Raw genomic sequence first — 144,179 nt, 5'->3', positions numbered from 1 at the left:
ACCATCAGGCTTCTGAATCTTCTGTCCAGGGAACCTTTCAATAGTCTTATAACAATCTGATAGAAGCTGTGCTTGAGCCTGGTGGTGTATACTTCCAGGCTTTTGTATCTTCTGAATGGGAGTGGCGTAGAAGAGAGAATGTCTAGGGTGGGAGGGGCCTTTGCTATGCTGTCTGCTTTACTGAGCTAGTGAGAAGTATAGACAGAGTCCATAGAAGGGAGGCTAGTCTCCATGACATGCAGAGTTGTGTCCATAACTCTCTGCATTTTCATGCAGTTACCATACCAAGGTGTGAGGCATGCATGCAGGATGCATCAATTAAAATTTGATAAGGGTTGAGGGGGGACAACCTAAATTTCTTTACTTCCCTGAGGAAGTAGAGGTGCTGCTGAGCTTCCTTGGTTGTGGCATCTGTGTAATTGGACCAGCAGATGCTAATGGTGATGTTCACCTATAGCTCTCAACCTCCTCAGCCATTGCTGAAGACAGGAACACATTCACTGCCACTGAAATCAATAACCATCTCTTTTTGTTTCACTGTCACTAAAGGAAAGGTCATTGTATCAACACCGTGTTATTGCGCTCTCTATCTCTCTCCTGTATTCCAACTCATCATTATTTGGGCGCAGCCTGTTATGCAGTCACTGGCAGACTGTAGATGGAATTGGTTTAGACAAGAATATGGATATGATCAGAATCAGAAATCAGATTTAATATCATCGGCATATGTTGTGAAATTTGTTAACTTTACAGCAGCAGTACAATAGAGTACTTGCTAAATAAATATAGAGGGAAAAATGAGTTACATTAAGTGTGTGTGTATATCCGTATCTATCTAAGATATATATATACACAAAGTTAAAATAAATAGTGCAAAATAACAGTAATAAAAAAGTAGTGAGCTAGTATTCATGGGTTCAATGTCCATTTAGAAATTGGACGGCAGAGGGGAAGAAGCTGTTCCTGAATCATTGAACTTGTGTCTTCAGTCTTCTGTATCTCCTTCGCGACAGTAACGCTGTGAAGAGCGCATGTCCTGGGTGGTGGAGATCCTCAATGATTGGTGCCGCCTTCCTAAGGCACCGCTCCTTGAAGATGTCTTGGATACTACAGAGGCTAGTACCCAAGATAAAGCTGACTAAATTTACAAGTTTCTGCAACTTATTTAGATCTTGTGCAGTAGCTTCCATCCCACCCCCGTCCCTTCATACCAGACGGTGATGCAGCCAGTTAGAATGCTCTCCATGGTACATTTGTAGAAGTTTGTAGATCAGTTTAGAGGGCCAAATTCAGGTAAATGGGATTAGCTCAGGTGGAAATGGTTGGCTTATTAAACAAAATGGGCTGAAGGGACCGTTATGGGCTATTTAACTTTGACTATATGTGTAACCCTCAAGCCTGGCCAGCACGTGTTGGTTTAGGGGAAGACAACTTCTGGCCCCGCCAAACTGAGAAATCTCGTTTGTGTGGATGCTGTGTGATGTGTTGCCTGGTTACAAATCCGCACCACAAAATATCAGACAGTACAACATACGCAATTAAATGATTCAACTTTATAAATCTTAATCTGGACAGAGGGTTAGTGAAGAAAATAAAAAGAAAAAGGGCCCATTTTAAGGAAAAAGTCAAAAGTACACATTGGAGCTCACTGATGCTGATACGGCCATTCATCAACCATCGACCTCCTCCGAGCGTCACCGACCTTCGGTCCCTCGCTCCCAGTCCACTCCGTCCGGTGGTCTCCCAGTCTCTCCACACGCATCTTCTTTCGTCTTCTCTCGTCGACAAATGACCGCGAAAATCTCTCTTCCAGACTCACAAGAAAGAACAACATTCCTCTCATTGGATAGCCCCACATTCCAAAGCCCTGTTATCTCTAGTCATAACGCAAACATTGCTGCTACAGAGAAACCATTACATTAGCAGTGAAACCTTACTGTGTGTTACATATGAAACTACAGTGCACTGTTACAGCCACTCTCTACACCAATAGGGAGGAGTGTGAATGACAGTTTCATCATCTACCTTCTGACAGGTAAGTTGCACTTTTTGAAGAGGTGCCTTACTTTTCATTCTATACTGCATTATGAGCAAAGGATATTGTTCTGTTCGGGACAGACATCAGGAAACAAAATCAGTGGGAACCCTTTGGATTTTGCTGAGGACTGCACAGTCTAGGAGAGCAGAACTGGAGATAAAGGTTGAAGTTTGAGGTCTCCGCTGGGGGTCACGGGGGTCTCAGTGCATTGGCACGTTGTCAGTCAGGGCCTCAAAGAACTGGGGGCATTGAGAACATTGCAGCAGTAGGTGAGTCAGCGGACTGTGCACGAATCAAAAGGTTGTGGGTGTTGGGGCCTGCGTGATCTGAGGAGATGGTCAGCGATTGAGCTTGATAGTGAGTTGGGTGGTCCTATGGGGGGCGGGGGCAAACTGGGTGTGGGAAGGTGATATGGAGTTCCTCAAAGGTAAGAATGAAACTTGCAGTTTTCAGGTCCAGCACTGTGAACCAAAACCTGTGAATGCCCAATGACGGTCACTCCTCAGGAGGATATAGACTAATATTTCTAGCAATTCTTCAAAAGGAAATTCAACCAAAGCAGTGCTGCATGAGGCCTGAATCTCATCAGGCATGCAACTGCAGCTCATACCTGTTCTAATTTCTAGAGTATAATAGAATACACCATCTATTTTCATTCACAAAGTGCTGAAGTAATGGAATTACTTGATCAGGTTTTCAGCCGATTATTTTCATACTTGGGAACTAATTTGTGGGTCGAAGTTATTCCACATGTTTTGAACTGGTAAGTCAGATTGATATAATTTGTTCTGGGCACAACCTTACCAGTGTTCTCTTTTCAAAATTCTCATGAAGGTTTATCTGATAAGCACTGAATCCTTGGTGCTCCATATTGTGCCAAGACAATGTCACTCTGCTCTTTAAGAAGGGAGGAAGGCAAAGGAAAGGAAATTATAGGCCAGTTAGCCTATCCTCAGTGGTTAGGAAAGTGTTGGAGTCCATTATTAAGGATGAGGTTTCAGGGTACTTGGAGACTATGATAAAATATGTCACAGTCAGTGTGGTTTCTGTAAAGAGAAATCTTGCCTGACAAATCCGTTAGAGTTCAAGGCAGTAATAAGCAGGGTGGACAAGGGAAAAGTAGTGGATGTCATTTATTTGGACTTTCAGAAGACATTAAATAAACACATCAGGCTGCTTAACAAGATAAAATCCCATGGTATTACAGGAAAGACTCTGGCATGGTTAGAGGAATGACTGACAGGCAGGAGGCAGTGAGTGGGAATAAAGGGGGCCTTTACTGGTTGGCTGCCAGTGACTACTGGTGTTCCTCAGAGGACAGTATTGGGACTGTAACTTTTCACATTGAGATAATGGAATTGCTGGCTTTGAGGCAAAGCTTTCAGATGATATGAAGGTAGGTGGAGGGAAAAGTAGTGTTGAGGAAACAATGCAATTGCAGAAGGACTTAGACAAATTGGAAGAATGGGCAAAAAATTGCAGATGGAACACAGTGTTGAGAATGTATGATAATGCATTTTGGTAAAAGGAACAAAAGAGCAGACTATTATCTAAATGGGAATATTTTCAACAGTTTTGGGCCCCATATTTCAGAAAGGATGTGTTTTCATTGAAGGGAGTGCAGAGGAAGTCCATGAGGATAATTCTGGGAATGAAGGGATTAACATATGAGGAGCACTTGGCAGCTTTTGGCCTGTACTCACTGGAATTTAGAAGAATGTTGGGGGGGGGGTGAACTGTTTGAAACCGATGGAATGTTGAAAGGACTTGATAAGGTGAATGTGGAGAGGATATTTCCTATGGTGGGGGTGTCCAAAACTAGAAGGCACAGTCTCAAAATCGAGGGTGACTCCAAAGGTAAGGAGGGCTTTTTTTTTAGTCAGAGTAGTAAATCTGTGGAATGCTCTGCTACAGACAGCTGTGGAGCCCAAGATCATAGGTCAATTGAAAGTGAAAATTGATATTTTCCTGATCGGTCAGGGCATCAAAGGTTATGGTGAGAACACAGGTGTATGGGGTTGAGTGGGATCCTGAATCAGCCATGATAGAATGGCAGAGCAGTCTCGATGGGCTGAATGGCCTAATTCTGCTGCTATATCTTACAGTCTTATGGTCTTATAATGGTAGTTCAAACTAGCTGAATGTTTCCAAAGAATCGGAGAAGCTGGCCTCCATTAAATCCTCATCCTGGTGCATGTATTTGGGCATCTTGTTACTTTGCCATTTCTGGAAGAGATTCCCAGCAGTATTCAATGTAAGCTCAAACGCGAACAATAACTCCTTCAGAAATGTGCAGATATCCAGCACTGGCAAATGTGTCTCTCTCAGGATAGAAAAACAGATTTCTATTTTGAAATTCATTTCCTCTCAATGTATCAGTAAACTCAAAAGCAACTGCACTTGGAGGAGTTGGAAAACAAAATGCAGTTGCTGAAAACAAAATCATCAATTGCTGGAAACATTTAGATAGTTAAAGAGCATCGACAAAAAGATATGTAGTTAATTGTCTTATTATTTCACATTTCAGAGAAATTTCCTTTGTTTTATCTATCATTCTTCCATACTTTCTCTGCCACTTGATCTAACTTGATTCCCACTTTCTCATTTCTGATCAAAGCATCCTGGTGCTGAAATGTTAACCACTTTTCTCCTGCAATAAAGTATGTTTTTATTTGAACTATCAGAAGTTTACTGCTCTGCAATCACTCAAAGTTGCACAAAAACAGAACAAATCAAAAAGTTCAATGTTCAAAGTAAATTTATTATCAAAGCATGATATACTATTCTGAGGTTAATTTTCTTGCAGGAATTCACTGTAGAACACAGAAATACAACAGAATCACACAAACAAAAACTGACAAACAACCAATGTGCAAAGGAAGTCAAACTGTCCAAATACAAACTAATAATTATAATATATCTGATGAAGCATTGGTGTACCATAATTACCTTACCTATTAATAGGTTAGAAAGAACAAACACTTTTATTGAAATAAACCAAGGGTGACTCTCTAAACCCACTATTGGTTTTGTCTAGCTTTAAACCTGCTCTCTGAATTGGACGGAAATAGGATAATAAATCAGAGACAGCCAAACAAATTATGCCTTCACACACCTTCTATCCATTAAATTAATTGAAACAGCAGATATAAATGTGAACTTTGGACTAGATATGCAGAACATTAAACATAAAGAAAGGTGTAATAGAGCTAGTAGAATATAAAGCAGAGCAGCAGGATACAATACAACCGATGGATGAACATGGAACATGTAAGTATCTGGGATATCAAGAAGCAAAAAAAATAGATCAAAGTGCGATAAAAGGAAAAACTTCGACAGAATTTACTTCAAAGCTTAAAAAATTCTGCCCAGCAGAGCTCAAAAATATAAAAAAGACAATACACACTTTCGCTATATCCATGTTATCGTATTTTTTTGGCATAGCCTCTTAGTCTGAAACCAATCTGGAAAATTTCCAAAGAAAAATAAGAACTGAAATGACAAATTTTAGAAAATGCAATATACACCCGAACACACTTAAACTAACACTGCCTAGGACAGAAGGAGGAAGTAAAATAACAGGCACAAAAAATTTACACAACAGTCAGATAAAATTTTTAAGGATATATTTTCATCAACGATAACAGGATTCCGCACTTCGTGCGAGCATATGCAATCTTGATGAGATGTACACACCACTAAACTTAAATGAAAGCACGACCCAGAAAAATGAAGAAGTTATCACCAGAGCACAAAAAGTTAAACAATAGAAAAGCATGACTCGCCATGGAAGACATTGCCTGATTTGAGCAGACTAGACATTGATAAGAAAACATCGAATGCTGGCTCAGAGATGGAGACCTCTTCCCAGAAACTGAGTGGTTCCATGTGGCAGGACCGGGTGGTTAACACAAAAAATGGTCAAAAATGCATAATAAAAGATGAAAAAGTTCAAGATAATAAATAGAGAAAATGCCAAGAGCAATCAGAAGCAATCCAACATATTACCAGATTCTTCAGCAGTTTAACTCAATCTGATTACTCACACAGGCACAATCAAGTAGCAATCATCATTCACCAAAATCTTGCTTTAAAATGCAAGCTCATAAAATACATTATACGTTAGTATAAATGCAAGCCTTATCCAGTTTTAGAATCAAAGTTCTACAAATCATATTACATATTAAATCATTATTCCAGATAGGTCAATCCATAATAACTGTCTGGATATACTATTACAGAATAAAGAAGCAAGAATAACTTAGTAGATATAGCCATTCCAAACACACATAACATACAGACATAAATAGGTAAAGGACACCAGAAATATGCTGAATGAAGAGGAAATTGAAAGACTACGGGACGTAAACCACATGTACTGCACATTGTCCCATTAGTCATACCTACAAATGGTATCATCACAAAGTCACTACACAGTAGCATTCAACAATTACACCTTCACAGCAATCTTTATGTAAATCTCCAGAAAGCTACAATGCCAAACACCACTTGAATAGTCCAAAAGTTCCCAGCAATTGAGAAATGAGTGTGCTTGGCTATGCCCATACATCAGCTTTTAAAATTCAAAGTAAATTTATTATCAAAGTACATATATACCACCATATACAACCCTGAGATTCATTTTCTTGTGGACATACTCAATAAAGTCATAGAATAATAACCATATGACAGAAATTCCCAACAGGGGGTCGTTAGGGGAAATAGAAATTGTTGGGGAGGGGGCAGTAGTTGGCACTCTTATTTGAGGTACAAGACCTGACCGACCGTGTCAACTCACTGCCGTTGTCAACGTCCGAGAGGCATTCCTAGTTTGTGTTCATTTTTTAATTTTAGTTTAGCCCCATTAATGATAGATAAATACATATGGCATGATCTCTGTGAGTCTGAAGGCAGTGAAGCCTTGAATTCTAATCCTGCTAAGAAACAAAATCTACAGGAAGTGTTTCAAAACAATGTTATGTACCTGGAGTATGATTTTATTCTATTCCCATCAGATCAGCAACACCCCATGTGTCTTATTTGTAATACTGTACCGTCTAATGCAGCCACAAAACCATTAAGATTGTAGAAACAGTTCCATTAAAGAGACCCTCAAAAGGCTACTTATGATATTACTCAGTTTCAGAAGATGAAAGAAGCATTTGAAAGGCATTACACATTTCAGTCATTTGCCAAGAAAGCTAAAAATGACCTTGATAGTGGTCTCACTGCTTCTTATAACATTTCCAGAATTATAGCAAAGTGTGGAAAATCTCATACAATTGGGGAAATATTAATAATGCCCGCTGTATCAGAAGTGCTCACCACAGTTCTCAAAATGGATACCAGTATTTTCAAATTACTTCCTCATCGTATTGACAAAATGAGTGAAGACATTGAGTATCAACTAGACACAGAGCTACAAAAAATAGAATTTGGGGTCAACTGGATGAGTCAACTGTGCGAGACAATGAGGCATTGCTAATGGCATATATACAGTTTATCAAAAATGGAAATGTTTATGAAGAAATTCTCTTTTGTAAAATATAAGAACAAATATCAATAAAGAATCAATCTATGATGAGCTTAAAATGTATATTGAGGATAAATGTATTCTGATTCGAAGCATGATTTCTTGTGCAACAGATGGAGCAGCATATATGTTAGGTCACCATACTGGTTTAGTAGCACTTATGTAAAGTGAAATTTCAAGTCTGTTTGCAAACCATTGTGTAATTCATCGTCAACATCTCTCAGCCAGCACCTTTTTTAAAGCATGACTCTTGTAATATCTGCTATCAACAAAATTAATGCTCACCCATTAAATAGAATATTTCACCAGTTATGCCAAGATAATGATGACAAGTGCAAACATTTGCTTCTTGACATTGAAGTGCATTGCCTGCTGCTTAAAACTTTTCTTTGATCCTTTTGAAACTGTGGTTGAATTTTTGCTGAAAGTTGTTGAGATCTTGGGAAACATGATTGAAATTCTATGTGAAGACATCCTAAATATGAATCTGCAGGGTGAGAATTTCAAATTCATCCAGGCAAAAAGTGCTGTGTCCACTTTTATTGGAAAATTGGAAAACTATAAGCAAAGCATTGGGAGGAGAATGTTCTCACAGTTTTCCTGCATGGAAAGTATGACACCCTCTTTCACAGATGGTGGTTTGCAAGAGTACTGCTTACACCAACAGTCACTGAAGAAGGATTTTCAGAAATGATTCAAGGATTTGAATGATCTGGAAGTTCCGGACTGGGTAATTAACCCATTTCTTTGCTAGGTGCAAGAATGGGAAGAGAAGTAATTAACAAAATTCAGAATGCAGAAGAAGCAAAAATGCTTTTCAAAAATGTCGGTTTTTGTGGTATGCAGCTACACTGTCATACAAAGTTTCCTGTCTTTGGAGAAGAGCCAAACTTCTCTTCATTGCATTTTCATCCTCCTACATTGTTGAAAGAGGCTTCAGTGCAGTGAACCACATACTCATAAAAAACAGAAGCCACTTGGACATTGTTTTGCATGGGGACTTGAGGCTTTTGCTGTCACAACTTCAACCAGATATTTGAACTCTTGCTAAAAACCATCAAGCTCAAGGACCACAATGATATCAAAGCTGCTGTACAGCGCACAGGTACTGTGTAAGTTAGGTTTAACGATAAATAAGAATTTAAAGCAGAATCATTTTCTCATGTTTGCATATGGTAAACATGTTTTTTACACCAGAAAGTATATTGTGTCTAAGAGTGGCATTGACTAGCTTGAAAGTGCTATAGAGGGGCGCTGGCAAGTATGAAGGTGCTTTAGAGGGGCGTTGCCAAGTATGAAAGTGCTTTAGGGGGTTGTTGGGCTAAAGAAGACTGGGAAACACTGCCATAACAAAATCAATGAAAGACTGCACCAACTTGAGCATTCAATCAGTGTGTAAAAGACAACAAAGTGCTAATACAAAAAATAGAAATAACAATAATAAATAAACATTCAATACATCTCAAGAATTCGAGATAAAGAATCCTTGAAAGTGAGTCCATTGGTTGTGGGATCATTTCAATAATGGGCAAGTGAAGTTGAATGAAATTATTCCTTTTGTTCAAGAGCATGATGGTGAGGTGTAGTAGCTGTTCCTGAACCTGGTGGTGTGAGTCCTGAGGTTCCTGTACCTTCTTCCTGATGGCAACAGCGAGAAGAGATCATGTCCTGGGTGGTGAAGGTACCTGATGATGGATGCTACTTCCCTGTGACAAGATCTCATGAAGATGAGCTCAATGCCGGGGAGGGCTTTGCACTTGATGGATGGGGCCACATCCATAACTTTTTGTAGGACTTCCCATACAAGGGCATTGGTGTTTCCATACCAGGCAAAGATGCAACCAGTCAACATACTCTCCACCACACATCTACAGAAGGTTGGCATGCTGGCTCTTCACAAACTCCTAAGGAAGTAGAGGCACTACTGTGTTTTCTTTGTAATTGCACCTACGTGTTGGGCTCAAGTCAGGTCCAGCTTGAGCTGAGAAAAAAATAAAAATAATTAAAAAATACAGAGAACATGAGTTGTAGAGCCCTTGAAAGCGAGGACATAAATTTGTGGACTCAGTTCAGTGCTGAGATGAGTGAAGTTATCCGCACTGGTTCAAGAGCCTAATGGTAATAACATAATCACCTTTAGTATGATCTGCATTATATTAAGTCTCTGCCAGCTTTACCATTGGAATTCCAAGGTTGTTTTAATTCTTATTTTATTTATAAAGATGTGGATCTCATGATGAGCCTTATATTGTCTTTTAACCGCGTGCTTATTTCAGAGTGAAATTAGGAGCTCAAAGACCGTCTGTGCCAAAGAATCAGATATTAAAACTAATCTTATTAAAGACAGCTGATTTCTTTTCTTAAATGACCAAAACATCCAGCAGTTTCACAGTTACATAATCCTGGTAATATGTTTTAGATTTCAGGCTGAACAATTAAATAAAAAAATCTACACGTCATGCAGGGAAGTGAACATGCGTACATGAAATGGATGAAATCTCAATATTATTAGTCAAATAATTTAATCATTATTCTACCTTTCTCAATTTATCTTTTAGACAGCTTGTACCCTGTGAAGGCGAATTTTATTCATGTGAGCTGTGAGAGATATAACAGCATTTCTCAGCTTATTTTTACAAATGTGTCTTAGACATAAATAACCTCACTGATGAAACATACTGCTCTTTGTGTCTAGCGTCAAAACCTGATAAACGTTAACTGGATTTATTCCATAGTTCACGGGGAGAAAAGAGCATTATCTGACTTCAGAGAATGATACTTAAGACCTGGAAAAATTCATGCTACTCCCTCTCCAGCTACTAAGTCCTTTCTCAAGTGTGAAATCTAGAACTGCACACTATCTTTCAGATGTGAATGAGTTAGGGCTCGGGATAACTGTAGTGAAACCTCTCCCTATTTGCCTATAAACTCTCATTTCATATGGTGTAGGAGAATCTGGCTTTAGGCTCAAATCAGCTTCTGTTTAAATAGAGGACTTCAAACCAGGACCTCTGTTCCACGAATGGGAACCAGTCAACTGATCTCAAGGGAGAGTCCTTCTTTCTTGATATGCTGTGGCAGAGGTAAAGGGGGAACATTGCCAAATTATGTGTCATGTAATTGAGATTGTACTGCAAGTCAGAAATGCATTGGTTTCAATGATGTGTGAAAGTTTTCTGTTTGCTTCTCATACGAATTTTGCATGCATAAATATTTTCTATAACATATGCAGTCATAGAAAATGTAAGGCACAGAAAGCAGCCACATGGCCAATCATACCTGTAATATTAATAATGAGCTACCACAGGTTTCAGTCAGTAAACCTGTGGACCATAGTATCAGGATCAGATTCAGGTTCATCACTGACATATGACATGAAACCTGTTGTTCTGGGGCAGCAGTACAGTGCAAAGTCAAATTCAAGTTTAATTATTATTCAACCGTACATGAATAGAGCAAAAGGAAACAGCATTCCTCCGGGGCCACGTTGCAAAACACATTACCAACAGTGCACAACACACTGAACACAGCACATAGTACAAATAGTCATAAAGAAATCTATAAATTACAAAAATAAACAAACAGTGCAAAATCAAGGAAAACAACCTCATGTTCATGTGTTCGAGGGCCATTCAAAAAACTGATGTTGGAGGAAAGGAGCTGTTCCTAAACTGTTGTGTGTGGGTCTTTCAGCTCCTGCATCTTCCCGATGGTAGTAATGAAAAGAAGGCATGTTCTGGATGGTGAGGTTTAAATATGATGCACCTTCCATCAATCTTTCAGCCAATGTGTTTAAGATCCCTATTACCTGATAGATGATTATTTTCTACTTCCACCTTCCTTTTAATCTTTCTATCAATTACTTGATGACTATACCACTAATTTTTTTTACTATCTACACAAGGGAAATAGAACCATCCTATTTTACTCTACTTCTCTTGCTGTAAAACTTTGTATGAAAAAGGACTGGAATCCCACAGAAGTATGTCTTCTTGTAGGGGAAAAAAAAATGATCAGGGCTAGAAGCAATTACATGAAGAATTGCACAAAATGTGCGATATGCCACATGCCTAACACATCTCTTTTATAAATCACAAGAACTGTCAAAGTAACGGTCTGTATCTTAGCTATCTTATACCTAAGTTAGTGGGCTGAACACAAAAACATGAGCTAGAAGTATAGAATAACTGAAGTGTTCAGCTTTGAATGTGTCCACAGATGGATGGAGAATTGGAATCAATCTGCAATTTTTACATAACTAAATTCATAACGAAAGCTTTTTTCTTAGCTGTCAACTATTGAACGTGTTTAGAGTTGTTAAGCACAAAGATTCATTTATTATCAAAGTATGCGTCCATATACAACTCTGAGATTCGTCTTCTCCAGATAACCATGAAACAAAGAAAGAATCTGAAAGGTGCGCCCCCCGTGCACAAAATGGAACAAAAACATTGACCCAAACAACCCCTCCCTCCACACAAAAAACTAACAGAGGCAACAAGAACATGAATCGTCACATCCCCTCCCCTCACCTCACACAACAAAGCAGAAAAGAAACGGATGAAAAGCACAGAATATAAAAACCGTAAATCTGAAAAAATCCACAGTTATCTAAAATTCTACTTTAACTCATAATCCAGGATGATTTCCCATGAATATCTCTCCACTCAAGAAAAAATGTAAAAATTCTCCTTAGCACTCATTGTGCTGTTGTGTCAACATATGTTTGTTAAATCTAATAATAACAGTGTTCTGTCCAATATAGTACAATTCTCGCGGCAATATAGTCTCCCTCATGAATAATCTTTAAATGTTCCATTGATTTATTGAACAGTTACAATTAATTAATTGGGATTCATAACCACATGTAAAACCTGTCCTCGTATCTAGTACTAGGCAATGAAGCTGGTTAGGCGACTGATCTCTCAGTAGGCATGCATTTTGGAGACAGTGACCACAATTCTCTAACCTTTAGCATAGCCTTGGACAAGGATATGAGCAGACGGTATAGGAAAGTATTTAATTGCGGGAGGTCTAATTATAATGAGACTAAGCAAGAACTTGGGAGTGTAAATTGGTAAAGATGTTCTCAAGGAAATATACAATGAAGAGGTCGTTTTGGGAGCATCTGAATGGGGTTCTGTGTAGTTTGATCTATTGAGGCAGTGTAAGAATGGTAAGGTGAAGGAAATGCAGCTGACAAGAGAGATGAAACATTTACTCAAGAGGAAGAAGGAAGCATACCTAAGGTTCAGAAAACAAGTATCAGACCAGGCACTTGAGAGATCTACGTAGGAGAGCCTGGAAGGAGCTTAAGAAGGGAATTAGGCAAGCTACAAGGGAGCTTGGAAAGGCCTTCGTGAGTAGGATTAAGGAAAGCCATGTTGGATTTTGATCCAAGGTTACTTTAGAAGTCAGGAAAGAGGCATAAAACTTATTGCTTCACAATCATTTTATTAAGAGTTGATAGAGCAAAAGAAAGTTGAACAGACAGTGCTAAATGTCTACTAGTGAAGAGAAAACTAAGATTAAAGATACTAAGATAGTGCTTTGTGTTTAGCTATTTTATATGGAGGCCCTATTCAGTGTCGGTAAAGTGTGTACTAAATGTGGACATCAAACATTTAAAATTGATTGCACCATGCTAGAAACAGCCACGTCTGCAGGACAGGTTGCCTGCATTTCTCACAAATAAGGACCCCATCTTAATGCTACATCAGCCAATTTAGCCGAGGAATAACAAACAGGATGCTGTCGGTCTCCATGTTCCTCAGTTAAGTGCCATCATGTAGCCATGTTTCTTCTTGACATCAGGGTAAATGGTGCACCCGTATTGGGGATTCCTACTGCAGGTGCATTACACTATGCTGCCTTCAAAGTTTGAAAAGCTTCCAGTTGTTCTTCATGAAGAGACATAGGGTTGTCTGAGCACTTGCTGCCCTCAATCTTGTTGAGTAGTTGAGCAATTTCAGCATATGAATCGACCTGCACTTGGTTGCAGTTGCACAAATCCAGAAGTGACTGGAGTTACTAGACTGTTTTAGATGGCTTTGCTGACTAAAGGAAGAGTGGAAAGCCAGTGCCTTTTTCTCATGGCTAATATGAGAGGACATAACTTTGAAGGTAATTGGAGGGCTATATTGTGTGTGTGTGGGGGGGGGGGCGGGGGAGGGGGGAGGGGGGAATGCCAGAGGCGTGTTTCTTTACACAGAAAATGGTAGATGCATGAAATGCATTGTCAGGGGTGGTGGTTGGGTGAGACACATTAGGGACATTTAAGAGATTCTTAGATAAGCACATGGATGAAAGAAAAATAAAAGGCTATGTGGGAGGGAAGGTTTAATCTTGGAGTAGGTTAAAAGTTTGGCAGAGCTTTGTTGGCTGAAGGGCCTGTACAGGGCTGTACTGTTCTATGTTATATGCATCTTCAAGAACCTTTATGATATTTTTCTAAGAAAATCATTTTCTATTTCACAGTATTTCATTGAGTATTGGACTTGGAAGGACTTTGAGACTCCCCCCACACCAACACAGCTGCCCTATTGAAACATTACTGTCATGAGGGAGAATTTGTAAGTGGGCAAAATTATTCAAGTTCTCTATCCCTTTTCATAATTTGGTGTTGTCACAATGAATGCTGACATGCAGCAAACCTATGACAGCATCATCCCCAATCCCGAGAGACTGCTTATGATATTCCAGAGATGTAAGACTGGGTGAAATATATCATACAAGGTAATTCTCTATGAATTTAACTAACTGATATTTTTTTGAAAAATCTCTGAATTTAAAGGTCTTTGGACACCATCGCTGAGAGCAATCAAATGAAAACAAACATTTTGAGTTAAAAGTTTGGAAATTTGCTGGCAGAACCTTACAGTACGGACAGCCAGTGCTGCTCCAGTGAGTTTCACTCAGGTAGATTTGATGTAAACATTCTCTCAATTATGTGTAAACATTCCCCAAAATATTTCGGTATCACCGAAACCAGGCAATGAGGTTTGCGAGAGCTGGAATTAGGAACAGAACAAGGGGTGGAAGGAAGGCAGCAAATTGGAGGCCAAAAATTCTTCTGCTTAGCCAGTAATTTACTTTAATGATGTGCTTCGTGAGCTAGTCCAGCTATGAACTACTCTGTTTCTGTAAGTGGACTTGATGCGTGATCCCAATTCTTTTTATTCACTGTGTGACCTCAATGATTGAGCAATTGAGTAAATAGCAGGCAGATGATTATTCTGAACCATCGCTTGCTTAATTCAGTACTTAAATGCATGCAAACATAGTGGTACAATATGCATAATGGCCAGAAAGAGAACTTAAGTGCTTCATTGATGCAGTGAAGAGGAGAGAAGCAAGTAGCAGTGTAAGAAGAAACTCGTGCTCAATTCCATTTTGTTACTGCTTTGAAAATGCCTGCATCTTTTTCAAGTGAAGGGACGATGGGGCAGAATAGTAAGCATTAATAAATTGTACTTTATGATAGCCCCAAACAATCCTGGCAAGCATTATTACCAAATAACTAAAATCCAGCTTTGCTCATTGAATAGACTTCATACTCAGATTTCCAGAAGGCTTAGGCAGATATTAGAACTGTCTACCAGAAATTTGTTCTACTCTTTAGAGAAAACCTTTCTTGGAGATTTATTACTGCTGCTGTGCACTGTGATTTACAAACCACTATTGCTTCTGCAGTCTGTATTTAAAATCCAAACTGACATTGCAGATTTCATAAACATTCAGGAAATGTCAGATGAAAATGGAGCATTCCTAAATCACTTCAACTCAAACCAGGAATATTATATCTATATATCTTATTTTAAAGAAAGGTCTAGATAGATGAATAGCTTTATAAACTACTATATTCCAAAGTTATATTTTTCCCATAAAGTTTTTTTTTTATCTTTTGATGTACAAGCTTAAAAATAATGCTGATAACTGAGGTGAGATTATTTTCCTGTTGGGATGAAGAAGTGATTCTTAAGCACACCAGACTTGCCACACCAGTCCTGGGACTATTGAACTGAAACCTTTGGATGAAGGTTTCCAGGGCAGCATTTTAAAGTGATTGGACGAAAGTATAGGTGGAACGTCAGAGGAAGGTTTTTTACTCAGAGAATGGTGGAGCACCCTGCCAGGGGTGGTGGTAGAAGCAGACACTTTGGGGTATTTAAGAAACTCTTAGATAGGCACATGGATAATAGAAAAATGGAGGAATACTGTATGTAGGAGGGATGGATATATTGATCTTCAAGTAGGTTAAAAGTTTGGCATAACATCATGAGCCGAAGGGCCTGTATAGTATTGTAGTGTTCTATGTTCTAGTACAGTGGTCCCCAACCACCGGGCCGTGGACCGGTGCCGGGCCGCAAAATATGTGCTACCGGACCGTGAGGAACCGATATGATTTGGCGATATGAGTCAGCTGCACCTTTCCTCGTTCCCTGTCACGGCCACTGTTGAGCTTGAACGCACGCGAGGTCATTACGCACTTGTCATCCATGTCGGCGCGGAAAGGAGATCAACTCCTCGAGCTTGCAAATGACGGCGGGCTGAAAAGTATGTTTGACATAACATCTCTGCTGGCATTCTGGATCAAAGTCAAGGTTAAATATCCTGAGATAGCCACGAAAGCACTGAAAACGCTGCCTCCCTTTCCAACATGTCTCTGCAATGAATGCAATGAAAACTAAATTGCGGAATAGACTGGATATAAGGAACCTCGTTGGAGTATTGTTGTCTCCCATCTCCCCTCGATGGCACCGTCTTTTTGCAGGGAAACAAGTATTCAGCACAGAGCTCCCACTGATTCAGTGATATTGCTGTGTTGTAATGATTTTATATGTTCATACGGGGAAAATATGTGCTGTGTGTTTAATAGCCAAACGTTACTTAATATGTTATGATGCTATTGACTTATATAACAATATAACCATATAACAATTACAGCACAGAAACAGGCCATCTCGGCCCTTCTAGTCCATGTCGAACGCTACTTTCACCTAGTCCCACCGATCTGCCCTCAGCCCATAACCCTCCATTCTTTTCCTGTCCATATACCTGTCCGATTTTTCTCTAAGTGATAATATCAAACCTGCCTCTACCACTTCTACCGGAAGTTCATTCAACACTTACTTCAAGCTCCCCTGATAATTGACTTATCGCTATATTCACGCGAGGAAAATATAGACAGACACGAAAGACTGCAGCACCAGTGGTGAGGACCAAGAAGGTATGGACAAGGGAGGCAGAAGGCACTTACAGAACTGCTTTGAGTTGGTGATTGGACAATATGCAGGGATTCATCTTCGAGTCAGAATGAAAATGCCACCATTGTCACTGATGTGTGTAGATGAGTGTGTGCCTTCAAGAACATACTGCACTTGCCCAAACGGACGAACCGAGCCATGGACGAACCGAGAAATTTGTAGACTGCTGAGGGCCAGATCTGTGGTATACAAGACTAGTGATCTAGAACTACACAAGAAATTCAGGTATAACCAATGGCAATCTATCTTAAGAGCAATTAAATAATTCTGATCGAGGTCAGAGATGAAATAAGATGCACATCGGCTCTGGTGGGGTTTGCAGGCCATTACTGACGACAACGCAAAATGTAAAACAATGAATGGCTATGATGCCTCATTCTCAGTTTTTCAGGTAGGATTCGAGAAACCTGTGCCAGCCATCTGGTGGAAGTGTTCAAGGACATCTTTAATCTCTCACTGCTGCAGTCAGAGGTTTCCAATTGCTACAAAAGGGCGACAGTCATACCAGTGCTCAAGAAGAACAGGATGAGATGTCTCAATGACTATCACCCGGTGGAATTCACATCCACTGTGATGAAATTGGCTATGGCTAGAATCACCTCCTGCCTAAACAAGGATCTGGACCCACTGTAATTTGCCTATCATCATAATAGGTCGACAGGGATGACTCTGCATTTGGCCTTGGATCATCTGGACAATTATAACACATGAATCAGGGTACTGTTTATTGATTACAGCTCAGAATTCAACATAATCATACCCTCAATTCTAATCAACAAGTTCCAAAACCTGGGCCTCTGTACCTCCCTCTGCAACTGGTTCTTGACTCCGTCACTAGGAGACCACAGTCTGAGCAGACCAGAAATAACAATCAACACTGGTGCACCTTAAAGATGTGTGCTTAGCCCACTGCTTTGCTCCTTCTACACCCTTGAATGTGTGGCTAGACACAGCTCAGACACTGGCTATGAGTCTGCTGATGACACAACTACTGTTGGCAGAATATCAGACGGTGATGAGGAGACGTACAGGAGCAAGATGTATCAGCTATTTGAGTGGTGTTGCAACAAGAACCATGCACTCAGCGTCCATAAGATCAAGGAATTGATTGTGGACTTCAGGAAGGGTAAATTGAGGGAACACACACCAGTCCTCATTGAGGGATCAGCAGTAGGAAGGGTGAGCAGTTTTAAGTTCCTGGGTGTCAACATCTGTGAAGATCTATCTTGGTCCCAACGTATTGATGCAATTACAAAGAAGGTATGATGGCGACTATGCTTCATTTGGAGTTTAAAGAGAATTGGTATGTCTTCATTGGCTCTCATAAGTTCCCAGAGATGAACTGTAGAGAGCATTCTAACTGGTTGCAACACTGTCTTGTATGGAGGAGGCACTGCACAGGATTAGAAAAAAATGTGCAGAAAGTTGTAAACTCAGCCAGATTCATCATGGGCGCTGGATTCCAGCATTGAGACAATGCCTCAAAAAGGCGGCACCTATCATTAAGGGCTCCCATCAGCCAGTACATGCCATTTTCTCATTGCTACCATCAAGAGAGAGGTACAGGAGCCTGAAGGTGCTCTCAACATTTCAGGAACTGCTTCTTCCCTTCTGCCATCAGATTTGTGAATGGAGAATGAACTCATGAACACTATCTATTTTTCCTCTATTGTAATTTATAGTTTTTATTATTACGTACTTCAATGGACTGCTGCTGAAAAACATATGACAGTGATGTTAAACTTGATTCTGATTTTGAGGTACAATGAAAACTTTCTTTCAGGAGCATCGCAAGCATGTACTGCAGGTTCAGAAAACACACAGAATATGAATTATACGTAAGTTATAGAAGACACTGAAGAGAAGAAAAAGCAAGATATTAGTGAAGATTGTTTCACGTAGGGAAGTAGATGTTCCTGAACCTGGTGCCACCAAACCTAAGGCGTTTGTGGCTCCTGCTTGATAGTTGCGGTGAGAAGATGGTAGGTCCAGATTGTGCAGATACTTGATGACAGATAATGCCTCCTGTAGATGCTATGAATGGTGGAGAGAGCTGTGCCAATGATAGGCTGAACTATGCCCACTACTTTCTTCAGCCTCTGAAGATACCTGAAGATCTGAAGAACCTTAGTTTTAATTGTAGCAATACCTTACCTTAGTTCTGGAGCTCCAGATTCAACTATGACCTTGAGTTCTATGGATTTTATATTTTCTGCATGTTCCCCATACGACCGTATAGACTTGCTCCTTGTGCTTCAGTTTCTCCCGCATCCCAAAGGCAAAGGTTGATAGGTTAATTGGCTTCTGAAATATGCCACCGATGTAACCAAGTGGCAGTATATAAGTTTGCTGATGACACCACAATTGTAGGCTGTATCTCGTGTAATGATGAGTTTGAATACAGAGAAGAAATTAAGAACCTGGTGGCATGGTGCGAAGACAATAACCTATCCCTCAACGTCAGCAAGATGAAGGAATTGGTTGTTGACTTCAGAAGGAGTAGCGGACCGCAGGACCCATTTACATCGGTGGTGCACAAGTGGAACAGGTCAAAAGCTTTAAGTTCCTTGGGGTCAATATCACAAATGACCTGACTTGGTCCAGCCAAGCAGAGTCCACTGCCAAGGAGGCCCACCAGCACCTTTACTTCCTGAGAAAGTTAAAGAAATTTGGCCTGTCCCCTGAAACCCTCACTAATTTTTATAGATGCACCATAGAAAGCATTCTTCTAGGGTGCATCACAACCTGGTATGGAAGTTGTCCTGTCCAAGACCGAAAGAAGCTGCAGAAGATCATGAACACAGCCCAGCACATCACACAAACCAATCTTCCGTTCTTGGATTCACTTCACACCGCACGCTGTCGGAGCAGTGCTGCCAGGATAATCAAGGACACGACCCACCCAGCCAACACACTTTTCATTCCTCTTCCCTCCGGGAGAAGGCTCAGGAGCTTGAAGACTTGTAAGGCCAGATTTGGGAACAGCTTCTTTCCAACTGTGATACGATAGCTGAACGGATCCTGACCCGGATCTGGGCCGTACCCTCCAAATATCTGGACCTGACTCACGGTTTTTTTTTGCACTACCTTACTTTCCCTTTTCTATTTTCTATTTATGATTTATAATTTAAATTTTTAATATTTGCTATCGACTTGTACTCCAGGGAGTGCAAAGCGCAGAAGCAAATATCGCTGTGATGATTGTACGTTCTAGTATCAATTGTTTGGCGACAATAAAGTATAAAGCATCTGAGAATAATTGACTGGACAGTGTGGAGAAAGGGTCACACTGGGAAATCGAGTGGGGAAGTGGGATTTCTCAGTAAGCAAGCATAGATTTGATGGACCAAATGACCTTCTTTTATGTCGAATAGAAATGTGCAGATGTGTATAAAATGAATAGGGGAGGATTTATGAAGAGAAGAGATGGATACCTGTCATAGGGTGGAGACTAAGGTTGTCCAGGTGATATTATTGTTGTTGATGCCATTGCTTATCAATGTGAAGGAATATGACTTGAGAAAGTTCAATGAGAGCAGTGAATATTAGAGAAAAACTGTTTTTCTCTTAAATGCTGTTTGCCCTATTGACCTGAACATTTAATGTTTTATTTCAGACTCCCAGCATCTGTCGCTTTTTTTTTCACCTTTCAGGCATGTTTGTATGGCAACCTGACAACTTCACAGTAACCATTACCGATACCAGCTTTTGGTTCAATGAATGATTTAGGAGAAGATAGATCTTGTTTGCTTTGAGATATAAATACGTATGTCCTCTTAAAAAAGCAAGTGGTTAAAGGGATTCAACTGCACCTTGAAATTAGATTAGTCAATTATTAGCAGGGATTAAATTATCTTTAGAAAATTTCCCTAGTATAAGAAACAAGAATAAATAGATAAAATTTTGACTATAACTAAATTCATAATTTGTCTCATTTGAGTAATCATCAATTAATTTTTAGGAAGACAGGATTGATGTGTGATAAGTGTAATATTGCCTAGTTCAGTTCACACAGCTTATCTTTTGCTGATATTGTATTACACTGTTCCATAACTGGAGACTGGGTGGTTATAAATGGAACAACTACTGAAGGGCCTGAAATTGAATTCCATTTAACATGTTGGTCAGATCGGAAACCATAACAGGATCTTTGAGGAATTCTTAGAGGCTGCAGAGACAAAGCACTACAAACTGAGAAAGCCAATTAGCAGAATTCTCTTAATCTGGAAGTGTACCACTGCATTCACTACCCTATTGACAACATCCTACATATTCTTAATGGTCTATGTGCAAAGCTTCAAAGGAGAAATTTTTAGTTTAATTTAATTTTATTTAGAGATACAGCATAGAATATGCTCTTCAATCCCATGCCACTTAATTACACCCACGTGACCAATTAACCTACTAACACGTACGTCTTTGGAATGTAAGAGAAAACAGGAGCATCTGGAGGAAACCCATGTGGTCACCGGAAGGAAGTCCAAACTCGTTACAGACAGGAGCAGAATTGAACTTGGGTCTCTGACTCTGTAATGGCGTTACATTAACCACTGAACTAATGTACCTAATGTACTGCCGTTATCTTGTATGCCTATCCCTTTTGTTCTTTGTTGCCCTTGACCACATTCGTCAGGAATTTGACTTTATGAAGAAGATGAGATAATAAAAACTTAAGATGTTTGAAATCTGAAACAAAACTAAAATGCGGGAAACACTCAGTTGGTTAGACAGGTAAATAATTAGCATTTCAGGGTAAAGACTGATAATTTTTAATGTTGTGATACTGAGAGCTTTTCTAATTATTTGAAATATCGATGTATATTACTTAGAAAGGAATTTAGACAAGAATGTGAATGAACACTCTTGGTTTTCCATGCCAATGCATGTGAAGGAAAATTGAGTGAACACTGTAGTAATGAAATTGAATGAATTCATGGAAATACAAGTTTATATTTTATCTTACTGCTGTTGAATAAAGAATTTTATTACATTAGGAATCTTAACGCCATTTTTAACACACAGCAGAAGATGGTGAACGAGAAGCGTTCACACTTGGGAATACAAAATAAGCCTCAGAAGTAATTAAATGCCTGGATGTGTTAAGACAATTTCCAGTCAGTTACTGGGTGCCTGCTGAGAGTTGGAGTTCTGATACTTGGGAAGCATGCCATCAGTAAGATAAATTACATAGGGCAGAGAAGGAGGGCAGTTGAAATCACCCTTTTGTTGCACTTTCTAGCTCCATTAAGAAGCTCTTTGCTTGTCAGCAGTAAGCACATTGGCTTCCAAATAGATTTACTCAACAGTGTCACAATGTTACACAGTAGACATTCCTCTAGAATACCACCAAAATAGGTAGATGGCCACAGGCTTTATGAAGAAAAGTGCATGGAATTGCATAGAATATTTCGAACAGAGTCAGATTGACTAACCCAACCAGTCCATGTCAACAGTTTTGGCAAACCGTCCGTGTCAGCCTGTTCATAACAGCAGTCCATGTTCCAGTCAACTTTTTCCATCTAATTCTATGACCAAAATCACCAACAGCTGTTCCTTCTTGTTTATCTAACTTTTCCTTATATCTACCTACATCATGTAACTCAATTACTCCATGTAGTGAGTTCTGCATCCTCATGTTCTCTTAATATATTTTTCTTTTGCTGAACGTTTAAGTTCGTTCTTGGCCTCTAAGCTGAAATACTCACTCTGCATGAAAATCTTTTGGTTTTAAAGACTCCTATTAACTCGGATCAAAGCCACAGTAAGATCAGTGGATAAGCACCACTTCTGCCTTGGTCCAAGTCTGACGGTGGCTTGGAACCCTTTAAAAAAATCAGCTACTAACTCTGCCAATTTTAATTTGATCTCCTTCAGATGCTGCAGGTAATAACATTCTGATGCTGCAGGTACAATAATATCATTTAAGAAGCATTTAATAAATATCAAAAAGTCTGCAGATGCTGGAAATCCAAAGCAACACACACAAAATGCTGGAGGAGCTCAGCAGGTCAGGCAGCATCTATGGAAGTGAATAGATAGTTGACATTTTGGGCTGAGACCCTTCTTCAGTCCTGACGCGAACCCTATCTCGCACAGCTTTGGAATTTGGGAGGAAACTATTCCCTCGTTATAGGACTATGTGGAAGCTTTAGAGAAGGTACAGAGGAAACTTACCAGGATGCTGTCTGGACTACAGGTCATGTCTTTTGAAGTTAGGTTGAGTGAGCTAGAGCTCATCTCTTTGGAAAGAAGGTGGATGAGAGATCACTTGATAGAGGTACACAAGATGATAAGAGGCATAGATAGGGTGGATAGTCAGAGACTTCTTACCAGGGTGGAAATGACAAATACAAGTGGACATAATTTTAAGGTGATTGGAGGAACGTATAGGGGGTAATATAAAATATATGGTCCTTACACAGAGAATGGTGGATGTATGGAGTGCCCTGGCAGGGGTGGTGGTAAAGACAGATACATTGGGACCATTTAAGAAACTCAGATAGGTGTATGGATTATAGTAAAATGGAGGGCTATGTAGGAAGGAAGGGTTAGATTGATCTTAGAGTAGGTTAAATGTTCAGCAGAACATTTTGGGCTGAATGGTCTCTGCTGTACTGTTCGAAACTGCTGAACCCAGAGGAGATCCAGACCGTCGTGGGAATAATGTACAAACTCATTACAGACTGAGGCAGGAACTGATCCCTGATAGCGTTATTGTAAAACATTCAGCCAGCCGCTGCGCTACCATGCCACGCATTACAAAATAAATCACTGAGTCAAATAATACTAGTAGGTTTCACGTGAGTTGGATGAAATCACAAATCAGTGGCAAAGTCTGCGTAGTATAATTCATATAACTCTATGTAATTGGAATGGATTGTGATGGATAATCCCATTTGAGGTATGGGAAGTGGTTGGGATACACAGCCTCATAGAGAGCTGTTCTGATTTGCAATAAAAGAATGGGTACAGCTAGTCCTCAGAAAATTCTTCCTTTAATTTTCAGCGCGCGTGATGCTTTTCAGATACCTTGCTCTTGTCTTTTCTGCCTCTAACCTAAAAGTTGACACTCTAAGGACACTTATTATAAAAGTATTTATACTTTATACAGCCCTGAGATTCATCTACTTGCAGGCAGCTACAAAACAAAGAAACCCAACAGAACCCATTAAAAAAAGACTGTCAAACACCCAAAGTGCAGGAAAAAAAACAAGTTGTGCAAATATCAAAAGCAAGCTTGCAACTGAAGTTTATGGAAGTGAGTCCACGGTCGCGAAGCAGTCATCACTGCAGCCGATCCGGGAGCCTGTTAGTTGCAGGCCACAGCCTCAGTTCAGTGCAGAGACGAGTGAACCTCACACACCAGCAAGCTGAACTGGCCTGTCCTTGCCTCCAGTCCCCGCACGCTGACCTTTTCAACCTGCCCTGGTGCTTAAATCATCCAAATCTCGGGTTGTTCCTTGTTCTGGGACCCAGGCCCTGCTGCTTCACTATGCTCACAGGTCCGGGCCTTGCCACCTCACTTCAGCCCTACCTGACCTTTCCAATTCAGCCTGACACTTAAATCGATCAATCCTCGGATCATTCACCGGATTCAAATGGAAATGAGGTAGTTATTTCTCATCATTTCATCCATTACCTTGATTGAAGAGCCATGAGACCAGACCCTTTTTTTTCCTGCCTGCAGTCCTGAAAACTGCTTTTGTATTAAAAATAGATGCTAAGCTATCTCAATCTCAAAATGGGTTCTGAGATATCATGAATACTGCAGAAGTTTAACCATATAGGGTTCAATCAAAAAGGAGGTTAAATTAAATGTGTTTATATAGAAAATTCAGTGTTAACACAGTAATGTTCTGCATCAATATGTTAATAGGCCCTTTAAAGTCCAGACTGAGGGCTGAGTTAATAACTTTGGCCTCCCTGTAGGGAGCTACTAACAGCAGGTTGCTAAGGAATAATAAATGGAGTTTAATTGGATTTGTAGAGTTCTGCTTACATGATCTTTAATAGATCCAGTCACAGCTTTCAGAATGTGGGACTTCCACAGTCTCGTTCTGATGATTGCTCCCAGCATGTTGCTTTGCCTCTAAAGATCTTTAAATAGCAAAGTAGACAACCAGGTCTGACACTGCAGTAAGTTCCATAAAAAAACATTTGTCTTCACCAATTTAATGGATATTACTCCAAATAAATTCCGAAACTCTTCACAAAATAGCAGATTGAACTTGCCTGTTCAACTAAGCCAGGTTAAAAAGAGACACGCTTGTGAATTTATGACTAATCATCACAAAGAAAATCTTCCCGCTTGCAGATATGTTGCGTGAGTTTCAAAACTTTCTGGCCTGGGGCACCCAAGGGAAAGCTGATTCCTCCACTCTTCAAAATATTGTTGGTGGGGCACCCAAATTGATAACGTCCTTGAAAGTCCAGGGTAGCTAATTAGATCATCTCTTTTTGGAGATAATCATTGTCTGGCACATTTGTGATGTAAATGATACATAGCCCATTTCAGTCCTTGCCCAAATGTTGCCTAGATCTTGTTGAATGCAGGCATGGGCTACACCTTTTGCTGAGAAGCTGCAAACATCTTTGTCCACGATACAATCACCATTGGACATCCTCAGTTCTGAAATATATATATGAAAAAACTGCAAACAGTGGGAATCTGAAACAAAAACAGAAATTGTTGGAAACACTCAGCATGATAGACAGCATCTCTGGGAAGATGAATATCCTTCAGCAACGTTCTTTCATAGGGTCTTGAGCTAAAATATTCATACTGTTTCTCTTTTCACGGATTCAGTTTTTAATGAACTCTGTCACCTTCCACACTACAAAATATATTCATCTTCACACTGAATAAACATAAACTATTTTGATGAAAAGGCAAGAAATAGGTGACCTCGAGGAAAGCCCCCTCCCTTCCTGAGGAACAGGCACCCTGTCTGGCCACAGCCGAGGTGAGGAGGACCCTAGCCAGGGTAAACCCACGTAAAGCTGCAGGGCCGGGCAACATACCCGGTCAAATGCTGAGGGACTGTGTGGCCCAGCTATAGAGGTCTTAACAGACATGCTTAACATGTCACTGAAACAGCCGATTGTCCCTGCAGGCTTCAAGGCAGCTACCATCATTCCGGTGCTCAAGAGACAATGGTAACTGGCCTAAGTGATATTGACTTAACCAATCATGACATGCTCTGAGCAGCTGACAAAATGCCACCTCCGTCTACATTGACCCTTTCCAGTTCACCTGCTGCATAAACCAATCCACTGATGATGCCAGAGTTTTCACCCATCACCCCATCTTGCTCCACCTGAAAAACAATGCTTCATGCACCAGGATGTTGTTCATTGCCTTCAGCTTGGCGTTTAACATGATCATCTCTCAGAGGCTGCTGGGTAAACTGTCCTCATCGGGACTCAACTCCCCTCTCTCTAACTTGATCTTGGACTTCTTGACGTAAGGGTCACAGTCAATCCAAGCTGGCATCGCTATCTCAAGCTCCATGGGGCTGAGCACTGGTGTCACCCAGGGTAGTGTGCTCAGTCTGCGGCTGTTCACACTGCTGTCTCACAACTGCACTGCCAGATTCACCTCAAACTGCAACACCACGTTCGCTGATGATACTACAGTGGCTGGCCTCATCAACAACAATGATGAGTCAGTATACAGAGAGGAGGTAGAGAGGTTTGTTCAATAGTGCGACGACAACAACCTGGATCTCAACAACCTGAGTGGGCAAGACAAAAGCGATGATTGTGGAATTCAGGAGAGTACAGGTTGACTACTCTCTATTGCACATCAATGGCTCTGCTGTGGAGAGAGTAAAGAGCATAAAGTTCTTTGATGTGCACATAATGGACAATCTAACCAAAACCCACCATACCTGCTCACTACTCAAGAAGGCACTGCAGCATCTACATTTTCTGAGGAGATGAGATGTGTAAGGCTACCCCTCCCATTCTAACAACCTTCTACAGGAGCACCATTGAGAGTGTCCTGTCTGACTGCATCATTGTGTGGGACAGAAGCTGCAAGCCCTCAGACAGCAAGACCCTACAGAAGACAGTAAGAGCTGCTGCGTGGACCATCGAGGTCTCCACCCTTAATGTCACATTTACCAGGAGTGATGCCAAAGAAAGGTCCAAAACCTTGTTGAGGATCCTTGCCACCCATCCCACAGTCTCTGATTCACTACCGTGTGGAAGGACTAGGACTGCCAGCTTGGGTAACTTCATTTTCCCTCAGACTATGAAACAAATGAAAACCCTACCACTACTGAGGTCTCGTCACTGGGACCGCAAGCTTTTACTATACTGTTTCTTGTTTATTGTTTACCCATATGTATTTTAAATTATATTTCGTTAACTTTATAGTATAATATTTTGGTCTATAGTATAATATATGTTGTGTGGGTGCATTGTGGTCCAGAGGAACATTGCTTCGTTTGGTTGTCTACATGTATGGTCAGATGACAATAAACAAAATTTAACTTGAAATATTAATAGAGCCACAGAACCACATTCTGAATAACACGTTATTGTTAAATTCCATGTGTTTGATATACAGTACTGTGCAAAAGTCTTAGACACCCTAAATATTTTATACGGTTTCAAATGGTATGGCCTGCACAGAGCCCTGATTTCAACATCCTCGAAGCTGACTGGGATTACTTGGAGAGACAGAATCAAATGAACAGTTATTTTGCAGAAAAACTGAGGCAAGGTCTCCAAGATACTTGGAACAACCTACCAGCTGATTTTCTAACAGAACTGCACAGCTGTGTACCTAGGCGAATTGATGCAGTTTTAAAGGCAAAGAGTGTTCACATCCAATATTGATTTGATTTAGTTCTTACTGTTTACTGCGTATTATATTTTTTGATATTTAGAAGCATTTCATTTCATTAATTTTGAGATCATCTTCACTTTACAGATTTTTTTTCCATGTGCCCGAGACTTTTCCACAGCACTGTAAGTTTAAATTTGCAACCGGAAGACTTGCCTTTTGAACAGCTAACGGGTCTTACAGAAAAATGGGAACAATGTTTAGAGGTCGGGCAAGATCTGACACTTTTTTTTCAGACAGGTGACTTTTCCTTGAGACTGGATGAAATGAGAATTGAAATGACGAAAAATAGAGAAAGTGAGGCAGGAAGAGCATTTGGGATAAAGACTGTGTGTGATAGGAGTGAGCCTTCCAAACTATAATTTTGTTTATTTTATTATGTATGCCCACAAGAAAGCAAATCTCAGTGTTGTATATGGTGACATGTACAGTATGTACTTTGACAATAAGTTTACTTTGAAAAACACAGAGAAAATGGGGCCAGAAGAACACTTGGGAAAATACTGTTGGAGTGAGAGCCTTCCAACCAATAAATTGAGTTGCCCTTGTGTTTTCTCCTTCCCACTCTGTGTTGTACAACTCTTTTCATCTTTTAAACCCAGTTGTGGGTTTTGATGTGCTCTAGCAGCCTCAGTTTTATATGGCTGGTTTGAGTTTCTGGTAACTGATGATCTTGATGGTGGGAGACTCGGTAGTGGTAATGATCCGACTCTGGCTCATTTAAACTAATATGGTTTATTCACGTCCTCAGGGAAGGAAATCATTCTAGTAGGACAAGACTCATCAATGTGATGACTCTTCAGTTGAGTGTGCAATTAGGGAAGGACAATAAATGACAGCAATATCCACATTCTATGAATAAATAAATGAGAGATAAATAAAAAAAAACAATAAATAGAGAATAACAAGAGGGAAGTCCTGAGCATTAGTTCCCTGTGTCTGCTACAGCTCAAGGCCTTCTGGCCCTTTGCTCTATGATCGCTAGCCACCCACACTGGAAAGCATAAACACTGGGCCCACCCAACACGATAGTAGGAGCACACGTTTCTCCAACACCTGGTGCTTGCTTCCCGCTGCACAGGCTGTCCAAAAAACTCCCTAATGATTTTAACAGGGGAACCAACTGAAAAGCAAATCCAACCCATCTGTCGGAATCTCTCTCATTTCTCTGAGAGAGTTGGAACAGGTATACCATGTGCCAAGTTATCATGTCCGATGTCATCTGTTCAGCTTTCAAAACAAGAGCTCCATTGATCATAGAGAAATGTTTAAACATGTGCCTGAGAAAAGACTTTTATCTGTCACTTCTGAGAATAAGCAATGTAGACTTGTTTGCAACACTGCTTAGCTGGAGATTATGCACAGCAGAATTGCAAGTTCATGAAATAATTTATCAAACAAATGTTGTCATGCTATTATCAAAATTATTGGTGGCAGTACTTCCCTGTTCTGGAAAACCTAGTTATGTGATTGTAATGCTAATTGATAAATAATTATGATAGATCCAATCTGTTTATATTTTCTGTCTGTCTGCTCACTTTGTAAATAAAGTCAGATTCCTATCAGCATAATTGATCCAAGTCTGGAGCTTTAAGCTTGTCTTGAGCTTTTGTTTGAATTTTTTCCCCCTATTTTCAAGTGAAAAAAAACCACAAGAGGAAAGAGGACCCAGAAGGGTCAAAGGGAAGTGTTTATGCTGTCGAGTGAAGTTACTATCGGTTGTACTGAAACCCTTTGTGACTGGCAGACCTGTCACAGAGTGACAGGCAAGGCCCCCTCATTTATGTGGGAAGATCATTAAATACTGTTATGGTAATCAAATTGATTTGCACAGGAGATTTGAGAACATAGAGCCAGCTGTGGTTGTTACCTTTGTAATTCACTTTAGAATTTAACACTTAGCCGAAAGCACCACTTGGAATAAATCACACCATTCTGCATTCATTCACACTCTCATCCAAATTTTCCCCTTATTTGCAAGCCATATTTTGCAAATTTAATTGTTAGGCCTGTACCGAAGTAACAATTTCTTTTCCTTTCCCCAGTGAGGTCTCACTAATGAAACTGAGAGATATGTGCCAGTTAATGTGTTTCTCAAGAATATCACAGCTAAATGTTTGGTTAATGTTAGTGACAAGGGAAAGACAATGTGACAGAGATGATCTTATTACAAGAGGAAATGCTTGCATTTTTGCAAAAGTGGTGGTTGACTTTAATATAGATGACCTGGGCAGCCCAGAGCAGTGCTATGCATTAAATTCTTGAACAAGCAGACTGATTTCAAAATATGAGGTGGTAAAACCATTAATCTACATTTGAGGAGATTAGTGCTTTTTTAGCACTAATTTCACCAGTTTAAATTGCTCCCAGAGAGAGTGAGATAAAATGATAATGTATTGATTAAACAACAGTTTGTGTGCTATTTTATGTTCCACAACTTTCAAAATAATGTTAACACAGAGAGAGGGAGAATGAGAAGGAAAATATGAGAATATTCCATATATATATATGGGGAGGAAGGAGGGTGGGAAAGGGGGAGGGGGGAGAGGGAACCATGTTACAGACTCTGCTCCCAGCCGCTGATTTAACTCTTCTACCTGCGGCCAACCTCAGGTGGAGGAACAACACCTTATATTTCATCTGACTACCCTCCAACCTGATGGCCTGATTTCAATTTCTCATTCTGGTGAATAAATTTCACCCCCCCCACCCCCATTCTCCATGACCTCTCACTTCCTCTCACCTGCCTATTACATGCCCCGGGTCCTCTCCTCATTTCCTTTCCCTAGTGTCCACTCTCCTCTCCTACCAGATTCCTTCCCCTCCCACCTTGATCTGTCCCGCCCAGTTGCCTTCACTTATCACCTTCCAGCTATCCTCCTTCCCCTTCCCCGCACCTTTTCATTCTGGCATCTTCCTCCTTCCTTCTCAGTCCTGAAGAAGGGTCTCGGTCCAAAATGTCAATGGCTAACTCTTTTCCTGATGCTGCCTGATCTGCTGAGCTCCTCCAGCATTCTGTGTGTTGCTTTGGGTTTCCAGCATCTGCAGACTTTCACATTTTCGAGGCTTCATGTTGAGGCCAGGATCCACTTCATAACACAAATATGTGGCAACAATGATGTACCTTTTTCCACTAACAGTATGTTCCTGTTTCAATTCAGCTGATGCTGAAACCTTCAGCCATTGAGAAACTAAGAGGATCGCAACCTTCAGTAGGATTTGGAGGCTTGTGTGCCTCAAAGACCCAGAGAGCTATGTTGGCTGGAGTCAAGGCTTTACGTTTTGGCTCTTGGTAGCGTTACCCATGCCAAAAAGGTCAAAGGGTAGAGGCCAGACTAACAGTGGTCCACCAGTCCTCCAGGCTCGGGGGTCCAACTCAGGGCTGACTGGTAAAAAAAACTGTTACACAAACAGCAATGAAGGTTCCTTCTACATCTGAGTGCAACGGTATTCCTGAGTCTCCACCTGGGACTTGAATAACTGACAGTGGTTAAAAACCAAGATGAAGCTACTGATGTGATGAAGGAAGCCCTGAACACCACCAAAGCTGGAGGACCTTCATTGTTGCCCTAAACGCCGCCACTTAAAGGTCAGTAAGTAAATAAGTATTCAGAACTGAGTATTCTCGAACTATTCCTTCTAGCCTCTCTTATTCCACACTCAGTAAGTTAGTAATCATTTGCCCTTCACAAACCTGATCTGCCATGTCCAATTCAAAGTTTGAAGACATGAATTTTTTTTTCGATACATGACATGCACGGAACACATTTAGTTGGGTCCTACTAGGCTTTGGAACTGCTTCCTTAAATCTCTCTAACTCTATCTCTCTTTCTGCCTTTAAGATATTCCTTAAAACCTGTCTTTGGTCCAGACTTTTGGTCATTTTCTCTAATGTGGCTGTTAATTTTTAATCAAACACTCTTGCAAAATAATGTTTTGCTGTATGATTAGAATGACATCTGTGGGATTTTTTCCAGAATAATCTTGAGAAGTAAGCATAGCGATGAGATATAGAATTCACTGGCTGTATTACACATCCTGCCACATTTCATTAACCAGCTCCAGGTTATAATCCATGAATCCATTATAATTATAATCCAAAGACACAAAAACCAAAAATGTTTTAAAATAAACAATGTCTATACTATTATTACATGTTTTATTAATCTACAGAACTGTGGGATGAGGGAAAGTAATAATACACTGGAAACGTGAAAATTCTAGCCAATTTAACAGTTCTAATCTGCGAAAGAGTCTTTGCTCTGTGCTGTAATCACCCTATGATTCTACAAATCTGGATTACTCTAAGATTACATCCCAAGCCCTCTTCTCTACTCCCTTTCCATTCATGATTGTTGTGGCCAGTTAATGCTCTAACTCCAACTACAAGTTGCAGATGTGACCACTGTAGTGGCCTATATAATAAATAACAATGAACCGGAGCACAAGAAAGAGAGGTTAGTTACATGGTGTCATGACAACAACCTTTCCCATAATGTCAGCGAAACTCAAGAGCTGATCATTGACTTCAGGAAGGGCAGGGGTGGGGCTGCCGAGGTTGCTCATGTCTATATTGATGGTGCTGAGGCTGCAAGGTTAAGAGCTTCAGGTTCCTAGGAATGAATATCTTCAATAGGCTGCCCTTGTCCAATCATGCAAAGAAAGCTCACCAATGCCTCTACTTCCTCAAGAGGCTAAAGAAATTTGGCAAGTCGCTGTCAACACTTACCAATGTTTATCGATACACCAAAGATAACATTCTATCTGGATGCACAGCTGCTTGGCATGGCAACTGCTCTGCATATAACCACAGGAAACTGCAGAAAGCTGTAGACACAGCTCAGAACATCACGCAAACCAGCCTCTCCTTTAAGGACTCAGTCTATACTTCTTCCTACCTCAGTAAAGCCAGCATAATCAAAGAACCCACCCACCTTGGATATTCTCTCTTCTCCACTCTCCCATTTGGCAGCAGGTACAAAAGTCTGAAAGCTTCTTACCCACTGCTATAAGACTACTAAATGGTTCTCTAGTATGATGAGATGGAGTCTACCTCATTATGAACTTACACCTTGTTGTTTACCTGCACTGTGCTTTCTTTGTAGCTGCAAAACTTTATTCTGCATTGTTATCGTTTTATCTTGTTCTACCTCAACGAGCTGTATAATGATTTGATCTGTAAATCATTCCACCTTTTAATTGTGACAATTCTTTTTTTTCTTTTTTTCTCCAGTTCCGCTGAAGGGTCTTGGCCTGAAATGTTGACTATACTATTTTCCATTGATGCTGCCTCGCCAGATGAGTTTCTCTAGCATTTTGTGTGTGTTGCTTGGTTTTCCAGCATCTACAGATTTTCTCTTCTTTGTGATCTGTATCAAGACAAGCTTTTTACTGCTACATGTGACAATAACAAACCAATTCCAATTCTAAATTTTTTCTTCAGTCGTAAACATTTGTAAAAGTCTCAGTTTGCTTGGTAAGATTTGAACACAGTCCACAAAAGAAGGATTCCCTTTTATCACAGTGTTGTAAGTGGTCCTCCATCATCTGAACATTCAGGAATCAGTAGCTTTTAATTTGCGAAGGAGAGCCCACTCTCTGAAGATGCATGAGCTATAATGAGTCTTTATGTTCAGTGGGAAAAGCTGAGATGTCTGCCAAGCTGGTGAAGTTGATGTATGTAGACATGTGCCAATACAGAACATCTGTTACTGCAACCTGACAAATCCAAGTAATGTCTTCTCATATGCCTTCCTGAGGGAGCTGCATCGATTGTTGGCTGAGGAAGAGATCTTATCATGTGGAAGGTAGGTGGTTTTACCTACTATGAACCAAGGGATTTGCTGGAGGGGCTAGAGCGCAAATGCCACAGGTTTTTTCTTTTCCTTCGGTTTTAATCTGGCACTTCAGTTTGACACAGAATGAGCACTTTCCTTTTGATGAAACGTTAAACTGAAGTCCCATCTGCTATTTTAGGTGATATAATAGATCCCATCGCGCTATTCTGAAGAGTGAAGAGCTCTCCCCTATTTTCTGGCTTGTCCCTGAACTGACTTTGTTAAAGTAGATTATCTGATCATTGTCATGCTGCCTTTGTGAGACTTTACTGTGAACAAATCGGCTGCCACTTTACAACCCTGGGCATGCTTGAAATAATACTTCATTTCAACTGAAGTGTTTTGCTATGTCCAAAAACAGTCACGTGAGTGCAAATTTGTTTAATTAACCCAATGTTATTATTTTTTTTTGCTGCCTTTGTCTCTTTCAGAACATGGCAGTGGGTGGGCACAGCAACTGGGAGTGTGGAGATGAGGAAGATTGTTAAACTTGTTCGATAAGGCATGTTGGCAAGCAGAATCTTGTTATGATGATTCAGACAAAATTATAAAAAGGCTCTCAAGTCATCTGGTTTTTAATTAATAGACTATTTTGGATAACCTGGAGAGCTGTACGTTAGATCTCTTGGATAGTTACGGGTGCACAGTCAAATTTTTGGCATCTTGACTTTATAAGATAAATAGAATGATTTTGAATGCTCAGTGAAGGAAGCAAGTCGTATCTCTAGAGTCATAGAAAAACATGCCAAGCAAAATAAAAATCTTTAGGGATTTCCCTTAAGCTAGCTTCAGGAGGTTATCAAGATGCTTTTCTGACTCCAGCACCCTTTTAGATTGTGAATATCAAACTAGCTCCTTTCTCTAGCTGATTATTTATTTTACCTCCATCTGAACCTTCTAGTAATTATCTTAAAACCTCCTCTAGATTTTGCCATCTCTGCTAAATGGAAGGGATAATTCTTGTTCCCCTTGTCCAGGTTTCTCATAATTAATTGAACCACTTCCCATAACTTGCGAGCCACTTCTCATCAACAGAAATTCACCATCACATTTCCAAAAGCCAGAAAATTTAAATTCTTTCTTAATCTCTTGATGGTGAATATATTGATACTTATTTATTAATGACACAGAGACTGAGGTTATTTCACACGTTTGAAGATATTTAAATTATGTTCATGACTTTCCTTCCTTCGTGGTTATTGTTGAGTATTAAATATTGAAAGGTAAAAATGGTTCAATATATATCAAGCCTTTTTTTTACAAAAAATATGATTAATTTGGCTTGCTATCCACAACATTAAAAGTATGTCAGGCTTATAAGAGTTTGTGGCAATGGAAGAAAGTTAACCTTGATCCTGGGAAGCTATCTAAAAAGAGTGTATTTGATGGTCTTCATTGATTTGCAACGGGGACTCTCACTGCAATATATATTGATATATTGCATTATAGAACTTTACAGCATTGAAAGAGCCAAATTTGGCCACCATTCATACTTCATTCTAGATGATAACCAATCATCCTCTTCTGTTTTTATTTCACTGATATCTTGTGTGGGTCACGTTATAACAACCTGTTGTATTAAACAAGTTATTTTCCAATAACCTTGCATCTCTGCTTCCTACTCCGATGTAAATGTAAGAGTTCATCTTTGTTTCTATAACTATTAACATTAGCTGCTTCTTGTAATCAGGATCAGGTTTAATGATGAGCACCGCCTTTCTGAGGCACCGCTCCTTGAAGATATCTTGGATACTACAGAAGCTAGTACCCAAGATGGAACTGACTAATTTTACAACTTCCTGCAGCTTACTTTGACCCTGTACAGTAGCTTCCCCCCCATAACAGACAGTGATGCATCTAGTCAGAATGCTCTCTGGGGTACATCTGTAGAAGTTTTTGTGTGGTGTAGGTGACAAACCAAATCTCTTCAAAATCCTAATGAAATACAACTGCTGTCTTGCTTTCTTTATAGCTACTTCAATATGTTGGGACCAGGTTATTGACACCCTCGAAATTGAAATTGCTCACTCTCTCCACTTCTGATCCCTCTATGAAGACTGGTTTGTGTTGCCTTGTTTTACCCTTTCTGAAGTCCACAATCAACTCTTTAGTCTTACTGACACTGAGTGCAAGGTTGCTGCTACGACACCATTCATACTACTCATTAATAATAAATAAAACATTCTCTGCAAAGCTGAGCCAAATAATGAAACAATTATTCATAACAGCAATTTTAGTATCCAATCAATGCCTTCAACGATAAATTGTATGCGTAGCTGAAAGAAAATTTGCCACGTGATACGGAAGCATGCGGGAGTTTAGAAGAATGAGGAAGGATCTCATTGACACCTACCGAATATTGAAGGACTTGGATAGAGTGGATGTGGAGAGAATGCTTCCAAAAGTGAAGAGTCTAGGACCAGAGGACAGACCAGAGTTGAGAAGGAAATTCTTTAGCAAAAGGGCGGTGAATTTGTGGAAAACATTGCCACAGATAGCTGTGGAAGGCAAGTCATTGGGTACATTTAAAGTGGAGATTGATAGGCTCTTGATTAGTAAGAGTGTCAAAGGTTGCAAGGAGAAGGCTGGAAAATGGGGTAGATATGGATAATAAATCAGCCATGATTGAATTGTGTAGGAACTCAATGGGCTGAATGGCCTAATACTGCTCCAACTGTATGCTTTATGATCTTATGGAAAGAACAGGGTGAAGAGGAATGGTGGTATTGTTCTACTAGGATCTGGCTTACATCTGATGGCCTGAGTGACCTTGTTTGATGCCAGAAGAATTATATTATTCTAGGAAAACAAAGACAATTTATTGATGGTAATTAATGTTGTCAGTTGGCAAGATATGAAGAAAGTAGGCAGTTCTCTGATTCACTTTCCATTCTGTGCACACTGCCGAGATTCCTGTGTAGAAAATGGCCACTGTGTGTAAGTTTCCTGGAGAGAATCCTCCTTTTGAAATTCACACTGTTGGAAAAAGAAGAAGAGGGAAATCATGTGTAAGAATCTAAGGAGCAGAATCATAATAAAAATAAAACATTTCAGGATGTTCACTCTCAATATTCACTGAGAAAATAGCGTGCTCAAGGCAACAACACTGAATGTATGTTTTGAATTCTTTGACATTTCCTCCTGTTTTATGCTGGCATGAAACAAATGCAGTAACCACAAGCAAACTGTGTTTTCTGTGAATAAATAGATAAATCCTTTTAAATGTCATTAATGTGTACAGTGGGATGAGATATTTCTCCCTGGATCTGGTAAACAGCTCTTGAGAGATTGTACAGCTCAGTGTTAGCATTCTCAGATATAAGCCAGAAGCTTCTGGTTTCCAGCATTTTCCTGGAACGGAATTTGGGCTCAAAATTTAGGCTTACTGTGCAACACATTATCTAGGAAGTCTTTCACTTTAAAAAATTCAATGTTCAAAGTAAGGTTCAAAATTCAAGGTAAACTTATTATCAAAGTACATATATGTCACCATATAATTGCGCAGAATCAGGTTTAATATCACCGGCATATGTCGTGAAATTTGTTAACTTTGTGGCAGCAATGCAATGCATGATAATATAGAAAAAAACCTGAATTACAGTAAGTATATATATTTATATTAAATAGTTAAGTTAACATATGCAGTGCACAAACAGAAATAAAAATGAAGTAGTGAAGTAGTGTTCATGGGTTCAATGTCCATTTAGAAATCGGATGGCAGAGGGGAAGAAGCTGTTCCTGAATCACTGCGTGTGTGCCTTCAGGCTTCTGTACCCATTCCTGATAAAATGGATAATAGTAATAAATAAAATAAAACATAATAATAATAAATAAACAAGGAAATCAATTGCATATATTGAATAGATTTTTAAAAATGTGCAAAAACAGAAATACTGTATATTAAAAAAAAAAGTGAGGTAGCGTCCAAAGCTTCAATGTCCATATAGGAATTGGATGGCAGAGAGGAAGAAGCTGTTCCTGAATCGCTGAGTGTGTGCCTTCAGGCTTCTGTACCTCCTACCTGATGGTAACAGTGAGAAAAGGGCATGCCCTGGGTGCTGGACATCCTTAATAATGGACGCTGCCTTTCTGAGATACTGCTCCCTAAAGATGTCCTGGGTACTTTGTAGGCTAGTGCCCAAGATAGAGCTGACTAGATTTACAACCTTCTGCAGCTTCTTTCAGTCCTGTGCAGTAGCCCCTCCATACCAGACAGTGATGCAGCCTGTCAGAATGCTCTCCATGGTACAACTATAGAAGTTTTTGAGTGTATTTATTGACATGTCTAATCTCTTCAAACTTCTAATAAAGTATAGCGGCTGTCTTGCCTTCTTTATAACTACATTGATATGTTGGGACCAGGTTAGATCCTCAGAGATCTTGACACCCAGGAACTTGAAACTGCTCACTCTCTCCACTTCTGATCCCTCTATGAGGATTGGTATGTGTTCCTTCATCTTACCCTTCCTGAAGTCCACAATCAGCTCTTTCACCTTACTGATGTTAAGTGTCTGGTTTTTGCTGTGGCACCATTCCACAAGTTGGCATATCTCACTCCTGTACACCCTCTGATCACCACCTGAGATTCTACCAACAATGGTTGTATTGTCAGCAAATTTATAGATGGTATTTGAGCTATGCCTAGCCACGCAGTCATGGGTATAGATAGAGTAGAGCAGTGGGCTAAGCACACACCCCTGAGGTGCGACAGTGTTGATCGTCAGCGAGGAGGGTATGTTATCACCAATCTGCACAGATTGTGGTCTTCCGGTTAGGAAGTCGAGGATCCAATTGCAGAGGGAGGTACAGAGGCCCAGGTTCTGCAACCTCTCAATCAGGATTATGGGAATGATGGTATTAAATGCTGAGCTATAGTCAATGAACAGCATCCTGATGTAGGTGTTTCTATTGTCTAGGTGGTCTAAAGCCGTGTGAGGAGCCATTGAGTTTGCATCTGCCATTGACCTATTGTGGTGATAGGCAAATTGCAATGGGTCCAGGTCCTTGCTGAGGCAGAAGTTCAGTCTAGTCATAACCAAACTCTCAAAGCATTTCATCACTGTCAATGTGAGTGCTACCGGGTGATAATCATTAAGGCAGCCCACGTTATTCTTCTTTGGCACTGGTATAATTGTTGCCTTTTTGAAACAAGTGGGAACTTCTGCCCGTAGCAGTGAGAGGTTGAAAATGTCCTTGAATACTTCCGCTAGTTGGTTGGCACAGGCTTTCAGAGCCTTACCAGGTACTCCATCGGGACCTTCTGCCTTGTGAGGGTTCACCCCAATAAAGTGAAAAAGAGGTGTCCCCTTTCAAAGTGCGAGGAGAGACGAAACAAAACAATTTACTGACTTACAGTGTTAAAAGTCTGTTGCACCACTTTTCTTTCCAAGTTCTCTGCCCAGCGGGTTGGCAACAATCTTTCGTCCACCAACGAAAGAGAGAGTGATTCACCGAGTACAGAGCCTCCGACAACTGATCTGCTGTTCCTGACATTCCTTCCTCTCCTGCAATGATTCAGTCAGTGGCACTGGCTTAGAATCAGCCCGTCCACAGGGCCGTGATACCTCAGAACCCCAAAGGCACACTTGTCTTCCAGATTGCACCCTTGGGATATTGAAAAGCGGCCGGTCTTGAGCTGCCAGGAGCGGGTCCCACCACCAAAAAGAACTAAAGTCTGAGTGTAACTTCAGGTCAGCGTCTTCAACAGAACTGCACCCACCCTGAAAAGGAAAAAGGGAAACATCAAAGTTAGAAATTAAGCTGTTTCCGTAGATGAACATCAGGGAGTCACAATGGGTGCCATCATATTCCGCCTCCAACTCTGAGCAGTTCGGTGGTGAGGGAAATGAAGCTGAGTGAAGTTACTCCTCTGGTTCAAAGCCTATCTGTTCCTGAATCGAGTGGTGTGAGTCTTAAGGCTCCCATACCTTCTTCCTGATGGCAGCAGCGAGTAGAGAGCATGACCTGGGTGGTGGGGGTGCTGCTTTCCTGTGAGAACTTGTTAGTCTTCACTGTGGAGGACAGTAGCAGTATGCCAGAAATTTGAGTGGCAGGGGGCCAAAGTGAGTGTCGTTGCTATCACTAAGGAGAAGGTGCTTGGGAAGCTGAAAGGACTGGAAAACTGCAAATACTGCTCCACTCTTTAGGACAGGCAGGAGGCAGAAGAAAGGAAATTAAAGGACAATTAGCTTGACTTCACTGGTTGGGAAGATGTTGGAGTTCATTATTAAGGATGAAGTTTCGGGGTACTTGGAGATGCATGATAAAATAGGCCAAAGTCAGCGCGGTTTCCTTAAGGGGAAATCTCACCTGACAAATCTGTTGAAATTCTTTGAAGAAATAAAGGGAAGTCAGTGATGTCGCTTACTTACATTTTCAGAAGGCCTTTGACAAGGTGCTGCACATGAATTTGCTTAACAAGGTAAGAAACCATGGTATTACAGGAAAGATACTAGCATGAATAGAACATTGGCTAGTGGGCAGGAGGAGAACAGTAGGAATAAAGAGGACATTTTCTGCTTGGCTGCTGGTGACAAGTGGTGATCCACAGATGTCAGTGTTGGGACCACTTCTTTTCACGTTGTATGTCAATGATTTGGATGATGGAATTGATGGCTTTGTAGCCAAGTTTGCAGATGATGCAAGGATAGGCGGAGGGTCAATTGGTGTTGAGGAAGCAGGGAGTCTGCAGAAGGACATGGCCAGTTTGGGAAAATGGGCATGAAGTGGCAAATGGAATATAATGTCGTGAAATGTACGGTCATGCACTTTGGTAGAAGGAATAAAGGCATAGACTATTTTCTAAAAAGGAAGAAAATTCCAAAGCCAAAGGTGCAAATGGACTTGGGAGTCCTTGTGTAGGATTCCCTGAAGGTTAACTTGCAAGTTGACTTGGAGGTAAGGAAGGCAAATGCCATGTTAGCATTCATTACAAGACAACTAGAATATAATAATATATATAACAATGTGGCTTTGCAAGGCATTTTTCAGATAACACGGTGTATCTTGAGCTGTTTTGGGCTACTTATCTGAGAGAAGATACGTTGGCATTGGAGAGGTTCCAGAACACGTTCACGAGGATGATTCTGGGAATGAAAGGCTTAACAAATGTGTAGAATTGATGTTTCAAGGTTGGTCCTCACTGCAGTTCAGAAAAATGAGGGGGGATTGCATCAAAACCTATCAAATATTGTAAGGCCTAGACAGAGTGGATATTTCCTATAGTGGGTGAGTCTAGGACCATAGGGCATGGGCATGACCTCAGATTAGAGTGGCATCCATTTAGAACAGAAATGAGAAGGAATTTATTTAGTCAGAGGGTGGTGAATCCATGAAATTCATTGCCACAGACAGCTGTTGAGGCCAAGTCATTGAATGTATTTAAACCACAGGTTGATAGGTTCTTGATTAATCAGGGCACCAAAGGCTACAATGAGAATGGGAACACTCACAACACGCTGGAGGAACTCAGCAGGTCGGGCAGCATCCGTAGAAATGATGAGTTGACGTTTCAGACCGGAACCCTTCATCGGGACTGTAGAGGGAAGGGGCAGAGGCCCTATAAAGAAGGTGGGGGAGGGTGGGAAGGAGAAGGCTAGTAGGAGAATGGGGTCGAGAGAGATGATAAATCAGCCATGATGGAATGGCAGAGCAGACTCAATAGGCCTAATTCTTTTCCTGTGCCTGAAGGTTTTATGTTACATTGTGACTGTATGGAACTCACTATAGGTCAGATACCAGTACATTTGACACCCCTACTCCACCATTTGACTGAGGACAAAATCCAGGCACAGAGTTTAGATGTCCTGAAGGAAGCAGAACTTGCCCTACAAATTTATGCCAATCATGGGAAAGATAAAGTCAGTTTGGTTCTATTTTTTAAGTAATGTTAATGTTTCTAATTTTTATGGCATGAATATGTTTTAAAGTACATTTTTTAAATTACTTTAATCCATGTCATCTGTTCTTATGTATTATAGAGATATTGAGAAGGATTTGAAAGGGCCATTTGGAACAGTGAATGTTCAGGGCTGAGCGGTGTCGTGGGGGGTCCACAGTCTGAGGCCTCGTCTTCATTTATCAGACTGCTCCACTTCACTAGATTGCTGTGAGCGGCAGCAGCTTATTTGGATCCACGTGTCTGGTAAATGATGGTGCAGCCATGGGGATTGTGTTAGGGTCAAACTCAAGCCACAGACCTTGTCAGGGACGATACAGTCCAGTGTGTTTCTTTGAAAAAAAATGGCAATCTTGCAAAACAGCCATAGCAGAAGCTACCATTTTAAGGATATTTACTGTTCATTAAGAGAGAGCTATAAATTTATTCACCGTTGACAAGAAGAAAATGAAAACAAAGTGAGAGAGTAGGTGTTTATCGGCTCTAAGAGAAAAATAATGGATGGAAATTGATAATAAAAGGTCACTTCTTTCCACATAAAAATAACACTGAAAGGCACCGGAGCTTTTAAACATAAAGGAGTAATGAAAGTACAATAAACACTGTCACCTTGAAAAATGCCATTGAAAGCATTTTGTTTAATGCTTTCCCTGCTGTAGTGCAAGCACTAGTTTAAAGTGATATTCAGTGATAAGAATACATGTAGGGCAGAAGGACAAGCATGTTGTCCTCTTCCTTACCAAGGGTCAGTGGAAATCATGTTGGATCCGAAAAGGTTTATTTTTGGAAGATTCCAATCTGTGCGGTCCACCAGGCCTTGATATGTGCAAAACTGTTCCAAAGTATGCAGAAGAATTATGACCTTACTCAGATGGGTATTATAAATATTTCAGCAGAACTGACACAGAAGTAGAGTTCTAAGGTGCAGCAAAAGCACAGCGCAGAAAATAGAAAGTTGTCATCAGGGTAAATACAGTTATATAATCTGATGGAAGTTCATTGATCTGAAATATTAATACTGTTCTTCTCTTTGTAGATGTCTTGTGACGTGTTGAGTATTTACAGCATTTTCTGTTTAAATTTCTGTGACTGGTTTGTTTGCCACTCAGTGTTGAATAAAACTTGGGCTATGGTTGGAACACTCCACTGAGGGAGTGGCGAAAGTACTATGTGCTTGGTTGAAATGTGATTCAAATGAGATGCTAGAAGATCTCCATCTCTATCCTGGGGAGGACTAAGATTATCACTTGATGTTATTTCAGTGAAGAGTAGGAGGTTTCCCAATTGCACTTGGCCAAAATCTAACCTTCAACCAATATTTCAACTCATCTTTTTCCATCTCTATATTATCTGCTTATTTATCACAAACAAAGTACATTTATTATCAAAGTATGCATACATTACACAATCTTGAGATTTGTCACCTTACAGGTGGCCTCAAAACAGGAAACCCAAAAGAACCCACAGACAAACGCCCAATGTGCAGAAAGAGAGAAAAAAACAAATTATGCAAACAGTAAAAGTTAGCAAATAGCATTTAGAATGAAAGCGAGTCCTCAGACATGGAGCCTGGAGCCTGGAGCAGTCGGAGCAGGCCCTCAGCCTTAGTCTCAGTGCAGCAAAGAGCGGAGAAAACATCATGGGGTGCTGAGAAGAACCGTCCTGACCCTCGCCTCTGACCCTGACAGCCTGCCTTTTCAATTCAGTTGGTCCAGTGTTTAAAATTGTCCAAACATCAGGCCATTCCTTGCACTAAGATCCAGGCCCTGTCGCATTGCTACATTCTGGACCTGGTCCTCACCGCCACGTTTTGGCCTGTACCCGGCCTTTTCAAATCGAGCTGGCGTTTAGATCAATCTAACCACGCCGCTAGTTTAGGTGGACAGTCCCCAAATCTGCCTCTCCTCTGCTCAGACTTTTCCCCACTTCACACGCCCGACTCCGTCTTGAATATACCTCAACCTTATTCTGACTCCATCTCGCACCTGCAAGCTTTGAACCTTGACTCAGCCTTGCCTTTGCAGGCCTCTTCACTCTTCATGGTGTTTGTTCACCATAAGTTTTTTTACAGAAAAGATGTTATTAATAAAGTATTTAGTTGTGTTCCTTGTTTTTGGAACTGCCAGTATGTTGTTGCCCGCCTTCAGCGGTGCTATTACTCTGTATAAGGATCCTACTGAGCACAACTTGGCTGCTGGATTTCCTACACTGCAACAAAAAAACTTCGAAAGTACATCATTAGCTTTAAAGTGCTTTGTGTATACAGAGGTGTTGAAGGACACTATGTAAAAGCAAATTCCATCTCAAGTTGTTATGTCTCTACTTAAGAGCACTGGCTTTGCTAGTATTGTCTGGACTGTGCAAAGTATAAACAAAAGCTCTAGAGATTTGTCAAAGATAGTGTCCAATAGCTTGGAATGCAATCACTTTAAATAGAAAGAAATTCTATTTTATCCACTTAGTAAAAAAAGTGAATGGGGATTTTACTATATAGTTGAACTAACTACCTTCATTCAAACTACCTGATTTATTTTTAAAATCACTTTATAGTTGCCAAATCTTTCTTAAATTGTGCAACTGCAGGTCCATGATTGATAAGTTAAGAAGCCCCCCGTAAATTGAAAGTCGCTGAGTGGTAGAATCTGGGGAGAGTGGATTCAAATATGAGGAGAGAAAAGAGGATTAGTGTAGGGTTGGTGAATGGTCAGCGTGGGTTTGTTGGGATCCTTCACTGTGCTTTTTTGACTTCATGATGTTCTGTTCCACAAATTCCAACCTCTGGCTCAGTTCCAGTTTTCATTGTTCCACCATTTTGCTAGTGGACTTTGGAATCATCTCCTTAACCCTTTCCACGAGCTGCACGTTCAAGATGCTTTTGGAAACCCTCCTCTTTGATGAAGCTACTAGTCACTTGGCCAAATATCTCCTTTTATGGTGTGTTGTGTTTGCTAACACTCTATTATGTGATTTGTGATATACCATGAACAGAATTGGTTGTTCGAGTCCATAACAATAATGGTACTTTTTCAAAACACGCATCCTGGACATATAAGTAACACTTACTTGATTACATAAAATGTTAGTGCTGCTTTCATGTCTAAATTTCTCAGATCTTTCCACTTCTCAACAAAAAAGGGGTATTAAGTTTAATATCAGGTGGCAACATATTGATGTATATAGTCTTCTTTGGTCCCTTTTATGTTAATATGTAGACTCACATTAGCATAGCCCATAATAATCCCTGGTCTATCACACTGCTATTATGACCTACTTAAGACATACAATTCTCTGATGTGTTAGTGAAAATTGAGAGTTTGTCTATTACTCGAGAAATTAAGGCTGATAAATGATTCTCCTTAGTGTTTTATATGATAAGGAGAATATGGGCATGGGGAGCTCATTCATTTTGTGGATCAGTATAGGCCAGAATCGTCAGATTCAAGCATGCTCACCTATTCCTTTCCTCCTGTATTTCTATAAGGTGAATATCTGTAGGAAGCCTGTTTGTGCCCCCCCCCCCCCACAATCCCCCACCACCCTGACCACATGGATTTCCTCCAGATACTCCGGTTTCCTCCCACAGTCCAAAGACGTACCGATTGGTTGGTTAACTAGTCACAGTAAATTGACCTGTGATTAGGCTAGGGTTAAATTGGGGGTTGCTTGATGGCCCAGTTCTAAGGGCAGGAAGGGCCTACTCCACGCTTTAGCTCAATAAATAGATAATTATTTCGCAAGAATGTAAGAACATCACAAAAAAGCTTCCAGGGTCCTAAACGCTCTGTTGAATTATTTGGATTAATATATTGTTTTCCAGGCAGCTGCAGTTTACTTGATGCACGGCTGTAATCATATAAGACAATGTCCACCTACTGGGAGAAGCTTTAAAATCCTTGCTTTTGTACAGGGGATTACAAACCTGATCCCTGGAATTAGTGATCACATTTACATCAGTAGGTACGTAAATTTGCCTTATCACAAAATGAAAGTGAAGGATGGCTACAAACAGAAGCTAATGCCTTTGAAGTGATTTTTTGTTAAGCAAACCTATTTTTTTTTAAGAATCCTGTGGATTCCTTTTCCAATTTTAATTCTTAAAGCATTTTCATTGCTTATGCATTACTTTTTCAAGGGCTTTCTCTAGCAAGATGATTTAACAAATGTTCACCCCGCCCTGCCATCCCTCACACAAGTGATTGGATCTTATCAAAGGTCTTCCTAACCAAATAATGGAAGACCTGTAAGTCTTTTCTGCACTCTTTCCAGTTTAATAACACCTTTCCTGTAGCAGGGTGACCAGAAAAGAGCACAATATTCTTAAGTGCAGCCTCACCAACATCCTGTAACAATCGCACCATGACTTCCAACCATTTTTATTCAATGCCCTAAATCATCAAAGCCAGTGTGCCAAAAGCTTTCTTCTCCACCTTGTGTACCTGTGACTCCAGTTTCAGTGAACCATGTATTTTACTCCAAGATCCCTCTGCTCTGCAATGTTCCCCATTCACTGTGAAGGTCCTATCTGGATATGAGCTTCCAAAATGCAAAGCCTCACACTTATCAGAACTAAGCTCTGCCATTCCTCAACCCACTTATGCAGTTGATCAAGACCCACCTGTAATTTTTGTTAAACTTCATTATCCACTACACCACCTTTTTTTAAATCAAAGAGTTTTACTCAGAGAGTCATAGAGCACTACAGCACAAAAGCCGGCCCACTGGCCCATCTAGTCCATGTCAGCCTAGTCTTTTGTCTCATCCCATTTACCTGAATCCAAACCATAGTCCTTCTCCACTCTCATCCACGTATCTATCTAAACACCTCTTGAATGTCACAATTGACTTTGGATGTACCACTTCTGTTGGCAGCTCCTTCCACCGCCTGGTTTCCCCTCAGATTCCCCTTAAGTAGTTCACCTATCACCTTAGATAATCTATATTTCTAGTTTCACCCAAAGGAGAGGAAAAAAACTCCTACAAGCATTCACCATGTCGATACACCTCATATTCCTTACCTCCAAGGAAGAGTAGGAACTTGTCTGTTCAGATTTAAAGCAGAACTATAGGAAAACAAAGAAAAAGAAGCAAGAGTAGGCCATTCTGTCCCTATTATTCAGAAGGTCAGCTTTCAGCTCAGTGCTACTTTCTACATAAATCCTACATTATCTCTAAATATCTAAACATGTTTCAATCTCTCCACAAATATACTCAGCACACATCCTTCTTGTGCAGAATTTCTTCCCATCTTTGTTCCGAATTGTCAACCATAAGGCCATAAGAATTAGGAGCATAATTGAGGCATTCAGTCTATTGAGTTAGCTCCGCCAATTCTTCATGGCTGATTCATTATCGCTCTCAACCCCATTCCCCAGTCTTCTCCCCGTAAACCTCCACTCTAAATATACTTCCACAGCCATCTGTGGCAACAAATTCCACGGATTCACCGTCCTCTGGCTAAAGAAATTCCATCTCATCTCTGTTCTAAAGAGATGTCCTTGTATTCTGAAGCCGTACCTTCTACCATAGAAACCATAGAAACTACAGCACAGAAATAGGCCTTTTGGTCCTTCTTGGCTGTGCCAAACCATTTTCTGCCTAGTCCCACTGACCTGCACATGGACCATATCCCCCCATACACCTCCCATCCATGTATCTGTCCAATTTATTCTTAAATGTTAAAAAAGAACCCGCATTTACCACCTCGTCTGGCAGCTCATTCCATACTCCCACCACTCTCTGTGTGAAGAAGCCCCTGCTAATATTCCCTTTAAACTTTTCCCCCCTCACCCTAAACCCATGTCCTCTGGTTTTTTTCTCCCCTTGCCTCAGTGGAAAAAGCCTGCTTGCATTCACTCTATCTATACCCATCATAATTTTATATACCTCTATCAAATCTCCCCTCATTCTTCTACGCTCCAGGGAATAAAGTCGCAACCTATTCAACCTTTCTCTGTAACTGAGTTTCTCAAGTTCCAGCAACATCCTTGTAAACCTTCTCTGCACTCTTTCAACCTTATTTATATCCTTCCTGTAATTTGGTGACCAAAACTGAACACAATACTCCAGATTCGGCCTCACCAATGCCTTATACAACCTCATTATAACATTCCAGCTCTTATACTCAATACTTTGATTAATAAAGGCCAATGTACCAAAAGCTCTCTTTACGACCCTATCTACCTGTGACGCCACTTTTAAGGAATTTTGTATCTGTATTCCCAGATCCCTCTGTTCCACTGCGCTCCTCAGTGCCTTACCATTAACCCTGTATGTTCTACCTTGGTTTGTCCTTCCAACGTGCAATACCTCACACTTGTCAGTATTAAACTCCATCTGCCATTTTTTAGCCCATTTTTCCAGCTGGTCCAAGTCCCTCTGCAGGCTCTGAAAACCTTCCTCACTGTCTACTACATCTCCAATCTTTGTATCATCAGTAAACTTGCTGATCCAATTTACCACATTATCATCCAGATCATTGATATAACAATGGACCCAGCACTGATCCCTGTGGCACACCACTAGTCACAGGCCTCCACTCAGAGAAGCAATTCTCTACCACCACTCTCTGGCTTCTTCCATTGAGCCAATGTCTAATCCAACTTACCACCTCTCCATGCATACCTAGCAACTGAATTTTCCTAACTAACCTCCCATGCGGGACCTTGTCAAAGACCTTACTGAAGTCCATGTAGACAATACCCACTGCCTTCCCTTCATCCACTTTCCCGGTAACCTCCTCGAAAAACTCCAATAGATTGGTCAAACATGACCTACCACGCACAAAGCCATGTTGACTCTCCCTAATAAGTCCCAGTCTATCCAAATGCTTGTAGATTCTGTCTCTTAGTACTCCCTCCAGTAACTTACCTACTACCGACGTTAAATTTACTAGCCTATAATTTCCCGGATTACTTTTCGATCCTTTTTTAAACAACGGAACAACATGAGCCACTTTCCAATCCTCCGGCACCTCACCTGTAGATAGCGACATTTTAAATATTTCAGCCAGGGCCCCTGCAATTTCAACACTAGTCTCCTTCAAGGTCCGAGGGAACACCCTGTTAGGTCCCGGGGATTTATCCACTTTAATTTTCCTCAAGACAGCAAAGACCTCCTCCTTTTCGATCTGTACAGTTTCCATGATCTCACTACTTGTTTCCCTTAATTCCATAGACTTCATGCCAGTTTCCTTAGTAAACACAGATGCAAAAAACCTATTTAAGATCTCCCCCATTTCCTTTGGTTCCGCACATAGCCGACCACTCTGATCTTCAAGAGGACCAATTTTATCCCTTATAATCCTTTTGCTCTTAATATACCTGTAAAAGCTCTTTGGATTATCCTTCACTTTGACTGCCAAGGCAACCTCATGTCTTCAAACCCCTAGTCCTAGACTTCCCCACTATTGGAAAAATTTTCTCCATATCCACTCTACCTAGGCCTTTCAATATTCGATAGGTTTCAATGAGATTCCCCCCATTCTTCAAAATTCCAGTGAATTCAGTACAGCTCCTTACTGAGAGACTATTACTCCTGGGTCTAGGCAGCCGAGCCAGGGAATTATCATATCATCATCCACTTTGCTGCCAGGACACCTAAAAATGTTGTATATTTTACTGAGGTAACATTTATTCTGTTAAATTCAAAAGATTGCAGGTTGATTCCAGTTTGAATGACAAACTCAACTGGTTACAAGTATATCCTTCCATTGGCAAGGTGACCAGACTGGCATACAGTATTCCAAATGCAATCTCACCAAAATCTCTCACTTACTGTCATCTAAGACCTCCCAGTTAGTGGAGATGATATTTTGGGAGACTGTGGTCTTCAATTTATATGGGCCCTCATCAAAAATTTGCAAATCCTTGATATGTCTGGCTGTGAAGGTATCACAAAGCCATCCTTTTCTTTAAGGCTACTGATCACAGAGCTCCATCTCAGAAGCTTTTGGAAGAAGTGCTTGCACATTTCATGTTGCTCCAAAGAGTATACTCTTGTTTCCGAAGATAATCTTTGAGATAGTGATACTTGCAGTTTCCTTAACACTTGGAGCTTGCTCCTCAACTACTATCCAAGAATGATTCCCTAGAGGTGGCACATTTCCCTCTGACTGCATCTTATTTACAGGAGATACTTTGTAGGTGTCAATGTGGATCGCCCAGTAGAGCTGCTAGAAAGAGAACATGCTGGAAACAGTGAGCAGGTCCAGCAGTATCTGTGGAGCCAGTCATGGCGATAACTCCACCATGGACGGTTCCTAGCCTGATTGCGAAAGGAGGAGGCTACAGAAACACCTACAGAAGCTCCAAACGCAGACACGAGGAAATCTGCAGATGCTGGAAATTCAAGCAACACACGCAAAAGGTGCTGGTGAACACAGCAGGCCAGGCAGCATCTATAGGAAGAGGTACAGACGCCATTTCGGGCTGGGGCGCTTCGTCAGGACTAACTGAAAGAAGAGATAGTAAGAGATTTGAAAGTGGGAGGGGGAGGGGGAGATCCGAAATAATAGGAGAAGACAGGAGGGGAGGGGTAGATCTAAGAGCTGGAAAGTTGATTGGCAAAAGGGATACCAGCCTGGAGAAGGGAGAGGTTCATGGGATGGGAAGCCTGGGGAGAAAGAGAAGCGGGGAGGGGAGCCCGGAGGGTGGAGAGCAGGCATGGAGTTATAGTGAGAGGGACAGAGGGAGGAAAAAAGGGGGAAAAATAAAAAATATATATAAAAAAATTAAATAAACAAATAAGGGATGGGGAGGAGAGCATTAATGGAAGTTAGAGAAGTCAATATTCGTGCCATCAGGTTGGAGGCTGCCCAGACAGAATATAAGGTATTGTTCCTCCAACCTGAGTGTGGCTTCATCTTGACAGTAGGGGAGGCCGTGGATAGACATATCAGAATGGCCATGGGACGTGGAATTAAAATGTGTGGCCACTGGGAGATCCTGCTTTCTCTGGTGGACAGAACCAAAGACCTCATCCCTGGGAGAGGAAGGATCTTCACCTAGAAAGCATGTAAAGTTGTGCGGTGAAACTGGAAGCCACAGGGTCGATCAACCTTCTATCAGCCCAGGACAGTGGACTCTGTTAAGCTGCTGTTGGTGGCCAATGCCCCAGTAGAGGTATAGGCTAGACTGACTGATTGATGAAGATGAACAAGCAGATCAGGGAGCAATCCGAAAGGGGGGATTGGGAGCGAGGGGAGGGGGAGAAGACGTGTCTAGTGATGAACTCTCATTGAAGGTGATAGAAACTGGTAAATATTGGGGGAGACCTGGATTCAATCCTGACCTTCAGTGCTACCAGTCTGCACATTCTGTTTTCCCTGTGTGGATTTCTCCCACGTCCCAAAGACTTGCAGGTTGGCAGATTAATTTCCGGCATCTTCCCCCTTCCTTCTCAGTCACGAAGAATGGTCTCGGCCCGAAACATCGGCTATCTATGCATTTCCATAAATGCTGCCTGACCTGCTGAGTTCCTCTTGCATTTTGTGTGTGTTGCTAGGTTAATTGGCTGCTGTGAATTTCCCCTAGTTGCAGATGAATGACAGAACCTATGGGGAAAGTTGGGTGTGGGGGTGACCATGTGCCTATGGTTCATGTCAATTGAGAGGCATGCTGGTAGGTGGCTAATGCTTCCATCATTGTCTCCCCCAATATTTACCAATTTCTTTTTTTTTTTGGCATGTGCGTCTGTTCATTTGCGTCTGCATGTGCGTGCGTGTGTGTGCGATGTTGGCAGGACGATGTCTTTTTCATGCCTTTACAATATTTCCCTATTTCTACCACCTTCAATGAGAGTTCATCACTAGACACATCTTCTCCCCCTCCCCCGCCCCCGATCCCCCCTTTCGGATCGCTCCCTGATCTGCTTGTTCATGTTCTACTGGGGCATTGGCCGCCAACAGCAGCTTAACAGAGTCCACTGTCCTGGGCTGATAGAAGGTTGATCGACCCTTTGGCTTCTGGTTTCACCGCACAAATTTACGTGCTTTCTAAGTGAAGATCCTTCCTCTCCCAGGGATGAGGTCTTTGGAGCTTCTGTTGGTGCTTCTGTAGCTCTAGGTTTTTACTAGATGGGGTTGCTAGCCCCATGCCCAACCCTCCTCCTTTCGCATAGGAGCTTGGGACCATCACTGTGGAGTTATCGCCATCACTGGCTCCACAGGTGCAGCCTTACCTGCTGATTGTTTCCAGCACGTTCTCTTTCTATTTCAGACTTCCAACACCGGAAGATTCTGACTTTCATTTGTTCTCATTTTCTGGACCAAATGAATTGAATGACAATGCTGTTTACTGCTCTATTGATGTATGCTTTTAGGAGTTTCACAGAGAAAATCGTTGCCAGAGTTCTCAGCCATCTCCTCTGTGGATTTCATCCATCCAGAAGCATTGTGAACTTGATTTTCACCATATGACAACACTGAAAACAATCACAGAAAGTAGCACCCACATGTTTTTGGTGATATCATTAATCAGGGGAAATTGTGGAACAATTTTTCTGAGCTTTTTATCCACAGAAACTTATTTTACTTTCGCTTCATGATGATGTACAATCCATCAAATTAACACCAATCCATCGACTGAGGGAACTACAGAACACGTCCTCAGGTCAAATATGAAGAGCTTGTTAATCAGGAGGAGGAAGGGCACTTGATGTTAGCCAAAATGTTGAAAGAAAATACCAATCAATGGGTGCAAAATGACAAACTTTCCAATCAAATCAGAAATCTACCCTTTTCCCCCTACTTTACGTATATGGAGGGAGGAGAGAGTAGACTCTTGATTCGATTGGAAAATTTTGATAAAGAACCTTTACCCATGTCCATTTGGAATTAAGCAACACATATATATAAAAATGGTGACATGTACAGGGAGTAGATACATTCAGATCAAAGCCTTTCCGAATGTGAATTAAGTCACCATCTTTTGCTTGGATACAATGTCTGTACGCACCCCGATGAGCATATGCAACCAGCTCGAAATGGACTCGGAGAACCAGACTACAATGCCGCAGAAGTAAGGCTGTCACATGTAAAATGCTGGAGGATCTCAGCAGGACAGGCAGCATCCTCGGAAAAGAGTAAACCGTCGACTGAAGAACGGTCTCGGCCTGAAATGTCGACTGTTTGCTCTTTTCAATAGATGTTATTTGGCCTGCTGAGTTCTTCCAGCATTTTGTGTGTATTGCTTTGGATTTCCAGCATCTGCAGATTTTCTTGTGTTTGTAAAAGTAATGCTTTGTTCATTGCAATTGGCACTACTGATCCTATGGAGATACAAAAGACTGTAGATGCTGAAACCTATGACAACGTGCTGGAAGAACTCAGCAAAATCTCTGGGAGAAAAGGAATTGTGGATGTTTTGGGATGAAACACTGTACAAGATTTAAAACACAGAGCTTCAACCTGAAACTCAACATGTCAAAGTATTAAAAAATCCTTTCCGTCGATAGTGCTTCAACTGCTGTATACTTCCAGAAATTGTTTGCTACCAATCAGTTGTTCCTTCACCATTACCTTTTGTTAAAATCAAAGAGAATACAGCACAGATACAGACCCTTTGGCCCAACTTGTCCATGCTGAACATGGTGCCCATCCATAAGATCTTTGTAACCTTGGACACCCTGATTAATCAACAACCTATCAACATCTGCTTTAAATACCCAAAGACTTGGCCTGTACAGCCATCTGTGGCAAAGAATTCCACAGATTTACCGCCCTCTGGCAGAAGAAATTTTTCCTCATCTTTGAGTTCTGAGGGTGTGGCCTCTGATCCTAGATTCCCCCACAATAGCAAGCATCCTCTCCACATGCAGTCTATCCACACCTTTTTGATAGGATTTAGTGAGATCTCCCCTTATTCTTTTAAACTCCAGTGAGTACAAGCCCAGAGCCATCAAATGCTTCTCATATGTTAACACTGTCATTGCTGCAATCATTTTTGTGACCGTTCTCAAGAATGTCTCCAATGCCGGCACATCCTTTCCTAGACAAGCAGCCCAGAACTGCTCACAGTACTCTAAGTGTGGTCTGAGCAATGCCTATAAAGCCTCAGCATTAGGTCCTTTTGTATTCTAGTCCTCTCGAAATGAATGCCAACATCGCATTTGCCTTCCTTACCACTGACTGCAAGTTAATTTTCAGGGAATCCTGCATGAGTACTCCCAAGTCCCTTTGCACATTCTTCCCATTTACAAAATATTCCACACCTTCATTCCTTTATCATATTGTGATCACAGCCTCCTACAGGTCCCTTTATTTAAATAAAGGGTCCTGTCTGAGGCTATGATCATAATATGATAGAATTCACCATGCAGTTTGAGAAGAGGAAGGTAAAATTGGATATATCAATATTACAGTTGAGTAAAGGGAATTACAAAGATATAAGAAAGGATGCATTTTGTGCAGATGTTGTTATCAGAGAGACTGGAGTACTCCCACAATTCCCACATTCCACACAGGGAACATACCACTACCTCTGGATCCATTGTAAAGAACGGCGGGAGGAGAGGATGGTGGCGCGATGCAGCTCGCAGTGGCCACTCCAGTGGTGATGTCTGTTATTTGTCAAGTAGAATGCCGTGCACAATCCTGATTTGATGGAGACGGACATGAAAGCACGGAGGAACATCTGGTGAAACTTCTGAAATGCCTGCTTTGCTGCTGCTGCTACTGTGTGATCCAGAATCTCCAGGGGAAGGGCTCGAGTCCTCGGCTTTGCTTGTTGCTCGGCGGCCGGGGCAGGGTCGAAGCACTCGGCAGAGGATGGTGCTCGGAGAGACTGTGTCGGAGGGACTGGTCGGAGGCTCGAAGTTTTCGGACGGACTCAGAGTCCGCTGTGGTTGGGTGTTTCCAATGGTTCTGCATCGGCAAGTTGGCGGCGCTTGGAGGTTCATGGCAGGGACAGTTTCTCTCTTCTGTCACCTGCGTGAGATGATGAGTCTATCGGGACTTTGAGACTTTATTTTACTGCGCCCATGGTCTGCTCTTTATCAAATTATGGTATTGCTTTGCACTGTTGTAACTATATGTTATAATTACGTGGTTTTGTCAGTTTTAGTCTTGGTTTGTGATATCATCCTGGAGGAATGTTGTATCATTTTTTAATGCATGCATTTCTAAATGACAATAAACGAGGACTGAGCGTCCTCATAATCTAATCTAATTCTCAGTGCACTAGCTATGAAGTAACAGACTAAAAAACTTACTAGATACTTTCTTACTTAGAACTTCCACCTGTTCTTGCTTAAACCTGTTGAGACAAATCCGGACCACTCTAACAATGCCCCGTTCCAAAAATGGGTGCTCCACTTACACTTCCTTTCTTTCTATTGTCCCCTCGCTGATTGCCCACCCGTTGAGAAAAAAAGCCGAAAAGCACCTGAACCTTTTATAAACCTTGCGTTCATCACCAATAAACAACCTCTTGTGCTGATTGTCACCTGCCAAGAGAAAAGCCACAAAGCATCCGAGCTTTTTTTAAACCTCGCACTGCATCATTTACGAATGACCTGTCACGCTGATTACTGGCTGCCGAGCAAGAAGCCAAAAAGCAACTGAATCCTTTTTATACCTGGTACAGCATCACCACCACACAACTTCTCATGCTGATTACCGTAGATAGAACCAAATTCCTGCGTTTGGTCCAAATCTCTCTCAGGCTTGCCCTTCCATGTACCTGTCCAGTGCTTCTTAAATGATCCTTTTGTACCTGCCTCAAACACTTCGTCTGGCAGTTCATTCCAATATATTCATCACCTTCTGCATAAAATTGGCGGGAGGAGAAGATGGTGGCGCGACGCAGCTCACAGTGGCCACTCCGGTGGTGATACCTGTTACCTGTCAAGTAGGGTGCCATGCACAATCCTGGTTTGATGGAGACAGACGTGAGAGCACAAAGGAACATCTGGTGAAACTTCTGAAATGCCTGCTTCACTGCCGCTGCTACTGTGTGATCCAGAATCTCCAGAGGAGAAGGCCCCGAGTTCTCGGCTTTGCTTGTTGCTCGGCAGCCGGGGCGGGGTCAGAGCGCTTGGCAGAGGATGGTGCTCGGTGCTCGGTGTCGGAGGGCTGGTCGGAGGCTTGAAGTTTTCGGACGGACTCAGAGTCGGCTGCAGTTGGGTGCTTCCAATGCATCAGCAAGTTTGTGGCGCTTGGAGGTTCATGGCAGGGAGTTTCTCCCTTCTACCGTCTGCGTGAGATGATGGGGCTATCGGGACTTGAGACTTTTTTTTTACCGTGCTCATGGTCTGCTCTTTATCAAATTACGGTACTGCTTTGCACTGTTGTAACTATATTTTACAATTATGTGGTTTTGTCAGTTTTAGTCTTGGTTTGTCCTGTGTTTCTGTAATATCTTTCTGGAGGAACACTGTATCATTTTTTAATGCATGCATTTCTAAATGACAATAAACAAGGACTGAGTGTCCTCATAATCTAATCTAATCTAATCTAAAATGTTACTCTTCGGGTTTCTTTTCAATCTTTCCCCCTCACCCTAAACCTATTTTCCTTAATTTGGGATGCCCGTAGCCTGTGGAAAAGATTGTTGCCATCCACCTTATTTACAGTACGCCTCTCATAATTTTATATCCCTTTATAAGGTCTTGCTAATTCTCCTGCATAACAAGAAATAAAGACCTAGCCTGCTCAGTCTTTTCCTATAAATCAGGCCTTCTAGTCCTGCCAACATTCTTGGTAATCCTGATTAGGTTTAGGGTTAGTAAATTGTGGGTATGCTATGTGGTGCTTGGTGAAGCGTAGTGACACTTGCGGGCTGCCCCCAGCACTTCCTCAGACTGTACTTTTTTTGATGTAAACAATGCATTTCAAAATCAGAATCAAGTTTAATATCACTGGAATGTGTTGTTAAAATTGTTGTGCAGCAGCAGCACAGTGCAAAACATAATTTAAAAAACTATAAATCATAGTAAGAAATATATATATTAAATTAAATATGGAGTGCAAAAAGAGAGAGAAAAATTGGAAAAATGAAGGAAGCAATATTATGGTGTGCATGGGTTCATTGTCCATCCCGAAATCTGAAGGTGGAGGGCGATTGTTGAATCACTATGTGTTTTGATGCTTTGATGTAAATGTGACAGGTAAAAAACAGCAGCCGAATCTTAAAAGCATCCGCATTTTGAATCGCAGCAAAGAAACTGGTCATCAGGTGAAAGTTGCCCTTGGTGATACTTGATGTAGTTTTATCGTAGTTCCCAGGAACGTACACACAGGCAAGTGCTGACTACTGCTGCAAGATATCAACCCATTGAGGAAAATCTGGTGACCTTTCAGTGCAAAGACTTGGTTATGACCAAATGTTGCAGACTCATACAATTCAAGAACTAGCAACATGTACTGAGGGCTGCACTGGAGCTTGGTGAAGCCAGCTCCTTGTGAAGTTATGGGGAAATGAAGCAGTTCAAGTTTCTTCAAACATCTGTAAACAGAGGGGCTTGGAACTTATACGAAAAACATCCTCAGTTTGTTTATTCAAGAAAAGCGTATCAAAACCAAATTAATGTATGGCGTTGTAATGTAAACCTTGAAGGGATGGGGAATGATGGATTTTCCACAATGAATGGTGACTTGAAAATATCTTGCATTACATTCCTTCAACTATTATTATTGAAGTATATTTTTGATTAAGAATATTTTTAGCTCAAGGAAAGAGGTGCTAATACATTTGTGAGTTCATCATGCAGACATGATTTAAAACTTGATGGTTATTATGCTACCAAAACTGGATGTGCTTGATTTGTAGCAGATAAATACTGTACCTAATATTGTGAAACCGGGTTCTTGGCATAGTGGAATTGTAATTGGTTTATTACTGTCACATGTACTGAGGTACAGTGAAAAGGTTGACTTGCATACTGTTCATACAGATCGAATCAATACACAGTGCATTGAGGTAGAACAAAGTAAAGCAGTAATGAAATACAGAATAAGGTGTAAAACCTGAAGAGAAAATGCAATGCAAGCAAATAATTAGGTGCAAGATCATTATAGGGTAGATTGTGAGGTCAAGTACATCTTATTATACAAGGAAACCATATAATATACTGATAATAATAGTGTAGAAGCTGTCCTTGAGCCTGGTGGTACGTACTTTCAGGCTTTTGTATCTTCTGCTCAGTGGGAGAAGAGAGAATGTTCAGAATGGGTGGGATCTTTAGTTATGCTAGTTTACTGAGGCAGTGAGAAGTATAGACAGAGTTCATAGATGGGAGGCTGGTTTCTGTGAATTTCTGAGCTGTGCCCAAAACTTTTTGTAGATTCTTGTGGTCACAAGCAAGCCATTATACATCCAGTTAGGACATCAATAAAAATTGGTAATGGTTAACAGGGACATCCCAAATTTCTTTAGCCTCCTGAGGAAACATAGGCATCAGTGAGCTTTCTTGACCACGGCATTGGCATCGTTGGACCAGGACAGGCTATCGGTGATATTTATTCCTAGGAACCCAACAATCTCAGTCCTGTCAACCTTAATATCGTTGGTGTAAACAGGACCATGTGAACTATCCCTCCTTCCTGAAGTCAATGACCAACACTTTTGTTTTGCTGGCTTTGCGGGAAAGGTTGTTGTCACAAGGCTATGTTACTAAGCTCTCTATCTCCTTCCTGTACCCTGACTCATTGTTATTTGAGACGCAACTCACTATTGTGGTGTCATTTGCAAAGTTGTGAATGGAATTAGAGTAGAATCTTACAGCATATTCTTCAATGTACAGGGAATAGATTGGGGAGCGATGATGCACTTGTAGAGCACCCGTGATTAGAATAAATATGGTGGAGATTTTGTTGCCCATCCTTACAGATGGTAGTCTGTTGGTCAGGAAGTCCCAGGGTCTAAAGTTTGGTGATGAATTTTCTTGGAATTATAGAATTGAAAGCAGAGCTGTTTGCAAAAAACAATAGTCTGATGTGTTATGTCTTTACTGCCATGATGCTCCAGGTATGAGGGTATGGCCAGGGAGATGGTGTCCATCACAGAACTTTTTCAAAGGTAAGCAAATTGCATTGGGTTTAGGTTGTCTAGAAAGCTGGAGTCAATGCATGCCATGACCAGCCTCTCGAAGAATCCGAGAAGTCACTGATGACACAACAGTGGTGGGGCTCATCGCCAACAGCAATGAGATGGCCTACAGAGAGGAGGTAGAAGAGCTCGCGATCTGGTGCCGGGCAAATAACCTCTTCCACAACGTCAGTAAGACAAAGGAGATGTTCGTCAACTTCAGAAGAACTCATACCATTCAGAGTCCTCTTTACATCAGCAACACAGCAGTCGAAACTGCAAGCTTTTTCAAACTCCTGGGAGTGCGCATCTCGCCCAATCTCTCGTCATCCCAGAACACATTCTACACAATAAGGAATGTTCACCATGAGTTTGTGAGGAAGTTAAAGAGAGCTGGACTTTGCAAATCTATACTCACATCATACTGCAGATGTACAGTCATGAGAGTCCTTACAAGCTGCATCACAGCATGGTACGGAAGCTGCACTGTGGCAGACAGGAAGGCTCTATAATTGGTCAAAACTGCCCAGCGCGTTACTAGCACCAACCCACCCGCTATCAAGACCATATATACAGAAAGGTGTCGGAAAAGGACCAGCTTCCATCATGAAGGATCCCACTCACCTTGTACCTGAACTGTTAGTTCCACTCCTATCAGGGAAGAGGTTACGTAGCATCCATGCCAGGATCACCAGACTCCAAAACAGTTACGTTCCCCAAGCAGTAAGGCTGATCAACACCTCCAACCACTAACTCACCCCTCCACATCCCAACCACCACTACTTTATCATTTCCTGTCACCTTATGCACAGACACTCCTGCGTCTATAGTCACATTATGGGCATACAGTCAATCTATGCATATAAGGGGTCTTACATATTTTATAACTATTGTGATTTTTATATTATTATTGTGTTCTTTATCTTTTTGTTTCTTTTGTACTGCATTGGACTGGAATTACAATTATAAGGCTCTCCTTTACAATCGTGTACTGGAAATGACATTAAACAATCTTGAAACTTAAATGATAGGAGAATTCAGAGCTGCTGTGCGGTAGTTCTCAAAGCATGTTATCTTGCTTTTTGTGGGTACCAGGATAGTGATCTTCTTAACACAGGTGGGAATCACAAGTTGAAACAGGGAGAGGTTAAAAATGCCTGCAAATACTCCCACTAGCTGATCTGCACAGCATCTAAGGACACGGACAGGGCCCCCACCTAGGCTGGATGCATTCTGCAGGTTTGTTCTCTGGAAGACTGACCTTATGTCTGCAGCTGTAGATTCAGATGCACCGTAGGCTGGGTGGTGACAAATCTATTTGTTCTGTTCAAAACATGAACGGAATGCAAAAAGGATCTAGTGCTTTCCCGGCGTTTATGATGAATAAACTCTTCTTGGGCTACCAACTGGGTACAGGTATCAATTTCAACCGACATTTCAATGACAAACTCTTCTTTGTTCATCAGGGATGATGCCTAGGCACGTAAAGTCCGTTGGTATATATATTCAACTCCCATCCTCTGTCCCTCCTGATTGGTTAGTTCTTAACCAATCAGGTTTCCGCATTCCAACCTGTTTACAACCGAATTCCAGTTCTTGCTTAGAATGAGACCTTCATCTTTGTTAAAATTATTTTTCTCCAGTTTTATTTCAATAGGTTCCTTCATCAGGTAGTCCCAAAAGCCATTGGCACCGCACTGTGGTTTACAGCAGCGTTTACAGTATTCCCTGTGTATGCGGAATAGCATATATCGGCAGACTAGTTCAGCTCGTCCTGTTGAAGGGTCTCAGCCTGAAACTGTGCTCTTTTCCATAGATGCTGCCTGGCCTGCTGTGTTCCTCCAGTATTTTGTGTGTGTTACTCGGATCTCCAGCACCTGCGGATTTTCTCTTGTCTGACATTTAATGTATTATCACTTACATCTAACATATAGCTAAAATAAACTGAAAACATATTGGTAAGGCATTTAGGTTTTTTTTTGTAATTTCTTCTGTCCCAGCTGAAAAATTTGTTCTCTCTTCATGTTACAAAAATTTAAGGCAACATTGATTACCTATTAGTATAATATTCCTATTGGTTAGAATACAGCAGCAAAAAATTGACCAAGCTCCACAACAGCAGACTACCCACAGAATAAACAGTAAGAAATATATCCAACTCTCCACTAGAGCAACTGAGAACTATCAATGGATAGATCAGAGGGAGTTTTACTTTACATCTAGTCCTTGAATACTTGATAGTATAATAGGCTTCAGTGCTGACATTCTTTAGCTAGATGAGAACAAAATCCCACAACTAATAACATATACAGTACGTAATTGTTATTTTAAGGGAACTATAATTATGTTCTTCCTCTGCAGTTGACAAAGCAGTAAATCTCCACGGCCGTTATTTGTGGAATCAGAAATGGTTTTATTGGTAGTGCAAGTGGTTATAAAAGCAGCTGCAATCGATTATCATACTTGGCAAAATATACATTATGGCTTGCAGGTGCTATCTGCTGGGGTGACTTATTAATGGAATCCAGCATGGCCACATGCAAGCAGCTGTTCTTTAATTTTCATACAGGATTTATTACAAGTCAGAACTTCACTCCCATGAAATTAAGAATGTCTTTTCATTGAGTGAGATGACACTGTACTCCTGTGGATAAATCTCTCATATCAGATTTTGAAACAGTTACTCATAACTACTTGTAATGCATTTACAGGATATGGACATTGCTCACTACTCTATTATTTTATTACCCACCCATTCTGCAGCAAAATTTACTAATTTACACTCTTGTCGCAGGACAAATAAATCTCCCAAATTTCCTTATTTGAGGATAATTACCGTCATTTGTACAAGCGTTGAATCAATGCAATAACAAACAAAAATTCATTTTATTGTTACAATTTTAGAAATGAACAATGAAAATCAAGTTGTTGTTCTTCGTCATGTACATGACAGTGAAAAGTAGGTGCCAAATTTGTTTTGTGTTTGGGTTTCTTTGTCTCTGTGCTTACATTGCTAACTCCGTTAGTCCCTGGGTCCATAGGATACAGAAGCAGAATTAGGCCATTTGGCCCATCACTTCTGTTCCATCATTTCATCATGGGTGATCCATTTTCCCTCTCAGCCCAATCTCCTTCCTGCCTTCTCCCTGTATCTTTTCATGCCCTGAAGAATCAAGAATCCATCAACCTCTGCCTTAAATATACCCGATGACTTGGCTTCCACAGCTGCCTGTGGTGATGAACACCACAGATTCACCACTCTCTGGCTAAAGAAATTCCTCATCTCCGTTCTAAAAGGATGCCGCTCTATTCTGAGGCTGTGTCCTTCGGTCTTAAACTCCCGCACCATAGGAAACATCCTCTCCACATCCTCTCTATTGAGACCTTTCAACATTTGATGTGTTTCAATGAGGTCACCCCTCATTCTTCTGAACTCCCGCCAGCACAGGCTCAGAGCCATCAAACGCTACTAATAGCCTTTAGCTCCTCTCCGCTCAAGAACTTACCAATCTCTGCCTTAAATACTCCCTAACGACTTGGCCTTGACACCCTCTGTGGCAAAGAATTCCACAGATTCACCTCCCTCTGGCTGAAGAAATTCTGTGATCTTGTGTGGACGACAGGGGAAATGACAGCCATGCACAGCAAGCTCCCACATCCAGCAACGTGTCAATGACAGTTTTTGCAAAGTACCGTGTGTGACAGTATAGTGACCAGGAATGGTGGTAAGGAGAGCAGAGGTCAAGTGGTTACCTTTCAATGATATCTTGCTCTCACCAATTCATCCCTTGATATGATGTTCTCTGCTAGAAATGACAAAGATGGAAGATTCATGCAAACTGTCAGAAGGAATGGCACCAACGCCAATTGTACATTTAGAGAGTGGAAATACGAACAGGAACCTGTACTCTTCACTGAAGTCTTGATGGCATCATCAGTGCAGTCAGTGACAGCATGAAGCTGGCATCAAAGCTGGTACCCCCAGAATATGAGATACCAAATCATCATTAAAATTGAAGTATACAAATTCCTTCTTTTAAAGCAGCAATCTCAGACAAAGGTCATCAGCAGCTCCCTGGAGTAATCACAAGGCCAAGAAGTAGATCCCTGTAGATCACAGTGGAATGAAGAACGTGAGGTCTTTGTCCTTCTGATACTGTTCAGTGATGCTTGGGTTCCGAAACTGTTTCAGCTAGAAGGGAAGTGTACATTGCAAGGTGTCATTAGCTGTGCGCATTCCACAGAAAGGACATCACATCTGCCCAAGATATGTGTGCTGGGAAGAAGAGATGGGTGCATTTGTGTTTTTGTGTATAAAATATTGTGTCATTATCTGTAGGATGGTGCCTTGCACAGCGTAGCTGCCACATTAGCCAACTATAGCTCAAAGGTAATCCATTAGCTGTGGAGTGCTTTAGTACATCATTCTTTAAGTGCTTACAAACCAGCAAAGCATATTCCCATTGCACCTTGATCCTATGACTTCCTCACAGTGATCACAGAGACTTCCTTCAGTATAATGCATAGGAAAATCAATCCGGCTCCTTTACAAATCCCAGATCATTCTTTTTCAAATATTCTGCATGCTCTCTATGTGGATTGTATTTTTTAAATGCAAGATAGGGAAAAATTGACTCTCTATTGGATACATGCACTGTATCCTATGTAAGTCTATGTGAGACTAGAAATAAAAACTCTTTATTCATTTTTTAAGTGAACTATTTTAGTACTCATTGTCTACCCATGTTATTCTTGCTCCCATTGATAGCATATTCTTCCTTTTACTGAAGGACTCCTCTTCACACTCAATGGATTTTTGGTGGCCTAATTTGAGAAACCACAGACACACAAACAAATCTGCAATGTGATCATTCTCCATCTTGACAAAGCACACTGACCTCTGATCTTGAAATTCTGGAAGCTGATCACTGCTGTATCACAATAAGATGGTGTTATGCCCTACATCCTATAATCTTCAATTGTCCTTGAGAAGGTAGCAAAGAAACTCCTTTTTGTACAGCTGTAGGTAACACAGCAAAACTGCTCTTGCGGAGCTGTTGGGTGCAGAGCTCTAAGATTCAGGTTCTATTTACAATGACCAATCAGCATACCTTTGGGGTATGGGAGAAAAATCGGAGCACCCAGAGGAAACTTACGCTCAGTGGCCACTTTATTAGATATTATGAGTGGAACCTGCTGTGGTCTGTTTTTGCTTTATCCCACTCACTGCAAGGTTCAACATGTTGTGCATTTGGAGTTGCTCTTCTGCACACCATTGTTGTAACACATGGTTATTTGAGTTACTGTCACCTTTCTGTCAGCTTGACCCAGAATGTTTCAACCTTGTTAATGTGTTTCTTTCCTGCAGAATTGGTCCTTACTGGATGTTTTTGTTTCTCACACCATTCTAGGTAAACTCTAGAGAATGTGGTGCTTGAAAATCCCAGGGGATCAGCAGTTTCTGAGATACTCAAGCCACCCCATCTGGCACCAACAATCATTTCACGAGTCAAAGTCACTTAGGTGATATTTCTTCCCCATTCTCTGGTGTTTGGTCTGAACAAAAACTATGGCCCTTGACCATGTCTGCATGCTTTCATACATTGAGTTGCTGTCACATGATTTGGCTGATTAGATATTTGCATTAATGAGCAGGTGCTTAATAAAGTGGACACAGAGTGTATGTGGTCGCAGGAAGAATGTACAAACTTTATATTGATAGCAGTGGGGGGTTAGGATTGAGCCCAGGTTACATGTATTATGAGATTTGGGAGGCACTGCTTTGACAGGTTTTTGCAATATATTCTCTGTTTATTCAGCACTGCCACATTGTGCACTGCTGGGAGACAGAGTATGTGTTTAAAGTGGTGGATGCAGAACAATGGGCCGCTTTGCTCTGGATGTTATCAAACTTCTTGACTGCTTCAGAGCTACAGACATAGGAATATATTCAATTAATTTTTTGTTAATGGTGGAATGTTTTTGCCGAATAAGGTGAGTTGTTTACTACAGAGTTAGGGGTCAGATTAGGGTTTAGGGGCAGGGATGTGAGAGAGTTAGAGGTCAGGCTAGTCTAGGCCTCCACTCTGTGCTCCGAATTCGAAGGCCATCAATGTGAACGTGTGACAAAGGACAACTGTGGTGGAATGTCAGATTTGCAGACCAGTGAGGATAAGGGCTGGTGCTCCCCATCCCCAAATCAGTGAGTTATTGGCTGGTTCCGGGATTGGAGTTCCATGTGGGTAACACCCCCCCCCCCCGGTACGTGAATCAGTGAGACCAGAGTTCAAGGCCTTTGTTCAGGGCCGCATCATTAACAGGCCTAGAGTTTGAGGTATGAGTTTGGGTCCTATTCAGGGTGTTGAGTTTTCATCATCAGCAAGTCCTGGGTCCCTATCGAAGATCAAAGCCTGGAGTTCAATCGGAAGTCCGGAAGTTGAGGCCCGATGGCTATAGCTCTGAGTCTGCGAGTCCACTGGAGAAGTCGAGAGCCCTGTGTCTGTTAATCCGCAAGTGCACTACAGGCTGGAGGTTGGAGACAGCTTGTCCTGGGGTTGGATGACTGTGTGTATGCATTGGGTAGGAGGGATGCGTTTCAATGTACATGTGATAAATAAATGAATCTGAATCCCCACTGAAGATATATAGTTTATGGAGCTGTTAATCTATGGCCTCGGTGCTGCTGATGCTAATGGGGCAGGACTATCCATGGACATGGATGGCAATCAACTCACCTCACCTCCTGTTGGAGACTAATGCACTACTACCCTACTCTACACCACCAAATTGATTTCTTTTATCCCCATTTGGCATAATCTCCTCATCTCCCACCCTTCCTTACCATCCTTTTTATTGTATCTAGTCTCTGTTGCAGCCATGGAGAGAACACTTAATAGCAGAGACCTGTTTCTCAATACACAATAGACAATAGGTGCAGGAGTAGGCCATTCAGCCCTTTGAGCCAGCACCACCATTCACTGTGATCATGGCTGATCATCCACAATCAGTACCCTTTTCCTGCCTTCTCCCCATATCCCTTCACTCCGCTATCTTTAAGAGCTCTATCTAACACTTTCTTGAAAGAATCCAGAGAATTGGCCTCCACTGCCTTCTGAGGCAGAGTATTCCACAGAACCACAACCCTCTGTGTGAAAAAGTTTTTCCTCAGCTCCGTTCTAAATTGTCTACCCCTTATTCCTAAACTGTGGCCTCTGGTTCTGGACTCCCCCAACATTGGGAACATGTTTCCTGCCTCTAGCTTGTCCAATCCCCTAGGTTAACAAGTGATTACTTTTCCTGCTGTGAACCCACATAGCAGCAAGGTACAAAGCATTCTTTATATGGAGTAAACTGCAACAATATTCTCTTACAAGGATGGAAGCCCCAATTTTATAATTTGCTTTGGAAACTTTTGCCTTGGCATTGCTGCATATCGTGAGGAATGGGGAAAAGAGTGAGGGGCAAAACTCAAAAAATAGAATGTAGTAGCAATTCAACATGCCAAAAGTAGACACAATTAAATTTCTAGGCAACTATGCCAAATAACCCATGTGGCCCTGTATGAAGTCACATGTGAGGCTTGAATATTCATTGACATTTTACTGCCCACTACTGAAAATTGTCTGGGATTTGGCCCATGTGGACAGCGCTTCTGCATTACAAACACTTCAAGATCTGCAGATGCTGGAAATCCAAAGCAACACATACAAAGTGCCGGAGGAACTCAGCAGGCCAGGCAGCATCTATGGAAAAGAGTAAACAGTTGACGTTTCAGGCCGAGACCTTTCATCAGGACTTGACGCTAGGAAGGTGATTGAAAGCGTGGATCCGGCAGTGTCCTGATGAAGAGTCTCGGCCCGAAATGTTGACTGTTTACCCTTTTCCATAGATACTCCCTGGGCTCCAGCACCTGAGTGTGTTGTTTAGTACTTCTGCACTGTCTGACAAGTTCTAAATGGAAGTAAGCACCCTGTGCACTTAAAGCCAAAAAATGGATTTTACTTTAATTATCTCAGCACTTGAAAAAGGATTTGTTTGTAGCAGTTTTCTGCACTTCACTCATCTCCTACCAGTCACTTTCTATAATTCTTATCCATTATTGTTAATTATTACACTAATAAAAAAAACAACTGCACATCCAAGTTTTTGAAACCCTTGAAGTAAAAAGCACCTGAATTTCCTAATATAACACCAAAAATATAAAGCAAAGGCATGCAACAAATTAATCATGATTAATCTTGCAATTAAAATGTATAATCACAATTAATTTTGGCTTTAATGACATATTTAATTGATACAGTTCCTGAATCTATCTCATTCAAATTTGGCTTGTTACTGTAATTATTAAGTGGAAAAAAAAACTTCTGCTCCTCCATTGCTGGATTCTTACAGATTTTAGTTTTCTAATTATATACTTACGCTCAATTATACTTTAATTCAAGTGGGTTATTTACACATACTGTGTTAAGCCTTGTAATACAGGGATTTACTAGTCTTGCATTCAAGTAATTTCTGCTTCTGATTGCAGGTTTCAGCCACCTCTTCTTGCAGTTTTTAATTACTTGAGTGCAGCTGGGTAAGTGAAATGTTTATGATGTTAATGATGTTAAATATATAAACTAAAGTTACCTACAGTTAGAAACCACCAGTAAAGCGCCATTCTCCACTTGTCTGGAAGAGTGCAGACTGAAAACTACACATGAAGCTGACACCGTGCAAGACAAAGGAATGGCTCTTCATCCACTGCTCTGCAAATTCATTCCCTCTACTGTGGTTGCAGTGCGGACCATTTACGAGAGGGCTAGAATATAAAAGCAAGGATGTAATTTTTGAGGCTTTATAAAGCACTGATGAGGCCTCATTTGGAATACAGTGTGCAGCTTTGGATCTCTTCTCTAAGAATGGATCTGCGGACATTGAACAGAGTTCAAAGAAGGTTCATGAAATTTTCCAGGCTTGTCATATGAGGAGTGTTTGATGGCTCTGAGCCTGTGCTCACTGGAATTCAGAAGGGTGAGGGGTGACCTCATTGAAACCCATCAAAAATCGAAAGGCCTCAATACGGTAGATGTGGAGAGGATGTTTCCTAAGGTGGGGGAATCTAAGACCAGAGGATACAGCCTCAGAATAGAGGGATGTCCTTTTAGAATGGAGATGAGGAGGAATTTCTTTAGCCAGAGAGTGATGAATCTGTGGAATTCAATGCTATGGGTGGCTGTAGAGGCCAAGCTATTGGGTATATTTAAGGCAGAGGTTGATAGTTTCTTGATTAGTCAGGGCATGAAGGGATATGGGGAGACGGCAAGAAATTGGGACTAAGAGGGAAAATGGATCAGTCATGACGAAGTGGTGGAGCAGACTCAGTGGGCCAAATGGCCTAATTCTGCTCCTAAATCCTATGGTCTTGTGGTCTAAAACAGACAGCAGTTCATCACCCTACAGAGTAACCGAGGTGAATAACTGCAAGGCACCTCCCATGTCCAAGTTCCCTAGTGCCAAGGACAAGAGCAATAGGTCTTGAGAATATGACCTTGTTCCTCAATATGTACAGTACCTTGATTTGGGCATAGGTCAACATTCATCCCTCATTAGTGGGTATAAGCTATCAAACTCCTTTGCCAATAACAACTGTGGGAGTACATTCACTGTAAGGAATTGAAAAGTGACCTACTACCACCTCCTCGAGTGCAATTAAGGACCAAGAATAATGGATCAATTTTGTTTGCTATATACATTGACACGTATTAGGAATTTGCTGTGGTGTGTTGTGAAGGTGCGACATGCAACAGAAAACAATAGCCGACAATTATAAAGAAAGAAGAATGATTTAAAAACAAAAGTTAGAGTTTAAAGTATGAATATGGAATAAATTGTGCATAAATACATAAATAACAGCATGTATTTACAATGTAAACGGTATTATAAAAAGTGGTTTAAAGTGTTTACCGTGAAGTGCAGTGACTGTGTAATAGATAGAAAGGGTGGGGGCTGCTAATAAGAATGGTTGATCAGATTGGTTACTGGGGTTGTCGGGATGGGGAAGAAGACTTCTGAGATAGTGTGAAGTTTTTGTTTAATAACCTTATAGTGATTTCCAGAAAGGAGTTTGAGGGATGGGTAGTGTCTCCAATGATTTTTCCTGCCCTGGTCTTTGTCCTGGACCCATACAAGTCCTGCAGTGATGTGGACTGTAGCCAGTGACCTTTTCTGGAGACAAAGAATGGACAATGAATGCTGGTTGTGATAGTGTTGCCCAGATCCACAATATAAGAAAATAAATACGTTAACATCAGATGGCATAATTACTTACAAATTGATTACGGTTGCATTTAAATTCATTTGGAGGGCAGTTGAAAGATATGTTTCTGGTTACCTTGCTTTTGTTTTGAATTTTTAAGTTATACTTGATCCCTATTTCTATATGCAGCAATAAATCACATGCATGGCTGTTTAATAAATAACTTCAAATCTCAGACATCTTCAGTACTATCCAGTAATTTATCATTTAGGAAAATATGAAGGCTGTTTACCCTAATTACTATTGAAGGCCATCCAAACCTTCAGGATTTTACCAGGAAGACACAAATTCTCCACCTTCAAAAATCTATGGATAAAACAGCCAAAACTGTTTGCAGAACAGCTGGTTTTTCAATCCTGACAATGGAATTTTTACCTAGAATTGGTAATTGCACCTCAGTTGAAACATAACCAGGTATAATTTGCTGCCAAAGTAATATTGAGGCTAATGACATTCACCAGCATTTTTCATGAATACCCCAGAGAGATCTGGTGTGGGCAGATGCATGTTTAACCCCAGAAGTCAAAAATCTTGTTGCTCAAAGTTGGTCACTCCCACTCCTCCATTAGCTTCATGTAAACAGCACAACCTGACTTTCCAAACAAAAGCATGTCATGAGCTCAGGTTCTTGTTCCACCGGAACAGTTCAGCATCCCTTCACTGATATGATGAACATTGATTACCACAAAACACTCTGGCACAGAAAATGAACTATTCCAAGTGTGGAATCTTAATCTTACAGTAACGGATTGAAACGCAATTTTTAAAAAATGCGAACTCATTATTTTTCTTGGACTTTCTTCTTTTAATTCCATTTTGTCTCATTCCTTATGCAAATGATAATCTATTACTTCTTGATAAATAATGCTACTGGTGTGACCAATAAATGCAAAAAGGTTTATCTCCAAAACAATCGGTGGTAATTGAATTAACTGCAATTAATCGAAACCCCTGTGAAATGTAATAACTTTGCTGAGTTGATTGCTTTCATAAGTCCTTTGTGATTTCCATTTAGCAGTTTTCCAGCTCTCATTAGCCATTTCATTAAAATCTTCTTGACCTCTTCCTCTGTGTCAGCTGAATCTCCGTCGATTGCATTCTCACCACTAAGTTACATATTCCTGGGTCAAGGTTCACTCTGTACACTGGAGCACAAAGATGTCCGCTCAAAGAAGTGCTGAGAGGGGAAAAATTTCACCTGCCCACCTGTATATAATACTTATGGTTTATTATTGTTACATATACAGCAGTGGAGTGAAAAACTCTTTTTGCATGCCTTCCATACAGACCATTTCACGGTGCAGTGATTTGAGGTAGTACAAAGGAAATCAATAACAGAATGCAGAACAAAGTGTTAGAGATTACAGGCGCAGCTAGACAATAAGATATAAGGCCATGATAAGTTAGACCATGAGTTCGAGAATCCATCCTTTCATACTAGGAACCAATCAATAATCTTATAACAGCAGAATTGAAACTGATGCTAGCTGCTTTACCAAAGCAACAGGAAGTGTAGACAGGATTGATGCAGGGGAGACTGGTTTTTTTTGTGTGTGGTGTGTGTGGGTGTGAGAGCATATACAACCCATATATACCATACTCAGTAAATCCAATAGCCATAATAGAATCAATGATTCCATAGATGTACCGTGGGAAACATTCTGACAGGCTGCATCACTGTCTGGTATGGAGGAGCTACTGCGCAGGTCCGAAAGGAGCTGCCGAGGGTCGTAAATCTAGTCAACTCCATCTTGGATACTAGCCTACAAAGTACCCAGGACATCTTCAAGGAGCAGTGTCTCAGAAAGGCAGCGTCCATTATTAAGGACCTCCAGCACCCAGGGCATGCCCTTTTCTCACTGTTACCATCAGGTAGGAGGTACAGAAGCCTGAAGGCACACACTCAGTGATTCAGGAACAGCTTCTTCCCTTCTGCCATCCAATTCCTAAATGGAGATTGAATCTGTGAATGCTACCTTACTTGTTTAATATATGTTATTTGTTTTTTGCACAATTTTAATTTATTCAATATAAGTATACAGTAATTGATTTACTTATTTATTCACTATTATTTTATTTTTATATATACTTTTCTTCTTCTATCTTAAGTATTGCATTGAACTGCTGCTGCTAAGTTAACAAATTTCACGACACATGCGGGTGATAATAAACCGGATTTTGATTCTGGGTGGAAGACCACACCCAGCATGGTGCTGGTGAGCTTTCCTGGCCACAGTGTCCGTGTGGCTGGACCAGGACCGGTTACTGGTGATGTTCACTCCAAGGAACTCAAAACCTTCAACCTTCTCAACCTCAGAACTGTTGATATAGACAGGAACATTTGCACTGCTCCTTCCCCCACCCTTCTTGGAGTCAATGGCCAGTTCCTTTTTTTTTGCTGACATTGAGGGAAAGTTTTTAACCATGACACTAAAAAGTTCTTGATCTCCTTCTCGGATATGGTCCACTATGATGGTACCATCTGCAAGCATAGCTGGAGTTAGAGCCGAACCTGGCTAGGCAGTCATGAGAGTGTTGGGGGAAAAAGTAGGGTTTGGGAATGCAGCCTTGTTGTGCACCAGCACTGAAGATAATCATGGCGGAGGTTTTGCTGTCTATCTTTACTTATTGCAGTCTATTAATCAGGAAATGAAGGATACAGTTGAAAAAGGGAGAGCTGATTCCCAAGTCTAGCAGTCTGGAGATGAGTTTGCTTGGAATAATATCATTGAAGGTAGATTTGTGGTCAGTCAACAACAGTCTAACATGGGTGTGTTTACTGTCCAAATATACTCATTTTCCTGCATTGGAATACTTCATCCTGCCAAAATAAAGCTCAGCTGTCATTGGTGCCTGAGGTCATTGGCAATGTGAATGGGATTTATGTGCCAGATTTAGGAAAACTTCCAGGGACCAATCCTGACTGTTCTGTCCTGGAGAGAGTCCATAAAGTGATCAGAAGCAAGTAAAGTATAGTATCTTCATTCAGAATCCTTGGGAGCCATTACAAAGTGGATGATGGCACCAAGATGTCTTCTGAGTCCCCAGTATTTTGGCTTAATTGGCTAAGTCTTAAAATGTGTAGGGTTAATATTTTTTCTTTCTGTATGTTGGGAAGCTATTGGAAACAACATTATTTATTTCATATCCTGGAGGAAATTTGGGTAGGGATAGATAAGAAATCATGTACGGAAACAGAAATAGACGTTGGTGATGCTCCACTCCACTATTAGCTTTGTGAAAAAGTAATGTCACTGTTTGGTTCCCATTCAATGTGCTGCATTCGAGGAAATTTCTTCTCTTATGATATGCTTGTTTCTTGTTACTTGTTACATACACCTGTTAGGGTGCATTCTCCAGTTACCTTATAAGGTAACTGTAGCCTTCAGCCAGGAGCAGATGTCATTAGGTGGTTCCCAAACTGCACAGAGTGTTTCGACCCTTAACCATGACACTCTCCAGTTGGTGGGCCGGCAGTGGTGGCCAAATCACTGCCCATCTGCTCCTGGCTTCCAGCTCCGCTCCTCTTGCCTACTCCAAATCCAACAAGAGGCTCGTTCTGCCTCTTCCCCATCCTACGAGCTGCTTGTTTTTTGCTCCTTTCATCCAGGCCCAGATCTGACAACAACCGCCATGCTGATTTGGCTGGGAAACCTCTGCAGCCGATCTCCACAGGGAACAACCATGCCAGCCATCCCTTGTCTTTACACTCCTGCACTAAGGGCTGGTACTTCAAGGCCATCCCCTAGTGGGCCTCTTCCCATCCGTCCTCCCACGGCACAGTCAGCTCAACCAGAATTATTTTCCTGTCTTCAGTTGACCACAGTACAATGTCCGGGCGTAGGGTTGTGTGCACCACATCCCGGAACTGCAGCCTCCTTCCTACATCGACCCTCATATCCCAGGACCTGGCCATTAGCAGCAGCTTGGGCTTTGGTTGTTTGGTTACGAAAGGCCTAGCTCCCTTTTTGATGAAGGTGATGGCCTTCCTCAAATCTGTGCCAGCCGTCCTCTTCTTGCATCTCTCCCGCTCTAGTGTGTCAGCAAGAGCCAGAAGCACCTTATAATGGCGCCACCTATACCGTCCTTGAGTTAGAGCTGTTTTACACCCGGACAGTATATGAGCCAGTGTCCCCTTTTGACCACAGAGCTTACAGTTCGGGTCCTCTCTCATCCCTCATGCGTGCAGATATAGTGGCGAAGGAAGGGTGTCATACACGAATCGCAATAGGAAGGAAATACAGAAAGGCTCCAGTCTCCATAACTCTGCCCATGAGATCTTGTGCTTAGGCAGATCCCATTTTGTCCAGGCACCCTGGGACCCTTGTTCCACTGCCTTTGACATCCGTTTCCCTTCCTCACGGATCCGTACTTCTGTACCATGTCTCGCCTGTTCCTCATACTTGCGTTTCCCCGCTGCTGGAAGTGAACTGAGCCGACGCCTTGCCACCCAATGCAGAAGTTGCCGATGATATCTCGCAGCTTCAGAGAACACACTGCCTGCTCCACAGCTGCGTTGGCTGTCCACTTGCACCCAGATCTGGTTGTAACGCCTGCTTGCTTTACCAAGACGTCATTGGAATCTCTCAAGCTTAATAAGGCTCTGCATTTTGCCACCTTAAATTCCTCCACAACAGATGACAGGGGAAGCTGCAGTTGCCCAGGATGAATGTAGAGGCCCACTGAAGAGAAGCTTGGGGGAACTCCCAACCATTTCCACAGGTGCTTGTTGGTTTTCCTCTCGATGCCCTTTACGGCAGTTGTGGGAAACTCATAAAGTGTGAAGAGCCAGAGAAGCCTGGACAGAAGGCCATATTGGTACAGCCAGGTCTTGAGTTTACCGAGAAGTCTGGATTTGTTGATCTTCTTCAGCCATTCATCTGTCTGCTTCATAGCATTGGTGACATTGGCCCCATCTGTCAGTGACACATTAAACCACTTCCCCAAGCATTTTATCGGGTTATCTTCGATGTAAGGGATGACCTCACCCTGAACTTGGAGACTAAACTTGCTAGTAACTTTGCCCTTTCTGCTCACCATACACCTGGACTACTTGGCCTTGAAGGACATCCTCACCCAAGTGTCCAGGGTTTCCAATACCCATCTTGCTTGGACATGTGACACAGTGGTTATAGTGATGTCATCCATGAACCCTCATCGAGTTGGCTGAACAATGCCCAACTCCAGCGTCAGGCCGCGGGTTACATCTTCTGCTGCTGATAATAGGAGGTTCATTCCCATAATAAATAGGGCGGTGGAGATGGTGCACCCTGTTGGAATCCCCTTCTGGAGGTCCTGCCAACTAGTTGTGAAATGGACTGATGTAAATCTGAGTTTGTATCCTCCTAGGTAGCTGGTGATCATGTCTCGAATAGCCACTGGGATGTAGTAGTGGTCGAGTCCTTCTGGGATGAGGTCATGTGGAATAGACCTGCAGGCGTTCGCGAGGTCTAACCAGACAACTGTTAGGTCACCTTTTTTCTGCTTGGCCTCATGGATCAAATGGCTAATCATTGAGGTGTGTTCCAGACACCCTGAAAAGCCTGGAATACCGCCTTTCTGGATGGATGATTACATTCCACATCCAGGAGAGAAATTGTCCTAAACTGGTCAATTGTGGAAGAATTCTCTTCCTTTGGAATAAAGCTTCCCTCTGCCAATTTCCAACTTGATGGAGTGGTACTTTTGGCCCAGATCTTTCTCATGACCTTCCACAGCCTCTGAAAAAGCTTTGGGCATTTCTTATACACCTTATAAGGTATGCCGGTTGGGCCTGGGGCAGCTGATGCTTTAGCTTTCCGGATGATGTCCTGGATTTCCTGCCATGTAGGCTCCTTCACATTCAGCTCAATTGATGGATTTTCCGGTCTACGCACAGCCCGATTGGTTCCTCGTCCCTGACCCCTCCGTGCCTCCCGCAGGAACTCCTCCACCTCTGGCTTCGAGCTGGATAGTAGACCAGATTTTTGTTGGCCAAGAAGAGTCCTGGTGAAGCTGAATGGATCTCTCACAAACTGCACTCACCTTTCCTCCTTCTTCCTTCTTTGCTGTCGCAGATGTTCCGCCCTCCGGAGTTTGCACAGCTTTTCCAGCAGCATACTGGTTAAGTTATTGATACCTTCTTTTTCGACCAGTGAGCTGGTTTTAAACCTCTTGTTGAGCGCCTTTAATTCACCTCTCAAGTGACGAATCTCCATTTCCCTCCTATTTGGTTGCCGCGAAAACTCAGGCTGCCTTCTCCACTCCATTGGACCAAATCGTTCCTTAGCTAGATTGTATGCTATGGCTGTGAGTGAGTCGATCTTTCTGTGTACTGGACCTGATAAGGTGACTTCCAGGATACCAACTAGATCATCATCGAACTGTATCCAGGCGACGTTGTCTGACGATCTTGGCCATTTGATCCTGTCTTTCCTTGACAAACGGATTGGGGTAGCCGAAGAGGAACTCACTTGGTCTGTTGTTTGGTGCTGAGGTGACTCAAGTGCGGAGAGATCTTCAGCTCTGTGGGGTGCTTCCTGGCTGGAATTCTCCTTCGTCTCACCGGACACTAAGTCTGTGCGCTGCACTTGGGTCACCATTGATCCACATCTGGACCTGCTCTGGTGTATCTTGAGCCCTCTGATGTTTTTGCAGACTTTCCCGCAATGACACCTTACCATGAATTCCTCTCCGGTCAGTGTTGTTTGCTTTAGCTTCCTCGTAGTCATGTTTCCTGTCCTGGCTGTTGCCGGTATTCCAAGTTACTCAGAAAAAAATGTTTCTTCTGTATCATTCTTAAATCATTCTTTCTTTCCATGTATTTAATCTTTCATTATGCACTTCTTGTACATAGAATTCACTCTCTCTAGTTTACAGGTTTTGTTCCCATGCTATTTCTCCATGCTTCAGTCTGATTGATCAAGTAGGAAGACAGCCATTAGCCCAGTTGATTCATCCCATCTGTCTTTCATAGGATATAATATCAATTCCAACTCCACTTCGTGCTGATTTACATTGACTATTTCTTTACCTCCACAGATGTTACCTGATCCACTTTCTCCAGCAATCTGTATTTTGCTCCAAATTCCAGCATCTGCAGTTTCTTTTTCTCTATCTCCAACCTTTCTGCAATACACAGGGCTGTAAACCATCTATATGAAATGGGAAGGGACAAAAATAATTAATGTATTACTCTTCTCCAGTTCATCAGATTGGTAAACTGGAATGGTGGGCTTGCTCTGTCATGAGAAATTAATCACCCAACGTTAACCTAGCCAAAGGTATAAAAGAGGAAGGCAAGCTAGTCAATAATATAAGATAAGACACAAAAAGATTTTTCTGATATACAAAGGATAATGAGAGTGGATATTAGATTGCTGGAGAATGACACCAGAGAGCTGGTAATGGAGGACAAAGAAATGGCAAATGAACTAAATAAGTATTTTGCATCAATATTCACTGTGGAAAACACTATCAGGATACTAGAAATGCAAGAGTGCGAGGGGGCAGAAGTGAGTGTCATTGCTATTACTGAGGAGAAGATGCTTGGGAGGCTGAAAAGTTTGAAAATAGATAAGTCACTTGGACCAAATAGACTATACCCAAGGGTTCTGAAAGAGGTAGCTGAAGAGATTATGGAGGCATTAGTAATGGTCTTTCAAGAATCACTAGACTCTTGAATGGTTCTGGACGACTAGAAAATTGGAAATGCCACTCCACTCTTTACGTGGGGAGGGAGGCAGAAGAAACGAAATTATAGGCTAATTAGCCTATAGGCAAATTGACTTGGAAAGGTGTTGAAGTCTACTATTAAGGATAAGGTATTTGGAGGCACGTGATGAAACAGGCCAAAGTCAGCATGGTTTTCTTAAGGTCAAATCTTGTCTGTCAAATCTGCTGGAATTTTTTGAGGAAATAACAGGCAGGATAGACAAAGGAGAGTTAGTGGATGCAGTGTATTTGGATTTTCAGAAGGCCTTTAACAAGGTGACGCACATGAGGCTGCTTAACAAGATAAGACCCCGTGGTATTACAGGAATGTTACTAGCATGGATCGAAGATTGGCTGATTGGCAGGAGGCAAAGAGTGAGAGTAAAGGGGACCTTTTCAGATTGGCTGTGGTGATTAGTGGTGTTCCACAAGTGTCAGTGTTGGGACCGCTTCTGTTTACGTAATATATCAATGATTTGGATGAAGGAATTGATGGCCTTGTGACCAAGTTTGCAGATCATACGAAGAAAGGTGGGGAGGAAGTAGGTTCTCTAGAGAAGGACTTAGACACATTGGAGTATGGACAAAGAAACGGCCGATGGAAGTACATGGTCATGCATTTAGGTAGAAGGAATGAAGGCTTGGGCTATTTTTGAAACGGAGAAAATTGAAAAAAATCAGAGGTGCAAAGGGACTTGGGAGTCCTCATGCAGAACTCCATAAAGGTTAACTTGCAGGTTGAGTCAGTGGTAAGGAAGGCAAAGGCAACTTTGGTATTCATTTTGAGAGGACTAGAATACAAAAGCAAGTATGTAATGCTGAGGATTTATAAGACTTTGGTCAGACCACACATCCAGTATTGTGAGCAATTCTGGCCCCTTACCTAAGAAAAGATGTGCTAGCATTGGAGAGGGTCGCTAGGAGTATCATAGGAATGATCCCAGGAATGAAAGAGTTAACATATGGGGATATTTGATGGCTCTGGGCCTGTATTCACTGGAGTTTAGAAGAATGAGGGAAGATCTCACTTAAATCTATCTGAATATTGAAAGGCCTAAATAGAGTGCATGTGGAGAGAATGTTTCCTATTGTGAGGCAGTCTAGGACCAGAGGGCACTGCCTCAGAATAGAGGCACATCCATTTAGAATAGAGATGAGGAAAATTTTCTTTTGCCTGAGGGTGGTGAATCTTTGGAATTCATTGCCAGAGATGGCTGTGCAGGCCAAGTCATTGATTATATTTAAGGTGGAGGTTGATATGTTCTTGATCAATCAGGGTGTCAAAGGTTACCGGGAGAAGGCATGAGAATGGGGTTGAGAGGGATAATAAGTCAGCCATGATCGAATGGCAGAGCAGACTCGATAGACCAAATGGCCTAATTCTGTTCCTATGTCTTATGGTCTTTACCAGTAGTCATTTAGAAGAGAGAGATGATCTCACTGAAATGCATAAAATTCTTAAAAGACTCTAAAGGTTAGATGCGGAGTTAATTTATTTTCCCTGGTTGTGATGTTTATAACCAAGAGTCATGGTCTCAAATAAAGGATTGGTTATTTGGCAGGAGAAGAAAAGAAATTTCTTCACTCAGAAGATGGCACATATTTAGAATTCTGTACCCAAGTCTGAAGTGGAACAGTTACTGAGTATATTTAAGATACCTAGATAGGTTTTTCGATATTATGGGTGTCAATTGATTTTGGTTTAGTACACGAAATTGTCTGTAAGGTAAAAGATCAATCATATTCTTACTGAATTGCCTTCCCCCGTGTCTACTTCTTATATGCATTAAATTGATGGAAAGTATTCTTTGAGATGGTGTATTTGGATGGACGGGGTCTGAATAGAAACAGTCAACATGGACTTGTGCGTGGAAAGTCATGTTTGACAAATCTTATTGAATTTTTCGAAGAGGTTACTAGGAAAGTTGATGAGGGTAAAGTGGTGGATGTTGTCTATTTGGACTTCAGTAAGGCCTTTGACAAGGTTCCACATGGAAGGTTAGTTAGGAAGGTTCAATTGTTAGGTATTAATATTGAAGTAGTAAAATGGATTCAGCAGTGGCTGGATGGGAGACACCAGAGAGTAGTGGTAGATAACTATTTGTCAGGTTGGAGGCCGGTGACTAGTGGTGTGCCTCAGAGATCTGTACTGAGTCCAATGTTGTTTGTCATATATATTAGTGATCTGGATGATGGGCTGGTAAATTGGATTAGTAAGTATGCAGATGATACTAAGATAGGTGGAGTTGTGGATAATGAAGTAGGTTTTCAAAGCTTGCAGAGAGATTTAGGCCAGTTGGAAGAGCGGGCTGAAAGATGGCAGATGGAGTTTAATGCTGATAAATGTGAGGTGCTACATTTTGGTAGGGCTAATCAAAATAGGACATACATGGTAAATGGTAGGGCATTGAAGAATGCAGTAGAACAGAGGGATCTCGGAATAATGGTGCATCATTCCCTGAAGGTGGAATCTCATGTGGATAGGGTGATGAAGAAAGCTTTTGATATGCTGGCCTTTATAAATCAGAGCATTGAGTATAGGAGTTGGGATATAATGTTGAAATTGTATAAGGCATTGGTAAGGCCAAATTTGGAGTATTGTGTACAGTTCTGGTCACCGAATTATAGAAAATTGAGAGAGTACAGAGAAGATTTACTAGAATGTTACCTGGGTTTCATCACCTAAGTTACAGAGAAAGTTTGAACAAGTTGGGTCTTTATTCTTTGGAGCATAGAAGGTTGAGGGGGAACTTGATAGAGGTATTTAAAATTATGAGGGGAATAGATGGAGTTGACGTGGATAGGCTTTTACCATTGGGAGTGGGGAAGATTCAAACAAGAGGACATGCGTTGAGAGTTAAAGGGCAAAAGTTTAGGGGTAACATGAGGGGGAACTTCTTTACTCAGAGAGTGGTAGCTGTGTGGAATGAGCTTCCAGCAGAAGTGGTTGAGGCAGGTTCGATGTTGTCATTTAAAGTTAAATTGGATAGATATATGGACAGGAAAGGAATGGAGGGTTATGGGCTGAGTGCAGGTCAGTGGGACTTGGTAAGAGTAAGGGTTTGGCACGGACTAGAAGGGCCGAGATGGCCTGTTTCCGTGCTGTAATTGTTATATGGTTATATAGTTAAATTATGCACCTTTGTTTAATGACAGACCATGGGATTTATGTCCATCTGTGTTTCCCATAGAACCAATTTTTGTAGAGTGTCTTTTCAAGATATTTCTTCTAACTTTCCTTGTCTGAATTCATCACCACATTTAATCCACTTAAGCTTTGAACTTTGGAGTTATTTGCATATGTCCAGATGCGGCTTCTTGATAATATATAATTTGGAAATGATTCTCTTTCAGAAGATGGAAAAGCCTCACAGCCTGAAAGTCAAACTATTGATGCTAATAATGCAGTTCAGTTGTCATTATTAATAATAATGATATTAATTGATGCTTAACCCATTTCAGAGATCCACTTAATACTGAAGCAGTTGAATGGCTTCTAGCTTTCCTGTGCTGTCACCCAGATTACATTTACAAATTGCCATCCTGATTAAAGAGTAATGTGTAGTGATGACAAGTATTGATTTCCAATTCTTCTCCGCGATGACTCCATCATTACAAGTAACTCCAGCAATTTGCCTTACTGTACTTGACTAGCTCTCAGTCTCATCAAACTGACAGGCCTGATCCTTGCAGGAGATGTTTAATTAGAAATGAAATGAAAGAATTACTGTAAACCTTTACCATCAGCGGTTTAAAACCTGCTAACAGTATTCCTGTCTCTTGTACAAATGAATGACCTAATCTGGCCAGTCATCTGAGCCATACATATATGGCTATATTTCTTACACAGAGGGCTCTCTGACTACTGCCCAGCACTTCTTTGCCTCCAGAATGTTAGCAGATTTATAATATTCTGACCATGAATTTGGTATCAAGTAATTACAGTTGAAAACATATTTATAAGGTCAACCTTATGATTCTTCAGACTCAATTCCATTTCCACTATGGTTCTTTACAGCTACTGGTTACACTTATACAGGAGCTGAATGAATTTAGAAAACTGATACAGAACCATTGTTGCTTTCTGTAGACTGTGATCTTGACTCAAACCCAACAGCCGAGAAGTAGATCATAAAATGTGATATCTGTATAAGACCATAAGATATTGGAGCAGAATTAGGCCATTTGGCCCATCGACTCTGCTTCACCATTTCATCATGGCTGATCCATTTCCCTCTCGGCCCCAATCTCCTGCCTTCTCCCCGTATCCCATCATGCCCTGGAGAATCAAGAATCTATCAAACTATGCCTTAAATATACCCAGTGACTTAGTCTCCACAGGTACCTGTGGCAGTGAGTTCCAGATATTCACCACACTTATAATCTTATATTGTGATTATTTTAAATCCAATTAGTAACATTGTGCTAATATGTGCTCTAGTGTATCATATGCCTTTATTTTCCATTTCTGAGTTATCTATGCATTAAAAATTTAAGTAAATCTTTCCATTAGGAATTCATGAACTGAAACATAAAATCTTGCATTGATTAGTTCTCGAAGCCACAAGGCATTGACTTTAATCAAAGTATCATAACAAGAAAATAATTTCTGAAAGTGAGAAAGTTATCACAATAGTACTATAAGTATATGTAGCTAAAGATTTCATTATTAAACGTTTGAACAGTTCAGTGGTAATAATTATGATGTAGAATTGCCGACTAGCCCTGCTCCCATACCCTAAGAAATATATTTAATTCACAGAGACAATTCAAATCATTCAGTAAAATTAGAGAGTTTTCTGGAGATGTGTTTATCTTTGCAATTTGCTTTTGTGGGATTTTCAGTCAAACATCAAATAAGGTTAAATCATCCAAGGAGGTCAAGGCCCACGCTATAGAAAGGGAAAAGAAAGAAACATAACAAGTTTAACATTTTTGGCATCTGTTGAAAATGTAGCAAAATGGACCCATTGGATTGGTATTTACAACATCCAAAATGTTATCCTAAATCTCAGGGTCAGAGATCAGATATGAGTTCCTTTGTAGGCTTTTGCGACTTCAGCCTAAATCTCGCTCTCTTTGGTTCTTCTCTGCCACATTGAAGTTTCTCTTCCTCCTTTACATTCTTGATGCCTCTTCAAGCACTGCGACAGTGATTAAAACCAACTCACAAAATGGGATGGTTTTAACTGCTGTTGCTGTGTGCTTGAAGAGGCCTCCACAAAAATGGCTCGTGGTTATGACAGATTAGAAGCAGCAAATTGAAGTGTACTCACTAAGAGGAAAATTCAGACCAAGTGAACATGTAGTTCTTCCAAGTGGACCCCAACCTTGTTGTAGGGTTTGCCACTGACCCAGAGAGCTATGTTGGCTAGAGTCAGGGTTTCATACTAGGGTCACCCAAGCCAAACAGGTCAAATGGTAGAAATCTGACTCAGAGTAGTCCACCGATCCCCCAGGTTCAGGGATTCAGCTCAGGGCTAACAACCCTGGCTGGTCAGAAAAAAAATTGTTGCAGAAACAGCGATGAACAATTCTTCCATATCTGTGTATGACAGTATGGACAGGCAAGAATGGAGGAACTTCAGTGTTGCTCTAAACGCCGGAGGCACAATAGGCAATAAGAACACATAGTTGGTGGTGTCATAAACTATTTGCTTCCTTGATCATAAGACTCATCTCATTGGCTGAATCAATAACATCTCTGGTTGCTTCATATAACTGAAAATATGATTAGTTACAGTTTTTATCTGTACTGAAGATGGTTATATATTTGCACTCCTATTGGTTCCCCAATTTTTATTTAAAGTCCTTTACATATAAGCCTCCATAAGGAGGTCACAAGTATCCAAGTGATGAGAAAATAAATCAATCACTTACTTACCTGAACTTCCCAATAGACACCACCAGATTGGTAATTCTAGCTATAGAAATTTTAATGGCATAATCTGTGACTGAACTCCAGCAGAAAATAAACTCATTCATCAGAAGAAAAAACCTTTCATCCTAAATGATTTTGTGCTGTATTCAACACATAGATGCAGCCATACTCAATAGGTTAATGAGCATCTTTGGGAAAAGAAATAGATTTAATGATCCAGGTTGAAGATGTTTTGTCAGAACTTTTCTTGCATGCCTCTCTGCAAAGTTCTACAAGAAACCAAATGGTGATGTGAAGGATTCTTTAAATTCCATTCTATAGAGAATTCGGAGTTGTTTCTCATGTAGGCGACGTCTCCGAATACAACTTTGAAGGGAAAATGTCTGGAGGGGCATTTTTGACCACCTCTAGTAGCCAGGTAATCACTGCGGATTTCTGAGTTGTACTGATAGCATGAGTCAAATCATCTTTAAAGAACGGTACGTTTGTTGAATTTTTTTTCTCCTTGTGTGCCCTATGACCAAAGCCTATATGGGCTTAAGTGTGGACACAGATGTAGACAGGATACATCAATTAACCAATTAGAATAATGTAATTAATCTAACAAACTGTCAGAATGTAGAAAAATATCTTCCAGAAATGCAGTGATTCCAAGCGGGTGGTACCACCAAAGCCTAGAATTCCACACTGAATAGATGTTATTAGAGAAGTCATTAATTTTTGAAAACGTTTCCAATGTGCCCTGTTGAAAGAATGTGGGAAAACTTCAAAAGTATACTAAATATAATTTGTAAGAAAGCAACATACACAAAGTAAGTTTACATACCGCCGAAGGCTTATGTTAAACAGACACTTGAGATTTTGTGTGTTGCCTACCCTGACACCTTTCAAATCATGTTCAGGAACTTCAATCAAGCTTGCTTGAAGAAATTTCTGCCAGTTATCATCAATGTATTACCTACAGCATCAGGGGTCGCAAAACACTCAACCACTACTATTCTACAATTAGGAATGCCTACTCTTCTATGCCTAGACCATATTTTGGGAAATCTGATCACTTGGCTGTCATTCTCCCACCTACATACAGGCAGAAACTAACGAGCAAGTGTCCAGAGATAAGGACAACAAAGAGGTGATTGCGCAAGGCAGCAGAGCAGTGATGAGATTGCTTTGTGTTGGTGGAGTGGGCCATGTTCGAGGACTCTTCAGAGGATCTGAACGAAATCACCACAGTTGTCATGGACAGTGTCAACTGTCGTAAAGCAGTCGTAGATGAGTGTGTCCCCACAAAATCATTCAGAATCTTCCACAACCAGAAGCCCTGGATGAACTCTGAGATCCACAATCTTCTGAGGGCCATATCACTGGCATTCAAGCCCGGCGACAAAGTAGGATACGACAGGTCCAGGCATGACTCTCCGGAAAGCCATCCAATGTAAAAATGTTAATTGCGGATCAAACTTGAATCAATGAAAGATGTTCGACAGCTGTGCTAGGGCTTGAATACTATGACCTCTTACAAAGTGAAACCAAGCCACAAAGGTAAGAAAAAGGCTTGGCTCTTCAGATGAGCCCGATGACTTCTTTGCTTGCTTTGACCGACAAAACATGGAGGTGTTTGCTCTTCATGAACCTCCTCAGCTCCTGATGAACCTGCGATTTAACGTTCTGAGGCTGACATGAGGTGAATCCATGGAAATTATTTGGCCCAATGCGGTACAAGTACTAAATGCCTGTGCTAATCAACTGGCTTGAGTGTTCACTGTAATCTTTAGCCTCTCGCTTTGGCAGTTTGAGGTACTTCCTGCTTCAAGCAGGCTTCAATTATACCAGTGCCGAAGTAATACGTGGTACCTGCCTCAATAACTATTGTCCAGTAGCACTTACATCCTCTGTGATGAAATGCTTTGAACGTCTGGTGAAGAACCATATCAACTCCTGCTTGAGAAGTGACTGCGATCTGCTCCTATTTACCTACTGTCACAACAGGTCAACAGCAGATGCCACTTCATTGGTTCTTCACTCAACTCTGGAACATCTGGACAGTGAAGATGCAGACATCAGGATGCTCTTCATTGACTACAGCTCGGCATTCAATACTACCAACCCCTTGAAGCTGATCAGTAAGCTTCAAGACCTTGGCCTCAATACCTCCTTGAGCAATTGGACCCTTGATTTCCTCGCTTGAAGACTCCAGTCAGTTCAGATAGGCAAAAACTTCTCCACAATCTCCATCAGCACAGGTGCACCACAAGGTTGTGTGCTCAGCCACCTGCTCTTCTCACTTTAAACTTATGATTATGAGGCTGAGCACAGCTCCAATGCCATATTTAAGTTTGCTGATGGCATCTCTTGTCATTGGCCAAATCAAAAGTTGTGATGAATCAGTATATAGGAGGGAGATTGAAAATCTGGTTAACTGGTGCCACAACAACCTCTCACTCATTGTTAGCAAGACCAAGGTGTTGATTATTAACATCAGGAAGAGGAAACAGGATGTCCATGAGCCAGTCCCCAGTGGGGGATCAGAGGTGGAGAAGGTCAGAAACTTTAAATTCCACAGTATTATCATTTCAGGGGATCTGTCCTGGTTCTAGCATGTAGGTACCATTATGAAGAAAGCACAGCACCACCTCTACTTCATTAGAAGTTTGCGAAGATTTGGCATTACATCTCAAACTTTGACAAACTTCTAAAGAAGAGTGTTGGAGAGTATATTGACTGGTTGCATGATGGCCTGGTATAGAAACACCGATGCCATTGAATGGAAAAGCCAACAAAGAGTAGTGGATATGGCCCAGTCCACCAAGAGTAAAACCTTCCCCCCACCCTCACCACTGAGAACATCTACAACGAGTGCTATTGCAGGAAAACAGCATCCATCATCAAGGACCCCTACCATCCAGTCCATGCTCTCTTCTCGCTGCTGCCATCGGGAAGAAGGTACGGGAGCCTCAAGACCATACCATCAGGTACGGGAACAGTTATGACCCCTCAGCCATCAAGCCCTTGAACTAGAGAGGATAACTTCAATAAATTTCACTTGTCCCATTGCTGAATTGTTCCCATAACTTATGGACTTACTTTCAAGGAAGCTTCATCTCATACTTTTAATATTTATTGCTTCTTTTTTTATTAGTGTTATGAATTTTTATTTTGCATTTGCACATTTTGTTGTCTTTTGGTATTTTGTCCATCCTTTTGGGCGTGGTCCTTCATTGACTCTATTGTGTTTCTTGGTTCTACTGTGGATGCTTACAAGAAAATGAATCTCAGGGTTGTATATAGTGACATAAATGAACTTTAAGTTTTGGACCAACAGCTTCAGGTGTTCCAATTGTCAAGTTGTTGTTATTGGTACACTTACTGATAAAGATAATCTCACGTTTTGCATGTCAGGTGAATGAGAAAAATCAGAGTTTTCATACTGACCACCAAGCCGTTATCCTTCGTTTCAGTTTTTGGTGAATTTCAAGGCTAAAATTTTTTTAAAAAATCAATGTTGCACAGGCTTTATTTTCCTGGAATTTTTTTTAATTCTTTCACAAACTAAACCATCAAAGGAGAAAATCACAACAGCATACTGGTAGTGTTTTTTTTTTATCTTTCTCTGTGTTTCAAACAAAAATCATTCCAACAAACTTGTTTCTCCAATTATAAATCACAGTATATATTTTGAGATAGGACAAATATTATCAGTATGTTTTCAAAGTTCAAAGTAAAATTTATTATCAGAGTACATACACATTCTTTTTCTGCGGGTATACATAGCAAATCCATAGAACAGTAGCTGTAAACTGTGCAAATGCTGATATAAGTAAACAGCAATAAATAATGAGCATGAAATAACAATATTCCAGCGTGCTTAAATGAGTGTATCTATCCCCTTTTGTTCAGGAGCCTGATGGTTGAGGGGTAGTAACTGTTTTTGAACCTAGTGGTGTGAGTCCTGAGGCTCCTGTATCTTCTACCTGATGGCAGCAGCAAGAAAAGAACATGGCTTGTGTGGTGAGAATCTTTGATGGTGGATGCTACTTTTCTATGGCAATGTTTCATGTAGATGTGCTCAATGGTTGGGAAGGTTTTACCTGGGATGTACTGGGCTGAATCCACTACCTTTTGTAGGATTTTCCACTCAAAGGCATTGGTGTTCCTATAGCAGGCCATAATGCTGCCAGTCAGCACACTTTCCACCACACATCTGTAGAAGTTTGCTAAGGTTTTCAATGACATGCCAAACATCCGCAGACTCCTGAGGAAGTAGAGGCGTTCTCGTGTTTTCTTCACTATAGTATTTATATGGTGGGTCCAGGACAGGTCTTCTGAGATAGTGACACACAGGAATTTAAAGTTATTGATCCACCTCTGATCCTCTGATGACTACTGGCTCATGGACTTCTGATTTCCCTCCCCTGCATTCTACAATCAGTTTCTTGGTCTCATTGACAGTAAGAGAGAAGTTGTTGTTATTACACCACCCAGTCAAATTTTCAATCTCCCTCCTGTATGCTGATTTATCCCTACCTTTTGTACAGCCCACAACAGTGGTGTTATCAGCAAACTGGTATATGGTGTTGGAGCTGTACTTAGTGACGCAGTCACAGGTGTAAAGCGGATAGAGCAGGGGACTAAGTACACATCCCTGTCGTGCTCCTGAGCTGATGGAGATTGTGGAGGTAATGTTTTTGCCAATCCGAACTGACTGGGGTCTACAAGTGAGGAAATCCAGGATCCAATAACACAAGGGGGTACTGAAACCCAGGTCTCAATCTACATAAGGTTTGATGTTGAGAGCAAAAGGGCAATGTTTCTGTGCGATTGAATTTTAGGAATGACAAAGCATGTGAGTTTCTTTCTTGGCTCTTCATGTGTCAGATGCACTGATTAATGGACGTCTAGGTGCATAGGCATCCAGTGATACACCTTGCACATCTAAAATGCATTTCAATGATTCTTTCCCGGAGAATTCAATTTGGACTATGAACAGATATTGAAAACTATTTGGACAGCAAGATCCTTTCTGTTGTTTTAATGACAGTAAAATTATGATTCAAAATAAGAGTTGTATTATATGAAAATTTGGATAATGTTAAAAATCAAAAAGGCCTGCTTAGATTACCAAATTATTTAATATTATAATTGATGGTATTTTCACTGACATCCAATGATCAATATACTGTTGTAATGTAAACCTGTGAAAGCCATTTCTTATGTAATATGTGCACACGTTACTGGTTGGATAAAAAGGGAATGATTTCTACTAATAATGAGTTATTTACCAAGGCTGTTCTGAAGGAGATGTGGAGGTGTTGCCAGGAAACTCAGCTGTCAGATAAGAGTGCATCTGAGTTCAGACATGTAAGAGAGCTTGGTCACAGAAACTTCTTTCCTTTATGCTGTTGTAGTTTACGTGCTAACAAGATGCTCTCTGGTTTACTGACAAACTGAGATGTTTCTAACACGTGCTAGCGCCATTTAAAGATGTCAGTTGTGGTTTACATGATGTCTTGTCTGTGAAGTTCAGCACCCCGACAATTATTTTGTTCTCCCAAAGGAACTATCAAATGTTACAAATGTGTCACAGCAACTATTAAAGCAGAGAACTCAATCACTGGCTGTCATGCTCCAACAGTAACCACCACTGTACATTATCCTTTAGCCTTTCCAGATTCTTTAAGAACATCTCCTGCAATATGTGGCCATGCCTTTACCTGTCGTTGCATACAACAGCCAGTTGCTTCTTATTGTATCGACTAACACAGATGTGTATCCCAAGAAGGTAGCACATCTAATATTAAAAATCACATTCTTAGCGCCTAACAAAGTTCAAAGTAAACTTATTATCAAAGTATGTATACAGTATGTCACCATGTACTATTCTGAGATTCACTTTCTTGCGGGCCTTCACAGTAGATACAAATAAATACAATATAATCAATGAAAAGTTACACAGAAACAGTCAAACAGCCAATGCATAAAAGACAAACTATGTAAATACAAAAATAAATAAATAAAACCATAAGACATAGCTGAAGACTTAGGCAATTTGGCCCATCAAGTCTGCCCCACCTTTTCATCATGGCTGATCCATTTCACTCTGAACCCCATTTTCCTGCCTCTTCTCCATAACCTTTCAAGCCCTGACTAATCAAGAACCAATCAACCTCCACCTTAATTACATTCAATAACCTATCGTCCAAAGCTGCCTGTGGGAATGAGTTCCACAGATTCACCACCCACTGGCTAAAGAAGTTTCCTCATCTCTGTTCTAAATGATCATCCCTCTATTCTGAGGCTGTGTGCTCTGGTCCTAGACTCCCCCACCACAGGGACCATTCTCTCCACATCCAATCTATCTAGTTGTTTCAACATTCAATAGATCCCTCCTCAATCTTCTAAATTGCACAGAGTAGAGGTGCAGAGCTTTCAATTGCTTCTCGTATGATAACCCCTTCATTCTCGGAATCATTCTCCCTAACCTCCTCTGAACCCTCTCCAACGTTAGCACATCCATTCTTAGATAAGAGGCCCAGAACTGCTGACAATTCTCCAAGTGAGGCCTCACCAGTGCTTTATGAAACCTTAGCATTACGTCTCTGCTTGTATATTCTAGACCTCTTGAAATAAATTCTAACATTTGCTTTCCTCACCATCAACTCAACCTTCAAGTTAACCTTCAGGGATTCCTGCATGAAGATTCCCAAGTCCCTTTGCACCTCAGATGTTTTAATTTTCTCTTCATTCAGAAAATTGTCTTTGCCTTTATTCCTTCAACCAAAGTGCATGACCATACATGTCCTGAGACTGTATTCCATTTGCCGCTTCTTTTCCCGTTCTTTTAATCTGTCCAAGTCTTTCTGCAGACTCCCTGCTTCCTCAACGCTACCTGCCCCTCCACTTATCTATGTATCATCTGAAAACTTGCCCACAAAACCATCAATTCCATCATCCAAATCACTGATATGCAACATAAAAAGAATCAGTCCCAACACCTGTGAAACCCCACTAGTCAACAGCAGCCTATCAGAAAAAGCTCCCTTTATTCCCATGCTCTTCCTCCTGCCAATCCATCAGTGCTCTATCCATGCTGATGTCTTTCCTGTAATACCACGGGCTCCTATCTTGTCAAGCAACTTCAGTGTGTGGCACCTCATCAAAGGCCTTCTGAAAATCCAAGTACACAACATCCACCGATTCTCCTTTGTCTATGTCACCAGGAAATGTGGTGAAGTCTATTAACACCTGTTACTTTTGCAATAATAATCACCACTTAGTAACTAAAGCCTGAATGTTGCCCAGACCTCTCTGCAAGCGGTTAGGTTACTTCATTTGCTGATAGTTGAACACTGTGCAATCATCATTAAATATCCCCACTCCTGATATTATGACACAAGGTAAGCATCTAATGTAGCAGCTGAAGTTGGTTGGGGCTTGGGACACAGGCCAGAAAAACAATTGCAGCAATGACCTAGGGTTAAGATGGCTGACCTTCTATTATCACAGTCCTTGTGCATAACTCCGGCCAATGAGGACTTTTCCCCCTGATTTTGAATATCTTTAATTCTCCCTGATGTTATCTGTGGTCAAACGTGTTGTTCAAGAGGACAGATTTGTTACCTGTTATCTGGAATTCAGTTCATTTGTCCATATGTGTACTGAGCCTGTAAAGAGGAACCAGATGGTTTTGTGGGCCCTCAGTAACAAATCCTTGATCAACGAAGCTTCATGGTATTAGGCCTAACATTCTTATTATAAGTTTAAGCTTTTTCTTTCCCCTCTTTTGTTCTCATTGTGCCTGATTTGAATCAGATGTCAATAATCTCTCGTGAGTAACTTTAACAAGGCAAAATCAGGGAGGCAAAAGAACATAAGGGATAAATTTGGGAGAAGCTAGAAGATGGTGGGAGGGGGTAGATTAAATCATTCCAGAGATTATGGTACAAAGTGTGATGGATATAAAAGAAGACACTGAAAAGGCATGCTGTTCAGTGGTTGAAAATATAGTGGATGAAAATTCATCTTACACATCTGTTGATTTGCTTCTGACTGGGTGTGAGGCAGTTGGCCCCTGGATAGAAGAAATAAGATGTCTGTGGTTTTCAGTTATGAAATATAAATGACTCCATTTATTTTTTTTTCCCTGCCTTCTAAATGCATTGCTTGGCAGAGTTTTCTCCTCCAAAAGCCTTCTTTAGTTTACTAAATGACAAGTTCTATGACAGCTTGTCTGACCTCCATACACTGCCATTTTTAGTTTTTTATTCCCAGGGAAGGATAATAAGTCTTATCAGTTTATATTCCTGTGCTTTGAACAGTATATTATAAAGACAGAATTCTACTCTAGGCACTTCAACAACAAATACAAATCAAACTACAACTAAAATGCTTCAGACTTTTAAAATGCAATGATTTGACAAGCTTGTAACCTTTTCCAGCTTTACTGTTTGAGTTAATGCAGTACATCAAAGCACAAATCAACAGCATTGACTTCCCACCTAATCAGCAAGATACGATTTCAGTGTAAGGAAAAATATGGATTATTTTCAACTTACAAAATTGTTATCATTACGAGAATCTTACAAGTACAGGTTTACAGATGTTTTATCACTGAAGAGAATGTTGTAGCAGTGATAACACATTTAGGTTCCAAATCGTTCTCAGCTTCCAAACGCTGAAGTGAAAGATTGAAGCAAATTCTTCTGGAAATTGCTGCCATACTTCTGAATTTTTAATCATTTAGATTGTGGCATTGTTATTTTTAAGGGCAATTATTTAAAAAACACCAATTTATTTTAACGGTTTTTTAATAAGTACTAAAGGCAGATTTAATGGTATTTTATGTCGAAACAGATGCAATGTTGGCTGGTTGTCTCTTCCCAGCTCATTTGCTTCAGATGCTCCCCATACATATGGAAAACAGGCGTTCTCCTATGTCCAGACCCCAGCCAAAGAGATTTTATCTTGATAAGCCTAGTTGGAAAAGAGTTGGTGACCTAAGATGATGCCAAAGCATAAATTAAAAGATATGGATTGGGTGTACAGAAACTGCCTCATCTCATGTTTATAGCTCTGTCCATCAGGGGCTCATCTCTTTCCTCCTGTGACAGCATATACTGTACACACGGGCGCTGTGTCAAGGAGATGACATCTGTCATCAAGGCCTCCCACCATCCGGGTCACGTGCTTTCTTGCTGCTATCGTGAGGCAGGAGGTACAGAGGCGTGAAGTCCCACGGCACCAGATTCTGAAGCAGCTGCTTCCCTTCAACTAACTTGGAGGGCGTACCTTCTGAGAACAGGTTGAGTGAACTTGGCCTTTTCTCCTTGGAGCGACCGAGGATGAGAAGTGACCTGATAGAGTGTATAAGGTGATGAGGGGCATCGATCATGTGAATAGTCAGAGGCTTCTTCCCAGGGCTGAAATGGCTAACACGAGAGGGCATAGTTCTGAGGTGCTCAGAAATAGGTACAAAGGGGAGGTCAGGGGTAAGTTTTTCACACAGTGATTGGTGGGTGCGTGGAATGCACTGCTGGCGGTGCTGGTGGAAGCAGATACAATAGAGCCTCTTAGATAGGTACATGGAGCTCAGTAAAATAGAGGGCTATGCACTATGGAAATTCTAGGCAGCCTCTAGAGAAGGTTACATGGTTGGCACAATGGGGGCCAAAGGGCCTGTAATGTGCTGTAAATTATTATGTTCTATCAGGTTCTTGAACCTACCTGCACACAGCCCTAACCCCAACTTTGGTTTGATTCAGTTCAGATCCCTCAATGGATCTTAGGGGTGTTTTCGCGCATCATTGACCACAGCCAATGTCCTCCAACTCAGTGGCTCGCCCTGTTTCGAGCACGTGGCAATTGTAGTCCTTCGGGGAACCATCCACCCTGGCCAGTGACTTTGTCGATGAGGCCCTTCATCGAGTGGTGCCATATTAACACCATCCCCTCATGTCGTTTAGCCTGCCAGCTGAAATTGTGCACTGAGTTGTGCCTCTTGGAAGCAGACGTGAGAGACTTAGGAGATGGATAAGGACCAGTGATACCCATCCGCCCTACTAGATAGAGTGCAGCTGCCAGACATCAAAGGTGCTACCTCTATCCAGAGCCCCCTACACCTTAGCAGTGGAACAACTCAAATCAACTTTTGTACTACCATGGACTTGACTTCAATTTTTTTTTATAAGCATGCGTTAGTCTCATGAGACCATGGATTTGCGCCTTGGAAAGTTGACAGGGCGCAGGCCTGGGCAAGGTTGTATGGAAGACCAGCAGTTGCCCATGCTGCAAGTCTCCCCTCTCCACGCCACCGATGTTGTCCAAGGGAAAGGCATTAGGACCCATGCAGCTTGTCACTGGTGTCATCGCAGAACAATGTGTGGTTAAGTGTGACTTCAATTATGACTTTTTTATTGGGCTTAGATCTCGCATTTGCAGCTCTTCTTCACTCTATTGTATAATTTTGTTTTCTTTATGATTAACTTTTATTTTGTGTGTTGTCTAGCTATGTCTGTACTGTTGCTGTTACCAGGTTTTTCAATGTACTACACTTCACTGTATTGCTTGTATGAAAATAAACTTGGCCTTACTCATTTCTTTTGATCCCCAATCTGCAACATTCTTGAAATCTGCCTTGTACCAGGGATAAGTGACCCCTTTTTAGCAAAGGCATGGTATCTTTTCTAATTTGTACACAGCTACCTGGCATTGCACAAACGTTCCAGTCACACATGGGAACTAATTTAAACCGACAGTGCAATAATGAACTTGCACAGGTTCCCAGCGTACAGTCCCTGTCCAGAGCTGTACTGGTTGCTGAGTTTATTAAGAACATGATGAGTGTTTGCTTCGAGTAAGGTATCCGTACTTCCCATTCTTTTTATTTCCATCCTGGTTTGGAGGATTCATTAGGTTTCTTATGTCTACTACTTATATCTCAGTTGAGATCAAATGAAAATGTTGTTATGACCACTGAAGAGTTCAGGGGAACCAGCCCTGAACCAGTCTTCCTCTGCTATCATTTGATAGACTTATTTATTGAGTTACAGAACAGAGTAGGCTCTTCTGACCCTTCGAGCCCTGCCACCCAGCAACTCCCCCAATTTAATCCTAGCCTAATTACAGGATAATTTACAATGAACAATTAACCTACCAACTAGTACGTCTTTTGACCCACACAGTCACAGGAAGATCTATAAGCTCCTTACAGGCAGCGGCGGGAATTGAACCCAGGTCGCAGGTGCTGCAAAGCGTTGTGCTAACCACTACGCTACCGTGCCAGAAAACGAATTTGGTGATGATGCTCAGAAAGCAGTAGCAATGGCGTCTGTCCACACTTGAGGACAATTCCAGGACAGGTCACTGGGAAGAGGGAGAGCCTTGGTGTTAGGTCGCTGAGTCTCTTGTTTGGGGTTGGAGAGACTTAAGCTTCATTGCAGAATTTAGTGCCCATAGTGATGAAAAAATCTCTTTGACCTCTTCTCCCAAATTCTTTCCTGTTAGGTTAAACAAATTCCTTCCAGTTCGAACAGCTATAGAACCAATCTGTATCATTAATAATCTTTTGTTTATTGCCCTATATTTATTGTTGTGTTGTGCATCATTGACTGACAAGAGCCGAAGCTCTGAAAGTCATAACTTCAAATACTCACACTTCCTTTGAAATGTTCCTTAAAACCCAGCTTTTTGGTTAAGGTTTAAGAAATTTTATTTAAAATCTCTTCAATGACATGAGGGGGCATTTTGTTAGATTAAGTGTACTCAGCAAACATAATACACACAAAATGGCTGGAGGAACTCAGCAAGTCAGGTAGCATCTATAGAAAGGAATAATGAGTCGACACTTTGAGCCGAGACCATTCATCAGGACTAGAAAGGAAGAGGGAAGAAGCCAGAACTCTTTATTCCTTTCCATAGATGCTGCCTCATTTGCTGAGGGTTTTTTTTTTAAAGCACTTTGTGTGTGTTACTCTGGATTTCCAACATCTGCAGAATCTCTTGTGTCAAAAATTATAAGCTTTTTTTTATATTAATTTTTACGAAGTACTTCACATATTGAATTAAAAGAATGAATAAAGATGCTCTGGTCAGTAAAAGAAATTCTGAAGTTGCTTTAAATTTAGGTTTTTGCTATGCGCGTCTCAGATTCCTTTTAGATAATGCAGGATTATCGGGTGCAGTTAAACTGATAAATAAATGATAAAATGTGAAGATATTTGTGGTTTACTACTGTGATAAGTTAATCTTCACATGACTAGAGCATTTGATTAAGTTAATTAAGTGCAGCTTGAATGATTCCCAGTTGGAGGTCAATGTGTTTGTTGTAGTTCCCTTAGCGAGCATGGATTGCCATTCATTATTGAAACCACTATTGTTTGGTGATGCAGTTATTTGTACAAGTATTTAATTAAGCATTCATTGCAGTCAGTTTGAAAAATGAATTCTTTGGAAATGCAATCATATTTTAATTACAATTAATGCGATAAAAAGACAGCTTGGCCTCATTTTAACCTGCATTTATGTTCCAATAATAATTATAGATGATTGTTTTACGATAGCTGGCTACAATTGCTCTTAATTGTAAATCAAAGTTTATTTTCCCCCTTGCTTAATGCTCGTCTATCTCAACACCTGAGTCAATGCCAGGACAGATGTGATGAAAGTGAACCAATTTGATTGAGAAACCTTTTCACCCAAATTGGCTAACATTCTCTGGAATCAGATAATACAGTTTCTGCCAAACCACTCAAAATTGAGCCATTAGAACAATCACATGTTCAGCTTTTTTTCATTAACTGCAGAGTACATGCTTAGAAATTCAGGATTCAAGAAAAACAAGAAGAACCCTCATTTCATTGTGACTAAAAAAAACTGCGAATTTGGAAATACAAAATGAAAAAGAAGCATTCTGGAAGGATTCACAATAGATCAGACAGCATCACTGAGAGAAGCAACAGAGTTGTCATTTTAGTCAAGGACCCTTCACCAGAACTTGAAAAGAGAGAACAAGCCTGCTTTAAATTGCAGAGACAAAGACAGTGGAAGCAACAGTGGAAATGTCTGAGATATAGTGCAGAACAAAGTTGTTTCAAAAAAGTTCATGAGAAAGAAAGAAGATAGAAGATATTTAAGGAGGACCTTTCAGAGCCTAGAGTCTTGACACTTGGTGATGTGGATGCCAATAAAACACTGATTTAATTCAGGGATGTACAAGAGACCACAAGTAGAGGAGTTCAAATATTCTGCAGGGTTACGATTCAACATCAGCTTGCTAAAATAGAACTGAGACAAATCATGTGTGATTAAATAACAGCAGCTTACCTGTAATATGGATAAAGATAATGTGCCAACTAACTAACTCAGAATTGACTACTTGTTCAAATACCTTTATTGTCTTAAGAGATTGTGATTTGCATTTTCTTGTAGGGTTTTATTGTAGAGTTTTTAAAATATATGATTTATACTGCAGCTACTTTAGTGAGACAGGATTTTTTGCCTGTTGGTGATCTGAAGCAATGCTTCTGTGAAGGTCTCGTGGGTTAGCTCAGTTGTATTTGAGTTCTGATGAAAGGTTCTCCCAATGCTGCTGCAGGGATTCCAGCATTTCCTACTGTTACTTCAGGTCTTCCACATTCATTGTATCATTCTTTTGTTTCTAGAATATTTGGAGCAGTCTTTGGCACAAGACTGAGGTAAAAGCACTGATAGCTGTCAGAGAACTGAAAAGCTGGAGCGAGCCCTTACAAAGACTGCTCCATCTGCAGAAACATCCAGAAGGAATGACAAAGTAATGTTGTCTGCTCATCCACCCTGCTGTCTTCACTCACTCCACTAATGAGATAGCTCTGTGCCTCATCCATGTACAGCACTCTTCAATATCAGCACCACTGCATCACAGGGACAAATATACCAGGACAAGAGTCCAAGCCATAGAAGAAAATAGCAGAATTATCTGACCCTGGCTTCCAGAATGCTGAAAGTCAGGGTGCACTGTCCAGCAAGCTCACCAGCAATGTTATTTCTGTTATCTGAGGAAAGGTGGTACCAGCACCCATTAGATTATTAGCCTTTGCTGGAAACGGTTCAATGATTGAAACATTTCTTCTGTGCCCCAGTTGAACACCAGGACAGTCTCAGCCCTTTTAAAGCAATACCTGTTGTTTTGGGTATATCCTGTTTTCTATGACTGCTATGATTTCTTTTTTTGCTCATCTCATAGGCTGACAGTGTCACTAGAAAAGCCAGTAGTTATTCCTTATTGTTAATGCACTAAGTGGTGCTGAGCCATTTTATTGAACCTCTGCTATCCTATGGTGAAGGTACTCCCACTGTATTGTTGGACGGCGAGTTCAAGATGTTGACCCAACGATGATGGAAAATGGCAGAGTATTTGCAAATTGAAATCTTGTTTGACTTGGAGGTGGTATTGTTCCTCTTCACCCAAACCCTTTCTCCTTGGTGGTAGAAGTCTGAAGTTTGAGAAGTGCTGTTGAAATAGTTTTGGCAAGTAACTGTTTGGCATTTTATAGATAGCACATAGTGTGGAAGCTATCACCCAATCAAAGGAAGAGTGTAAGTTTAAGAATCATAATGAGCTGATAGTCAAGCTGTTTGCTTGAGATGGTGTCAATGAATGGACAACCTGAAACCTGTCTTTCTATCTCTGCTCCATTTTCTGACTCCACTTCTCTAACTCCAAGCCACCTCATAAAAGTTGCTCTTTACATTGTAGGCTCAGTGTAGTTAATTGTAACCCCTAAAGAGGGGGAAGGCTGGTTGATATTAATAAAAAGGGATTTTGTCACTTTAGAGGACATCTCAAACAGGCTTGGTACAAAAAGACAAGTGCATTGTTAAGGGTATGGTAATATGTGTAAAAGCAGATATTTTAGTAAAACCACAAAATTTTAGAAGCAAGTTTAGAGCAGTGGTAGTTTTAGGTTTATTTGGAGCATTATGAGCTGCTGGGGAGAATGATAACAATGTCCTCAAGAAAATGAGTGTCAGACAGTGTAGTCCTTGCAGCAAATTTATCAAAGTCTACAATAAGAGACACATAGAGACATTTTGCCTAGTTGTTGAAGGCAGCACTCCATCTGTTATCCAGAACTTAGAAGAGTACAGCACAGAACAAGCCTTTGGCCCATAATGTCTGTGCTGACAATGATGCCAAATTAAATTAATTTCATTCTCCTGCACAGTCTCTCTCTTTGCATATATCTGTCTGAGTGTCTCTTAAATGTCACTTTTGTGTCTGCCTCCATCACCTCCCCAACCTGCACCACCACGCTCTGCCAAGCATTGCAGGCACCTACCACTCTGTAAAAAGAAAATCCTCACAAATCTCCTTTAAACTTTCTTCCTCTCACCAGCTAGTTAATGTCACCAGCTAGGCTCTCACTATCTATCCAATATTTGATATACTTCTAGCTGATCGCCCCTCAGCTTCCAGTGCTTCAGAGAAAACGACTGATTTATCCAACCATTCCTCATAACTAATATTCTTGAAACCACGCAGCATCCTGCTGAACTACTTCTGCATACTTTCCAAAGCTTCCACATTCTTCCTGTATTGCAAGGTCCAGAACTGCACACTCTAAATGTGGTCTAACCAATATATTACACAGCTGCAACATAGCTTCCAGAATTCTCTGTTTAATGCCCTGAGCGAAGAACGCAATGTTCTGTATGCCCTCTTGACCGCCCTATCTACTCGTGCTGTCATTTCAGAGAAGCTAAGGATTTGTGTCCAAGATCCCATTGTACGTCAGAGTCCTGCCATTTCCTGTATACTTTTCTCTTATACTTGACATCCCGAGTCAGAATCAGAATAAGAACTAGAATCGCTTTATTCGCAGTATATGAAACAAACCAGAATTGATTGTGGTTCGGTGCCAAACGTAAAATACAGGACAATACCATGACAGACAACACAATAGCAATCAACAATTTACAAGACAATAGTGCACACAGCCATGAGCAATCAACAATTAGCAAAATGGTCTCATACGCAAAAGTCCATAATTAAACTTACATGAATATGAGCAAATAAGCAGACTGAATAATTATCAAGAGAACAAGGAGAGCAGGAAAGACCATTTAACAGATGTTGTGCAGGGACTGTTATGGTATTACACCTGAGTGAATTTTGTTGAGAATTTGGATAGCTACAGGAAAGAAGCTTCGGAGATGATGTGTTGTCCTGGTGGTGACGGACTTGTAGTGTCTCCCTGATGGCAATCTGATGAATAGGGGACTGCTAAGGTGGGTGGAGTCAGCAGTAATTTTTTCAGCACTTTTCTTCGCCCTGGTGATGAACAGGTCTTTTAATGTCAGTGGTTGACAGCCAGTAATCTTCTCCACTGTCTAGACCACTGGTTGCAATGTGGACCTGGAGAGGGAGGAGGCAGCAGGAAACCAAATGGTTATCAAGGTGGTCACAACACTCTCAACGATAGTTGAGTAAAAATTCATCGGGATGTGCCCTGAGATGTTAAGTTTTCTAAGTTTGTGCAGGAAGAACAATCTCTGCCGTGCTTTTCTAGTGGTGAGCACAATGCGCTTGTCCCACTTCAATGTATTGGTGATGGTAGTCTCCAGGAATTTGAATGCCTTGACAACAGACGTAGCCTGACCAGTAATTTTCAACGGGGGTAGATAGAGGTTTGTCGGTGGAAGCCAATCCTCATTTTCGCTGTCTTGATGATATGAAGCTCCAAGCTGTTACGAGCACATCATACTGCAGGGCATACTACCTCTCTTTGATAGAAGGTTACATCATTATCAGAGATGGGACTATCTGCTGTCATGTCATCTGTGAACTTTAACATTTAATGCATTTGTCTGTTGAGGTACAGTCATTTGTGTAAAATGAGAAGAGGAGGCATGAAAGAACACAGCCCTGGGGAGAGCCTGTGCTTATAACATCGGATCAGACAAGTAGGAGCCCCGTCTTGCATATTGCTTCCATCCCGTCAAGAAGTTTGTAATCCACTGACAGACACTGTTAGGGTACAGCTAGCTGGGCTAGCTTGCTGTGGAGCAACTCCGGAACAATAGTATTAAAGATGGAGCTAGAATTCACAAACAAGATCCTCACATGGGTGCTGGGGGAGTCCAAATATTAAAGAATGTTGTGAAGGCACAAGTTAACTGCATCCTCAACTGAACGACTTGCTCTATAAGCAATCTATAGTAGGTCAAGAAGAAGATCAGTAATGGACTTCAATTAGACCAACATGAGATGTTCAAAGGTTTTCAGAGCTACTGAAGTCAGAGTGACTGGCTTGTGATCATTAAGTCCAGTGATCTCATCTTTCTTGGGAACTGGAACAATTGTAGCAAATTTAAAACAGTCTGAGTCTGCACTATTGCAGGGAGGTGTTAAATATCTCAGTGCAGACAGGTACTAACTGATCTGCACAGTGCCTTAGAGTGCCAGGTGAGACACTATTAGGGCCTGCAACTTTCCTAATGTTCTGTTTTCCAAATAGTTCACAAACTCTTCTTGCTTCACAGAAAATATAGGGTGGGATGGAGGGAGGGGAGCAAGAGGTGGAGGAGGTTGAAAAATCTGAATGGTACTGGGGTGAAGGAGGGATGCTGACATTGGAGCGGTTGTGAAAGGGTGGGATGCAGGGACTCAGCATATCAAGATCAGGGGAAGTGAGAAGAGATAGATGTTGAAAATGCAGCACCTCTGCAACAGAGTGTTTCCATAGGAACTAGCTTTTTAAAGATGGCTCAAAACTGTCCAGGCACTTCAGATTCAGTTTTTTGGTTTTGGTCAGATATAATTCCCATTCCAGATTCAAAGGGGTTGTCATTGAAAAAGCTCAGGAAACCTGCATCTGACTCCCCCTTTGGGTCATTAGAGGGCACAGCAATACCCTCATTATAAGCAATTTATTTATACACTCAGGGTGTTTATAGAACATTGAGGATTCTGGAGTGGGGGAGGAGGGTGGGGGGGGGGGTGGATCTGAAAAAGATCCAGGAAATGTCAACAGTACTATGACAGATATTCCTCTCTGTGAAGTTACAATTGTGTTACCCAGATGGAACACAAGGAGAAAAATTGGCTACCGTGGATTGCACAGCCAAATGACAGGAGTTCATGTCTTTCTCAAGCCTTTGCCCCCAGGCTATCTAAAACACAGATGAAGAAAATATGCCTTTCTATCTCCAGGCATTGAAGGACAGAAATCAATCAAACATCTTGAAGTTGTATTTCAAAAGATCGTAAAGTGTAAGCGGGAAGCTGCCTGTGTAAATAGCTGTGACCAGTCTGCATATGAAACCTGTAAGCTATTGGCCACAAAGCACCACAGAAAATATTTCACCCTGGAAAGGCAGATTCAAAAAAAGGAGCAGGTGCTGGAAATCTAGTTCAATAACAGGGAAAGATTTTAAGAATTCTGGCTCACCAGCCTTGGAAGAAGATAAGTGACAGGGGAACAAATAGCTATGTCTAACAAAAGATTGACTCACAATACTATTTCAAGGACTATAGGCCAAACACAAGCAGATGGAAAAGCTTACTGTGTAGCACAGTTGGCATAGGGAACTGGGCATGACTCAGTGGCTAAGTCAAAACACCAACGTAGGACTATATGGCACAAATTTACAAATTTATATCAATTCACATTTGATATTGGGAAATAAGTTCTATGTACATAGAAACAAATATGCAAAACATAATTAAATATCTGTAGCTGCTAGGAATCTGAAATAAAAATATTAAATATAGAAAATACTTAACAGATCAGGCAGCATCTCTGGAAAGAGAAAGAGATTTTGGAAAGAGAGATAACAAGCCCGACCTTATTCCCTTGGTCCTTTCTATCCTTTCTGTCACCTTCTTTTCAATTCAAAGATTCAAAGAACATTTATACAACTCTAAGACTTGTCTTCTCAAAGACAGCCATGAAACAAGGAAAACCATAGAACCCATTCAAAGAAAACCATCAAACCCCCAATGCGCAAAAAAAAGAACAAATCACGCAAACAGCATAAAGCAACCAAGGTCCAGAATATAAAACATCAAAACAGTTCAGGGATGTTCAGTTTCAGCTACTTTCTTGTTTTGCTTTTCCAGTTCAGATATGGAGGCTTCAGTATGAAATGTTAATCCTGATTCTCTTTCACAGATGCTGCTTGGCCTGCTGAGTGTTTCCAGCAATTTTTGTTTTAAAAATTGGAGGGATCAAAGTTGAGCTTATTGTCATCTGCACAAGTACGTGAATTGACAGGAGCAATGAAAAACTGCTTGCAACAGCATCACAGGCATATACCATAAGATATTCAACAGTTACAAGTAAAGCATCAATTAAACATAAATATACAGTTAATTATACACAGCTTTCCCAAAAGTCAGTTGAGTGATTGAGTAGCAACTTCAGTTATTGTGATGTTTGGAATTTATATTAAAGAAAAAAATGAGGTTGATAAGCTTTCTGATTTAGGATTTAGTATTCTGATTTAGGAAGAAAGAGAAAAGGCGAGCACAGTTTGTGAGAGATCCATTCAGCTTCACCAGGACTCTTCTTGGCCAACAAAAATCTGGTATACGATCCAACTCGAAGCCAGAGGTAGAAGAGTTCCTGCGGGAGGCACACAGCGACCCACGGAGGGGTCAGGGACTAGGAACCAATCGGGCTGTGCGTAGACCGGAAAATCCATCAATTGAGCTGAATGTGAGGGAGCCTACATGGCAGGAAATCCAGGACATCATCTGGAAAGCTCAAGCATCAGCTGCCCCAGACCCAAGCAGCATACTTTATAAGAACTGCCCAAAACTACTTTGGAGGCTGTGGAAGGTCATAAGAAAGATCTGGGCCAAAGGTACTATTCCATCAAGTTGGAAATTGGCAGAGGGATGCTTTATTCCAAAGGAAGAGGTTTCTTCCACAATTGCCCAGTTCAGGACAATTTCTCTCCTGGATGTGGAATGTAAGATTTTCTTTTCTGTGCTCGCAAGAAAGCTGACTTCTTACATGATGCAGAATCGCTATATCAACACATCCATCCAGAAAGGCGGTATTCCAGGCTTTTCAGGGTGTATGGAACACAGCTCAATGATTAGCCATTTGATCCGTGAGGCCAAGCAGAAAAAAGGCGACCTAACAATTGTCTGGATAGACCTCATGAATGCCCACGGGTCTACTCCACATGACCTCATCCTAGAAGAACTTGACCACTACTACAACCCAGTGGCTATTTGAGACATGATCACCAGCTACCTAAGAGGATTTAAGCTCAGATTTACATCAGCCCATTTCACAACTAGTTGGCAGGACCTCCAGAAGGGGATTCCAACAGGGTGAACCATCTCCCCCGCCCTATTTATTATGGGAATGAACCTCCTATTATCAGCAGCAGAAGATGTAACCCGTGGCCCAATGCTGGAGTTGGGCATTGTTCAGCCGGCTCTGCGAGGGCTCATGGACAGCATCACTATAACAACTGTGTCACATGTCCAAGCAAGATGGGTATTGGAAACACTGGGTAATGTAGCCACTTGGGCGAGGATGTCCTTCAAGGCCAAGAAGTCCAGGTGCATGGTGATCAGAAAGGGAAAAGTTACTAGCAAGTTCAGCCTCCAAGTTCAGGGTGAGGTCATCCCTTCCATCGAAGATAACCCGATAAAATGCTTGGGGAAGTGGTTTAATGTGTCACTGACAGATGGGGCCAATGTCACCAATGCTGTGAAGCAGACAGATGAATGGCTGAAGAGATCGACAAATCCAGAAATAAGGAACAGTTGAGACATGATACAGGCAGAAGTACGGATCCGTGAGGAAGAGAAGCAGACGTCAAAGGCTGTGGAACAAGGGTCCCAGGGTGCCTGGACAAAATGGGATCTGCCTAAGCACAAGATCTCATGGGCAGAGTTATGGAGACTGGAACCCTTCCGTATTTCCTTCCTCTTGCGATCCGTGTATGACACCCTTCCTTCGCCATTACACCTGTACACATGGGGGATGAGAGAGGACCCGAACTGTAAGCTCTGTGGTCAAAAGGGGATACTGGCTCATATACTGTCCGGGTGTAAAACAGCTCTAACTCAAGGACAGTATAGGTGGCGCCATGATAAGGTGCTTCTGGCTCTTGCTGACACACTAGAGCGGGAGAGATGCAAGAAGAGGACGGCTGGCACAGATCTGAGGAAGGCCATCACCTTCATCAAAGAGGGAGCCAGGCCTTTCATAACCAAACAACCAAAGCCCAATCTGTTGCTAAAGGCCAGGTCCTGGGAGATGAGGGTTGATGTGGGAAGGAGGTTGCAGTTCCCGGATGTGGTGCACACAGCCCTACACCCGGACATTGTACTGTGGTCAACTGAAGACAGGAAAATAATTCTGGTTGAGCTGACTGTGCCGTGGGAGGACGGATGGGAAGAGGCCCACGAGAGAAAGGCCTTGAAGTACCAGCCCTTAGTGCAGGAGTGTAAAGACAAGGGATGGTAGGCATGGTTGTTCCCTGTGGAGATCGGCTGCAGAGGTTTCCCAGCCAAATCAGCATGGCGGTTGTTGTCAGCTCTGGGCCTGGATGAAAGAAGCAAAAAACAAGCAGCTCGTAGGATGGGGAAGAGGCAGAACGAGCCTCTTGTTGGATTTTGGAGTAGGCGAGAGGAGGGAAGCTGGAAGCCAGGAACAGATGGGCAGTGATCTGGCCACCACTGCTGGCCCACTAACTGGAGAGTGTCATGGTTAAGGGTCGAAACGCTCTGTGAAAGTTGGGAACCACCTGATGACATCTGCTCCTGGCTGAAGGCTACGGTTACCTTATAAGGTAACTGGAGAATGCACCCTAACAGGTGTATGTAACAAGTATCATGGTAAAATCTAAAGATTTCAATCCACTGGTCTGGCATTTCCTAGGAAAACTGAATATTGGTATTGGTACTGGTTCATTATTATAACACGTACCAAGATGCAATGAGGATTTTGTCTTTCATACTGTTTATATTGATGAAATCATTATACAGTGCACTGAGCTAGAATAAGGTAAAACAATAGCAATGCGGAATAAAGTGCAAAATCCACTGCAGGTAAATGATAAATGCAATATCATAATGAGGTGGACTGCAAGGTCAGAGTTCTGGCCAATTGCTTAATAACAGTGGGATAAAATTTATCTTTGAGTCTGGTGATATATGCTTTCAGGCTTTTGTATCTTCTGCCCGATCGACGGAGAAGATGAGAGGCGAAAATATCTGGGGTGGGTGGAGTCTTTGATTATGCTGACAAGCAATACAAAGTTCCATAGAGGGAGGCTGGACTCCACAGAGGAGTAGTCTGTCTATCTTTTATCGACTCTAACCTTGAGGGAATTATCCCATGAGAACTTTGTGATCTGGCTACTGAAGCTGATTACAGAGCCTTCTGATTGTAAACCCCACAGAAATACTTTGGTGTCTGGATAAACCATTGCTCTAGGCTGATTTGGCTGTCAAGACTGCCAAACAACTTAAGTGTATGTGAATGTGTCTGAAACGTTAATGCTGATTCTCTGTCATCGATGCTACCTGGACTTTGGTGTATTCCCAGCTATTTCTGCTTTTTATTTCAGATTTCCAGCATCTGCAGAGTTTTTGTTTTTCATTTCCTCTGTTGAAGCAAATATTGTGAAAGTGCCCGGAGTAAATTGCTGCAGCTTTTCTGGCAAAACAAATGGAAAATTGGGATTGATTGGGGCTCGGCTGCTGAACTCCAGGGGTGTCAGCACAATCGGTAGTGATATTCAGAAGCTTAGGACTTCATCAGATTTGTTCAGGAGTTCCAGATTTCCCAAAATTATTGATGTGGATTCTCACAGAGAATTCTGCGCAGAGGTGTCAGCTTTTATAGAGGAAGCATCGGCCATTATCATTGTAGTAGTAACATCTAACGAGTGAAGGAGAATTGAAGATGAAAACAGTTTAAAATGCAGCTGAGTATGGGAAGGTCTGGAGCCCATAAGAGGTAAACAAGGTTTAAGCAGAGAAAGATGGCTTCACTTGTCCTGATAATCAGTTGAAAGAAGTTTTGGTTTGCGATGAGGTATCAGCGGGGGTGACAAGGTTAAAGAGGTCAAATTGAGTATCATCTGCACATATTAGATATGATAATAGATTTATCATTGATGTTAATCGACTTAGACAGGGAGCTTTAGGTAAAGGAACCCTTAGGAGGCAGTAATCATAATATGATAGAATTCACAGTGCCATTTGAGAAAGAGAAGTCTTTTTTTTTCCTTTTTAAAGTGGTTGGGGTCCTGTCAGAGTCTATGATCTACAGCTACAGCTGAACTATTATTGTCCACGGGCAGTGGGTTCTTGTTCTTGGACTCGCCATGTGGCCTGTTGTTTGGAAGACGTGTGCTTTTGGGATGCGGCCCCATGGACAACCTGGTTTCTTGCTGATGTTGCTGACTGAAGTGTTGAGGGACAGTGAAAGAAACATCGGACAGCAGGTGGCGTGCGCGGCTGTTGGGAGATGGCCCTTGCACTCGAGCGATCCCTCCCCCATCTCTCTGTCTCTCTTTGATAGTGAGTGAGACCTTGTTGATCCATGAGTCGGGGTGCTAGGAAAGCTCTCATTTGTTGCAGGAGTGATATCTGTCTCTCCCTCGTTAGTGATAGAGAGCCTATCTGAGATGTCCAAGTAATGGGATGGACAGTAGTTTTTTGATGGACTCTAGATCATGGTCCCTTTGAGGGGTGTTGGTTTTACTTGCATGGTGGGATGGTGGGGAGGTCAGTACTTTGGTAGAAAGTAGGGGGTTGGGGAGGGTCGATAATTTTGCTGCTGCCTGTGGGTGGGTGGGAGTCTTTGGGGTTCTAATGTTCCTGTCATTCATCCTTTGGGTTTTTTTCTGTTTCATGGATATCTGCAAAGAGTAAGAATTCCACTTTGTATGCTGTATAATTCTCTGATATTAAACAGAACCATTTGAATTCTTTGAACTAGTGGCACACAGGGAATTACAAAGGATTGGGAAAGGAGCTGGACAAAATTGATTGGAAGGGAACACTAGAAGGGATGGTGATAGAACAGCAGTAGCTGGTGCTTCTGGGGGAAATTTGGAACACGCAAGAAAGGTGCATCCCAAAGATGAAGAAATGTTCTACAGGAATGATGAGGCAACTGTGGTGGACAAGGGAAATCAAAGACAGCATAAAAGCAAAATAGAGGGTTCATAATATTACAAAAATTAGTGGAAACATAGAGGGTTGGGAAGCTTTGAAAAACCAACAGAAGGCAACTAAAAAAACCATAAGGAAAGGAATGATGAAATATGAAGGTAAGCTAGCGAATAAAATAAAAGAAGATACAAAAAGTTTTTCGGATATATAAAGAGTCAAAAAGAGGTGAGAGTGCATTTGGAAAATGATGATGGACCAATAGTAATGAGGGACAAAGAAATGGCCGATGAATCTAATAAGTATTTTGTGTCAGTCTTCATTGTAGAAGGTACTAGCAGAATGCCAGAAGTGTAAGAATGCCAGGGGACAAAAGTGAATGTCTTTGCTATTTCTAAGGAGAATATGCTTGGGAAACTGAAAAGTCTGAAGGTAGATAAATGACCTAGGCTAAACGGCCAACATCACAGTGTTCTGAAAGAGGTAGGTGAAGAGATTGTGGAGACATTAATAATGATTTTTCAAGAATCACTAGATTCTGGAAAGGTTCCGGAGAATTGGAAAATTGTAAATGTCACTCCACTCTTTAAGAAGGGAGAGAGGCAGAGGGAAGGAAATTATAGACCATTTAGCCTAACTTCAGTGCTTGGAAAAATGTTGGAGTTCATTACTAAGGATGAGGCTAAGGGGTACTCGGAGGTACATGATAAAGTCGGCCAAAGTCAGTATGGTTTTCTCAAGGGAAATCTTGCTTGACAAATTTGATGGAAATATTTAAAGAAACAACAGACAGGATAGACAAAGGACAGTCAGTGGATGCCGTTTATTTGTATTTTCAGGAACCCTTTGACAAAGTGCTACATATGAGGATAAAAACCCATGGTATTACAGGAAAGGTACTAGCATGGATCAAAGATTGGCTGCCAGTGACTAGTAGTGTGCCATAGGAGTTGGTATTAGACTGCTTCTTTTCACATTATATGTCAATGATTTGGTTGAATGAATTGTTGGCTTTGCCGATGATACAAAGCTAGGTTGAGGGGCAGGTAATGTTGAGGAAGCAAGGTGACTGCAGAAGAACTTAGACAGATTGGGGAATGGGCAAAGAAGTTGGAATATAGTGCAGGGAATTGTATGGTCATGCACTTTGTTAGAAGGAATAAAGGCAAGGATTATTTTCTAAATGGAGAGAAAATTGAAAGATTCAAGGTGCAAAGGGAATTGGGAGTCCTCTTCCAGGATTCCATAAAGGCTAACACACAGGTTGAGCCGGTGGTAAGAAAGGCAAATGCAATGTTAGCAATCATTCTGAGGGGACTATAATACAAAAGCAAGGATGTAATGCGGAGGCTTTATAAGGCATTGGTCAAACTGTACTTGGAGTATTGTGAGAAGTTTTGAGCTCCTTATCCAAGAAAAGATGTGCTGGCATTGGAGAGGATCCATAGGTAGTTCATGAGAATGATGCCAAGAAAGAAAGGGTTAACTTATGAGGTGCATTTGATGGCACTGGTCCTGTACTCACTGGAGTTTAGAAGAATGAGGGGTGATCTCATTTGAAACCTATTGAATATTGAAAGGCCTAGACAGAATAGAGGTGGAGACGACGTTTCCTATTGTGGGGCAGTCTCGGATCAGAGAGCACAGCCTCAGAAATAAAGGACATCCACTTAGAACAGGGATGAGGAAAAAATCCCGATGGTGGTGAATCTGTGGAATTCGTTGCCACAGACAGCTGTGCAGGCCAATTCATTGGGTGTATTTGAAACGGAGGTTGATAGGTTCTTGATTAATATGGGCAACAAAGATTACTGGGAAAAGGAAGAAGAAAGGACTTGAGAGGGATAATAAATCAGCCATGATGGAAAGGTGGAGCAGACTCAATGGGTTGAATGTCCTAATTCAACTCCTATGTCTTATGGTATTATATGGTTGCTGAGATGATTAATAGCTCATCTTTAACGGACATTTTACAGTGGTTTTTTTACAGATGAAAAGATTTATATTGCACAGCCGAGGGTGGGCTAGTGCAAAGCTGAGTCAAAATCAGAATAAGAATCAGAATCAGCTTTATTATAGACAATAGACAATAGAGAATTGGTGCAGGAGTAGGCCATTTGGCCCTTCAAACCAGCACCGCCATTCACTGTGATCATGGCTGATCATCCACAATCAGTACCCTGTTCCTGCTTTCTCCCCATATCCCTTGACTCTGCTATCTTTAAGAACTCTAATTCTTTCCTGAAAGAATCCAGAGAATTGGCCTCCACTGCCTTCTGAGGCAGAGCATTCCACAGAACCACAACCTTCTGTGTGAAAACGTTTTTCCTCAACTCCGTTCTAAATTGTCTACCCCTTATTCTTAAACTGTGGCCTCTGGTTCTGGGCTCCCCCAACATCGGGAACATGTTTCCTGCCTCTAGCGTGTCCAATCCCTTAATAATCTTATATGTTTCAATCAGATCCCCTCTCATCCTTCTAAATTCCAGTGTAGACAAACCCATTTGCTCCAGTCCTTCAACATATGACATTCCCACCGTCCCTGGAATTAACCAATTATTATTTATTAATTATCACTAACATCTGTTGTTTTTTTTGCCAGCTGAACAGTACAATGCATAAAACACTATAAATTTTAATAAGAGATATGTAAAAGAATTAAATTAAACAAATAGTGCAAAAAGAGAGCAATACTAGTAAGGTAGTGTTCTGGGGTTCATTGTTTGTTCAGAAGTATGATGGCAGAGTGGAAGAAGCTGTTCCTAAACCACTGAGTGTGTGTCTTTAGGCTTCTGTACCTCCTCTTTGATGGCAATACTGAGAAGATGTCATGTCCTGGATGGCAGAAATCCTTAAAGATGGCTGCTGCCTTTTTGAACCATCACTTTTTGAAGATGTTCTTGATGTTGGGGAGACTAGTGCCTGTGATGGAGCTGGCTGAGTTTACAACTCTCTGCTGTCTTTCAGCAATCAGTTAGAATGCTCATTGTGTGCATCTAGAAACTTGCTAGAGTAGAATTTTGCTAGACTCCTAATGTTTCCAAAGTGTGCCTTCTCTCATGCATGGCTTCATCCACACATATCTTGGATCATACAGATCAAAGGTGCACTATGAGTTCATTAGGTCAACACTGCTTCAGGCAGGCAATCATGCTAAGAGGTGATGGATTGCAATGTAAAGACATTTAAAACACTAACTTTGTAGTTGTTTCAAAGCTAACAAATGTATAAACACAAAATACTCTGCAGATGCTAGGGTCAAAGCAACGCTCGCAACACGCTGGAGGAACTCAGCAGGTCGGGCAGCATCCGTGGAAATGATCAGTCGAATTTTCCGGCCGGAACTCTTCATCAGGACTGAAGAGGGAAGGGGCAGAGGCCCTATAAAGAAGGTGGGTGGAGGACCTGGAACCTTCCAGCCTTCCTCTTCCCACCCTCCCCCCACCTTCTTTATAGGGCCTCTGCCCCTTCCCTCTTCAGTCCTGATGAAGGGTTCCAGCCCGAAACATCCACTGACCATTTCCACGGATGCTGCCCGACCTGCTGAGTTCCTCCAGCGTGTTGTGAGTTTAACAGATTTATATCTGCCTAAAATATAAACTCTTATCAGTTTAATTACTTCAAGACGTACTCGGTTACAGAGTACACTGAAAAAAAGTATTGGAATGTATCCTTCAGTGTAAATGGAATTTCACTCTAATCAAGATATTTGGTGTTCCTTGTCAGGAAATTTCTTCCAGAGACTTCAGAAGTTTCAATGAGCTGGGATAAAATTCAAAAGGAAATTGGTAAGATTTGGTCAATTGTCCAGCAGCTGTAGATTGTCTTTTATCTTTAAGTTTCATGTTTAAACCTCTCTTTGAAGTATTGCAGGCTATTACTAGATGAATGTGTACTTAATTTGTCTTGACACAAAGACCTGTATGCAATGGATCCTGTCATTATTTTCATACGTCATTAGAGTACAATGTAGAGCACCTGCAGCAGGGTAATGTGGTCTCAGGATTTTATTTGAACTTTGCCTTACATTGCTGATGTCTGCAGCCTCATTAGAGTCAATGGAATTTTCGTTTCAGATTTATTAAATATTTCTTCCTTAAATCACATCACAAAATCTAATCTGTAATGTTAACAATGCGACTTAACTTTATTTCATCCTCCACAAATGGCCTCTGAGTATTTTCCCCATTTTCTGAATTTTAATTTGAATGAAACGGGGTTAAGTAAGTCCTCTTGTATTTTTTTAAAGAAAACAAGTATCACTGAATTATCTCAGTCAGCTTTTAATATTATGGCAGCATTTCTTCATTTCACACTAGTTGCTCTTATGATAGAATAACCAATAATGTTTCCTAGAAAAAGTAATTGTCTCCAAATTTCAGAGTAAAATCAGAGAAATCATCAAAGAAAGATGTTAAAAAGCCAGTGTTAAAAGAAGTTTCTATAAGACCATAACACCATCATACATAGGAGCAGAATTAGGCCATTCAGCCCATTGAATCAGCTCTGCTATTCCATCTTGGCTGATTTATTATCCCTCTCAACCCTCTTGTCTTGCCTTCTTCCCATAATCTTTGACTCCCAGACGAATGAAGAACCTAGGAACCGCAGCTTTAAATGCAACATATCCAATGACTTCAGCTCCACAGCCGTCTGTGACAATGAATTCCACAGATTCACCACCATACGACTAAATTAATTCCACCTTATCTCTGTTATAAAAGGATGTCCATCCACTCTGAGGCTGTTCCTACTGATCCGAGACTCCCCCTCACGAGAGGAGCCATCTTCTCCATGCCCACTCTATCTGGGCCTTTTAATATTCAATAGGTTACAACAAGATTCCCCCTCCTTCTTCTAAACTCCAGCGAATACAGGCCCAGGGCCACCAAACACTCCTCATACATTAACCCTTTCATTCCCAGGATTATTCTCGTGAACTTCCTCTGGACTCTCTCCAATGCCAGCTCAGCCTTTCTTAGCTATGAGGCTCAAAACTGCGCACAGTCCTCCAAGTGTGGTCTGACACAAGCCTCAGCATTACATACTTGCCTTCTCAAAATGAACACAAACATTGCATTTGCCTTCTTTTTCACTGACTCAAACCGTAAAACAGCCTTTAAGAATTCCTGCATGAGCACTCCCAAGTCCCGTTGTATAACTGATTTTGCGAATTTGCCCCTGGTTTAGAAAATAATCTATGCCTTTATTCCTTCTACCAAAGTGCATGATCATACACTTTCCTACACTGGATCATACACTTCCCTGCACTGAACTCCATCTGCCACTTCTTTGCCCAATCACGTAATCTGTCTAAGTCCTTCTCCAGACTCCTTGCTTCCTCAACACTACCTGCTTCTCCATCTATCTTTGCATTGTCCACAAAGCTATCAATTTCATCGTCCAAATCAGTGACATCTACCGTGAAAATTAGTGGTTCCAGCACCAGCAGGCAAACAAAAAAGCCTCTTTATTCCTGCTCTTTGCCTCTTGCCAGCCAGCTGATCTTCTATCCATGCTAGTATCCTTCCTGTAATACCGTGGGCTTTTATCTCATGTGCAGCACTTTGTCAAAGGCCTTCTGAAAATCCAAAAATACAACATCCACTGACTTTCCTTCAATTATCCTGCTTGTTATTTCCTTAAAGAATTCCAGCAGACTTGTCAGGCAAGATTTCCCCTTGATAAAACAATGCTGACTTTCGCTATTTTATCATGCACATCCAAGTAGTCCAAAACCTCATCGTTACTAATAGATGCCGACATATTTCCAAATGCTGAAGTAGGCCTTACTGGTCTATAATTTATTTTCTTTTGCCTCTCTCCATTCTTGAAGAGTGGAGTGACATTTGTAATTTTCCAGTCCTCTGGAACCATTGCAGAATCTAGTGATTCTTGAAAGATCACTACTAATGTCTCCAATATCTTTTCAGCTACGTCTTTCAGAACCCTGGAGTGTAGCCCATCTGACCCAGGTGACTTACCTACCCAAACACCTTTTCCTTGAGAAGACTACCATCTGCTCGAGGAAAATGAGGGATTTGGAATATTTGCTGTCTTTCCGATAAGGTCCATATCCAAGAAAAAAGTGTACTTTTCCAAGTGTCTACAATTTCCCCAATATGATAGAGAAAATAGTTAAAGAAAGACAAGCACCAGTGAAAGATATTCAAGTTTGGGGCATGCAGAAGGTACAGTGTAGGGTCTGGGAATAACACTGCTGAAGCTTGTGGCTATGAGGAGTTCAGACAGAATAACATTTCATTAACTGGCCTGTCAGATTCCCCCCAACTTTATCCTACAGAGAATTTTGAACAATTCACAAAGTTACATGTGTTGCTCCAGATTCCAGCATCTGCAATCTGTTATGAACACAAGAGATTCTTCAGACGCTAGAAATCTTGAGCACCACACAGAAAATGTTGGAGGAAATTAGCATTTCAGACAGCATCAAAGGAGGAGAATAAACAGTCGATATTTTGGGTCAAGGGCCTTCACTGGGACCTGATGAAGTGTCTCAGCCTGAAACGTCAACCCTTTATTCCCTTCTATTGATGCTACCTGAATTCAATCTGCTGTCTCTCGTGTCTACAGAGGACTTTGACTTTCTTTTCACTCCTGTCTTCCAGTAAAAGGCCATGCCTCACCTGCTATGATGTCATCAGATCACAGACTCTGAGGTGAACCGGGCACCCGCCTGCCATTAGCAGGAGCCTTGTCAATTGCAAGGTTTCCTCGTGGTAAGTCGGAATTGTGCAATTGAGAGAGAGTGAAAGTGAGAGAGATACTGTAACCTCTCTCACCCATGATTCTCAATAGGCAAGGGATGCTAAAAGTTTAGCCTTTAATCCTGCAAGGGGGAAAAAAAAACTCACTTTGACTCTAAATTATGCCCTAATTTGCATTATGCTGGATTGCTTTTGCAGTGTTCACAGCTCAGTTAGATACTGGTGAAAGAAAATTATTTCAAATGTCAGACTCCAACTCTGCTCTACAGTAGGTAATTACTGTCTTTAAATTCTAGCACTGCACATCTCATTGCCCTACAACAGGCAATCCACGCTGCCAGGAAGAAGATCTAATCACTCCATGGGAGAATACAGAAATTAAGGAACCCTGGGTTTTGGACCCATTAATGAGCTTTAGATTTAATAACTGCTGAATATTACTGTGCCCCGTGTAGTTGGCATTCAGAAATACCAAAGTCTTATTACAAAACAGTACTGAATAGCCATTGAATGTAATAGTACTTCATTTAAAATCTTGAGGTCAGCTATAAACATTATCTCAATGTCTGATTTAAACAGGCAACACGTAGAAAAGTAATTCAAAAATGCTCAGTAGAGCAGCGCTGATAAAAGATGTCTTTCAAAAGCACTCAAGAGCAGTGAATATCCTTCAGGCAAATATTTAGACACCTCTGTTACCATGATCAATGATTCAGTGACATTTTAGTCAGACTAATAGATCTCCTGTGGTGATGGTCAGAGCAGGTGAGCCCATTCATTATATATGAATCATTTCCCTCCTCTGCTAACATGCGTCCAGTGTAAATCAGAGATTATGCTGCTACACACTTGTTCCTTTTCTTTCTCTGAGAATTATTTATAGAAGTTATAAGCCAGAAGTGATTCAATAATTAATTTTTATTCATCCACAAAGACACTTGTCCATGTAGTGTAAGGGTACTCTTAAGATCAGGTGTATCCCAGGGTTCCTTAATTTCTATATTGCTCTATGTGTGATTAGATCTCCTTCCTGACAGCATGGATTGCATGCTCTAGGGCAATGAAATGTGCAGCACTAGAATATAAAAACAGTAATTACTTACCAGTATGAATTGGATGAAGTGTTGTACCAGCCGTGCCTGGATCTCAAGAGCCTAGGAGATGGTAAAAATCAATGTAGCCATGGTGTAAAGTGGCAGAGGGTGGGGCTGTTCTGACTGGGGTGGTACAGATTCAAAACTAACAGTGCACTGACCTTGAGGATTAAAGGCATCCTCACTGGAACTATGGTGATTACCAGGTCATGGTTATGATTAATGATTATCCAGTGAAAATATTAAATGATACAGATACAAAAAAAAAGTGTTTATTTGAAAAAAATCATGCTTTCTTCTTGAAAATATATTCAGGAAATACAAATTAGTACTCACCTTTCTTTCCATTCATTGGACCATTAAATCAATGCATTCTCTCGCAATGCATCAATGCCAAACATTTTCTCTTTGAACAATGCACCTGTGATTATAGGAGGTATTGTTACACAGGACCCAGCTCCAGAGATCCCAGTGGTGACAGGATCCCAGATTAAAGTCCAAAACCTTTGTGTTGGCTGCTTCAAGCTTCTGCAATCTCCTTCCGCAATGGCCTACAGGCATCCAGTCACACTGAATGACCCACAAGCTTCGGGCAGGTCAAAGCGCGTCTTTCATCAAGTTGATGATTATTCTTGGTATGCCTTCCTGGGAACAACCCATAGTCCTCTGTTTGGCAGTGACTTGCGATGAATCTCGACAAGCAACATTGGACCCTTGTCCAGACCTTCTTGGCAAATGCCACACTCCACAAGGATGTGATATATTTCAAGCTAAATTCCGGGGGGAAATGGAATTGTTGTCTCATCTTCACCACAGACACCTCAAGGGCAGAGTGCGTTGGACTGCAATTTTGTCTGTGTAGAAAGGATCTAACAGGGTGGGGTGTAGAGGTCTTTCTCACTGTCAGCCAGTCAAGGTCTTAGTTCCTGTTTATAGGTTCTGATGATGAGGCGTTCTGCCAAATTTCTTTGACAGTCTACACAAGAAACCACCCACAGGGCCCATCACATCCTCCTTCCACAGAAACTGCGGGACATTCTGTGTTGTCCACTGTCTGAAGGGCTTGCAATCAAAGATACCTGCAGAAAGTCTCCTGCAAAAGATGGGTGGCACAACAAACTCCAACTGAATCAAGCACTGAGTCTTAATGGAAGACATGTCTGTCCTTTGCAACACCAGAGATGGGTAGAATCTCACCATGTAGTGACACTTAGTGTCGGCATACTTTAGTTCTTCATACAGATAGATGTGGCCACACACAAAGGGGGCCATTAGAACAACATTCTCTGGAGAATAGTACATCACAACCCAACAAATATTATCTCTCTAAGTAGTGGGAAGGAATCTGTCATCAGATGTCAGATGCTCTTGCTGCTACTGTATATGGTGCCGGTATGGACCATATCCCACTCCTGGGCTGAGGCAGTCACCTGAGCCACATTCCGTTTCATGGGCATCTAGTGTGGGCTGCATCAATCGGATTATGTTGGGCAAGAGGAGCCAGGAGCTGTAGCCTTGGTCCAAAACTCAGGAGAAACAGCTTCAAGTGTGAGGCATGGTAATAACTATAGAGAATTGTCATGATAGCACTGTAGGAGAGCACTGGAAGTCAGGTCCACATCATTGAAACCAAGGGAAAAAGTTGCAAGGTTCACAAAGATGAGTGGTGGATGAGCATGAACCGTGAGGCTGTGACTGAGAACTTTCCAGGTAGGACGAGCCTGGGAACAAATGATAGGATTGGTTCTTAGATGCAGTCAGAATGGAAGGACATGGGTAAAAGTTAGTAATGAACCGATACCATGCAGATGACACACAATCTACAGCAGGTGTAATCTACCAGAACTGAGGGCACTGGAAATAAACCCTTCAGTTACTGAAAGGCATCTTTACAGCTGGGGGAATCTCATTGGTCAGAAGACCAGGGCGCCATTTGAAATTATAATTGGTTGAGTTGATAACAGTGTTTACCCATGTCCATAGTGAGCTTATTATGTAAGTTATATGATTAATTGACAGATGTATGGCTTCATCTGCTTTTTTTTGGAAAAGGAATAGGCCATATTGATTACTTTTAAGAATAGAATGTGTCAGGTCACATGGCATGGACACGTAGTTGTACTAGATGCTATTATTAATTGAGAGTTGACTGCCTCCAATGAAGGATGTCATTTTTAGTAGATCATCCCCGTTATATCTCTGCAACGCTAAAGAACCTAAGATGTTTCAATTAAATTAGCTTCACACTGCCAACTACTACATAAAGTAAATTTAAGTTAGAGGTATGTCAAGATCTACATGGATCAACTCCATTCACCATATACATTTATGTGTAGTGTATTAGGAATTTGCTGTGGTGTGTAGGTCAGACCACAACATGCAACAAAAAACAATATTCAAAAATTATGCATAATAAAGAATTGTACAAAAATAAAGTTAAAGGTTAAAGTACAGATATAGAATAAAATGTACCTAAATATATAAGTACCAGCATTTATTTACAATGTAGGCAGCATTAGAAAAAATGGTTCGAAGTATTTGCAGTGCAGTGATGGGGGGGGGTGGGGGGGTTAACTAAAATGATTGATCAGATTAACTGCCTGGAAAGAAACTTTTAAGATGGTGTGGAATTTATGTTTTAATAGCTTATATCACTTTCCAGAAGGGAGCTATCGGAAAAGGCAGTTTGCAGGTTGGGTAGTGTCCGCAATGACATTTCCTGCCATTTTATTTGTCCTGCACATTTACAAACCCTGCAGTGATGGTGGACTGCAACCAATGATCTTTAATAGCTTCAAATACACAAAAGTGATCAAAGCTGGTTATAGGTCTTTGTTTACACAGCCATTTTTTCTGAACAAACTATATAACAACATTATATAATTTTGCATTTCCATTTTACTATCCTCTAAAACAAAAGGATAACATATGCATTAAAAATACAAAAGCCTTTGTATAAAAATACAAATCCCAGTCAAAATACAAATTTGTAAAACAATTACAATGACCATACAGCCTTCAGCTTGCTCTACCATTTAATTAAGTCATAACTAATCTAATTTTGACTACCACTCCGCATTCTCCCATTGTAACAAAAGCATAAATGCCAATTCTTTCCTAAAGTTACTTATCACTGTAATATTAAGTTATTAGTGTTTCTCCCATGATTTGTGCCCTAATTTTGTATTCCTGCTTTTGCCCTATAAGCCACAGTAAAGCGTAAAATTCTCTGCCATTAACTTTTTCCGCTTTCCTTGTAAAACTGTTTCCCAGGGTCATTCCTAGAGGCCTGTCTGTATTTTTTCGATGGTCTATTCAGTGGAAATGTCTTCTTTTGATCTCCCTTCTTGTTGTCTCGTGGAATCCTGCTTTGTACATGTTGACAGCTGAAAATGCACTTTAAAGAAGTCCTCAAATGGATGCAAAGAAGTTTGGAATTTCCTCAAGACGAATAAAAAGCCCTGCAAGTATTTTTCTCCAAATTACATTCACTGTCGTAAACACTTGGTCATATAGTAATTTTCAATGGGTTTATATGAAAATTATCACATGAAAATAACTCCAAAGTTCATGTTTGCTTTGCTTTGATTTTATACAAAATAAAAACCATATTTTCTTAATTGCCTCTAATAGCAGCTTCCCTGGAGGTTTGAACTGTCAGCTTTTCTCTTTCAAAAGAAAGTAGGGTAGGAGATGTCAAGACTAATTAGTTGCAAGTCACAACATGCTTTATGAATGGTTGGCCTTGCTTGGTAGTTTTTTTTTAATTGAGACTAGTAGTCTGGGAAATTGTTTTGAGCTGTTTTTGTTTGATAGCTTTAATTTCCCTACAACTGCTGCAAGAACCCTAGGTGAATACAGTACTGATCAGCATTATTGGCTGAGACTATCACCAAGGGTAGATTTGACAGATGGGTTTGACTGTGGTATAAAATGGAGCCATTTGGCAGGTGAATTGTGAATCCTCACAATCTAGACCATAACAACAATGAGTTCATATCAATGAAGATGTAAGTAAACACCCCCTAGAAATCTTCAGTAAAGCTACTGGTGAACCTTTTCTCTCTGGACCATAGGACCCTGAGGCCAAGGCCATGGGTATATCTAAGACAGGAGCTGATCGTTTCCTGTTCGACCAGGGCATCAAAGGATGTGGATGAGAGGGCAAGTGTATGGGGTTGAGTGGGATCCGAGATCAGCCATGATGGAATGGTGGAGCAGACTCGATGGGCTGAATGGCCGAATTCTCTTTTGGTCTTATGGACTCAGAAGGCATGTCTGGTGGGACTGGGATGGAAGAAGGGAGGTTAATCAGTAGTAAGGAAACAGGCACAGAAATGGAAAATGGAGAGTGTTGGTGTGGGTGAAGGCGGTGACTTAATCTTAGCAACAAACAGGCAGCTGGCAGCTAAAGAAAGGAAGAGGAGCAGGGTGGTGTTAATCTAAGAAGAGGGGAGAAGGCAAATAGGTGGGGAAGTGGAGAGGTAGAAAGAATGAGAGAGGAGGGAGTGGTAGAAGGAAGAGGGAAAATTGGTGAAGGGAGGAATTGGAATGAAAGAGAAAGATTAGTGGAAAGATGGGAAGAGACTGGGAACATATTGAAAGGAAGGGGCAGGTGGGATTGGAGTGGAAAAGAGAGGGAGGGTGGTGAAAGGAACAGAAGTAGAAAAAGGTTGGGAGATGGCACGAGTGAGATTTGGAGGAAAGGTTAAATGGGATATGGAGGGAGGATATGAGAGTGTGAGGGTGAATGGAAGAGGAGAATGAAGGTGGAAGAAAGCATGGGAGAGGTGGAGGAAGGCTGGAGAAGAGTGGAGAGGAATGAATGTCTCAGTATAAACTCCTGTGACACAGGTGAATACTGCATGACCCTCCAACTCACTTTGACAACTTGGTGCAACATAAGCGTCCTTGATTCCATCCCATAGCGCACTGTCTAGTGCAGTCTTGAGATAGACTCAATAGAGTCAAACCAGCATGAAGCAGTGAAGAGTATGAAAGTAGGAAAACAATAAGACTCCTAGAGCAGATACAATTGCTGAAGCAAACACTGCAGAGAACACATCGTCATTTTTTGTGATGATGAAGCCAGGCCAGGGGGTCTTACAGTCACTGTTGTAGTAATCGGCTATGGTCACTGAGATAAGCCCATTTTGCTTTCTGCCATAAGAAAGGGCACGGAAGGGTCAGCTACTTTCTCTGACCTTATAGACATTTATAACATCATGAGGGGTATAAATGAGGTAAACAGCCAAAGTCTTTTCACCAAGGTAGGGCATAAACTTAATGAGAGAGAAAATATTTTAAAACGATGTGAGGGGCCACTTTATCCACACACGGTGTGATTAGTAGGTGAACCAAGTTGCCAGAGGAAGTTCAAACTTCAAAGTAAATTGATTATCAAAATACCTGTACGTCACGATACACTACCCTGAGATTCATTTGCTTGTAGGCATATGCAATCAATTCCATAATGTAATAATAACCATAATAGAATTAATGAACGACCGCACCAACTTGGGCACTCAACCAATGTGCAAAAAATGACAAACTGTGCAAATACAAAGAGAAAGAAATAGTAATAATAAATAAATACACAACACATATCGAGAACATGAGATGAAGCATCCTTTGTCATGTGTTCGTAGATTTTGGGAACATTTCAAAGATGGAGCAAGTGAAGATGAGTGAAGCTACCATTTTGGTTCAAGAGCCTGATGGATAAGGGGTAATCACTGTTCCTGAACCTGATGGTGTGAGTCCTGAGACTCCTGTACTTTCTTCCTGATGGCACCACATGGATGGTGGAGGCCCCTGACGATGGGTGCTTCTTTCCTGTAGACGTACTTAACGATGGGGAGGGTTTTACTCATGATGGACTGGACCATAACCTCCACTTTTTGTAGGATTTTCTGCTCGAGGCATTGGATGAACTGTGGATGAAGCAGGAAGTACGTTGTCTGCTGAAGGCTAGATCTGTGGCATTTAGATCTGGCGACCCAGGCCTGTACCGGAAAACCAGGTATGATTTGCGGAGGGCTATTTCAAAGGCAAAGTGAAAATTCCGAATGAGATTGGAGGCGACATCGGGTGTATGACAACTCTGGCAGGATTTGCAAGACATTACTTCCTACAAGGTGAAACCCAATAGCATGAATGGCAGCGATGCTTCACTACCAGATGAATTCAATGCCTTCTATGCCTGCTTTGAAAGGAGAACACAACTACAGCTGTGAAGACCCTGTGATCTCTGTCTCAGATGCTGATGTTAGGCTGTCTTTAAAGAGGGTGAACCCTCGCATGGCAGAAAGTCCAGATGGAGTACCTGGTAAGGGCCTGAAAACCTGTGCCAACCAACTGGCAGGAGTATTCAAGGACATTTTCAACCTCTCACTGCTACGGGCGAAAGTTCCCACTTGCTTCAAAAAGGCAACAATTATACTAGTGCCTAAGAAGAATAATGTGAGTTGCCTTAATGACTATAGCCTGGTAGCACTCACATCTACTGTGGTGAAATGCCTTGAGAGGTTGGTCATGACTAGAATGAACTCCTGCCTCAGCAAGGACCTGGACCCATTGCAATTTACCTTTCAGCACAATAAGTTGATGGCAGATGCAATCTCAGTGGGTATTTGCATGGCCTTAGACCAACTCCCCCCCCCCCCTCCAGACATCACAAACACCTGTATCAGGATGCTCTCCATCAACTATAGCTCAGCATTTAATACCATCATTCCCACAATCCTGATTGAGAAATTACAGAACCTGGGCCTCTGTACCACCCTCTGCAATTGGATTCTTGACTTCCTGACCGAAAAACCACAATCTGTGCGGATTGGTGATAACATGTCCTTGCTGACGATCAGCACTGGTGCACCTCAGGGATGTGTGCTTAGCCCACTGCTCTACTCTCTCTATGCCCATGACTGTGTGGCTAGGGATAGCTCAAGTACCATCTATAAATTTGCTGATGATACAACCATTGTTGGTAGAACCTCAGATGGAAATGAGAGGGTGTACAGGAGTGAGATATGCTAAGTAGTGGAGTGGTGTTGCAGCAACAACCTGGCATTCAACGTCAGTAAGACAAAAGAGCTGATTGTGGACTTCAGGCAGGGTAAGAGGGATCAGAAGTGGAGAGACTGAGCAGTTTCGAGTTCCTGGATGTCAAGATCTCTGAGGACCTAACCTGATCCCAACATGTCGATGCAGTCATAAAGAACGCAAGTCAGTGACAATACTTCATTAGGAGTTTGAAGAGATCTGGTATGTCATCAAATACACTCAAAAACTTCTATAGATGGACAGTGGAGAGCATTGTGACAGGCTGCATCACTGTCTAGTATGGGGGGTGGTGGTGTCGAGCTACTGCACAGGACCGGAAAAAACTGCAGAGGGTTGTAAATCTAGTCAGCTCCATCTTGGGTACCAGCCTACAAAGTACCCAGGACATCTTCAAGGAGCGGTGTCTCAGAAAGGCAGCGTCCATTATTAAGGACCTCCAGTACCCAGGGCATGCCCTTTTCTGACTGTTACCATCAGGTAGGAGGTACAGAAGCCTGAAGACACACACTCAGCAATTCAGGAATAGCTTCTTCCCCTCTGCCATCCGATCCCTAAATGGACATTGAACCCATGAACACTACCTTACTTTTTAAATATGTATTATTTCTGTTTTTTGCACAATTTATGATCTATTCAATATGTGTATACTGTAATTGATTTACTTTTTTATTTATTATTATTACTTCATTTTTTTTCTTTTATATTACATATTTCATTGAACTGCTGCTGCTAAGTTAACAAATTTTACGACACATGCTGGTGATAATAAATCTGATTCTGATTTTGATTCTGGTGTTTCCATGCCAGGCTGTGATGCAGCCTGTCAATATACTCTTCACCACACATCTTAGAAGTTCGTCAAAGTTTTAGATGTTGTGCTGAATCTTCACTAACTCCTAATGAATTAGAGGCCCTGCCATGCTTTCTTCATAAATACTCCTACATGCTGGGCCCAGGATAGGTCCTATGAGATAACAACACTGAGAAACTGAGAGTTTCTGACCCTCTCCACCTTTGATACTCTGATGAGGACAGACTTATGGACTTTCCTTCTCCTGCGCTGCTGGTGATTGTGGAGGAGATCATGGTTTGCAAGTGAGGAAATTGAGAATCCAATTGCTCAAGGAGGTACTGAAGCCAAGGTCTTGAAGCTTATTGATTATTTTTGAGTTGCTAATAGCATTGAATGCCAATCTGTACTCAATGAAGAACATCCAGATGTATGCATTTTTGCTGTCCAGATGCTCTAGGGTTGACTGAAGCGCCAATGAGATAGCATCTGCTGTGGACCTGTTGCTCCAGTGGGCAAATTGGAGCAGGTCCAAGTTCCTTCTCAGGCAGGAACTGGTATATTTCATTACTAGCCTCTCAAAACACTTCATCATTATGGATGTAAATGGTACTGGACAATAGTTGCTGAAGCAGGTTACCACGTTCTTTCTAGGTACCGGTATAAGTGAAATCTGCTTTTAGTAGGTGGGTACCTCAGACTGATGAAGTGACATTAAATATTTCAGTGAACACCCCAGCCAGTTGATCAGCATGGGTCTTTAGTCCCTGGCCACGTACCTTCATGTAGGCTCCTTGGCTGTTGACTTCAGAGACAGAAACAACAGGACCATCAGGGGCTTTGGGAGTTCATGATGTTTTCTCCATATTTTATGGTCAAAGTGTGCGTAGAAGGCATTGGACTCATCTGGAAGAGAAGCTCTGTTGTCACCTATGTCACTTGATTTTACTTTTTAAGAGGTGATAGCATTCAAGTGGTAGAGATGAGTATAACTGTGACATATGGACAGGTACACGGATAGGAAAGGTTTTGGATATGGGCCAATCACAGGCAAATAGGAGTGACTCAATTAGGCAACTTGCTTTAATTAAAAAGAAGTGTTCACTAAATCTGTGAAGAATAAAAGACCTTCCCAATCTGTTTAGTATTCATGAAAGTTTGTTGAAATCATAGTTGTCAATATTATTTCAGTCAAAAGCCACAAGTTAAAGTATTGTCTGCATTAGTTCATTGTAATTGTACAAAAGATGGTTTTCTTTAGAGATTATATAGATATATTTTTAGTAGATTTTTATATATATAAATCTACTAAGAAAAAAGGTTTCCACTGAGCAGTATGAGAAGGTTCAAGATGAACAAGTTGCTTGAAAAGGTTTTTGATATATATTTCGAATTTACAAATAAGCATAATTATCATACAAGAATAATTGAACGAAGTGTAGGTTTCAATTCAAGATCAACGAGAGAAATACTTATATTCAAATACCTCTTAGAGGGTGCTACTAATTACCCAGGATTAGACAATCACAATCTGATTGCCAGCATGTCAAGGTTAAGGAGTAAACCACTTGTCATGCACCAGAGGGTGCTGTACGGAAATTGCAATTTGATGTAAGCAATGCACTGGTCTCATCAAATTAAACTTGCATTCGCACGGTCCCCAGGCACTATTAAAATAGCAAAGTACTGTCATTATTCCCTCACCGCTTTAATCAGCTGCTCCTGAATTTGCATGATATCCAATTACATCAAATAACTTTCATGCAACCTCACAATTAGATTGGAAGTTCGCGGTTGTCTGGAACCTAGGAAATATGTGTCAAACAAGGTAAGTAACAGGCACTGAGATGTTTGGTGGCTACTGGCTATTAATATAAATCTTCATCATTATGGTCAATCATTCCAGTGCCGACTGGAGAAGACAAAACAGATCTTGACTTTCGAAATAACACTTCAATTGCACAATCAATATATTAGCAGGCCAAAGCAACTACAGACTTACGTTATAACGTTTCTAAAATCTTGAAATTCTGCAACTGATTGTTAACTAAACTAATCTGTTCTCTTTTACAGCAAGTTTAGATCCCAAGGTCTGAAGTTATATCAAGAAAGGAATCAACTTTATTTCTGTGACCTGTATGGGAAATGTTGGTTCTGATGAAAAACTAATGGAGCTAAAAGTGTATTATTTCTTCTGACCTCTTCTCCTCTGGGTTTACTTTCCAACTAACCTGAGTTAGTAAGTTAAACACAGTTACTTTCAGGAATAGCTCATTGATTAATTATGGCTGAATCTAAAAGGATTCTTTGGTCAAAAAGAGGATTAAATGACATTTCCTTTCCTCTCTCCTCCTATTGAGAGGACCATACAAAAGCTTGGATAGAAGCTGTCCTTGAACCACCAGCTTTGATCCCATTGTTACAAGACTATTGAATATGCCCCCAGTATAATAAGATGGAGGTTTAACCTCACTTGATCTACCTCGTCATGGCTCTTTTATCCTTTTGTCTGCCTGCATTGCAGCGTCTTTGGTAATGGTATCACTATACCGTGCATTCTGAAGAAGGGTCCCAGCCAAAAACATTGATTGTTTGTTCATTTCCATGGATGCTGCCTGACCTGCTGAGTTCCTCCAGCATTTTGTGTGTGTTGCTTTGGATTTCCAACACCTGCAGAATTTCTTGTGTTAACTAAACGCTGCATTCTCCTATTGCTTTTCCTTTGCACTACCCCGACGAAATGATCTGTATGGATAGCATGCAAAACAAACTTTGTCCCTGTATGTCGATACATGTGACCGTAATAAACCAATTGCCATTCTGAAGGGGTTAGTCCCTTTTATGACTTCTACGCACCATGGTGGCGTGGCAGTTAGCATGATGCTATCACAGGTCTGGATGTTCTGGAGTTCAGAGTTCAATTCCGGCTCTATTCCGTAAGGAGTCTCTGTATGCCCTCCCTGTGGAACGCATGGGTTTTCTCCAGGTCCTCCAGTTTCCACACACAGTCCAAAGTTGTACCAGGTCATTGTAAACTGTCCCATGATTCAGCTAGATTTGATCAGATCTGATGGGGGTTGCTGGGACAGTGAGGCTCGAAGGGCCAGAAAGGCCTATTCTGCACTGTTTCGCTAAATAACAACTAAATAAATTTTTAACTGCCCTTTGTCTTCTAATAGATGGGGAGACCCTCCAACCTGATGGCATGAACATTGACTTCTCTAACTTCCGTTAATGCCCCACCTCCCCTTCATACCCTATCCATTATTTATTTATTTATTTATTTATTTATTTATTTATTTATTTATTTATTATTAATTTTTTTCTCTCTCTCCTTTTTCTCCCTCTGTCCCCCTCACTATACTCCTTGCCCATCCTCTAAGCTTCCCCCCTCCCCCTTTCTTTCTCCCTAGGCCTCCCGTCCCGTGATCCTCTCATATCCCTTTTGCCAATCAACTTTCCAGCTCTTGGCTTCATCCCTCCCCCTCCTGTCTTCTCCTATCATTTTGGATCTCCCCCACCCCCTCCCACTTCCAAATCTCTTACTAGCTCTTCTTTCAGTTAGTCCTGACGAAGGGTCTTGGCCTGAAACATCGACTGTACCTCTTCCTAGAGATGCTGCCTGGCCTGCTGCGTTCACCAGCAACTTTCATGTGTGTTGCTTGAAATTCCAGCATCTGCAGATTTCCTCGTGCTTGAATCATAGTCATCAATGCTTTCACCCAAAGTCATTGACTGAACAAGCAATGAGTTTTACTCTATATCTCTTCTTGTTCTTCGGCTGTCCATCGATTTTGATGTTGACTGTGCTGAGAGTTTAGTCTCTGCAGGCACGTTTATGGGCCACAAGACCAGCGTTGGATCAGTACCGTCTCCCACATCGGTTGCATTTGTGATTTGACTGGTCTAGCACCGAATATCTGCGTTTATGACCTGCTTCATATTTCTTCTGCTCTTTCTCCTCGATAGCTGGGATTCACTTCTTGACAATGCAGTGCCAACTTCTTCTGTCCAAAGCACCTTTCCCCCAGGTGTTGACATTCATGTCAGTGTTCTTCATATGGTGCTTGAGCACATCTTTGTAGGGCAGCTTCTGACCACCGTCCTTCCTCTTTCCTTCGTAAGGCTCACCATAGAAAACAGCTTTGGGTAAACGGTCATCGCTCATTCTTGTGACATGACCAGTCCAACGCAGCTGAGAAGCTGTAATGAGCGATTCTACGCTGACTGTCCCAGCACGTTTGAGCACCTCCACATCTGGTACCCTCTCTTGCCACTTGATGTGTAATATTTGGTGTAAGTGCCTGTGTTGTGTCTTGGTCAATTTCTTGATGTGCTTCCAATACAATGTCATCGTTTCAGTTGAATAAAGCAGAGATGGTAAAACAGCTGTGTTATACACTTTGACCCTGGTTGCCATTATATATATATACAGTATATGCGTACTGCCTATGGGTTTTATCACGCTTACAAAGTGTCCAAGGTTAAGATCAGTGGGTGTATATTGATATGAGAAGGATGTTGCTGGGATGTGAGAACCTGGGTTATAGGGAAAGGTTGAATAGGTTAAGGTTTTATTCCTGGAGCACAGGAGGATGAGGGGAGATTTGATAGATGTATACATAATTATAAGGGTAAATGCAAGCAGTCTTTTTCCACTGAGGCGGGGTGAAACTGGAATGAGAGGGCATTAGTTAAGAGTGATAGGTGAAATATAGAAAGGACACCGGATGGGGGGGCGGGATCTTCTTCACTCAGTGTGGAATGAGCTGCCTGTGGAAAGTAGTGGATATGGGTTCAATTGCATCATTTAAGAGAATTTTGGATAATGATACAGGTGGGAGGGCTATGGTACAGGTGTAGGCACATGGGACTAGGCAGAATAGAAGTTTGTCATGGACTGGATGAGCCTTATGGGCTGTTCCTGTGCTGTAGCACTCTATGACTCTACATATGAGACTGTGGTCATTGAAAAACTGCCCAAATGTCCCTGCGAGTTGGACTGCTACATCGCAATCCCCGCTGCTTACTGCATATAGAGTATGTGTAAGCTCCCTGTCACCACGTGGGTTTTCTCTGGGAGCTTTGGTTTCCTCTCATGTGTTAGTTGGTAGTTTTATCAGCCACTGTAAATTGTTCCTGGTGGAAGATTACTGGGGAGGGGTGAGGATGTTGCTCAAAGGAACATGGGAAGGATCAAATGGTATTAGTGTAAATTATTTCTACAGGGTCAGTGCAGACTTGGTGAGCTGGAGGCTGTATTTCTGTGCTGTATGCCTCCGGTATAGTCTAACAACTGAAATCTCTACAGATATTTGAAACATTCAGGAGGAGATTATTCACAGTGATACTCTGGCAATTTCTCAATCACCATGGTCTCATATATAGAGTCACAGTATTGGATATTTTTATTTCATTTTCATCAATGAAGTGTGATGAAGGTAGCTGGTCAAATCAGTACGCAGGTTGGCAAAGGTGATAATAATCCAGAGCTGGAGATCCGAAGGTGGTCCTACGTTGTATTCAACGCTGACTGGCAACTCCTGCGATGCTGCTGGTCCCAAACTGTATCAGTCTCTTCCGTTCCTTTGGGGTTATCAAATGCTTGGAGAGGGGGAGCTTCCTACAAGGGCAACAGCTTGCTCTTCATATCGTACTGCCCAAGCTTGCTGTATCTAGACAGTTCGGAAGCATGGTCAATCCTGACTGACAGGACATCACTCACTCACTCACTCCACATCACAACCACAGAAACCTATTTGATGTGCCGTAAGAATGGGTTCTGCGGGAACAGCGCATTCTCTTTATGATGTTTTGATTACGGGCAGTTCAGTCTAGAATGCCTCCAAACATTTCTTGTGATACTTTCACATTACTATTCCCACACACTGTAGGGTTTGCTTCGTCTGCCTGTCTGATGTACATTAAACAAGCTCATCTCTGTAATACTTTATAATCAACTTTTTATTCAATCCAATATAATGCCAGGCTGCTTTTTCCCTTCAATGAATGATAAGTGCCAACTTCTCTTGTGGTTTCATCTGATTCCCATGAGATATCCGTTCCCCACCCCCAATGATCTGATCCTGTGAATTATAACTTCATAGGCCATGGCTCCAATTGTGAAGCATCTCCCTTATTCCCAAGCCAGATCACCCCCAGTTACAACCTTTGCTCTGAAAATCTCTGGATTAATTGTGCATACAGGGGTTCCAGTGCACACAGACCTTAGTTAGATGAGCAGATTCAAACTCATGTTCAGTTACACATGAGTGGGGCCCAGTTCAAGTGTTTGAGTTTCATGAATACATGCAGGTCAGTGGGGCCTAACATGTCAGCAGATCTAAAGATGAAAGGCCTAACATTCGCAACCAAGCCCCCAAATGACTGGAGATGCCAAGTCAAACATCGAGAAAAAGGACCTAGTGCTTTCCCGGCGTATGTGACGCATAAACTTCCAGCCAGGCACAGGTGCTGTTTTTTAGCGACGTTTCAATGACAATCTCCACTATTTTCATCAGGGATGATGCCTAGGCACGTCTAGTCTGGTAGTGTGTCCCATCGGACTTGACCTGCCTAGGCATCATCCCTGATGAAGATGGCTGAGTTTGTCATTGAAGCGTCAGTTAAAATCAACAGCTGTACCTGGCTGGAACCCGGAGAAAAGTTTATGCAAACATCAAGAGTTCCTGGGTGCACAGATGAAATTGCTGCAAGAGAATGGAGAGCATTTTAACACTAGGCCCTTGAATCTGAAACCAAGCAAATGGTGTGTACTTCTACCCCAACAGCTAGTCTTTAGGCTGTGAGTCCAATGCAGTGCTCAGAGAGAGTTCCAATGCACATTCGATACTTCTGATCACAGTAAAGCAAGAGAATTTCTATTTCTTTTATTAATAATCAGAAAAGGAGCATATGTGCTCATCAGATAACTTAATATCTCATTTAGTGCATAAGCTCAATTGAAATACATTTTATACCAACTCAGGGAAAATACATTCAAGTTGTATTGATTTAAACTGAATACAATCTCTCTAGGGCTGAATTATGAACAGACTTTTTATAGTGTGAGCCTTCTGGAACGAGCTTTGTGTTCTTCAAGTGAAAGTCGATGAGTTTTAATTCACAGATCTTGTTTATTTTTGGAATGTGCTTTCACATGGAGTTTAAAAGTTACACTGCCAAAATGTTTTATTCACTGTGGTCACAAGTTCATGTCTCAGAGCTGAGCAACAGTGCACGGAGCTGCCAACCACAGTTGTGACTGATACCCTGCTTACACAGGAGATCAAACACAGTTTAAATTTACTGATGTGAACCGAATTTGATCTCCCTCAAAGTTTACATCACGCACTCTCCCTGCAGTGTTGCATGTGTCAAATGGTTTCAAATTACAGTCCAGTGATGTGCTGGACTATACTCCAGGGCAGAAAGCAAATCAGTATTCAGGTTGAGCAAGCATCATGAACCTGACCCACACAACAATTCTACCCTAAAGATAGAGTAACTGTTAATTTTACATCATATTCATTTAAGGGTTGCCATGGAAAGAAATGGGCAAGGCTGCATCATGCCCAAAAGCAATCATTTTCAGCTGGCTTCTGAAGATGCCGTCAAAATTAAAAATCATTCCACAAGAACTGGCTGCTGCCTTTGTGGCTAAATGCCTCCCTTCCACTTTATACCATCTCCACTCTGTGCTTCTTTAATTCAAAAAGTACAAGTGGGAAGAGATAAATCTTTACATTGTGTATATCAACAAAATGCTGGTGACTGTGGAAGTGAAGTGATAAAAAATTGAAAGGGTGCTCAATCCCAAGACTTCAACAATCACAGGAAGGAGGGAAGAGGAAATAAAGGAGTCATCATAAACAGGCCCTTCAGTCTGCTCAGGGGAATGGAACCGATGCAAATACTCTGACGTAGGCTAAATGGGCCGAATGGCCTGCCTCTGTATCAGAAGGAAGTACAAGAACATGTGAAGAAACAGGAGAGAAACTGCGAGGTTCATGAATGTCCTTCAAGAAAGGAAGTCTCCCATTCCTAGCCATTCAGACCTCCATGTGTAGCAACAAACAATCTGCTGGAGGAACTCAGCAGATCGAGCAACATTTGTAAGGGGGAAAAGGATTGTCAATGTTTTGGGCTAAAAACGTGCATCAGGACTGAGAGTGGAGAGAGGAGATGAACAGTACAAAAGGAGAAGGGGTGTGCTGAGACAGAAGCCTGAAGTGGACTGAGGAGGAGGGACGAAAGATGATCGAATTGACCTACTCATCATCCTTCACCAATCCAAAAGTTAATAAATTCTACATTCTAATATTCTAGTAAATATTGGCTTGATGAGTAGGTCAAGCCAATCATCTTTTACCTCTCCTTAGTCCACTTCAGGCTTCTGTCTCAGCACTCCTCTTCTTTTCTTTATACTGTCCATCTCCTCTCCCAATTTTTGGATGTTTTAAACTCTTGTCCCCCAGTTCTCCCCAAACTGTTGAACTGGAATAATTAATTAAAGGGGTATGTAATCCTTTGGAGTATTGTGAGCAGCTTTGGACCTCTTACCTTAGAAAGGATGTGTTGAAACTGGAGAAGGTATAAAGGAGGTTCACAAAAATTATTCCAGATTTGAATGCAACACACATAAAAGTTGCTGATGAACGCAGCAGGCCAGGCAGCATCTATTGGAAGAGGTACAGTTGACGTTTCAGGCTGAGACCCTTCGTCAGGACTAACTGAAGGAAGAGTGAGTAAGAGATTTGAAAGTGGGAGGGGGAGGGGGAGATCCAAAATGATAGGAGAAGACAGGAGGGGAGGGATAGAGCCAAGAGCTGGACAGGTGATTGGCAAAAGGGATATGAGAGGATCATGGGACAGGAGGCCCAGGGAGAAAGAAAAGGGGGGGGGGGGAAAGCCCAGAGGATGAGCAAGGGGTATACCGAGAGAGACAGAGGGAGAAAAAGGAAAGAGAGAAAAAGAATATGTGTATATAAATAAACAACGGATGGGGTAAGAGGGGGAGGTGGGGCATTAATGGAAGTTTGAGAAGTCAATATCTCCTCCCCTTTTTCTTTCTCCCTGGGCCTCCTGCCCCATGATCCTCTCAGATCCCCTTTGCCAATCACCTGTCCAGCTCTTGACTCCATCCCTCCCCCTCCTGTCTTCTCCTATCATTTCGGATCTCCCCCTCCCACTTTCAAATCTCTTACTAGCTCTTCTTTCAGTTAGTCCTGACGAAGGGTCTCGGCCCGAAACGCCGACTGTACCTCTTCCAATAGATGCTGCCTGGCCTGCTGCGTTCACCAGCAACTTTTATGCGTGTGGCTTGAATTTCCAGCATCTGCAGATTTCCTCGTGTCTGCCAAGATTGAGTGGCTTGTCATATGAAGAGTGATGGCTCTGGGCCTGTATTCACTGAAATTCAGAGGAATAAGGGTGACCTCATTGAAACCTTGATAGAATGAGTCTGGAGAGGATGTTTCCTATGGGTGGGAAAGTCTAAGACCAGAGGACAGAGCCTCAGAATAGAGAGGTGTCCTTTTAGAACGGAGATAAGGAGGAACTTCTTTAGCCAGAGAGTGCTGAATCTGTGAAATTCATTGCCACAGGCAGCAGCGGAGGCCAAGACTTTATGTATATTTAAGGTAAAGGATGATAGATTCTTAATTGCTCAGGGCATGAAGGGAAATGGGGGGAAGGCAGGAGATGGAGGCTGAGAGCGGAAATGAATCGACCATGGAGAAATGGCAGAGCAGACTTAATGGGCCAAATGACCTAATTCTGCTCCTGTATACTGATGTCTTATGGTATATATTATATAAGCATTTTAATTGTTTTTGTACACTTGGTAAGTTCACCTATAAGTTGTTGCCATTCTAAATAAACCAGCTACAAAGCAGCTAATTCTTCTTGAGTTAATAATCGTTCTTATAACTCCCCATTTGGCCATTTGCAAGATACTACATCAATCTCTGCTTGAAAGGATTAAGTTAAGCACAGTTCTCTAGCATCAGCACTGATGACAAGGTCACAAGCCTTCAGTGATATCTGCAAAATTACATCTTAATATTTTAAAGGATGGTTAGAAAGAGGGGGAAAATGATTGTGGTGTAGCCGGTAGCAAAGGCAAAAACACGGAGGACGATTGCTTTGTTAAATGAAGTATTGCAGAAGTTGGAAATTTGAAGTCAAACGGAAAATGCCAGAGGTACCTCGAGAACATCTGTCAGAAGAGAAGCACAGTTAACATAGACACAACAGCACTTGCACATGCTGGAAAGTGTTGGAGGAACTCAACAAGTCATGCGACATCTACAGAGGAAAATGAATGGGTGATATTTTGTCCGTCAGGACTGATAAAGGAACTGAACTTGAAACGTTGACTGTCAAATCCCCTCAATAGGTGCCTGACCCACTGACTTCCTCCAGTATTTGGTGTGTTGAACCCCTGATGGAAATAATCTTCACATGTTCTATGTCATCTCCTGAACATCTCTAACAATTCCTGATTAGTTTTAAGATTCCTTTGCTACTTTCTAGGTCTTTAACTCAGGAACGTAATTAAGTGTTGTGACGAGAATACACATAAAATTAAGATGTTTGCTGGCCTGGGTTAGCATCAGTGGCATCAGCAGTTGGTCTGCCACCTGTCCTCAGGGGAAGGAGAGATAAGGAACAATGGAGCAGCATCTGGAGATGTGTAATGAAGGGACGGGAGAGAGAGCTGTCTAGAGCGGCTCCCCCTTTGAACCCTGAACTGTTTGAAGTGATGGATAGACGATACCCCAGCAGGGGGATAAAAAGGGACAGGTTCGCTAAGGCAGGACACACACGACACCCGAGGTAACGAGACCTTGGAAGCAGTGCGCCTCTCACAAGTCGGTGGGAAGTACCGCACCTTAAGTGCATAGGGTGGAAAGGTACGATCAGCGGGAACCCGGTGTGTGTCCACCCTCACTTGGGTGCCGGGTTCACTGCAGAGGATCGACCGCATCTGGAGGAGGGGTCACAGTCGGTGACCTCAGGTGACATCACAAAGGACCTGCCCGAAAGCTGCTTGTGAGCAATATCGCCGGTCTGTGAGTGGAAGCCGTTTCTGAATGATCAGTCGTTCTCTCTCTCTCTCTCCCCCCACGTTGTCCATCGCCATGGCAACGATTACTGCGAACTGAACTATTAAATCGAACTGGACTTTTGTGTCACTTTGAAATTGGTCATTTACCCCTAGACAACGATAGAGCTTGATTGATGCTGTTATCTTAATTCTGTGCACATGTGTGTTTATCATTGCTGAACTGTTGCATTTATTATCCTTTCGATTACTGTGTTATTTGTTTCTTTAATAAAACTTTCTTAGTTCTAGTAATCCAGACTCCAACTGAGTGATCCATTTCTGCTGGTTTGGCAACCCAGTTACGGGGTACGTAACAGTGTACTCTCAACACTTGCAACACTGCTGACAAAAACCTTCAGATATGCCAGCAAAAGTGCATTTCAATTTGTTCTAACTGTGAAAGTCTTGCCAAGATCTTTTACCTAATCTGCACAATTAGAGGAATCTGATCAGTGCAAAGAGAACATCTCAGAAAATCATTTTGCAATTAACCATCTTTAGCATCATTAGTCTGATTAATGAAGGGAATTGTCTGTTTTGCATACATTTTTCATTATCAATTCAAGGGAAAGAGGTCAGACATTGGGATGGAGAACAAGCAATTGAATATTGTATTCCCTTCAAGTAAGTACTGTGGGCAATTTTACTGAATTCTAATTGAGCTAATGTCTTTCAAAATCACTAAATCACAGAGATGAATAATTGCTTATCTGCAGAGAACAAAGTAATGAATGCTCCAGGCAAATAAATTAAACTGTTTGCACATGACAAAAAAATTTCCATAGAAGTATACCATTAAGGTTCAATTTTACTGCTATATCTGCCAGAATCATCAAAAAGCTCACAACAAATTAGTGATCATTATATGAATGCTTTCCTTTGAATGATGTCCCACATATAATCCTGCCTTAATCAATGAAATAATGTTTAATACCAGTATGCTCTTTTGCAGTTCTGTATATATTTAGATAGAATCTTAAACTGGATAGTAGTGCTACCCCAAGGCAAAATGGTGGATGGGAAAGAATTTGCATTAACAATATGGGAAAGCCTCTCAGGTATAGCTGTCAAAGCTTCAACACAAGGCTGCCAGGTATTATCTGTTTAATGATCAAGTCAGCCAGGAGGCAATTTTGGCAATAATGTACCTCTGTAAAAAAAGCATTACTTTTTTGGAGTTCTGTGTCATGCACACACCCTGCTACGTCTCTGCGGGACTTACAGCTGTTTGCTCTTACAGTGGGGCATCGTGTCTGTTGATGTTAGTGAAGAGAATCAAAAGGTGACGTGGCTGTCACAGCTGGATTGCAAACTATGTGTGTCTGTGGTTTGTGCAGGCAAAATGTGGTGGGCTGGGGAAGGAAGCAATGAAGTTTTATTAATGTTAGGCAACAATGATAGATCAATGTTGGTGGTACATGGATGAAAGGAAGAGGGTTAATTTAAGCAATTTACTGTAGTTGTTGGAATATGGAGAGCTTACCCATTCAAGTGAGGCAACTGGACCTTTTATCAGTTCCTCACTGCCTGAATCCCTCACCCTGATCTTCAGACCTATTTAATCCCAATCACTTCTAAGAGAATGTAGGATGGGTCACTCGGACCTTTGTAGATATAGGACATCTCTCGAACGTATCAACCAAAACCTCAGATGTAATGTCGAAGTCCACTCTTACCATACTTGCTAGCCTTTCCTGGGTCAGACGTCCTATCTACATCATTGTCAGGCAACCTGCACTTCACGAAGGGTCAACTTCTCTCTGTGCAGCGCAGGCTACCTCAAACTGGAGACTGGCACAACAATATTGGCCCTGTCTGCTGGGTTAGCCCGAGCTGAATGCAAGAGCAGGCATAGTGGGCATGTGACTGGACCAGCAACCAGAGCATTGGACCAATAATAAAGAATCAGAATCAGGTTCATTATCACCGGCATGTGACGTGAAATTTGTTAACTTAGCAGCAGCAGTTCAATGCAATACATAATAAAGAAGAAAAAAGTAAATAAATAATAATAAATAAATGAATAAATTACAGTATACGTATACAGTATTCAATAGATTAAAAATCAAGCAAAAAACAGAAATAATATACAGTAAATTAAAAAAGTGAGGTGGTGTTCACAGGTTCAGTGTCCATTTAGGAATCAGGTGGTGGAGGGGAAGAAGCTGTTTCTGGATCACTGAGTGTGTGCCTTCAGGCTTCTGTACCTCCCACCTGATGGTATATGAATTCACCTATACTACGACACCCTGAGATATTAACCAGTCAGTTCAACAAATCCGGTTGATCACATACTAATGGTGACAATGAAACTGGGTTACAAACATTCCTCTCTCACTAATGCCCTTTAAGGAGTGAAATCTAACCAGACCTATTTGTAACTCCTTTCCTGCAGCCAGCGGAACGGTCCCCCCGCCCCGACAGGCCTCGGAAAGCCATTCGGTTGTACAAAGGCTGTGAGCCGTTCAGAAAGATGGTTCACCCACCCACTTCTCAGGGCAGTAGATACGGGCAATTACCTTGCAAGAGACGCCCACTTCCAGCAATGAATTAAAAAGAAGGATAAGCAGTTAGTTTAATAAGAATAAAATACATCCTTATTAATTAAAGGAAAACCTGCAGTTGTCATGAAAAATATGATGTTCAATCTGTCTAGACATATCCAGCAATGACTCAAGCTGGCTGGGAAGGTCTGTTGAACATGAAACACTGTGCTACTGATGGCTTTACAATGCAAGCAGACTGCAAATTATAAAGCTCCATTTAAATGAGGCCCATGCCAGTTGTTGAAGAATTAATGAGGCTATAGTGGATGACTGAGTAAGCGCAACTGTGAGATATGGGACAGAGAGCTGATTGAAGTGACTGTTCCAGTGTGGCAGACATTCAATCTTAAAATGCAGCAAATAATACGTGGTTCGAGCCACATTGGTTTCCTGTCCATCCTGGGCAAACAATTCTGTTCTTAATTTATGTGACTATTTGGAGTCTGTTTTTTTTTTGCAGGGTATTTTCCATAGCTGACATAAATAAATAGTTGGTCTGTTGAGGGAAGATCAGTCAGGTGGAACTAAGTGGTGGCTCTTTTGGAGTTCTAGCACAGTCATGGTGGGCTGAATGGCCTTTGTCGCTGCAGGAGAAGTAGTTCTAGTGTCGGGAAATTTGACTTCAACATTCTGTAATTGGAAACCTTTTTTATGCAACAGTGTGGAATAGAATAACAATGGCTTACAGATTGTTTTCTTCACTTGGAAAATTCAACTGGACACTTCCAGTTATGAGGCTCCTTGAAGACCCAACGCATTAGCACCTGACTGGATGGCAGCATTCCCTGAGTAATGGCCTCTTTGTAGCACATTGAGAGAACTTGTACCAGCTTTTTTTTTCAGAAGGCATTCATGGTCTTAACAAGGTCTAAAAATGCTAAATAAAGCTGACCTGGGAGGTCTACAAAGTTAACTACTGACCTAAATTTTTGGCAACATCTTCAGCTCACCTCCAGCAACCCTTCCACCTGCCTCCTCACCTGATGCCCAATGCCCAAGATATCTTCAATTCAATCAGCCCGCAAGAGGACAGTCCACATTCCTCCATTCTCCTGTGTCGAACTCCCTGACCCCTCAGGAAGAAAGATATTTAGACCAAAATTGCTCCACTTCCTTCCAGAAAGGAATGACCGTCGGTGAGCCCTGTCTCCCTCCCTCTCTTTCAGCCTCACCTCTTTGAGAGAACGCCACAGACTCCAACTGCAGTGACATGAGCCATTGTGTTTCTGATCACTCATCACCCCAAATGGATAATGATAATTACGGGTTTTTGCTTGGTCTTCTGAAAACCAACACCCGCGACCTCCACCCCGAGAGCGACACGTATTGGAACATGGAATCTGATGTGGTCAAAAAGCAATCCCACCATCTCTACCCTCATAATTGGATATTTGGGTCAGCCCTATGTGAGATCAGGTCTCATTTCTTTGATCTCTAATTGAGCATAGTGCGCTCATTATATAGTCAAATATCCACACACACACTGCTGATCCTGGAAAAGACAGCAATTGATTTAATTATCATATGTTCCTTAGCATTCAGTTCAATCCGCTTTCACAGCCATTTAGAATTTACCTTAGTTAGTGTGCTGCTCCCACACAAAGTCTCACTCAGATCTTGCCAGCCCAACTCCTTATGTGTTACCCTCATTTGTTCTTGGGTTGGAATTCCTCCTAGTTTCCCAGTTCCATCTAATACCTGCAGCCTGTCCTACCAGTATCTGCCATCTTATTTTCTGATTTAACTACCATATTCAGTAAATCAGAAAATACTCGAATTGGTTCAGTGGGCTCTCTCAAATTCCAGCAAGGCTCATTTTCAGAACTGTGTTCATATAATGTATCTGTTGTGTGTGATAGACGAGTTTTAATCAGCGTGCAGCCGCAGAAGTATGAAGTGTCTTTATAATTGCATTTACACTTGGTCATCAGAATCACTATCAGGGAGTTGGGAAGACTTTCTCATCTCTTGCGAGATGATGACCTGATGCTGCAGAGAATGAGCTGGTGGCATTACCTCCCGTGAATGATTGCTACTCTTTTAGTCTGTCGCTTTTGGGCAGGTTGATGACACCAAAGGTTGCAGGATGGTCGCGTGGCACGGAAGGCAACAGAAAATAATAACCAGATAATAATGATGTATCATTAACCTTACATTGGCTGCGCATTGACCTGCTTCTTCTTAAACTCAGAGCTGTCAGCGGGAATACATTTGTCGGTGATAAGTAGGAAACTGAAACCCAAAAAAAAGGCAATAATGAGAGAAAAGATTAAATATGAAGGTAAGCTAGCCAATAATATAAAAGGGGATACCAGAAGTTTTTCATACATGGTGTATAGAGTAATGGAGAGGCAAGAGATGAATTGGACCGCTGACAAATGATGTTGGAGAGGTAGTAATGGGGGGCAAAGTGTGGAAGAAGCCAGCAGCATGCCAGAAATTTGGGTATCAAGAGGCAGATTGGGGTTAGTCCCTACTGCTGTGGGGAAGGTGGTAGGGAAGCTGTATATCTGAAGGAAGGTTAATGGCCAGATCAACTACACACCAGGATTCTGAAAGAGGTGGCCGAAGAGATTGTGGAGGCATTGGTAATGATCTTTCAAGAATTACTAGAGCCAGAAATGGATCCAGAGGACTGAAAAAGTCACTCGTATCACCCAGTCTGTAAGAAAAGAGGGAAGCAAAAGACAGGAAATTATAGGCCAGTTAGTAATTATCTTTCAAGATTCACTAGACTCTGAAGGATTGGAAAATTGCAAATGTCGCTTCACTCTTTAAGAAGTGGGGGGAGGCAGAAGAAAGGAAATTATAAGCCAATTAGCCTGACTTCAGTGGTTGCTAAGATGTTGGAGTCCATTATTATGAATGAGGCTTCAGGGTACTTCGATGCACTTGATACAATATGCCAAAGTCAGCATGGTTTCCTTAAGGGAAAATATTGCTTAACAATGTTGGAATTCTTTGAGGAAATAATAGGCAGGATAGACAAAGGAGGGTCAGCAGATGTTGTTTATTTGGATGTTCAGAAGGCATTTGACAAGGGGCTGCACATGAGGTTGCTAAACAAGATAAGAGGCTGATGTATTACAGGTAAGACACTGGTATGGACAGGTGATTGGCTGACTGGCAGAAGGCAGAAAGTGGGAATAAACGGAGTCTTTTCTGGTTGCCAGTCAGTGATTAGTGGTGTTCTGCAGGTGTCAGTGTTGGGTCCACTACTTTTCATGTTATATGTTAATGTTTTGGATGGTGGAATTGATGGCTTTGTGGCTACATTTGCAGATAAAAGGGTGGCATACAATATAGGGAAGTGTATAGTCATGCACTTTGGTAGAAGTGATAAAAGCGTAGACTACTTTCTAAATGTGGAGCAAATTCAGAAATCAGAGGTGTGTGTTGAGTCAATAGTAGGAAGGCAGATTCAATGTTACTATTCATTTTGAGAGGAATGGAATATAGAAGCAAGTATGTAATGCTGAGTCTTTATAAGGCATTGGTTAGACAACACTTGGAGTATTGTGAGCAGTTTTGGGGCCTTTATCTAAGAAAGGATGTGCTGTCATTGGACAGGATCCAGCTGAGGTTTACAATAATGATTTAGCAAATGAAAGGTTAACATTTGAGGAGTGTTTGATGGCTCTGGGTCTATATTCCTTAGAGTTTATAAGAATGATGAGGGTGGGAGTGTGTCTCATTGAATCTTACCAATTATTGAAAGGACTAGATATAGTGGATGTAAAGAGGATATTTCCAATAGCGGAAGAGTCTAGGACCGGAAGACACAGTCTCAGAATACAAGAACATCCTTTCAGAACGGAAATGAGGAGGAATTTTTTCAACCAGAGGGTGGTGAATCTGTGGAATTCATTGCTATAGGTGGTTGTGGAGACCAAGTGATTGGATATATTTAAAGTGGAGGTTGATAGGTTCTTGATTGCTAAGGGCGTCAAAGGTTATAGGGTGAAGGCAGGAGAATGGGGTTGAGAACGATAATATGTCAGCCATGATCGTATCGTGGAACAGACTTAATGGATTGAATGGCCTGATTCTACTCCAATGACCTATGGTCTAAAAAAAACTGGTGACCCTGTTTGACCTTGAAGTCCTCACTTCCATTTCACTTGATCATTATCTCAACTCCATTTCCTTGACCATTCCCTGTAATCTTTTACACCCAGTAGAGCTAAAACCCTTCTTCGATTATTCAGCCTGCACTGCCCTCTGTGCAGAATTCCAAATATAACAGAACTTCTACAACTCTGATATAAATCCCCTTATTCCAAAACTCAGTCCCTAAGTTCTAGATTCTTCCATGAGGGAAACATTATCTATGATTCTCATAAACATAGGTGATTCTGCAGATGCTGAAAATCCTGGGCAACGCACACAAAATGCTGGAGAAGCTCATCAAGTCAGGCAGCATCAATAGAGGGGAATAAACAGTCAATGTTCTGGGCTGAGACCCATCATCTGGAAAGAAAGGGGTCAGAAGCAAGAATAACAAAGTGGCTGGAACTTTTCTGGTCAAGTTGGCAGCGTGCTCAGACGCAACAACCACTTCAGGTTGAATCAAAGGTGAGGTTGTTCATCGTGTATGTCTCCTTTACGATGGCAAACCACCGCTGGGTACTAAGGGCATCAAATACAGCAGGACCATCCCACCAGCAAGTTGCTCAATAGTGGTGGAGCTGGATTTATTGCATATTGTTTCTGTTTTGTCACCTGGTCTTGTTGTGTACCATTGTGCGGAAGCAGTGTGTAATTCAAAAAAGACTGCGAGTGATTGTTTTGGACAGTTTTATTTTGATCGCAAAACCCTAATGGACAATGGTAATGTAGAATACTACAAACCTGGTTCACTGGTTCATTGGGAAGACTGACGATGGGAAAACTCGTTATCTTGGTTGTTGTGGGGCAAGGCCTTCATGCCCCAGAGATGCCTATTGCGGATGCCAGTGAAGAAGACACTAGAACTGGTTTTTGCTGTTGGATTTCGTACTGGTTTTGGGGCAAACTCTTCCTGTTGGTGCTGCCCTCTGGTGTTCACTCAGTGGAAGTACATACTAGACTAGAACAACTCAGGGACTTGGGCTATATTATTATCTATTTTTCTCTACGACTGTATGCTTTTCTGAAATTATAACCATATGTGCTATTTGTGCTATGTGTTACGTACAGTGTGTTGTCTGCTGTTGGTAATGTGTTTTACACCTTGGCCCTGGAGGAACTCTGTTTCTTTAGACCATGAAACCATAAGACATAGGAGCAGAATTAGGCCATTCAGCCCATCGAGTCATGCTCTGCCATTCCATCATGGCTGATCCTGGATCCCATTTAACCCTATATACCTGCCTTCTCGCCATATCCTTTGATGCCCTGACTCATCAGGAAACAATGAACTTCTGCCTTAAATATATGTACGGACTTGGCCTCCACAGCAGTCTGTGGCAGAGCATTCCACAGATTTACTACCCACTGGCTAAAAAAATTCATTCTTACCTCTGTTCTAAAGGGTCTCCCCTCAATTTTAAGGCTGTACTCTCTAGTTCTGGATACCTCTACCACAGGAAACATCCTCTCTACGTCCACCCTATCTAGCCCTTTGAACATTCAATAGGCTTCAATGAGATCCCCCTGTATTCTTCTAAATTTCAGTGAGTACAGGCCCAAAGCTGCAAAATGCTCCTCATTTGTTAACCCCTTCGTTCCTGGAATCATCCTCATGAATCTCCTCTGGACTCTCTCCAATGACAACACATCCTTTCTGAGATATGGGGCCCAAAGCTGTTGACAATGCTCTAAGTGTGGCCTGACTAATGTCTTATAAAGCCTCAGCATTGTCTCATTGCTTGTATGTTCTATTCCCCTTGAACTAAGTGTCATGGGTGCATTTGCCTTCTTTACCACTGACTCAGTCTGTAAATTAACCTTCGGAGAATCTTGCACAAGGACTCCTAAGTCCCTCTGCGCCTCTGATGTTTGAACCTTCTCCCCATTTAGATAATAGTCCACACTATTGTTCCTTTTACCAAAATACATCATCATACATTTCTCAACACTGTATTCCATCTGCCACTTTTTTGCCCATACTTCCAATTTGTCTAAGCCCTGCTGCAATCACATTGCTTCCTCAACACTACCTACCTCTCCACCTACCTTCATATCATCTGTAAACTTTGCCATAAAGCCATCAATTCCATTATCTAAATCATTGACAATGTGAAAAACAGCAGTCCCCATACTGACCCCTGAGGAACACCACTAGTCACCGGCAGCCAAACAGAAAAGGCCCCTTTTATTCCCACTCACTGCCTCCCACTTGTCAGCCATTCCTCTATCCTGCCAGTATCTTTCCTGTAACGCCATAGGATTGTATCTTGTTAAGCAGCCTCATCTGAGGCACCTTATCAAATGTCTTCTGAAAATCCAGGTAAATGACATCCACGCTTCTCACCTGTCCACTCCGCTTGTTACTTCCTTGAAGAATTCTAACAGATTGGTCAGGCAAGATTTCCCTTTACAGAAACAATGCTGACTTTGACTTATTTTATCATTAGTGTCCAAGCACCTCGAAACCTCATCCTTAATAATAGACTCCAATAATTTCCCAACCACTGAAGTTAGGCAAACTGGCCTATAATTTTCCTTTCTTTTGCCTTCCTCCCTTCTTGAAGAGTGGAGTGACATTTGCATATCTTTCAGTCCTCCGGGACCATGCCAGAATCAAGTGATTCTTGAAAGATCATGACTAATGCATCTGTTATCTCTCCAGCAATCTCTCTCAGGATGCTGGGATGTAGTCCATCTAGACCAGATGAGTTATCCATCTTAAGACCTTTGAGTTTATCTAGCATTTTTTCCTTTGTAATAGCAATGGCGCTCATTCCAGCTCCCTGGCACTCATGGACCTCTGGGACACTGTTAGTGTCTTCCACAGTGAAGATGAAAAGTACCCATTACGTTCATCTGCCATTTCTTTGCCCCCATTGCTACTGCTCTAGCATCATTTTCCAGTGGTCAAAGATCAACTCTCACCTCCCTTTTAATCTTTATATAACTGAAAAAACGTTTGGTATCCTGCTTTATATTATTGGCTAGTCTGCCCTCATATTTAATCTTTTCCCTTCTTATAACTTTTTTAGTTACCTCTTGGTGGATTTTAAAAGCTTCCCAATCATCCAACTTCCCACTCACTTTTGCTGCCTTATACGCACTTACCTTGGCTTTTATGCAGTCCTTAACTTCCTTTGTCAGCCACACTTGCCTATACCTACGATTTGGGACCTTCTTTCTCTGTGGGATATATTTATGCTGCACCTTGTGAACTATTCCCAGAAACTTCAGCCACCTCTATTCTGCCAACATCCCTGCCAGTATCCTCCTCCAGTCCACCTGGGCAAGCTCCTCTCTCGTGCCTCTGTAATTCCCTTTATTCCATTGTGATACTGATACATGTGACTTATGCTTCTCCCTTTCAGATTGTGGTATGAATTCAATCATATTATGATCACTGCTTCCTTCGGGTTCCTTTACGTTAAGTTCCCTAATAAGATCTGGATTATTATACAACACTCAATCGAAGACAGACTTTCCTCAAGTAGGCTCTAGCACAAGCTGTTGTGAGGAATGGGTGAACTCAAATGCACGACACTGACACGGAAGGAGAGTACTCTGAAGAGTGGTTATTAACGATTGCCGGGAAGGCCAGGAAGTGAGGATTAGGCAGAGGAAAGCCAAGGAATGAGCAAGGCATGACCGGGGATCGAGCCCGGGTTGCTGCGGTGAGAGCGCGGCGTTTAACCACTGAGCCAGCGGGGAGTGTAGGCGGGCGGCGGGACAAGGCACAGCAGGGGTGCAGACTAGAGTGTGAGCGCGGCTGGAGGAGAACGGCTGGGAGGAGGACGAACGGGAAGGCAGGCGGCATGCAATGCCCCTACGGAGAGACAGAGTTAACACAGGCAAACAACAGCACGGAAACAAAACTTAGAATACGCAATCCCAAACGGCCTAGAACGTGAACTACCACACTGGCTGAAGCAACCATCTGGCAACGAGTGGATGGAAAGCCGGGGTATTTATGCTGCAGATTAGATGAGATTCAGGTGCGTCGTAATCAGGAAGCCTGGGAGAAACACGGGGAAAAGGAAATTAGGAGAACATGAGGAATAACGGGAGGGACGGCCAGGACCATGATACAAGCCGCTTCATGCCTGTCCTTTTGATATTAAGTATATCCTTTGATGTTAAGCTCCCAACTATGGCCTTCTTTCAGCCATGACTCAGTGATGCCCACAACGTTGTACCGACCAATTTCTAATTGCACCACGAGTCCGTCCACCTTGTTCCGAATGCTACGTGCATTTAAATACAGCACCTTCAGTCCTGGCCTTTTGAATTTTGTCTTGGTGGTA

Source organism: Mobula birostris, chromosome 25 (assembly GCF_030028105.1).
Source record: "Mobula birostris isolate sMobBir1 chromosome 25, sMobBir1.hap1, whole genome shotgun sequence".
Lineage (NCBI taxonomy): Eukaryota > Metazoa > Chordata > Chondrichthyes > Myliobatiformes > Myliobatidae > Mobula > Mobula birostris.
This window is presented reverse-complemented; position numbering follows the sequence as displayed.